Source organism: Gopherus evgoodei, chromosome 21, assembly GCF_007399415.2.
Source record: "Gopherus evgoodei ecotype Sinaloan lineage chromosome 21, rGopEvg1_v1.p, whole genome shotgun sequence".
NCBI lineage: Eukaryota > Metazoa > Chordata > Testudines > Testudinidae > Gopherus > Gopherus evgoodei.
The window spans coordinates 2635704-2778931 of NC_044342.1; the positions used below are offsets into that span (position 1 = coordinate 2635704).

General features: G+C 45.9%; 4 protein-coding genes, 1 long non-coding RNA gene, 2 other non-coding genes and 4 pseudogenes across 13 annotated transcripts; 7 read left to right on the plus strand and 4 right to left on the minus strand.

The window, feature by feature from the left end:
- Positions 1–7752: 7752 nt before the first annotated feature.
- On the minus strand, positions 7753–8718 carry LOC115638423 (olfactory receptor 2D2-like). The gene has a single exon (XM_030540002.1). The coding sequence runs from the start codon at positions 8716–8718 to the stop codon at positions 7753–7755; it is 966 nt and encodes a 321-aa protein (XP_030395862.1).
- Positions 8719–14857: 6139 nt separating this feature from the next.
- Positions 14858–15813, minus strand: LOC115638424 (annotated as a pseudogene).
- A 6535-nt stretch (positions 15814–22348) lies between these two features.
- Positions 22349–26250, plus strand: LOC115638425 (annotated as a pseudogene).
- A 10828-nt stretch (positions 26251–37078) lies between these two features.
- On the minus strand, positions 37079–52478 carry LOC115638426 (annotated as a pseudogene).
- Positions 52479–55313: 2835 nt separating this feature from the next.
- LOC115638303 lies at positions 55314–65584 on the plus strand. Of its 4 annotated transcripts, XR_003997414.1 has the most exons (6): positions 55314–55496; positions 56295–56376; positions 60944–62632; positions 63056–63131; positions 63956–64237; positions 65266–65584. It is a non-coding gene; the product is annotated as an uncharacterized LOC115638303 (long non-coding RNA). The 4 variants fall into 4 exon arrangements; XR_003997411.1 differs by having other exon boundaries at positions 60944–63131; XR_003997412.1 differs by having other exon boundaries at positions 60944–63131; positions 63956–64139.
- On the plus strand, positions 62703–62780 carry LOC115638436. The gene has a single exon (XR_003997439.1). It is a non-coding gene; the product is annotated as a small nucleolar RNA SNORD126 (small nucleolar RNA).
- LOC115638430 lies at positions 63537–63684 on the plus strand. The gene has a single exon (XR_003997433.1). It is a non-coding gene; the product is annotated as a small nucleolar RNA SNORA79 (small nucleolar RNA).
- A 13605-nt stretch (positions 65585–79189) lies between the features above and the next one.
- Positions 79190–86023, plus strand: LOC115638282 (tetratricopeptide repeat protein 5-like). 4 transcript variants are annotated; one of them, XM_030539870.1, is made up of 10 exons: positions 80468–80554; positions 80821–80953; positions 81361–81572; positions 81875–82025; positions 82425–82516; positions 82624–82680; positions 83090–83236; positions 83331–83545; positions 84023–84167; positions 84991–86023. In XM_030539870.1, exons 1-10 carry the CDS (start codon positions 80504–80506, stop codon positions 85108–85110), a joined length of 1323 nt encoding a protein of 440 aa, XP_030395730.1. In that variant the 5' UTR covers positions 80468–80503; the 3' UTR covers positions 85111–86023. The 4 variants fall into 4 exon arrangements, with proteins under 4 accessions (XP_030395732.1, XP_030395730.1, XP_030395728.1 ...); XM_030539872.1 differs by lacking the exon at positions 80468–80554 and adding an exon at positions 79190–79271 and having other exon boundaries at positions 84023–85082; XM_030539868.1 differs by having other exon boundaries at positions 84023–85082.
- A 14587-nt stretch (positions 86024–100610) lies between these two features.
- LOC115638427 lies at positions 100611–101640 on the plus strand (annotated as a pseudogene).
- A 4849-nt stretch (positions 101641–106489) lies between these two features.
- On the minus strand, positions 106490–107878 carry LOC115638428 (olfactory receptor 1509-like). Its single transcript, XM_030540004.1, has 3 exons — positions 107851–107878; positions 107136–107767; positions 106490–106561 (listed from the first exon to the last, which is right to left on the minus strand). Exons 1-3 carry the CDS (start codon positions 107876–107878, stop codon positions 106490–106492), a joined length of 732 nt encoding a protein of 243 aa, XP_030395864.1.
- Positions 107879–119798: 11920 nt separating this feature from the next.
- Positions 119799–120725, plus strand: LOC115637815 (olfactory receptor 1019-like). Its single transcript, XM_030539437.1, has one exon. The coding sequence runs from the start codon at positions 119799–119801 to the stop codon at positions 120723–120725; it is 927 nt and encodes a 308-aa protein (XP_030395297.1).
- The last annotated feature ends 22503 nt before the right edge of the window (positions 120726–143228 follow it).

Sequence of the window (143228 nt, forward strand, 5' to 3'; positions counted from 1 at the left end):
ATATAGTTAATTTATTATAGGATTGGCTACAAGTGTTGTCTTTGGTGTGAGATTTAAGGTGCAATTGACCTTGTGTAAGTGACTGATCCTTTGGGACTGGGAGTTACCTGAATATTATTGTGATTTTTGGTGTAAGACAAGCTGACCTGGGTGGCAAGAAAGACTGGAGTGTGCAAGGAGACTGTCCGTGACTCCATGGTAAGGCTGTAATAGTGCTTGAGGCACTCATGCTTGGTAATTGGTTGGAGAGATCTAAGTATAGAACACATAACCAGTTGTGGGGGTTATGTTCTCGTTGGTCACAGTCTGCCCTGAGTTTGGCCCTCATGTTAGTGAGCCAGTCCAGACAATATAACATCTATATCCCAAACAAATGCCCTAACCACTAGGCTAGAGAGATAATTTCTTTTTCAGGTTTTCATTTTGATCAGAAATTCCATGCTGGAACTGAGAAACCATCCTGATGAAATTTTCAGCTAAACCCAATATGTTTCCTTGATATGCCTGCCAGAGAATGTTGTGAAGGACAACACTATAAAGGGTTAAAAAAAGAACTAGATAAATTCATGGAGGATAGGTTCATCAATGGCTATTAGCCAACACGGGCAGGGATGGTGTCCCTAACTTCTGGTTACGAGAGGCTGGGAGTGGGCAGCAGAGGATAGATCACTTGGTGATTGCCTATTCTGTTAATCCCCTCTGGGGCACATGGCATTGGCCACTGTCAGAAGACAGGATACTGGGCTACAGATTGGAATTTTTCAATGGGAAAGAGTTTTGTAAAAAAAAAAAATTGACAAGCTCTAGGCCTAAGTGATGTAAGACCCACTGAAAGTCAGAAGAGTGTATGTGACTTAGGAGTAGAAATTCTAGAACAGTCAACGGGACTTTTGAAAAAAATGCCTACTCTGTCCTGAGCAGAGAGCAAAATTATTGTCAAGGTGAGGCATGAAGAGAATGGGCCAAATCCTGAAGCTTTCTCAGGGGTAAGTGGAGAAGGGTGGATGGGCTAAATCATCAAGACAGAAAGATACCATATTGTCAGCCACCCACTGCATCCTCGTGGGCCATAGAGGACTGTTGAGTGGAGCTCTCATCTCTATTGTGGAGGTGGAATGTTGCACAAGGAAGAACGATGTTCAGTAGCACCCATTTTCCCTTATCTTCTATTAGTTCTAGTCCCAGATTTCTGAGTCTTCACTTTAGCACATCCAAACATGTATTCAACACGTTTAAATGTCTTATGATCGTTCATGTCTTTACAGATGGACGTCATGGCTGGGACAGATATAAGAAACCAAACCAGCGTGCAGGAGTTCATTCTCCTGGGCTTTCCTGGCACTTGGTATTTTCAGATATTCCTTATTGTGGTGTTTTCAGTTATGTACTTCCTAACCATCATAGGGAATATGTCCATCATAGCCCTAGTGAGGACCCACCCACGCCTGCACACTCCCATGTATTTCTTCCTCTGCAATCTCTCCTTCCTGGAGATCTGGTACACCACAGCATGTGTCCCCAAAGCCATTGGCATCATGCTGGGCACAAGCCAAACCATTTCATTCACTGTCTGCCTCCTGCAATTGTTTTTTCTCCTCTCCATGGGATCCACAGAATGTTTCCTCCTGGCCGTCATGGCCTATGACCGCTATCTGGCCATATGCCACCCATTGCACTACAGCTCCCTCATGAACAGAACTTTCTCTGCTCATCTGGCCCTCCTCTCTTGGCTGTGTGGGTTCCTGGCTATCTCTGTGCTAGCAACTTTAATATCCAGATTGTCCTTCTGTGGCCCTAAAGTCATCAATCATTTCCTTTGTGACATTGATGCCTTGATAGCACTGTCCTGCACAGACACATGCTTTGTTGAGCTTGCAACGTTCATTGTCTCAATCATTGTTGTTGTGATCTCATGCGTGATAACCCTGGTCTCCTATATTCACATCATCTCCACCATCTTGAGAATCCCATCATCTGAAGGCCGGCAAAAGGCCTTTTCCACTTGCTCTGCCCACCTCACCGTTGTGACTATTTGGTACAGCTCCACCATTTTTCTGTATGTCAAGCCTTCTGCACAGAACTCATTGGATTTGAACAAAACAATCAACATCTTTAACACTGTTGTAACCCCGCTATTAAACCCTTTCATTTACACTTTAAGAAACAAAGAGGTGAAGGAAGCAATGCGAAAGGCATTAAGAAGGATGCTAAGTGGTTTTGAAAAACCATGGATTTAGTAGAATTGTAATCCAAAGGACCAAAAATTTAAATAAAATGTCTGATGGTCATTGATATAATTGAATATGAGGCAAAAGGATTAAGTTATAGATTTTCAAAGGACAGTCTACTCCTTTTCTCTTTCAATTGAAGGTGGACACCTGCATAATATCTCAAACCCAAATGTAACATTTCCTTATACTGTACGTCACTGTGGCTTGTTTTTACAGTTTTCCTGAATTACTATAACAACCGGCTATTCACTCACAGATGAGCTCAAGTGGGAGGAGACAATTTGTTTTATGCTGAAGATTCCAAGATTCTAGGTTTCAGTGTCACTTAGCAGGATCTCTGTGTATGCTCCCATTGTTAATTAAATTATGCCCAAAGGAATTATGTTCCCAACTCTCATTGGTTGTTAGAGCTAGATCAAACTGCCATTTTCAAAGTAGCCCATGTGAATTAATAGCCCAGAACTTACTGAATTTAAATAGAAGTTAGGTTTCTAACTTTCTTAGCTGCTTTAAATTCCATCATTCACACTCAAGCTCCCCTTCTTATGTTTACCATATAAGCCTTGTTTTCCAGTAGTGGGAACTTAAATGATAGCATGGAACTTCAAGGAAGAAGTCCATACCAGTTAAAAACTGACCTGGTTTACAGGGCAAATGAAGGGAGTTATAAAAAGTAAAAAGTAAAAATAATATATAACAAACAAAAGAAAGGGGAAGTTGATAGCAATGGGTATAAATCAGAAGTAAGGAATTGTATAAAATTAATATGGGAAGATAAGGGACAGAATGAGAAATCTTTGGTTAGTCGAACTTAGGACAATGTTTGTTTGTTTGTTTGTTTGTTTGTTTGTTTGTTTGTTTGTTTGTTTGTTTGTTTGTTTGTTTGTTATAAGGAACAAAAAGATATTGTCTCTTTCTAGCTAGAAAAGCTATAATTATAATAAATAATGCAGAAAGTGCAAAAGTGTTCAATTAATATTTCTGTTCTCTGTTTGGGAAAAACATATTATATAGTCTTTTCGTATGGCCATGAAAAAACTCTTTCTCTTCCACTGGTATTTCAGGAGGATGTTAAATAGCAGCTACTAAAGTTAAACATTTTAATCAGCAGATCCTGATAACTTGCACCCAGGAGTTATAAAAGAGCTGGCTGAGATACTTCTAGGACTCTTAAAATTTATTTTCAGTAAGTCTCAGAGCAGTGGGTGAGTGCTAGAAGATTAGAATAAAGCTAAAGTTGTGCCAAATTTTAAATGGGTAAACAGGATGTCCCGGGTAATTATAGGCCAATTAACATGACCAATCTCAGGCAAGATAATGAAGTGGTTGAAATGAGACTCAATTAATAAAGACTTAAAGGAGGGTAATGTAATCAAATGCTAATTTACATGGTTTTATGGCAAATAGATACAGTCAAGCCAACTTGATCTTTTGAATGTGTATAAAGTGTTTGGTTAACAAAAGTAATATTGTCGATGTAATATAATTAAACTTTTCTAAAGAGTTTGACTTGGTGCAGCAAGAAATTTTGATTGAAAAACTAGAATAATATAAAATTAACCTGACAGAGAAATGGATTGAAAATTGGCTGATAAGTAGGGTATCAAAGTGAACCTGTAAATGGGGAATTGTCATCTAGTGGCTGTGTTTCTCGTGGGGTCCCCAGAACATCACTTCTTAGCCCTACGCTATTTAAAATTTTTATCAATGATCTAGAAGTGTAGGGATATTTAAAGGTTTATATTAAACATGGTTTATGTGAAAAATGATTTATTGATTTATTGTTAATTAATACTTTAGAACTTAAGGTTTATGTTAGAAGTAAAATTGGAATGATTTATTCATTTATTGTTAAGTGATACTTTATAACTTAAGATTTATGTTAGAAGTAAATTTGTAATGATTTATTGTTAGAAATAGCTGTGTCTGTGTGAAGCCAAAGAGATACTTTGTATAAAACTTGTTAAATGTCAATAGACTCTAAGCGCCTGTTCTCTAAGTGAAACTTTGTAGTGCTCAATTGGTCAATTGACTCAGCGCGGGAGCTGTCAATTGACTCTGTAAGCTGCTAAATTGGGTAATTGACTCAGCGCGCAAGCCGTCAATTGACCCTATGCCTCAGACAAAACTGTATAATTACTACAAATAGAGACATCCACCTCTGTAAATTCATTTTTATCTAAAGATTAAAAGTGTATTTGAATGAGTGCCTAGTTTAACACCCCAAAAGATAAAGAGTGTATGTGAATGAGTGCCTAGTTTAAATGATGAATGAATGGTTAGGGAGTTACCAGCCTGAAAAATTCAGTGTCGGCCGAAGAAGGTGTCAAGTGGAATCAACCAGATGACCCCCGGAGGGCGAACTGGAATCCACCCCAAGCACCTACAGAATGGAGCCAGCCACCTGCTGATTGATCAAGCAACAGCAGAATGAAACAACTCCCATGAACTAACATAGGAAAAAATCCCTATAAAACTGGACTCTAAAGACTGAGGACTTTGAGTCTATGGTTCTGCTGCCAGCCTCCAGGAGCATCAGGTGCACCTGACCCGGACTCGGCTCCACTCTTGTGTACAGGGTACCTGGCCAGTATTCTGTCACAAGCAACTTTAGGCTGGTAACTATAATATCTATATAGAACCTGTATGAATGATTGTGTGAATGGATATATATATATATAAGTAATCATAGGAATAAGTAGCCAAACAACATTGTTTGCTGTTATCTTTTATTTTATTACGGTATTGACAATAAATGTGACAAATGTCTTATCCCCTTTAATAAGATCCTGCTGGTTTTTACTGGTCTAATATAATTGGTATAACAGAAGAAAACATAAAATCATCACAGATAAAGTTTCTAGATGTCAGGAAAGTCAGGGGGAGGGATAAAAGAAAAGAAGTATTGCCGAGAAAGCCTTTGACGGTCTGGAGTGGGAGTATCTCAGACATATTTTGGTAAGCTCTGGTTTTGGAAATCAGTTTTCTAAGGGCATATTAGTCCTGTAAATTCAACCTGGAGCATCTGATTTGGTTAATGGTCACCAGTCCCCACTTTTCAATTGGTTATGTGTACAAGACCAGATTGCCTCTTACCACTGTATTGTTTGGATTAGCAATAGTGCCATTTGCAACAGATGTGAGAAATAGCCCCTTGGTAACAGATATCAAAGCATCTTCTGGTATAGAACACAAAATAGCTCTGTATGCTGCCGATGTCTTACATTTGCAGGATGATCCAGAAGCCTTGTTAAAGATGACTTTGGAAATTGGTCAGAGATCAGGCTTCAAAATAAACTCTGAGAAATCTGAAAATTTAGGAATGAATATTCCTGAAAGGGTTAAAACCAACTATTGTCAGCTACATACATTTAAATGGGTAAAGGTGTTCTTAAGAATTTAGGAATATATAATTGAGAAGAAACATAAAAATCCGTTTAAGGCAAATTACCCTCCACTATGGAATAAAATAGTAAAAGATTTGGAGGAATTAAACAAATATGATTTTTTTTTTTTGGCTAGGCAGGGGTAGCTTCAGTAATGAAGAATGTCCCCGCCCCCCGCATAAGTTATTATTTTTGTTTCAGTACATCCCTGTTGGTATGCCTGAAATGACATTAAAAAGATGGCAGAGTGTGCTATTAAAATTCATATGGAAACATAAAAGACAAAGGGGGAGTTCTAAAGTTCTGCATAAACCTACAAAGAGGAGTGGATTATCTTTCTAATCTGGTTTATTATTATTACTCATCAAAATTAAAAGATGTGATAATCTGTCTTAACAATAGGCCATCCAAATACAGGGTCAAAATCAAACAAGGCTGGTGCAGAAATTAAGCTATTTATAGTAATTGTTGGGTTAAAAAGAAATGTAGGTCATCAAAAAATTTAAAAAATCACCCATTCATCTAGACTACATTAGCAGAAAAATTCCAACTTTGTTTTAAATTTCTGTTGCCGATGCTGAAACCCTCCCTTAATGGCTTTCATTAATAATCAGGAATTTATCCCTAGAATATATCAAAGTGAGTATTCATAGAATCAAAGAACTAGAGGTTATCTAATCCAGTCGTGTGTAAGAGTTGAGATTACTCAATTCAGACAGCTGTTCCTGAATCCTGATTTGAAATCAAACCAAAAGTTATATAAAAATGTAAATAACATAAAGATCCTGTATTTTCAACATTTACAAGTCAAACATTTTACTGTGTAATCCGTGTCTATTTAGCCTTTTAACCACATTTGAGGAGCTGAATCAAGAGCAAGCTGGAACAAAAAGTTTAATTTGTAAGATACATGCTATTTTGTTTGAAAAGGGTGTTAATAAGAAAACAACCCAGATAAAATGATGGGAGAGGGATTTGGACCTGGATTGAGTAGAAATTGACCTGGATGAGTGGGTCTGTACACAGGAAAGAAGATATACATCTTCAATTTGTGTAGCTCATGAAGAAAATGCTTATGAATTAATGTGCGTATGGCATTTGACTCCAGTCATGATCCACCACATTTTTGCTACTAAGAAGGCACACTGTTGGACAGGTTGCAAGGAAAGGGGAACATACTTGTACATGTTGTGATTGTATATAGGAATTAGCCAATTTTGGGAGGAAATTATTAAAGAGATTCACTTTATGACAAAATGCCAGTTTCCCAGAGATCCCTTGGACTACTTACTTAATTCTCCAGTAAAGGCTTTACATTTTAAACAGAACATGTTAATTTCTTTTATTTTATTGATAGCAGTAATACTCTATATTGCACAATATTGGAAAAAATATGATGTCTTCTCCTATGGAACTGGGATATTGTCAATGGATTTTCCTTGTAATTGAAAAGCTTTCACACCAAGTACATGCACAAGAGAAGTACCAAAGAGAGGCTAGTCAGGGTTAGACTAGATGACCCTTGTGGTTCCTTCTAACCCTATGGCTCTATGATTCTGTGAGAAGAAAGGCTCCCCAACCAGCAAGCCAGAATCTTGAGCCAGATTCTTTGAATATTAACTTGACCCTGAATAAGTAATGTATAATAAAATAAGTTAATGTTTTATTGCAACTTTGCAGTAATAAAAAGCTTCAAAAAGAAAAATATATTAGTAGTATTCACGGAAGGAAATGTTCAGAGATGCATAGGATAGTTTCTGATCTCTTGAAAAGACATGTAGACATGTTGCAGCTGTTCATTAGAGCCAAACCAATGGTAATTGTTAATGAGTTCTTGTTTTCCTCCACTGAATTATTTGTGAATTTATGTTGATTTATTTTAATGTTTTGCCAAATAAATTGGATGGTCAATCTCTTTTATGGGTTGTTCTTTCATGAGCTGGTCATTTTGACTCTTTTTTGAAATTCACACTTGATTGCTAACATCCATTGCTAATTTTGCTTTAGAGACATCAAATTTCTGAAAGCATTCCTTATACCTGCAGACTTTTTCAGGGCTTCTTGACTTCCTCTCCACTGAACCTCCAGAACACCTGAAATGCTAACTGCTCTCTGATTTCAGTCACTTGGTCACCTTACGGGATGTTGCTCTTCTTTAGAAAAGTGAACACTTTGCTTCCAACCTTTCGCAGGGCACATTTGACCTCCTTGTTCCTCAGGCTGTAGATGAGGGGGTTGAACATGGGAGAGATGACTGTATAGAGCAGGGAGAAGGCCTTGTTTAAAGCTGGTGACTGGTTACCTACAGGGGCTCCATAAACAATAATGATGGTGCCATAGAAAATCGAAACAACCAGGAGGTGTGAGGAGCAGGTGGAGAAGGCTTTTTGCTTCCCAATGGTGGAAGGGATCCTCTGGATGGTCAAAATGATCCTACAGTAGGAAGTCAAGGTTAGTAGAAATGGGACCAGGGTCACACAGGCAGACACTGTGAAAGACAGAAATTCAACCAAATGGGTGTCAGTACAGGAAAGTTTTAACAGAGGCATGAAATCACAAAAGAAATGGCCAACCTCCTTGGAAGCACAGAAAGGCAACGTAAAAGTCAAGACCATCATTGCTATAGGGGTCAGGAAGCCAGTTATCCAACAACCAGCTGCTAGCTGAAGGCAAACCTTAAAGTTCATAACAGATGCATAAGACAAGGGATGGCATATCGCTAAATATCGATCATAGGACATGATTGATAAAAGGAGGCACTCAGTGACTGCCAAAGATCCAAAAATGTACAACTGGGCTACACAACCCATGAATAAAATCACTTCTCTCACTGTAAGGAAACTTCTTAGCATCTTGGGGACAATGGTGGTGGTGTAGCAGATCTCCAGGAAAGATAAGTTACCTAGGAAGAAGTACATGGGGGTATGTAGATTGTGATCAGCTGCTATCACCAGAACAATTACAATGTTGCCGGACATGGTTATGGTGTAGATGAATAAAAATGTCACAAAGAGTAAGGGCTGCATTTCAGGGAAGTCTCCAAATCCCAGAAGAATGAATTCTGTGATGGCTGTTTGATTCCCTTTTTCAGTTACGCCCATATGCTCCATCTAAAGAAAAGGAAATGGACATAAAGGAAAATTAAGTGATTCATAGATTTCAAGGTCATAAGAGATCTTTGTGATTATCTAGTCTGACCTCTTGTTTAACACAGGCCAGAGAACATCACTGATATAATTCATTTTGAACTAGAGCATATCTCATAAATGTTATTATTCAATGGAACCTCGTCAACTACAATCCCCTTAAAGAAAGTACAAGTGACAAGAATATGCTTCATCTGAACCAACCCCCCAGTTCCAACCCTAGAAATAACAAAAATTAAAGAGAAATAATCTCAACATACTCCATACGCACATCCAATATCATCAGAAAATATGGGTTAAGTTTAGTAGGATTGTTTGTCAACTTCAATAGTGCTTAAGAAGAGACCCAAAAGATAGATCTAGCTAGCTAGCTAGCTATCATAGATACAGTAAGTACAATGAAGTAGAAACTGAATAACAAATACAGATAATAGTATTCAATATGATATAGACTATTATGGTAGTTATCCCCATGCAGAAATGCAGAAATTAATACAAAATAGGTGTAAAATGCTACCAAATCTGAGTTCTCCACCCATTTAAACCCCTGGCGGCACTTTACACTTCTGATGCATTTGCTTTGAACAGGTGTAAATGACAACACAGAATATGAAATTGGAAAGAATCAAGCCCAAAAGCTTTACTGTAATTTTGTATTATGGTTCAGTTGTCTGTTGTTCACAAATGCCTGAAAAGTCTGATTATATTTATCCTGATCAACAACTGAATCCGCTTTTACCTTTTGGCTGTGGGCATTATATGTAATTGTAACCCTTGCTTTCACCTCTCCAACAATCAGAATCTTATTTCTCTGGTTCCCTCCTCTCACAGCATGTTGTCTTCTAATGTAAATAAGAGTCACATGAAAATATACATCATCCCCATTTTTGACCTTCAAACAGTGAATTGTGTATTAGCAGTCCCAACTCAGAAATATATAAAGACATAGTGTCTCATTTGATAACCCAAAAGGGACTAATTAAACTGTTTATAGACTGTGATCAGCACTGTTATTTAAACCAGACCACTAGGCCTTGTGGGGATATTCTCCTGTCAGCCACCATATCTTAGGGCTTGGTCCAAAGCCCTTAGAACTAATTGGAATGGTTCCCAATGATTCCCAAAGGTTCCCAATGGTTCACTGGATCAGACACTAAGCTGTTGAGGTTAAAAGGTGAAAATTATGCCCCTTTTGGCTTAATCTAGCTACCTTTCTCACAGGAGGCCAGATTCACCTCTGCGCAGATGGCTAGCACCCTACCAATGGGCTATGAGAAGGGAATTAAGGCAATTACATTCCTCCAACCCACTGTATTACAACATGGATTGAGATGCTTAGATGTGAATAAAGATGCTCTCCATGTCTTTTGTTCCTTCAGGGATGTTGGAAAGTCCTTAAAAATAGTAAAGTGCATGCATCAATTTTGCATCTATCTATCTCTCTATCTATCTAAATTCCTCCCCATCATCCACACCCCAGAGCAGTGAGGAACATTGAGGAAGGAAGTAGGTGGCTTTGCAACAAACTGGACCTAATTGTCCCCTCATTCACACTGTTTCTCCATTGACACAACTCCACTAAAGTCAATGTAGGGACTGATTTCCTAAGAGATCTGAGGGGTTTATGCACCCAACTTCCACTGTCTTTCAATTAGATTTAGGTACAATTTAAAAACCTCTAAGTGACTTAGGACTAGATTTTTTATGGTATTTACCTGCTTCAAGATCCTGCTGGGTTCATAACAAATGAGAGGTAAGCACCTGCCCTACTGAGGTGCTATAAAAAATCTCACTGTCATAGATTAACAAGGTCTGGTCTATGTCCCAATCTTTAACCAGTCTCCTGGGAGTGCCCCTTTAGGGTACTGGACCCTAAGGACACACATTGGCTCACTGGGGAAATCCTCTGGCCTCCACCACTTCGAAACTCAGCCTGCAGTCATCAGAAATACCCATCTGTCAGTGTGGCTCCCTGAGTGAGTGCAGCCAAGCCAGATTTGCCCTGCCCCTTCAGACCACAATGCTCTCAGTATCTGCGGTGTCAGCAGGCAGCCCTTTCAGAATAAGGTGACCATTCATGTAGCCTACAGCATCTGAAAGCCCTTAGGTTAGCATTATGAAGCAAAGGCTAAGAGAGAGTTCACACTGGCCAGAGTCAGGGATCCTCTGAGCCATACTGTTGGAGGATGTATTTTGGCTCAATCTCTCTCCATCCCCTTTGTCTCTCAGTCCCCACTGAAAGGCTGAGTTTCAGTGAGCCCAGTTCTTAACACAGACATCGGACACCTTCTCCCTTTACTCCCCAGCTCAAGGTTTTTACTCTGCTTCACTGCGAGGGGGAGAGTACCCAACTTTCAGCAATTAAGACTTCCCAACGTCTTTCCAGATTCTCCATTGATATTTATTGATTCCAGTCCAAATAATTCTAGTGGCTCTATGTCTCTGACATGTAGCCTGCTCTCCCATGTCCCAAGGAGAACATCATTTCTTTCCCCGAAGGGGTACTGACACCAAGGGGGCTGGTACAGAAGCCATACGGGAATTCCCCACATTTTCCGCACCCACTAGGGGATAGATTACGAACCACACTGCTGAGCATTATGATGTCTAATCTTTAGGCACCTAGACAATAGAAAAACCTGAGTTAGGTGTCCAGGCTGCCTGTGTAATGCACAGAGAGAGATGGGCACCTAAAAATGGGATCCACAAAACCCAGCAACCTGGGTGGATCCCCCATTAAGCCAGATGCTGATGAGAGGAGGGTGTCCTAGGCTCCGTTCCTCTTCGGGAAGTTGGCACTTATTTCTGCTTGGCACCCACACCATAAGCACTCTCCTAGAGTCAGGTGTCTTATCGTACACAAAGAGCAAGCCAGGAACCTTCTGTTCAAATTGGCTTTCAGTTTCAATTAAAGGGGAAAAAAATGAAAGCAATGTCTTCACGTGAGAGAGAGAGACAGAGCCCGGTGTGTATGATTGCTCAGTAAAAAGCTACAGCAACTCTGGGAAAGATTTTTCAAAAGCACAAATGGTAGTTAAGCACCAGACTCCCAGGAAAAGTCAAATGCTTCTAGGTGACTAGTTGCCATTTGTGTCTTTGAAAATCTCCATCTCTGAAAACAAAATGACATCTAAATGAGCCAGTAGAATAGAGTAGAACAGAATGAAATAGATGATTTTTTTACACAATGTTTTTATAACAAAAAATCCCATTATATTCCGAAACTTACCTTTTAGCAGAAAAATTGACTGCATCTTCCAAATTTCCCTTTTTTCCCCATCCTAAGATAATCATCATTACTCTTACATATTTTGGGTACTTTAAAATATTAGATAATTAATCTCAATTTGATTCTGAAATAAAAATGTTAAAAATATTGATTTGAAATTAATGCTGGTCTGAAAATGCTGAGTTTGTTCTGCAGAAAATTTTAACTTTGCATCAAAAAAACAAAAAACTGAACGTCGGCCTATTTCTCTTAGTCATAAACACAATTTTTTGGCAGAAAACTTAATATACAAAAAAATTGTAGAAAAGGATAATAGTGTTGTTCAAAAGTTTCCATAAAAGCTGCCTTGCATTCTATTTTCCAACCAAAATTTAAATGTTTTTGATGAAAGCACACAGTTTGCACAACATTTTCATTTAGTCCCAAACCTAATTTTTTGTTGGAAAAACAATTCAGTTTGGAGTCAGAGTTACGAGGTTGCTTGCACCTATATCCTCTTTCTGGTCTCTCCATATGCACCTCCTCAGGTGTTGACTCTCCTCTATCATTTCTAGAGGTTATTAAAGTACATTATGTAGATCCCTGACAAGGATTTCATGTACCCAACGCAAAGCAAGAGAAGGAAGAAGGGTTAGTCTTGGATCCTCAAAGGCACTTTGGTGTTGCACCATTGACTATTGCAATGCCTAACTTTTAGGCACCTAGCTACCCGGTGAATTCACAAACTGTGGCTAAGGTGCCTGGGCTACCTATGCAATGCATGAGGAAAGAGAGACACCTAGCAATGCTATGCACAAAAATCAGCACACTGAGCAGCACGCTCCCTAAACTAGCCAATAACAAATGCTGATATGTCATAAACTGCACCCCTTTGGAGAGTTAGGCACCTAAGTCCAAGTTAGAGGGAGGCATCTGTTTATGCTTGGGATCCCCAGCTGGGAACCATGTCCTGGAGTCAGGTGACAAAGCTGTTTCTTATGAGAAAGGCTTCAGCCCATATTTAACCCCAAGCAAAGTGACTGGGGATCGGGGACAGATATGAATGAGGAGTCCTGCCCCTTTATAGCCCCTAATCTAGTGGTTAAGGAACAAAAATAGAGATGTGAGAGACACCAGTTCAGTTCCCTTCCTTGCCTGATGTGGTTAAGGAATTTGAAGTTAGAGCACTTCCACCTCTTAGATGAGTGCTGTAACCACTGGACTATGAGATAGTATGCAGTGGGTCCTTCCTGTTGAAATGGTTTCACTATGCATAAATAAATATGCTTTGGGCCAAAGGGAGAATGAGAATGGCTCTGTGTCCATCAAGCGGTTAAGCACTCTCCTTTGAGGTGGGTTGCCTATTCAAATCCCCACTCTTCATCAAACAGAGAAAGGGATTGAACTGGGGGTTGCCCATATCCCACGTGAGTTCCCTAAGGGAAATTGCCTATGCCTCTTCTCCTCCCCCACAGACATGTTATGTGGAGTTAGGGGTGAGGTGGAGAAAACCTACCAGATCAGGTGAGATGGGCAGTGCAACATCTAGTTTCACCTGGTTTGAGGAGCCCAGTGGGGCTTAGGTGTGAGAGAGGCAGCAGGATGCATGCCCAATGACAAAAATTTAAGCTCCCTCAGGGACTTTAATGGCCAAATGTAGGTGACAAGGGGTATTTTGGGCCTGCAGGGTCAGGCAGCATCTTAGCAGGGTTTTGGAGGACCTCAGTGGCACCTAAATGTTAGACTTAGGTACCTAAGGTGGGAAGCGAGGTGTCACTTTCAGAGTTAACTGCACCTTTGACTCCACTTCACACCTGGACTTCTTCACAGGCACCTCCTTAAAGTTTCAAGCTCCCAGTTGCCCTCTCTGCAGTGGAGTCCCATGTTTGTCTCCCTCCAGACCCGGGGTTTAGACCTGCAGTCCCTCTACACCTCACTGGGCTTTCCCCAGCAGGACTGATCAGGGTCAAACTCCTGTGATCAGCCTTTCCCCAGAGACTACAACAGTTTATCCCAGGCACCAGTCAGCCTTCATGAAGCAAAATGCATTTATTCTTGGGGTAAAGCATCACAGAGACAACATTAAAAAAACACAATAGAAGTTCATGTTTTATATGTTCAGCAGGCAGGATTGAACCTGGGGCCTCTGGAGCTAAATGCATGAGCCTCTACTGCATGAGCTAAAAGCCACATGGCCCTTAGCTAAAGCTGTAGCAGACTCATTAATCTCTCTCTAAGTGGTCTTGGTGCCACTACATGGGACAGAGCAACACACCCAGGTGGTGTGTGAGTTACATATGCTCAAAGCTTACCAGAGGTCACCCATCAAACTTACGGGTTCCTAGTAGGCCAAAGTTCATCCAACCCTTCTGAAAGGGTTGGGGGCCTCTTTGAAAGAGGGTCCTGTCTGATTTCTGAATCAAAAGACCATGCTGAGTCAGTTTAAACACAGCCTTTTTATACTAAATGGCCTTTCTTTGTGTGTTGGTCTCTAGAAAACCCAGTCTGAATCAGTATATGCAAGCATCTGTCTGGGGTTGTTTACAACCTGAGATGACACCTTAATCTCTCGCTCTCTGTTTTTGGTTCTTGGAAAAGCTGTGGCAACCTTTCCCCTGGAACTAGCTTCAATCTTCGAGTATCCATAAACTTAATTTAACACGGTCTCCAAAGAAATGGGGTTCAATATCTGTCACACTAGTGCCTTAGTCCTTTGGTGGATGTGAGTCTTAGTGAATTGAACTAGCTGAAAATGTTCAGTTGAAAGGCTTTCCGGAGTGAAAATTATATATCTGTCAAAATGGATGTGTTCCTAAAAACTATCCATTTTCATTGAAAAAAAATTCAGGTTTTTCTTTTAAAGAAGAATTGGTGAGGAATATTTGATCAGTCAGGGAAAGGGATGACCTTGCTTATGAGTTTCCTCAATGCTTCTTTAACCTCCTTGTTCCTTAGACTATACACAATGGGACTGAACAGTGGAATCACAATGACGTAGAGCAGGGAAAAGATTTTGCTGAGACGAATGGACTGAGATCTCGTGGACACAATGTATGTAATGGTCAGCGTCCCATAGAAAGTGGTGACTACTATGAGGTGAGAGCCACAGGTGGAAAACGTCCTCTGCTTCCCACTCTTTGATGGGATTTTGAGGACAGCCAGGAGGATATGAATGTAGGATGTGATGGTCAGAAGGAAGGGGATCAGTGATACAAGGCAACATGAGACAAAAATCGCTACCTCCACCCCATGTAGGTGTCAGAACAGGACAATTTCAGCAATGGTGTCAAGTCACAAAAGAAATGGTCAATTTCATTAGGGCCACAAAGAGTTAAAGATTTTGCCAGAAGCAATTGCAACACATCAGCCAACAGAAATCCCCAAACCCACGTGCCAGCAGCCAGCTTAATGCAAAGATTCCAGTTCATTGAGTCTGCATAGTGCAGAGGCTGACAAATGGCCAGGTACCGATCATAAGACATGAGCATCAGGAGAAAACATTCAAAAGTCCCTAATGCACAGAAGACATATAACTGTGTGATACAGCCGGTAAAGGAAATACATTTCTCCTGTCTCAGTAAGTCCACAAGCATCCTGGGGGCAATGTTAGAGGTGTACAGGATCTCCAGGAAGGAGAGGTTACCCAGGAAGAAGTACATAGGAGTGTGAAGACTCCGATCAGCTGATACTGTGATTATAATGAGGATATTCCCCACCGTGGTCACTAGATACACCATGAAGAAGAGGGGAAAGAGGAAAATCTGCAGATCATGGAGATCGTCAAAGCCCAGGAGTATCAATGTGCCCACAATGGTTTCATTTTCAATTCCAAGGTCCTCCATTATTTATTTCTAGATGCAAATAAATGTAACCCTTCTGCTCCTCTGAGTTGGCAGCAACAAGGGCCGGGTTCAGTATCCAGGGGTTCCGTTTTAATAACACAATGCATAACCGGCTGGAGTCCCCCCCCAGTGGCCTGGGACACTTACATACCACACCCTCCTGGGCGCCTTTAGGAGGCAATACTTCCCCTCTCACAAGCATGGAGTCTGAGTGTAGCAAAATCCTTTTAATAAAGGAAGGAAACAATGCGGCATCCAATTGGAGAAACACCACAAACAGGATTATAACACAAACCATAAACAAAACCCACCTCCAAGTACATTTGGCAATGTCCTTTCCCCTTTAGGGTCTTAAGTCCAATTACCCCAAAGTCCAACAACCCAAAAGTCTCTGGTCAGTGCCACTCCAGAATTCAAGAGTTTATCTGCTGAGTTTTACCCCCCCACCAGCCTAGGTGGAAAGGGGGGGGGGAGAGTCCACACAGGGTGTTAAGGGGCACCTTACATGGGCCAGGGCCAACTGCTCCACCTTTCCATGAAGTTCTGCTGCAGCCTTCACCACAACCAGCTCTACCACACTAGCTGTGCCGCTCCTCCAGCTGTTCATGCAAACCACTTCACTCTGCTTACTGCTCTATGGGCTGCTCCAACATGCTGCAAACAGCTCTGCTCTGCCAGCAACTTAACAATAGGTCTTCAGGCTCCCCCACAGGTTAACACAGCACTCAGTGATTTCAGCTCTTAGTAGGGGAGTCTTGGTGTTGGTGCATTATTGGCTCAACATGAAGTCAGCTCAGCAGTCTTTAGATGGACTCCTAATGGAATCAAAATTAGCTCTACTCTTTAACAGTGGAGAGAGAAGAATGTGCAATTGGTGTTCCAGGCCCTCACAAGGGACCCATACCATCAGGTACACACACACCAGTTCCCAACCTCTCTTTCCTCATGGAGTTTTGGAACCCATGTCCCATGTTTAGCAAGTACCACCCAACTGAGGTTGAGTCATCTCTATCACAAAGCAGTCCCACACCTCCCCATTCATACAATCAGGGTGACAAACTTTTTTTTTCCTCCTGCCCCAATAACAAAGAAATTGGGAATCCCAGAGCTGTTAAAATAACCATCCCAGTCTGCTGTGGGTTTATGCTAAGTGGGGGGTGGATGCCAATGCAAATCTTTCCCCATTCTTTGAAATTCTTGGAATTCTTTCCACATTCCCTACAATTCACCACCAGATGTCAGGGTAGCGCTCATCCTGACTCTGCTTACATCAAGAAATAATAGTAATAACAGAAGTTATAAAAGTAACCCAACTAAAGCTTTTTATTTATTGCCCTTTATTTGGATTTGTAAATAATAAAAGTGCAATCATACAAAATCTGTGTGTGCCCTCCTTTAATTTGCAAAGTTATAATTAAATAATATACAAATTATACAGGGGATGCTTTATATAGTGTGTTAGATATCTCTGACGGCAAACACGAGGGAGAGTTGGAGAGACAGAGAGTGTAACTGATAGATACATATGGTAGCACTGTGTAAGCTGAAAACTTCTCTCTCTCACCAACAGAAGTTGGTCCAATAACAGATATTACCTTACTCGTCTTGTCTCCCTCCAATACTACAGTATCAAAGGGTAGCCGTGTTAGTCTGTATCCACAAAAACAACTAGGAGTCCAGTGTCACTTTAAAGACTAACAAATTTATTTGGGCATAAGCTTTCCTGGGTAAAAAACCTTGCATCTGAAAAAGTGGGCTTTTACCCCTGAAAGCTTATGCCCAAATAAATCTGTTAGACTTTAAGATGCCACTGGACTCCTCATTGTTTTTGTTTCTAGATGTAACATGATAGATAGATAGATAGATAGATAGATAGATAGATAGATAGATAGATAGATAGATAGAGAACCTTTATAACTGGCTGATTGGGAATCTCTGTGCATTCATATTTTCCATCTCAGATGGCTGAAGAAGGTATTTCACTTCTTAATGTGTGTACATATTCAATGAAGCTGATTGTTGGCTACATCAGTGTATCTCACTATCCTATGTGGCCCCCATTACTGGAGTAGTCAAACACCTCACAATTGTTCATGGATTTTATCCTCACAACCCCCCTGAAAGCTTGCCCTATGCAATGCTATTCTGGTTTGGTTTGGCTTCCTAGATCTTTATAAGCTTGCCTCCTTAATTTGCTTCATTTGCTTTCTTCATTCATTCTGCAAGGAGCATTATTATCCATGTTTAAACAGAACTGGCTGTGCCCTCTGATTTATATATTCCTCCAGGTAATTTTTTTTTTCACATGGCACCTGGGATGCATTCCCCAGAGGCTGAAAAGAGAAATTCTGCAACATTATAGTGAAAAGAAGAATTCTTCAAGGTCTAATTTGAACTCCCTCACACCAATTCCACATCGGCCTCCTTCCCAATTCATCCCATGGTTATGTGGAGCAGCTCCTACAGTCATGGGTGGGTTAACGAGATAACAGCTCATTGGCTATTTTGGAAGGTAGGTTCCGGACTGCAGGAAGCTATAGGTTGCAGATACCAGTATACCTTGGACACTGTTGAGTTAGAGTTAGGCCTTGTCGCCAACTCTTGCAATTTTATCATGAGTCTCATGCTATTTACATAAAGCCCCGGCTCCTGGAGGCACATGATTAGGTGACAATCCCAGCTTTCACTGAAAACAAACAACAAAACATTTGTAGCCTTCATGGTTGTAGAAAAAGCTTGAAAAAGTAATTCCTAATGACTCCGACACTAGAAGGCAAATAATACACACCTAAAAATCATTATTTTTGAAAATCTCATGATTTTGGGGGCCTGTCTCATGACCCTAGAATTGTTAGGGTTGGTGATCCTGATTACATAATGCATAAATACTAATGAACTGAGTATTAAATACCCTATGAAGAACAGCAAACTGACTTTATTGAAGCCTTTTTATGATAGTCCCCATCCTGGTAGTATCTAAGCCGCTCACAATCTTCACAAGGGGATAGAGGTGTTGTGATGCTCACAACACCTAACTTCCAGGCATCTAGAAATTCACAGGAACAACTCTGTGATCTGCAAAGTCTGAGCTAGGCGCCTGGGCTGTCCATACAATGTATAGAGAGAGAGAGACACCTTACAGAGTGATCTACAAAAAGCACGTACACTAGGCAGGAAGATGCCTAAGCTAAGCGGTGGGAGCCTCCTTAGCTCTGCCCTTAGTCTCCTGGAGATAGCTGCCTGAGTCAGGCTGTGTGGAGGTGCCTCTCTCTGCTTGAGATTCACAGCCAAGAGCCCCTCTCCTGGTAACAGGCAGCTTGGATACCTCACTTGTTACTTGTGACACTGAGCTAGGTGCCTGCCTCGCTACCCACAAAATGTCTGGAGCAAGAGGATGGAGCCTACACTCACCTTATAACTTTTAGCCCAGTGGTTAGAACACTGATGTGGGATGTGAGGGTCTTCCTGATTATACCACTGCATGCTTGAGCAATATTTTTATTCTCCTCCATAGTCATCTGTCCAAGTTTCCACTTCTTATAAGCTTCCTTTTTGTGTTTAAGCTCACCTAAGACTTCTCTGTTAAGCCAAGCTGTTCACCTGCCATATTTGATATTCTTTCTGCACATCGGGATGATTTATTCCTGTGCCTTCAAAAAGGCTTCTTTAAAATACAGCCATCTTGGATGAGGGAGAATTGAACCTCCCACATCCCCAGTGAATGCTCTAACCACTGAGGAAAAGCTATTAGGGAAACAGAAGCAGACATGTTTTGATTGGGACCCAATCTGAAAAGTGGTCTTTGAGATGGATTGGGTCCCATATGCAAGTTGCGCAGATAAACCCCTATCTTCCCCCAGTTCATGGATCCCCTCTGGAGCTTATGTGGGAGGTGAGGCAGAAATGCACATGTCTAAAGTGAGAAACTTAGGTGCTAAGGGAACTGCTACTAAGAATACTTGGGCATTGGGTGAGTTTCGGTGCCTATAGGGCTCATTGGGAGTTTTGTGAATCATAGTGGAGATGAAAATTGGGATTTACGCACCTAAGTACCTCTCACAGTCCCACCTAAAATGATTTGCCTAAGGTCACACATGGAACCTGAAGCCTGGTCTTTCAAGTCCTAAACTAACACCCTAGCCACTTGGACCATCTTTTCTCTACTCAGCAGTCACAACCCCAGAGAAAAATAAAGATCACAGGCTGGGATTTTCAAAGCAGCCAAGGTATGTGTGAGTTAGGCACTTAATTCACAGCAAAATTAAATAGAAGTTGGGAGCATCTAACTCCCTTAGACTATGTATCCAGCCAGGATACCTCAAATCTGTAGTGACTGGAAGAAGGACTTCAGAATAATGGCACCATGGGGCTGAGTCTTTTTGTGTAGCTCAGATTCTAGATCAAATGGGCTCAGTTCACAAAGGCAGGCCCTTATCCAAAACTCAACATAGTCAATAGAAAGTCCTCCATTGACTTCAATGAGCTTTGGGTTAGATTTCCAGTTCCTCACCCCACCCCACCCCCAAAATGCTACCCTTGCAGGGTCATGGGGGATCTGAGAGTCAATATGAGTCCTTTGTAGTTCACATGTTACAGAACACAGTAACGTAAGGCTGGAAAGGACTCTGAGAAGATAATCAAGTCCAGCCCTTTGTGCTGAGGCAGGGACAAGTTGACATACACCTAACCATCCCTGACCATCCAACCTGTTTTTAGAAACCTCCAATGACAGAGATTCCTCAACCCTCTCTTGGAAGCCAATTCCAGAGCTCAACTACCCTCATCATTAGACAGTTTTTCCTAATATCTAACCTAAGTGTCCCTTGCTGCAGATTAAGCCCATTACTTATTGCCCTATCCTCAGTGGACAAGGAGAACAATTGATCACTGTCCTCTTTATAACAGTCCTTAATATATTTGGAGATGGTTATCTGGTCCCTCCTCAGTCTTCTTTTTTCAAGACTAAACATGCTCAGTTTTTTTAATCTTTCCTCAATAGGTCAGGTTTTCTAAACCTTTTATCACTTTTGCTGCTCTCCTCTCGACTCTCTCCTATTTGTCCACATTTTCCCTAAAGTGTGGCATTCAGAACTGGACACAATACATGAAATGAGTCCTGACCAATGGTGAGTACTGAGGGACAATTACCTCCTGTGTCTTACATATGACACTCCTGTTAAATCCCAGAATTATAGCAGCCTCTTTCACAACTGCATCACGTTCTTGACTCATATTCAATTTGTGATCCACTATAACCTCCAGATCCTTTTCAGCAGTGCTACCGCGTAGCCTGTTATTCCCTATTTTATCAGCAAAGAGTCCTGTGGCAACTTATAGACTAACAGACGTTTTGGAGCATGAGCCTTCGTGGGTGAATACCTACTTCGTCAGATGCATGTTGCATCTGACGAAGTGGGTATTCACCCACGAAGGCTCATGCTCCAAAACGTCTGTTAGTCTATAAGTTGCCACAGGACTCTTTGCTGCTTTTACAGATCCAGACTAACACGGCTACCCCTCTGATACTTGATTCCCTATTTTGTAATTTTGGATTGGATTTTTCATTCTTAAGTGCATTTTTCTTTATTGACTTTATTGAATTTTATTGCCTTTGCATTTGTCTTTATCAAATTTCATCCTGTTGGTTTCAGACAAATTCTATAATTTGCCCAGATTCTTTTGAATTCTAATCCTGTTCCCCAAAGTGCTTGCAACCCCTCCTAGCTTGGTCTCAATTTAAAATCTTATAAGCAGGCTCTCCACTCAATTATGCAAGTCATTAACAAAAATATTTAACAGACCCAGGAATGACTCCTGTGGGACCCCACTAGACACACCCTCCCACTAGGAAAGTGAATCATTGATAACTACTCTATGAGTACAGTCTGTCAACCAGTTGTGCAACAACTTTATAGTGATTTTATCTAGACCACATTTCCCTAGTTTGCTTATCAGAATGTCATGTGGGACTGGGTCGAACAAGATATAGCATTTCTACTGATTCCCCCTCCTCCAATCCCTAGGGCAGTAACCCTGTCAAAGAAGGAAATTAGGTCAGTTTGGCATGATTTGTTAATGACAAATCCATGCTAACTCTTGTTTATAAGCCTGTTATCCTCGAGGTGCTTACAAATTGAATGTTTAATCATTTATATCAGTATCTTTCCAGGTATTGAAGGCTTATTGGTCTATAATTGCCTGGGTCCTCTTCCCCTTTTTAGAAATAAGTAGCATGTTTGCCCTTCTCCAGTCCTGAGGGACCTCATCTGTCCTCCATGAGTTCTAGAAGATAATTGCTAATGGTTTCATGATTGCTTCAGCTAGTTCCTTAAGTACCCTAGTGTCACAGATCCACAGGGTCTGGTCTATGCCCCAGCCTGTGCCAGGCTCCAAGGTTCCACACAGAGGCCTGTGTCCCCCAAGTCAGGCTGGGCCTTTGAGACCAACAACCCCCTTCTCTGTCCATGACTCCCCTCAGTGAATCCAGCCTAGCCAGAGTCCTGCAGTGGCTTGTACTGCACCCCTTCAGGGCGCAATGCTCCCAGTGAGTATTTGCAGTGACAGCAGGCATTCCTTCCAAAACAAGGTAACCATGTATTAGTCCTCTGGCATACAGATTCTGAAAGTCCGTAAGTTATTATAGGGAAAGAAAGGTTAAGACATAATTCATGCTGGCATAGCCAGTGCCACCACCCAGCCAATCTACTATGGACTCATTCCAATTGCTGTCTCTCTCTCTCTCTATCAGTTCCTTTCCCACTCCCAAAACCAACTGCTCTCCCTTCTGTCACCTCTGTATTCTCAGGCTGGGCCTCTCCTTGACTTCCCTATTGAGAAGTGGGAGAAAACCTCCTTCTTGGTTGTTGGTTGCTAGGCATCATTGTTCTGGCTATTGGGGATTTCATTGTCTTCTTGGATTTTCCACTGGTAGGGGTTAGCCTGGGCCAGCACTTTAATGACCCATTCAGTCTGCTCCAAAAAGCAAGACAACACACACCCATCTTACTTCCTTTGCTGCTCCAAGAGCAGACGTAACCCTTTTGCACCCAATGTGTAGCAACACAAAATATGGGAGAAACAGAGGCAAACAGAGGCTTAATGAAAATACTACAGAAAACACAGTAACCGCTATCGGTTCTGAGAGTGCTTCAACTAGTTCCTTACATACTCTTAAAATATCCCCTTAGAGCAAATTTTTACAAAATTACCTATGAGATTTAGGAATCTAAATCCCATTCTTTTCCAATTATCCTTAAGCAGCTAAGGGCCAGACTTTCAAAGGTACTCAGGCATCTGAAGATGCAAACAAGTACCTAATATATTCTTTAAAAGCACACAAACAGGTTAGGGGCCAGATTTTGAAAGGTATTTTGGAACCTAGTGGGATTTTCAAAAGCATCTATCTGCCCAAAACTCATTGATATCAACGGGATTTAGGTGCTTAGATATTTCTGAAAATCCCACTAGGCATCTAACTACCATTCAAAATAGACAGTAGAGCTTTAAGCTCTCCATCACATATCCCCATCTTTTTTCAGATAGGTTAAATCAGCCATAGTTCCATTGGATCAATGGATCAGATCCCCAGCTGGTGTAAATGGATGTATGCCGATTTATTCCATCTATGTATCTGGCCTCCATTGTCTGAAGAGGGACCAGCATTGAAAGGTAACTTGCGCATGCTAGAAAAAGAAACATTTTAATGAAGCCTTTGGGGAAGCAAATTAGAATGTGAGGCTTGTACAGGAAAATGCATCAGAACCTATAAAAGACCCAAACCCTGGGAAAATATTATCTGCCTAAATTCTCGGTGGCAGAAAGCAGACAATACATGACCCTGGGAAGAGATTGAAGGCATCACAAAAAAAAGCAAGAAAAGGGACCTGAAGATACCAGTGGGTGATCAGCAAATACTGAAGAAAAGTGTAAGATGTTCTAAAGCAGCACGAGAAGTGAATATGACTGAATTTTTTTGCTTAGAAAGAAAATGTGTAGGGTCGAACCCAAGGGGTCTTTATTTGGGTCTTATTCAGGTTGGTTAAAGCTGTCCAAAAATGGCTTATTTTTTCTGCAAAAAAAATCGGGGGGCAGGAATTTCATCAACATTTTCAGAAGAAAATTTGTCCTTTTCATCCTCAAACTGAAAACAGGAAATTTTGGGCTGAAAATCAAAGAAATGAGATGATCCAATTTTCCTTTAAAAAAAATTCTATTGGAAAAGTTTTCACCAACCCTGCTCAGACTAAGCATGTTATGTGCATGCAGGGGTGATTGATACCGCAACAATACATAAATACTCAGGTAGCCTCAAAAACTTCAATCAATAGGAATGAACAACAGTGGCTGGAAAAGTTTAGACTTTAATATTAATATTGCTCCCAAAATTTTGTCAATATTTCATATGGAAAAGAAAAAGAAAAATTGAGCTGGTCAAAAAAAGTATATAAATTTCCTTCTCTGCTCCATTTTTTGTAGTGATTTTTTTCCCAAAAGTAAAAACAAAAGTGGATTTATCCTAATTTTAATCAAAATTTTGAAATATTCAAGCTGGAATTTTCAAAGGAGCTTGAGGGCAGTGTGACGCCTAATTTGCCTTGCTCATTGGAAAATCTGACCATTGGAATTCAATGGGAATTCTGCTTAATTTCAATGGGAGTTGAGCACCTAACTCTCTGAGGCTCCATTGAAAATCCCAGTGTCAGACTTTTCCAACCAGCTCTAGGGTCATCTTATTGCAGTATAAGATAACACTTTTGGGTTAACATCTTAATCTGTACGAGATGGAAACTGATACGGAGGAAGAAGAAGAAGCGGAAAATGAAGAAGCAGCAAAAGAGGGAGAAAGGGATAAGAGAATTAGAAGAACAATGCTGAATTAGAGAGAATGAGGATGCCAGTTGAGGAGCTACTAACTGGTGATGTGGCAAAATCAAAAATGATTTAAGGTCTAGAAAACATGACCTGTGAGGGAAGATTGAAAAAAAAACTGGTTTTCTTTATTCTGGAGAAGAGAAGACTGAGAGGGGACGTGTTAACAGTTTTTAAGTACATAAAATGTTATTACAAGGAGAGGGAGGAAAATTTTTCTTCTTAACCTCTAGGACAAGAAACAATGGACTTAAATTGCTCAAGGGAGGTTTAGATTGGACATTAGGAAAAACTTCCTAACTATCAGGGAGGTTAAGCACTGGAATAGATTGCCTAGGGAGGTTGTGGAATCTCCATCATTGAGGATTTTTAAGAGCAGGTTAGACAAACACCTGTCAGGAATGGTCTAGATAACACGTAGTCCTGCCATGAGTGCAGGGGATTGGACTAGATGACCTCTCAAGGTCTCTTCCAGTTCTATGATTCTGTGATTATAACATTATTTGATCATGAAAGGGTGATCACAAAAGTGTGTCTTGCAGTGTCTCTCAGGACTGAGGTTCAAAGGCTCAAGGACACCTCTCTTAAACCAAAAATGGCCCAACTACACAGGCTAAATCAAACAGACATTGATGGATTCATCCTCTTAGGATTCTCCAATTTATGCGAGTCTTAGGTGCTGCTCTTTCTGTCTTTTCTCATTATTTACATTGCAACAATCACAGGAAATGTTTTGATTGTGGTAACAGTTCTGTCCCAGCATTGCCTTCATACCCCCATGTACTGGTTCCTCAACAATTTGTCCTTCCTGGAAATCTGCTACACCACAAATATCGTCCCCACGATGCTACTTGGTTTCCTGTTGGAGAAGAGTATAATATTATTCCCTGTCTGCATGATACAGTTCTACTTCGTTGCTTCATTGGGAACCACGGAGTGCTTGCTCCTTGGTATGATGGCTTAAGATCAGTACCTGGCTATATGCTATCCACTGCACTATGCAGCTGTCATGACTGGCAGAGTCTGCATCCAGTTAGCAACTGGTTCCTGGGCATGTGGTTTTCTGATACCCATAATAACAGTATCTGTGGTGTCCCATCTGACATTCTGTGGTCCCAATGAAATTAACCATTTTTTCTGTGATTTCAAACCTCTCGTAAAACTCTCCTGCACGGACTGCTACTCAGTCGAAACCACTGTTAGCATCTTGTCCTCGGTTATAACCTTGGTCCCATTTCTCTTAATCCTGGTGTCCTACACTCACATCCTCAGGGCCATCCTGAGAATTCCTTCCACCACTGGGAGGCAAAGGCCTTCTCCACCTCCTCCTCCCACCTCATTGTGGTCACCACTTTCTACGGGACCCTGATTGTCATGTACGTAGCCCTCTCAGCAAATAACTTGCCAGCTCTTAACAAGGCCTTCTCACTGCTGTACACCACAGTGACCTCCATGTTTAATCCCATCATATATAGCCTCAGAAATCAGGAAGTTCGAGAGTGTGTGCACAAACTCGTAAGGGCAATGGTTTTGAAGGGTGGCAAATTCAAGATCACATTATGCAAATAAGAATAGAAGCATCTATCTAATCTACCTATCTGTCTATCTATCTATCTATCCAATACACCCTACACCATGATGTCTATGTGATCATCCTTCTTTTTTAACCCCTCTTGAAATCAGTCACAAACATTGCAATGACCTTGAAAAAGCTGACAGTTAGGGGATTTGTTGAGTAACCTGTGATGAAGAATTTCTGGAGCTACCTATAACCCTTGGAAATTATACAAATGCTGGGGAAGTTGATTGTAAATTAAGAATGGCCCTGTAGCTAAAACAGAGGACTGACAGTTAAGAGATTTTGGTGCTGGTCCTGACTCTGTTGGCAGTCTCATTTTGCAAGTCACTTCCTTTCTCGGTGCCTCAGTTTCCTTATGTGTAAAATGTATTGTTATTAATCTCTGTAATGTATAGCTTTAAAATCCTTGTGTATTAGATTTCATAGAGAGGATATTATGTATTAATATCATTGTTGTCACAGTTAAATGCAACATTGGCCCTCTTCCCCCACACCTCCAGCCTTCCTTAAGGGCATCCACTTAAGGTTTAAGGCTTTCAAGCTGTCACTTCTTTAAACTGGGGGGTTTAAAGCTTGCAGTCCCCTGAACCTCAATAGGTCTGACTGGTGTCCAGTACCAGTGGTTAACAATTTTTATTTTAATAATTGGAGATATACCAATCTCCTAGAACCAGAAGGGACCTTGAAACATCATTGAGTCCAGCCCCCTGATTTCACTAGCAGGACCAAGCACTGATTTTGCCCCAGCTCCCTAAGTAGCCCCCCTCAAGAAGTGAGCTTACAACCCTGGGTTTAGCAGACCAATGCTCAAACCACTGAGCTATCCCTTGCCCTTCTGCAATGGCGATAACGGTGTATAGCAGTTGCCAACGAGCCTTCAAAAAGCAAAATACATTTATTCTTAGAGCAAAAGCATACAGAGAAAACATGTAAAAAACAATAAAAGAATCTATATCAGCAGTTCTCAACCCACTGCCCACAGGCTGCATGCGGCCTAATTAGCACACACCTGCGGCCTAGCTGTGTGCTAAAGGCTGCAGGGCTGCATGGGGCCAAGTTACCAGCTGCCTTGCTGCCCACTGCCACGGGGTCTGGTATGCCCGGCTGAGCGGGGCTAGGGGTCAGGGTCACCGGCCGGCCCCACATGGCAGGGTCCAGGGCTGCTGCCCTGCCAGTGCTGAAAGGTGGATTCTGGAACAGCTGCCTGGCAGAGGGTCCAGGGTCAGCACTGAGGCTGTCTGCCAACCCATGGAGTCAGTATCCGGGCTGCTGCCTGGCTGCCCTAGCCCCATGTGGCCAAGCCCGGTGTCGGGGCTGCCACCATGCCCTGCACTGATGGAGCCATAGTGCTTGTGCTCCTGGCCCCACTTTGGGAGGCACTGGGCATAGGGAGCCTGGGGGGGGACAGAGCTGGGGAGGACATGCTGTGGTTCTCAACCTGCGACCCAGATGATACATTGTGGCCCACATGCATCCCATAATGATAAATAGGTTGAGAATCACTGATCTGTATCCATGCCAAAAGTTTACCAGAGGTCACCCCCCCACACTCCAGCCTAGGCTGTGGTGTCAGTTTTTCAACCCCCACAACTGGTTTTGTCCCCTTCATTACAAGTCAGTTTTTAAACCAGAAATCAGATCCTAACTGGACAGTTCATCTGTTTCTTTATGCAGCTATGGCCTTTGATCTCCAAGCCCATTAGAACAGGTAATCACCAGCCAATTACCTTCTATTCATCAAGGGCTTAGCTGAGATTGTTCAATTTTCATTAACCTACCCCCCAAAGATTCCCCAGGACAACCCACTTAGAGCTTATATTGTCCCGAAAGTCCATGCCAGTCTAGAACATTTCAATACAGTCATTTGAACTTCTTGCACTCCCCAGGTCCCCCATTTGTTACAATTAATAATACTCCAATGGAAGTGTTGCACCAAGTAACTGCAGATATACTTACAGACAACTGAGAGCCCATGGTGCCATGAACTGAGGCATCTGAGTCAAATAATTCACCCTCTGTACAGCCAATGAAATTGCTGCATGCAAATTAGCTGTAGGGATAAGGGGATTGGTTGAAATACCTCAGATATCACAACAGTCTAGGACTCCTGGGCTGAATGTAGCTGAAAGCACATGCTGTGACAGGGGTGTAATTCTGAAAGTCTAAATGGCTGAGTACTTAAAAATTGGGAGATAAGGGCAAGTCATGCCTGACTAACCTAATTGCCCTCTTTGAGGAGATAACTGGGTCTGCGGATGAGGGGAAAGCAGTGGATGTGTTGTTATTCCTTGACTTTAGCAAAGCTTTTGATATGGTCTCCCACAGTATTTTTGCCAGTAAGTTAAAGAAGTATGGGCTGGATGATTGGACTATAAGGTGGATAGAAAGCTGGCTAGATTGTCGGACTCAAAGGGTAGTGATCAAAGGCAGCTAACTGCAAGTGGAGTGCCCCAAGGGTCGGTCTTGGGGCAGGTTTTGTTCAATATCTTCATTAATGATCTGAAGGATGGTGTGGACTGCACTCTCAGCAAGTTTTCAGATGACACTAAACTTGGAGGAGTGGTAGATACACTGAAGGGTAGGGATAGGATACAGAGGGACCTAGACAAATTAGAGGACTGGGCCAAAAGAAACCTGATGAGGTTCAACAAAGACAAGTGCAGAGTCCTGCACTTAGGATAGAAGAATCCCATTCACTCTTACAGACTAGGGACTGAGTGGCTAGGAAGCAGTTCTGCAGAAAAGGACCTCGGGGTTACAGTACATGAGAGGCTGGATATGAGTCAACAGTGTGCCCTTGTTGCCAAGAAGGCTAACGGCATTTTGGCCTGTATAAATAGGGGCATTGCCAGCAGATCGAGGGATGTGACCATTCCCCTCTATTCGACATTAGTGAGGCCTCATCTGTAGTACTGTGTCCAGTTTTGGGCCCCACACTACAAGAAGGATGTGGAAAAATTGGAAAGAGTCCAGCGGAGGGCAACCAAAAAGATTAGGGGGCAGGAGCACATGACCTACGAGGAGTGGCTGAGGGAACTGGGATTGTTTAGTCTGCAGAAGAGAAGAATGAAGTGGGATTTGATAGCTGCTTTCAGCTGCCTGATAGGGGGATCCAAAGAAGATGGAGCTCAGCTGTTCTTAGTGGTACCTGATGACAGAACAAGGAGTAATGGTCTCAAGTTGCAGTGGGGAGGTTTAGGTTGGATATTAGGAAAAACAATTTCACTAGGAGAGTGGTGAAGCACTGGAATGGGTTACCTAGGGAGGTGATGTAATCTCCATCCTTAGAGGTTTTTAAGGCCTGGCTGGGATGATGTAGTTGGGGATTGGTCCTGCTTTGAGCAAAGGGTTGGACTAGATGATCTTCTGAGGTCCCTTCCAACCCTGATGTTCTATGATTCTATGAACAGACCAGAAAACCCACCCCTGGCTCCTTGTCCCAGTCCCATTCTACTTGCCTACTCAGTCCAGGTCTTCACTGCTTAAGGCTTGTCATCTCAGTCCCAGTCTCCTTGCCCAGGTAGTCCAATTCCCTCTTCCTAGGTGGATGCGAGGAGGACTGTCTGGCTGGAGTGGTGGGGTGAAGAGCCTGGCTAGAGGGGTAGGGGGCCTGTTGAAGGAACTGCCTGGATCGGTGGGGCAAAGGGTTGGCTTTAGGGGATGACTAGACTGGGGGAGAACATAATGGAAGAGGACTGGAAGCGAGGGGCCTGGCTGGGTGGGATTGGCCAAAGTGGGAGCCATGCTGGATTTGCTAGACAAAGCATAAATATACAGAGGCTTGTAAGGATTAGATTTTAATCAGTGAATGATTTCATCATACACATGCAAAACTGCAGGGAGGAAAATGCCATCAATAATCAAAATTTCCAGATAGGCAAAGAAAAATGCTGCTTGAGAGAACTAATTAAGGATATTTCCTTTGTAAACTTAGATGTGTGGTGTTGACAGTTTGGGTGTGTTAACAAATACAAAGCTTTAAAATTTTTGAATCTTAACATCCAGTCATAAAATGATGATTGTCTGACCACCCTCCCAGTCATCACAACCCTTCTCTTATTTCTTCCCACTGTGTACATTAAAAATCAATAAAGAGAAATAAATAATGCTTAAAACCCATAGTTTTGTGCAAATGTGAACATTTAAAGCCAATATAGATTTGAAAAACGCTTAAAAAATCAATTACTCTAAAATTATTTAAAAAAAATATTCTTCCAAACCTAAATGAAAATAAAATTACAAAACACTAATACACATATATATATAAAAAAGTGTAAAATAAAATAAAAATACTGTATATGTAATACATAAAAAAACTATATGTATATATATATAAAAACCCTTCTGCTCCTCTGAATTGCAGCAACAAGGGCTGGGTTCAGTCTCTAGGGGTTCTGTTTCAATAACACTATGCAAAACCAGCTTGAGGCCCCACTCAGTGACCTGGGACACTTACAAACTACCCCCTGGGCTCCTCTAGGAGGCAATACTTCCCCTCTCACAAGCACAGAGTCTGAGTGTAGCAAAAGCCTGTTAATAAAGGAGGGAAACAATGCAGTCATAAAGCAGTTTCATTGTCCTTGATTCACATATTCAAGGTAACAACACTTTATTCCTCCTGCCCCAATAACAGAGAAACTAGGGATTCCACAACTGCCAAAGTGACCATTTTGGGCTACCATGGGCTCATGCTAGGCAGGGTGGGTGTGCCTGTGCAAACGAGATCAGCTCCTGAAGTTCTTTTCCACACTCACCATAATTCACCACCAGATGTCAGGGTAGAGCTTATCCTGACTCTGCTTACATATATAGAAAAGGAAAAGATGAAAATAATAAGGTGTTTGTTGAAAGTCCATGCGACTTGTGCTCCTGTATCACAGGTGAGGAGCTTTGGTGGGGCCCCCGTGCCCCCCCCACTCTGTCCTGTCCCCCATGGGGATGGGGCTAGGCAGCAGTCTCACTCCGGCCATGCGGCCACCCCAGCCTAGGAGTGAGGGGCGGTGCCCTTCCAGGCTTCCGGACCCACAGACAAAGCCCGGGGGAACCACTCCCATTTATACTTGCTGGACACAAGGCTCTTGTTCGTGGTGTACAGGAGGCCGGGCGACCCCTCCGTTATACACTGAGCAATGAGGGCTCAGTCTCTCCATGTGGGGCAGAGGAGAGACCCTGCACTCCAGGGACAAGGTAGTTTTGAAAACCAGTTTCATGACTGGCCAGGCTATGGTGTGAAAGTTCTGTTTGTTTCTCATTGATGAAAACCTGTCCCCTTGATTGACTCCCTCTAAGCAACCCACCCTCCCCTTCAATCACAGCTTGCTTTCTAAGGAAATAAAGTCACTATCATTTAAAAATTATGTATTCTTTATTAACTGATTATAAAAGGAGGGATAGACGTGACAAGATAGTCTGGGTGGGGTTTGGGAGGAGGATAGAAAAGGAAAATAATGACAGGCTTTTGCTTGGGCTGTCCACTGAGGTGGAGTGGGCGGGTGCACAGAGCCCCCCCCCCCGCATTCTTACACATCTGGGTGAGGAAGCTATGGAACTTGGGGAGGTGGGAGGGTGGTTATACAGGGGCTGTAGTGGCACTCTGTGATCCTGCTACCGTTTCTGAAGCTCCACTAGACGCCGGAGCATGGCAGTTTGATCACGCAGCAGCCCCAGCGTTGCATCCTGCCACCGCTGATCTTCCTGCCGCCACCTCTCATCTCGACCATCCCTCCTGTCCTCACGTTTACTGGCATCTTTCCTGTACTTTGACACCGCGTCCATCCACTCATTTAGATGAGCTCTTTCATTGCAGATTGATTCCATGATTTCAGAGAACATTTCGTCTCACGTTCTTTTTTTCCACCACCTTATCTGAGATAGCCTTCGGGACGGAGGAGGGAGGTTTGAAAAATTTGCAGCTGTGGGAGGGAGGGAGGGAAAAAAAGGGAGAGAAATATTTTAAAAGATATATTTTACAGAACAATGCTTATACTCTTTCACGGTGAACAACACTATTACATAGCACATGTGATTTCAGTATAAGGTAGCATTTTGCATCTTAATATTGAGTGCCTGTGGCTTTGGTGTTATAGATCACCAATGCAGGTCCGGGCAACAGAATTCGGCTTGCATGAGGCCATGGTAAGTCATTGTCTTTCAGCTTCTGCAGCCTTCATAAAACCAGTGCCCTCCTTTCCCACATACCAAGCAAAGCCCGTTGAGTGCTGTGGCTTTCCTGTTAATGTGCAGCAGCAGAAACCAAACTAGCCCTCCCCCTCCAATTCTCTGCAATGATCGCTTTACCGCTCCCCCCACTGCGTGGCTGGTATCAGGGAAGATCCCTGCTAGCTAAACGTGAAAAAACTCAGCGCCAATTTCCACCTCCTCCCCCCTTGGCTAACTGCAGGGAAGGATTTCTTTTCAGTCACAGGCAAACAGCCCAGTAGGAATGGCCACCTCTGTCCTCTTAATTAAATTCCCATATTTCAACCAGGTTACCATGAACGATATCACTTTCCTGAAGATAACACAGCGAGAAAAAGAACAGATGTTGCTTCAATGCCAGCAAACACCGGGATCATACGCTGCCAGGCTTTATCATGCAATAATACCAGATTACTTGCTACTTGCATGGCGAGGTCAGGTGTCCTACCATGGAGGATGGAATAAGGCTGCACTGTCCAGAAACCTTCTGGAAAGGCTTTTGGAGTATCTCCAGGAGAGCTTCATGGAGATGTCCCTGGAGGATTTCCGCTGCATCCCCAGACACATTAACAGACTTTTCTAGTAGCTGTACTGGAAGGGAATGCATCCCAATTCCTCAGGGCAAATTAATCATTAAAAAAATGCTTGCTTTTAAACCATGTTTTATATTTACAAAGGTACACTCACCAAATGTCCCTTCCATGGCTTCACAGTCTGGGATAATGCCTTGGGAGAGTTGGGAGGCTACTTCAGTCAGGCTGAGAAAAAGATCCTGGCTGTTGGGGATAATGGAGTTCTGTGTGCTCTCTGCAAGCTCATTCTCCTTATCATCATCATCTTTCCCATCCGCAGAATCCTCAGGCATGGCTGAGAGTAACCCCTGCTTGGAATCCACGGTCAGGGATGGGGTAGTGGTGACGGCCCCCCCATATAGTTGCATGCAGCTCAGCATATAAGCGGCATGTCTGCGGCCCTGCCCCGGGCCTTCCGTTTGCTTCTTTGGTTGTCTGGTAGGCTTGTCTGAGCTCCTTAACTTTCACGCAGCACTGTAGTGAGTCCCTATTGTGACCAAACTAAACCTAATTTGAAATGGCGATACCGATTTCAGCGCTACTCCCCTCGTGGGGGAGAAGTACAGATATCGATATTACGAGCCTTTTATATCGAAATAAAGGGATTCATTGTGTGGACGGGTGCAGCGTCAATTCAGTTTAATGCTGCTAAATTTGAAATAAACTCGTAGTGTAGACCAGGCCTGTGTGTTGATCATAGAATCATAGAAGATTAGGGTTGGAAGAGACCTCAGTCCAATCCCCTGCTCAAAGCAGGACCAACTAAATCATCCTAGCCAGGGCTTTGTCAAGAGGGCCTTAAAAATCTCAAAGGATGGAAATTCCACACCTCCCTAGGTAACCCATTCCAGTGCTTCACCACCCTCCTAGTCAAATAGTTTTTCCTAATAGCCAACCTAGACCTCCAACCTGCTACTCTGCTGGTTCAGAATGTAATGACCAATGCTGAATTATTTATTTATAAATTAATTTAGTAGTAGTGGTCATACATTTGATTTTAACTTCATGTACTAAAGGATGGCTATTCAAAGTTTGTGAATCTTTGAAAACCTTAAAACACACACACACAAAAAATTCACATAAAAATGCCATTGCTCAACAGTTTGTTTTTAATACATATTTTTCTGTATTTCATAACAATTTGAAGAATTCATAAAACAGAGATTTTTATTTTAGTTTGGCATACTCCTGTTTTGAAATTCAGTGCTGTGGATGGGGAATTGTGAGTTAGTTGTCCCATATTTTTTTTTAAATTAACTGTAATATTTTAGGTTCACCCCTAAAAATCAGCACTTCAAACTAAATCTGAAAATGATTGCAAGGGCAGAGTTTTTATGCTCCACTAAATATGTGGGTTGTAAATTTCTGCAATAGCGACTTGGCCTGTGCCTTGGCTCTATTTTTCAGCTGTTTCCAAGAAGCAGGGTGGTGACAAATGGGTGGAAATTCGCCACCTTTGAGAATTACCTGGGACAGACATTTGTACAGCTCTAATACTTCAAAGGATTCAAGTAGGAAATTGAAATTTGAGATGGTCTAGAACTCAGAGTTGGCCATAAAAGTGTGTCTTGATTTGGCTGAGGTCTAAGTCATGGAAAATCACTATTTATACTAGTTCAATCAATATCATTCAACCTTTGTGACTTACTGTCCTTAACATTCCAACTGGGGTTTATCAGAGGAAGCTAAGAGAGTAAAATATGCTCAACCCTTTGAAAATATCAACTCCCAACTATGCTCCTTGGCCAGTGGTACCCAAACTGTGGGGCATGTGTGGAGGAATGTTTGGGGGTCTTGGTGAGGCCCAGGCCAGACCCCATGTGGGGCGGGAAGGGGGCAGCACCCAACTCTGCTCCAGCCCCACCTCCAGCCGTGGTTCTGGTTCCTGGCCTTGTGCCCAGCTCGGCCCACTGCCTTGGACCCCAACTTCAGCCCCACCCCTGGCCATGGCCCCGGTTGCCAGCCTTCAACATGGCCCAGCCACGGCTCCACTTCCAGCCCCATCCCTAGCTCTGGCCACAGACCTGTTCCTAACTGCAGTCCCAGTCTCAGCCCCATTACCCCATCCGCACTCCCTCCCCATCCCAGGAGCCACAGCCCTGGTTCCTGGAGGGGCAATCCGGACAGGAGTAAGGGTAGGGATGACCCTGAAAAGTTTGGGAACCACTGTCCTAGGCTCCATTGATCTTCCTGAATTGTTCTGAAGCAGACACACAGAACTGTACTCAGAAGATAAAACAGATGGCCATCAGCACCTTTTCCCTCACCAGGTTACTCTTTGGCCCAGGGGAAGGTGCACTGGATTGGGAGCCAGGATCCTATTCTTCTGAATGACTGCTATTAGGAAATCTGTGCACTCCAAACACCTTATTAGCAAGCAAGATCTCAGACCTCTGTCCCTGAAGAGTGACAAGTATCAGCCACTACATTTCACAAGTGACATTTTACAGAAGTGAATGGAACCGCACTGATTTACAGCATATGGCGATTTGGTCCAGAGGACCCCAGAATGGACAGTGACTGGAATGAAGATCTGTAGTGGATAGGGATGAGGAGACTTTGCTAGAGCAGGCTGAAAATTTCCTGACAGACCCGTGTTGCTGATTCAACAGATCTGACGTGCTCCCTGGGAACAGGTGGATTCTGTCCCAGCTTTTGATGTAACCAGGCCGGGAAGCAAATTGTATAACTTGCCCACCATTCAGCCAGCCTAGCAATTGGAAGGCCAGCTGCCAGGTGACCAGGGCTGCACAGGTCCCAGGCAGCCTGCTGGTCACTCAGCGTTACTGGCTCCGCTGTAGCGCACTTCCTGGGCAGACATTCCCCAACTCCCTGAGCAGCTGACTCCCTGGGCAGCCGTAACCTCACCCCTTGGAACAATCAATGCCTCAGCAGCTAGTTCACTGGATAGGCAGCTTCCCATCTCCCTGGGCATCCCAGAAAGTCAAGCAGCCCCATGAGCCTGCAAACAATTTTCAAGGTTTCACTTTTTGTTCCTGGGCTGTTGACTTGGGATTAAAATTTGTTCCAACACCCACAGGAAGGAAATTCTGTTTTCCAGGCAGCTCTACACCCTGCTCTTGTTCATTGCAGAAGCTAGAAAGTGTGTAGCCAATGGCGCACAGGTCTAAGAGAAGAGAAGGGATGGTCTAGTGGCCTCAGGCCAAGGAAAATTGGCTTCTACCTCTGCTTCTGCTACAGATTTCTGAAGCAATGTTTGGAGAGTCACTTCCCATCAGCACTTTTGTGGGCAGCCACCAACTTGATAGGCCTGCAGTGTGATTTTCAGAAGTGTTGAGTGCTCACAACAGCAGCAGAGGTCACTGGGAGAGCCCAGCCCACCTCAGAAATCATGCCCAAGGAGTCTCAAACCAAGCCTAAACCAATAGACTTCTGCCAGTTGGGACCCCAACAGTGTGCTTATTAGACAAGTCACATTCTCTGAGGACTAGAGGTCATTGGGGATTTTTCAAATAAAGTTATTTTTTTTCTCAATGGAAAATTTCAATTTGTTGAAATGGAAATTCTGGAGGGAAAGTTTTAGTTTTGATGAATGTTTCATTGGTCTAGAATGGGATCTGAACTAAAGAAGAGAGCCCACTCCAAGGGTAGACTGGGGTTAGGACACTGATCTGAGGAGTCTGGGGTTAGTCTATCAATTGTGCTGGTGGGAGCTGTTCGCTTTCTATAAATAATTCCATATTTAAAGCTCTACAGAGCTGGAGGCTATAGCTTGGTGCTTCAAGGGATGTGAGTGAGCTGAATTCAAATCCCTGCTCTCCCTGTTTTGAACCAGGAAACCCAGAGCTGAGCCCCTGCTGGCTTTGGGGGAGAGGGTGGAGCCTTGCAGCAGAGTTTGGGTGGGATCACAGCCTAGGTTACTGGGGGATTAGTCTCCCCTGGCCTATTTTACCTGCTGCCCATGGCTTTAATGATCCGGCTATTCTGGGGTGGATGGGTCTTGCTCTTGTTCTTTGTCAAAAATTTTAGAAGGCCTTAGATTCATCCTAAGGAAGAACAAGCTGGAAAATCTATTTCCCACTTAGTGCTAGCGAGGAACCATTTTGTTCCACATATTTCTCTTCAAGGTTATTTGGATATCCCTGTTCCTTAGGCTGTAGATAAAAGGGTTCAACATGGCAGGCAAAACAGTGTAGAACAGGGAGAGAAGTTTAGCGCAGTCTGGAAATTCACTGGATCTGGGTTGTAAATAAAGGAGGATGCCAGAACCATAGAATAAAGCCACAACAATGAGGTAGGAGGAGCAGGTGGAGAATGTTTTCTTCTTGCCCTCAGCTGATGGCATCATGAGAATGATGGCAATGATCCAGATGTAGGACAACAGGATCAGGGCAAAGGGCACCATTCCAAAGAAAGTGACCATGATGTAAGTCAAGGTTTCATTCATGGAGGCGTCAGCACAGGCCAGCAACAGCAGAGGGTCTGGGTCACAGAAGAAATGGTTGTTCTCTCTGGAGCTACAGAGGGTAAGGTGAACACCAAACCGGTCTGCACTACCTGGGCTGGGATGCCGATAGTCCAGGAAGTGGCTGCCAGAAGGACACATACCTTCTTGTTCATAATCATGGTATAAGACAGGGGGTTGCATATTGCCACGTAGCGATCATATGCTATGGTGGCCAGAAAGGAAGATTCCGTGCTCCCAAAGCAAAGGAAGAAGCCCATTTGCATGGCACAGCCAGCAAAGGAGATGTATTTATCCCCTGAGATGAGGCTCACCAGCATTTTGGGGACAGTGACTGAGGTGTAACCGATCTCTAAGGCAGACAAATTAGAGAGGAAAAAGTACATGGAGGTGTGAAGGACAGGATCCACCAAAGTTACAAGGATAATGAGGAGGTTTCCCACCACAGTGACCAGATAAATGGCTAACAGTGCCACAAAGAGTAAAACCTGCCACTCTGGAGAGGTAGAAAATCCCAGAAGAAGAAACTCAGTCACCACTGTTTGATTCAAGTTCATCATTTCTTCATAAGCGTTCAACTGGAAGACAAACAGAGACAGGTATTACATGGTGTATCCACCATCTCCAGGCCTTCTATCAACCAAGATTAGATGCCTTTCTCCAAAAGTCTGTGGCTCTAGAAAAGCCCAGCAGCCACATAGTCGTGAAAACGGGGTTCTATTTCTTTCCACAGAAAATGTCAAAAATGGTGGTTTCCATTTAGAATGAAACTCAGTTTCAAAATATTGAAATCTTTCATGAAACAGAATTACTTTTCTCCCTCAACTCAACTCATAACTAGAGCTGGCCAAAGTATTTATTCTGAATAGCAGTCATTACGAGTGGGCTTGAATGAAGAGGAAATAAAGGACTATGCATCAGACTTTACCTCTTTGGTCAGTAATACCTTAGTCACCAATGCATGCCCCTAATTTCAAAAGAGAAATTCTGTTACCTTTTCTCTCAGGCTGGGATTTTCAAAGGAACCTAAAAAATTTATGCTTCTTAATTTCAGTGAGATTTGGGCACCTCATTCCTTTGTGCACTTGAAAATTCCTGTCTCACTGCTGATTTCAATATGACCATTCAAGCAGTGAGATACTAACTCAACATATATAAGAATGTTGACCTGCGCAATCAAGATTACTTGAGACAAAAATCCCATTAAATTGGGATTATGATTTTCTTGAGTTTAATACTAGAAAGTCATAAATATTTCACACAGAATGTATTCACACTCCATTTCTCAGGCCCTGATTTTATATCAGATTCATGTGGATTAACCTGTAGCCCATGTGGAGATAACTGAAATCAATGTTTTCTCCCTTTCTCCTATGTTTTAGCTGACTTCTCTATTTAGGTTAAAAGTTCTTTGGAACAGAGACTTTCTTTTATTCTATGTTTATCCATACCTAGCCCTAAAAGGCCCATGCTTGGTTGGCCCCTAGAAGTAGCATAATGAACAGAGTTTCAGTGGGAGTTCTGTTGGAGGAGCAGGTTTTTGTAGTTTGTAGTGTGTAGTTTGTGGATTGTAGTGTGTAGTGTGTAGTTTGTGGATTGTATTGTGTTGTGTGTGTGTAGAGGCTGCTGGGGCAGTGTGCTGGGAGAGCAGCGGAGCCCTGATTAGGGGGCGGGGCTTACCTGATTAGGGGTCCTATATAAGGAGCCAGCCAGTCAGGCAGCAGCACAGACAGCTGCAGCAGCACAGGAGCCAGCCAACAGAGCTGTAAACAGGGGAGTTTCAGTGGGAGTTTCCAGGGGGAGGCTGCAGGGGAGACTAAGACAGAGGAACTGACAAGCAAGTCAAGGGATAGGGTGGTGGTCTGGTGCCTGCTGGGGGCTTGTGTTGTGTTGACTACCAGGCGTCAGGTGGGAAGGCCATGACTGATACAGAGGCAGCAGTGAAAGACACAATGAGGATGACTGGATGTGGAAGCTGCGGCATGTACATGATCTTGGAGGGGGCGCCTGAAAAGAGCTTTGTCTGCATGAAGTGCCGCCTGATAGAGCTGATGGAAGAGAAGATCCGAGGACTGGAGATGCAGGTGCAAACTCTGGTTGAGTTCAGAAGGGGGTTTGAGCAGACGATGGAGCACAGACACAAGGGGGCTGAAGGGATAAGCTCAGATGCGCAGATGCAAGCAGGACCAAAGAATTCAGAGGACAGACTGCTGGGGGAGGAAAGCGGACGGTGGAAGCATGTGACTAAGAGAACCAGGCAGAGGAAAAGATGGGCCAGTGAAGGAGAAATAGAACTCAGGAACAGGTTTGCAGAGTTGAAAAATGAAGAAGGGGCACAGCAGGTGGTCGCTGTAGGAGAGAGGGCAAAGAAAAAGAGAAGAGCTGATAGTCCTGCAAGAGGAGGGGAGGAGTCAATGGAGGCAACACCAAATATGAGCCCCAGGAGGATTGCAAGGGGGAATAGGAATCGAGAGGACTTGCAGCCGGTGGGTGCGGGAGATAGAACAGAGAAGCGCACTGTCACCAGGAAAAGGCAGGTCTACATGATTGGAGACTCCTTACTGAGAAGAATAGACAGGCCTGTGATTAGAGCTGATCGGGAAAACAGAAGGGTGTGCTGTATGCTGGGTGCTAAGACACAGGATGTGGACCTGAGGCTGAAAAGGATACTAGCGGGAGCGGCGAAGAATCCATTGATTGTCCTTCATGTGGGAACGAATGATACAGCTAGATACTCTCTGGAATGTATCAAGGGAGACTATGCCAGACTGGAGAAGACGCTTAAGGAAATGGAGGCTCAGGTGATCTTTAGTGGGATTCTGCCAGTTCCTAGAGAAGGGCGACAAAGGTGTGACAAGATTATGGAGATCAACAGATGGCTCAGGCTTTGGGATGTATGGCCAATGGGAAGCATTTACGGACAGAAGACTGTTCTCTCGGGATGGACTTCACCTGAGCAAGGAGGGAAATAGGCTTCTAGGATGGAGGCTCGCCGACCTGATTAAGAGAGCTTTAAACTAGAAATTTGGGGGAGATGGTTGGGAGATGTTCGGGAGATCTCCACGCCAGAATTTAACCTTGAGAGGGAAGTAAACAAAATAAGAGGGGATACAGCCATGGACAGAAGAATTGGCATAAGGAGGAAGGGTAGTGTAGATAACAGACTAACAGGTGATGTTGGTGGTAGAATGTCTGTGCCTAACAGGGTACAGAATGTGAGTGAAGCCAAATGGCAAAAATTAAGATGTCTGTACACTAATGCGAGGAGCCTAGGGAACAAAATGGAGGAACTAGAGCTACTGGTGCAGGAAGAGAAACCAGATATTATAGGGATAACAGAAACGTGGTGGAATAGTATTCATGACTGGAATACAGGTATTGAAGGCTATGTGCTGTTTAGGAAAGATAGAAATAAAGGCAAAGGTGGTGGAGTAGCATTGTACATCAATGAGGAAGTTAACTGTAAAGAAATAAGAAGTGATGGAATGGACAAGACAGAGTCTGTCTGGGCAAAAATCACACTGGGAAAGAAAGCTACTAGAGCCTCCCCTGAGATAGTGCTTGGGGTGTGCTACAGACCGCCGGGATCTGATTTGGATATGGATAGAGACCTCTTTGATGTTTTAAAGAAAGTAAACACTAATGGGAAAGGTGTGATCATGGGAGACTTTAACTTCCCAGATATAGACTGGAGTACAAGTGCTAGCAAGAATAGTAGGGATCAGATTTTTCTGGATGTGATAGCTGATGGATTCCTTCACCAAGTAGTTGAAGAACCGACAAGAGGGGATGCCATTTTAGATTTGGTTTTGGTGAGCAGTGAGGACCTCATAGAAGAAATGGTTGTAGGGGACAACCTTGGTTCGAGTGATCATGAGCTAATTCAGTTCAAACTAGATGGAAGGATAAACAAAAATAGATCTGGGACTAGGGTTTTTGATTTCAAAAGGGCTAACTTCAAAGAATTAAGGAAATTAGTTAGGGAAGTGGATTGGACTGAAGAACTTTGGATCTAAATGGGGAAGAGGCCTGGAATTACTTTAAGTCGCAGCTGCAGAAACTATCGGAAGCCTACATCCCAAGAAAGGGGAAAAAAAACATAGGCAGGAGTTGTAGACCAAGCTGGATGAGCAAGCATCTCAGAGAGGTGATTAAGAAAAAGCAGAAAGCCTACAAGGAGTGGAAGAAGGGTGGGATTAGCAAGGAAAGCTATCTTAGTGAGGTCAGAACATGTAGGGATAAAGTGAGAAAGGCTAAAAGCCAAGTAGAGTTGAACCTTGCAAAGGGAATTAAAACCAATAGTAAAAGGTTCTATAGCCATATAAATAAGAAGAAAACAAAGAAAGAAGAAGTGGGACCGCTACACACTGAGGATGGAAAGGAGGTTAGGGATAACCTAGGCATAGCCCAATATCTAAATAAGTACTTTGCCTCAGTCTTTAATAAGGCTAATGGGGAGCTTAGGGGTAATGGAAGGATGACAAATGGGAATGGGGATATGGAGGTGGATATTACCACATCTGAGGTAGAAGTCATACTTGAACAGCTTAATGGGACAAAATCGGAGGGCCCGGACAATCTTCATCCAAGAATATTAAAGGAACTGGCGCATGAAATTGCAAGCCCGTTAGCGAGAATTTCTAATGAATCCGTAAACTCTGGGGCTGTACCGTACGACTGGAGAATTGTTAACGTAGTTCCTATCTTTAAGAAAGGGAGAAAGAGTGATCTGAATAACTATAGGCCTGTTAGTTTGACATCTGTAGTATGTAAGGTCGTGGAAAAAATTTTGAAGGAGAAAGTAGTTAAGGACATTGAGGTCAATGGTAATTGGGACAAAGTACAACATGGTTTTACTAAAGGTAGATTGTGCCAAACCAACCTGATCTCCTTCTTTGAGAAGGTGACAGACTATTTAGACAAAGGAAATGTGGTAGACCTAATTTACCTCGATTTCAGTAAGGCATTTGACACAGTTCCACATGCGGAATTATTAGTCAAATTGGAAAAGATGGGGATCAATATGAGAATTGAAAGGTGGATAAGGAACTGGTTAAAGGGGAGACTACAACGGGTCGTACTGAAGGGTGAACTGTCAGGCTGGAAGGAAGTTACTAGTGGAGTTCCTCAAGGATCGGTTCTGGGACCAATCTTATTTAACCTTTTTATTACCGACCTTGGCACAAAAAGTGGGAATGTGCTAATAAAGTTCGCGGATGACACAAAGCTGGGGGGTATTGCTAACATGGAGAAGGACTGGGATATCGTACAGGAAGATCTGGATGACCTTGTAAACTGAAGTAATAGTAATAGGATGAAATTTAATAGTGAAAAGTGCAAGGTCATGCACTTCGGGATTACTAATAAGAACTTTAGGTATAGATTGGGGATGCATCAGCTGGAAGCAACAGAGGAGGAGAAGGACCTTGGGATATTGGTAGATCACAGGATGACTATGAGCCGCCAATGTGATATGGCCGTGAAAAAAGCTAATGCGGTTTTAGGATGCATCAGGCGAGGTATTTCCAGCAAAGATAAAGAGGTGTTAGTACCGTTATATACGACGCTGGTGAGACCCCACCTGGAATACTGTGTGCAGTTCTGGTCTCCCATGTTTAAGAAGGATGAATTCAAACTGGAACAGGTTCAGAGACGGGCTACTAGGATGATCCGAGGAATGGAAAACCTGCCTTATGAAAGGAGACTCAAAGAGCTTGGCTTGTTTAGTCTAGCCAAAAGAAGGCTGAGGGGGGATATGCTTGCTCTTTATAAATATATCAGAGGGATTAATATTAGGGAGGGAGAGGAATTATTTAAGCTTAGTACCAATGTAGATACAAGAACGAATGGGTATAAACTGGACACTAGGAAGTTTAGACTTGAAATTAGACGAAGGTTTCTAACCATTAGAGGAGTGAAGTTCTGGAACAGCCTTCCAAGGGGAGTGGTGGGGGCAAAAGACATATCTGGCTTTAAGATTAAGCTTGATAAGTTTATGGAAGGGATGGTATGATGGGAGAGCCTAATTTTGGCAATTGATCTCTGATTATCGCCAGATAAGTATGCCCAGTGGTTGGTGATGGGATGTTGAATGGGATGGGATCTGAGTTACTGCAGAGAATTCTTTTCTGAGTGCTGGCTGGTGAGTCTTGCCCACATGCTCAGGGTTTAGCTGATCACCATATTTGGGGTCGGGAAGGAATTTTCCTCCAGGGCAGATTGGCAGAGGCCCTGGAGGGTTTTTGCCTTCCTCTGCAGCGTGGGGCATGGGTCACTTGCTGGAGGATTCTCTGCAGCTTGAGGTCTTCAAACCACAATTTGAAGACTTCAATAACTCAGGAATAGGTTAGGGTTTTGTTATAGAAATGGATGGGTAGGGTTCTGTGGCCTTCTTTGTGCAGGGGGTTGGACTAGATGATCACATTGGTCCCTTCTGACCCTAGAATCTATGAAAACATGGTAACTAGCACTAAGAAGGATGTTATTCTGCATGGGCATAAGGGAACATCTGCATGAATCTTGTTTCAGAAGCAGGGTTACAGCTTCAGTTAGATGCTTTGATTGATGGAAATCATCATGAAACAAATGACCAGTTAATTATGGTTGTCACAGTTCAGGGCTAGCAGCACCTCTGACCTCTCTCAGCGTCTCCCTGAATGCAACCTGTTCTGGTGACAGGCTTCTTGCCTTCACCTCTCTGGGGTGAAATCCGACAGTTCTCCCACTATCAGACAAGGGTACAGCCCGTTGGGTACCAACTGTGTTTGCTCCACAGGCCCAGTTGGATTTGGCTGCCCTGCAAGGCTTCTCTTTGGGATCTGGGACTAGTGGTGAACCCAGTGACCACAAAACAGCCTTTTCAAAACAAGGTATCATTTAATCTCAACAGCAGGAATCAAAGCATAACAATTAAACAACAGAAGGCCTACATGTACCTGTCTCACTTACAGTTTAACCAAACACCCATGCTTCTAGGAATGGAGTTCAGTCTACTTTCCCTTTCTTCCTGTGTCTGTCTCTGCCAAGCTCCGAGGCTCTGGTTTTCATCAACTGCAAAATTGTTTGATTCAGTTTTCCCGCTTGAATTTCTCCCCCGACCCCCATATCAAGCTGGAGGTTCGGACTCAGTCACAGGTAAACATCAAAGGAATTGACACCTAAATTGTCCTGATAAGTATTGGTGAAGGGTGCAATCTGAAAATTATACCTTTCTTCCTGCCTATCTGTGGTCCACTTTTGTGAGAGTTAACCTCTTTGTAACAATATATCAACCAACACCAATACAAGCCAACAAATAGACAAACGAAGAATATTCATAAAATAATATAGACATCTCTCTTACATAGGGTGACCAGATATCTCGATTATATAGGGACAGTCCCATTTTTGGGGTCTTTTTCTTGTATAGGTTCCTATTATCCCCCATCCCCATCCCAATTTTTCACATTTGCTGTCTGGTCACCCTACGCTCACAATGATCATAACTCTATTTACCACTAAAAACGTTGACAAATATCAACAATGGAAAATCTCACCTTTATAGATAAAAGAAATTTAAAAATAAAATACTAAGATTTTATTGAATTGATAGTAAGAGATTAACAATTACAGCAATCAAACACATAGAGTTTGCCCATTTGTTTAATTTAATGATTAATGATTAGCTAGACAGCTAGATAGACATTATGTCTTAGGAAATTTTCTTTTTCATGCTTTTTCTCCTCATTTTTGTATTGATAATAAAAAAACAACAAATATAATTTTCATCCTTTTAAATAATTTTACAGTAATTATCCAAAACACGGCAGCCTATAATAGGCATACTGCAATACTTTTGGCTACTGCTATTAACAAAGTATTTAACCCTAATTCCTAGTACTGTATCTTTAGCTTCCCATGCCTCCTTTTCACCTTTGCCATGTTATTGATGTTTATATGTATCATGACCACAGCAGTCTCTGGAATGTCTCTAGTCTTTTGACTAGAGCTGGGTGAAAGTTTTCCAGAATAACAGTTTTCCATCAAAAAAGGATGATTCAAGTAAATAAAAAAAGAGAATGTACCAATTTTGTATATAGAGGCCTCAATTACCAATCACTTCCCTGTTGTGCTGGGTGTTTCACACACATGTATTAAAGAGACAGCACCTGCCCCAGAGAACTTACGGGCAGGATGAAACCGGTGGGCAAGAAAAGTTCAGTAACAATGGGTAAAGATAGGAAGAGGTCTGCATCTCCCCCACCCTTTTCCTTTGCAACCCCCTCCCAGATAAACCAGGTCTTTCACCAGCTAACACACACTAGCTTTATGGGAAAACATAAAATATTCCCAGCCTGTCAATCTCTCCTATTCCTTTCTTCCAGCTCCTGGATGGACCCAGGTCTACACGGCCACACCATACACTCCTCGTCAGATCCCTACCCCATTAATTCCACCTCTTTCCAGACCCCCTTTATTCCCTTCTCTCACTAGCATCTTTGCACCTTCTCCGTGGCTGCCAGGCTGAGATTTTCAAAGCTGCCTGACAGTTTGGGCACCTCATTCCCATTACACTTCAGTGGAAATGGTACTCAAAGCCATGAACTGCCTTCCCTGAACCAGTTCTGCACAAAACATCTCTCTCCACCTTCATTTCAGTCTTCGGACCATCACCTTATTCTAGAATGTCTCCAATAATATTTCCAGTCCTCAAGAAAGAAAGAAAGAAAGAAAGAAAGAAAGAAAAAGATGCCTGTGCTACTAACCAAGCAATGCTCATTGCCCAGTTGTGTGTGTTCTGTCCCACTCCATCCATCCATTGCCTGTTGTTATCTCCCCAGCATTTTGTCTTGCCATGATCAGCTGAGTCAATAGGCTCTTAGGACAAAGACCATGTCTTTACTTCCATTGTAAAGCACAGTGCATCCCACCTAGCTCTCAATACACAGCTTAAAGAACAACGTGAGACAATATCATTATTAGTTCTCTAATAAAATCAAGAAAGTTTCTCACCTGCCTTGAGAACAAAGGGCCATTTCTTCTGTGGCTCAGCAGGCAGATATAAGTGTGAGCCAAAGAACATGTCTAGGAATACAAGTCCCTACGGGTGATCTCACTGATCTCCACAAACAACTGCAGCCTCCCCAGAGCACTGTCTGCCTTGAACACCAGTGTGAATAGCAAGGATTCATGAAGTTTAACATAATCAACCAATGTTTCAGCACTCAAGTGAGTAACTCTTCCTCTAGCAGTTAGTCCCAGAGTTCTCCTGCCCTCCTCAGCAACGATCACACATTGCCCAAAAGAATAAGGATTGCAGGATTGGGTCCTTAAGGGAATGTCTATATCGTAGATGAGAGCTAGCTTGGTTCTAGCTAGGGCACTAAAACTAGCAGTGTGGATATTGCAGAGATGCAAAGTGTGAGCTGCGTTTGAGAGCCAGATCTACTGCCTGAGACGTAATGTCTACACTGCTAGTTCTCACTCACTTGTGGCTAGTACAAGCCTGTCTTCTCACATCCACCTACAGTGTAGATTTAGCCCTAAGGGTCTTCTTCAATCCACTGAGTCGTCCACTGAGTTTTGCTTGCCGAAGTGGCCTCCTCCTGAAGCCCTTACTCACACAGCTAGTAGTTACTCATGCATGTGCTCATAACAAAGCCAGCATGGTCACAAGAGTGAGTTATGGTTATTCACATAAGGTTGTGGCAGGATCAGACTCAAAAAGTGAAGAATTGGGCCTAGGTCAATTACACAGAATGAATTTGGAGCTGAACCCACGTTGTGAAGCCAGCAAGAGCTGTGTGTCTCAGCACCTCTTAGGAATGGGCGAACAAAGCTTGTGTTGAGACTATGCATAAACTACTCCCTGAAATAATGTAATCTGGAGCTCTGCACTGGGCCAATTTGTCACCAACAAAGGGCCACATTAAATAGTTTGAAAACTGTGTGATTCATGCATGACTTTTATATCCAAGTCGTCAAGTTCCCATGGGCTGCGAATGCCAGCACTTGGGAAACAGTGAGTTCTCAGTCTTTTAAAAACTTCCAGTCCAGACTGGTTGCCTTTCAAACATAAGTTATTGGGATCAATATGGGGGTAACCAGGTGAAATTATCCATCCTTTGCAATTCAAGAGGTCAGGCTAGCTGATCTGATGGGTCCTTTTGGCCATCAGATCCATTAATCTATTAAAAAAACAAGAACAATTAAAATCTTTGGTGATTATTTCCAAAAGTGGTTTACAGCTTTGGGCCTAAATTCCAGCATTGCTGACCACCTCCAGATCATACTAAAGCCAACGGGAGCTGAAGCTTCTCAGAACTTCCAAAAATAATTCAAGCCCGATGGCCAAAATCGTGCAGCCTGTCCACCAATCAGGGTGTCTCCACTTTTTGGTGCCCAGTTTGTGAGAATGGAGACCTGGGTTTTCTGATTTGCTGAGCACGCTAAGTTTGCATGGATTTCTGTTGGGGTTGTGAGTGTGCAGCAATTTTGGAGAGAAAGCCCAGATTGGTTGATGTTAAACCGAGGAACCCAAAGTTAGTAGCTATTTTGCAAAATTTGGCTTGCAAAGACCCATCACCTGCAGGGTCCAACTTTTGGTAGATCTTTAGCACAATGTTCTTGTGTTGTTACTTAGGACCCTAGTACTTTCTTCATCCTTACTTTTGACATATGAGTTGTACCATTGGAGCCAATCATAGAACCATAGGGTTAGAAGGCACCACAACCCCTTCCAAGATGCAGGATTTGTTGTGTCTAAACCATCCAAGAAAGATGGCTATCCAGCCTCCTTTTGAAAACTTCCAGTGAAGGAGCTTCCACAACTTCCCAAGGCAGTCTGTTCTATTGTCCTATGAATAGTGATCTGCAAAATCCATAGATTAATAGATTTCAAAGGCAAGAGGGACCACTGTGGTCATCTGGTCTGAACTCTCACATAACATCCACCAAGTGTTTCCTGCATCTAGCAAATTATGGTTGAATTTGAATGCATCATTCAGAAAGGAATCTGTTCTTTGGATAGGCTGGGATTTTCAAAAGATCCTGAGGGACTGGGTTGCCTAACTAATTTAGATTCCAAGACTCCAAGATATAAAGAATGCAGCACTTCTCTTGCTGAGTCCTTGCTCAGGAAAAGGTCCCACAATAGTTCTAATGGTTCTGTAACCAGGACTGAATTGAGGCAGGATCCAGGGAGCAGCCCTTAGGCTGGAAGGTTGCCCTTGGACCCACAGAGATACGGAGGTTGCCTACTTCCAGAGAGTATTGGAATCTGCTGTGGGGCAACGTTGACAGGCCACTGAGCCAGTGGTATCATAATACTTTGCTGAGTTGGTGGCCCTATGGCTGGATTGAATCCAGGCCTTACTCCAACTCACACCATCAATGAATTTGCTTTCTGAGGCTTGTTCTTTATGGCCCCAATTCAGCAAGGTATCTAAACGTGTGCCTAGTTTTTAAGGATGTTTGTTGTCCCATGGAACTCTGAGAATTCTCTTGTGCTTAAAGTTAAGCATGTCCTCAAGTACTTTGTGGAATTGGGGTATTAACTGCTCAGACGCTGAGGGAACTTTTACCCTGAACACTTTGGCACCTACAGGATGAGGCAGCAGTCAAGCAGGGGTTTTGTGGATCACGGTGGAGCCTAAAACTGGGCCTTAAGTGCTGAAAGCTGGGGTTTAGATGCCTAAATACCTTTGGCACCTTATAGACTAACAGACGTTTTGGAGCATGAGTTTTCGTGGGTGAATACCCACTTCGTCAGATGCATGCATCTGATGAAGTGGGTATTCACCCACGAAAGCTCATGCTCCAAAACATCTGTTAGTCTATAAGGTGCCACAGGATTCTTTGCTGCTTTTACAGATCCAGACTAACACGGCTACCCCTCTGATACTAAATACCTTTGTGACTCTGTGCCCCAGGCCTCACTTACTACTGCATTGTCACTCAGTGAGCACCGTTGTGGGTTCCTTAGATTGTCAGCCATGGGCGGTGGGTATAATAGGCCAGAGGAGGCTCTGCCACCCTCAGTGCTGCCACAGCCACACCCACCAGACCCTAGTTCCTGGGTTTGGTGGCAAAATTTTTGTTTTATTATGCTCCATGCAGGTTCTGGGGTGGCTGAGGTGGCACATACCATGTCCTCATCCGCCCCGAAACCTGCATAGGGAATATCAAAAGCATCTTCTAACAGATCCTTTGGCTTTTCCCCTGGGAGGGTTGGGTCCTGGGAGGGGAGGCATGGCACGGCTTCTGCCAGTCCAGGGCTCCTGGGGTGCAGGGGGTGCTCAGGGCTTCACCCAGCCTGAAGCTCCTCCAGTCAAGTTGGGGGGTACTTAGGGCTTTGGCCAGCTTAGTGCCCCTGCGGCCAGGGGAGGGGAGGTACTTGTGGCTCCAGCCACAGGAGGCTAGGGGTCTCGGGGCTTCGGCCATTGGCAGAAGGGGCGGAGCCAGGGGCTAGCCTCCCCAAAGGGGGGCTCCCCCCCAGCACACATGTTGTCAGCACTTTGGGGTGTAATTGTCCTTTTGTTCTGCCTTTTGAAGTGCCTAGTCCATGACAGGGCCTCTGTGAACTATGGCAACAATAATACTGTTGCCTCTTTCCAACCCAAGCAGCTAGTAATAGTTCAGGACTCTGGGGAGTTCCCAGCTGGAAGCAGAAGCCAGTAGAGGATGGTGTTCGCTCAGATGCAGTCTTGTTTATTTACAAGAGATGTACCAAGTCCTGCTTCTCCAAACACATGAGGCGCTAGAAACAAAAGGAGCAGTTCCTCAGCTTATGGCCCCAAGCCTCTCTATCCAACAGATCCACAAGATCTCTTCAGATTTTGTCAGAGTTAAAAAAAATGCTTATAATGCACAACATTGTAATGATTCCCTTTGGAAGAGATTTTCACAAGATCGCTCAAGTGAGGTTCCTGTCTCTTATAAAGAGGATAGGAAAAGGGTAACATCATTTCTGGTGCTGCTTTTCCAGAATGACACAGGTTCTGGCCAGCGGGCTGGTCTCCTTCCAACCAAACTCTGGACCACTTGAAAAAAGACTTGATGAACTGAAGAAAGAGATGAATTGACACAATCCCATCAGCTGCTATCTGATTCATGACCCAAACAAGGATGATAATCCTACATTCCTTGTACAGGAGAAAGGTAATATTTATGGTATATGAAACTATGATCATTTCCTTTGCCCTTCAGGCTTCTACCGTGCACTGCAAATGCCTAGTGAGACAGAGGGCAAAATGTTCAAAAGTGCCTAAGCCCCTTCAACAGGGGGGTCCTAAGTGAATAAGGTGCTTTTGAAAATGGGACTTAGAAGCTTTAAAACATTTTAACCAGAAATTCTATAGGTGACGGGATGGATCATGTGATGATTGCCTTTCTGTTCACTCCCTCCAAAGAACTTGGCATTGGCCACTGTCGGCAGACAGGATACTGGGCTAGATGAACCTTTGGTCTGACCCAGTATGGCCATTCTTATGCTCTTATCTGTATATGTAAAAAAAAAATTTGGATAAAGCCAAGATTTTCAGACTTGACTCATGATTTTGTAAGTCTCCTTTTTCAGTGCCCAACAGGAGACATTTTAAATGGCCTTGAAAGTGCTGCGCGCCCACCCTCTGAAAATCACTAGCCACTTGCTACGTGGTGTAAATTATTCAGTGAAGAACAGCAACATTTGCTGAAGAATTTTTGTGATCAAAGAGCATCCAACCAGCTCTGTGTGTAGCGGGGTGGTCACCCACTCCTGCCCTGAAGTCCAACCTCCTGCTCAAAGCAGGACCAATTTCCAACTAAATCATACCAGCCAGGGTTTTGTCAAGCCTGACCTTAAAAACCTCTAAGGAAGGAGATTCCACTACCTCCCGAAGTAACCCATTCCAGTGCTTCACCACCCTCCTAGTGAAAAAGTTTTTCTTAATAGCCAACTTAAACCTAAACCTTCCCCACTGAGAACAGTCTAGATCCATCTTCTTTGGAACCCCCTTTCAGGTAGTTGAAAGCAGCTATCAAATCCCCCTTCATTCTTCTCTTCTGCAGATTAAACAATCCCAGTTCCCTCAGCCTCTCCTCATAAGTCATGTGCTCCAGCCCCCTAATCATTTTTGTTGCCCTCTGCCGAACTCTTTCCAATTTTTCCACATCCTTTTTATAGTGTGGGGCCCAAAACTGGACACAGTACTCCAGATGAGGCCTCACCAATGTCGAATAGAGGAGAATGATCATGTTCCTCATTCTGCTGGCAGTGTCCCTACTTATACAGCCCAAAATGCTGTTAGCCTTCTTGGCAACAAGGGCACACTGTTGACTCATATCCAGCTTCTCATCCACTGTAACCCCTAGGTCCTTTTCTGCAGAACTGCTGCCTAGCCATTAGGTCCTAGTTTGTAATAATGAATGGGATTCTTCTGTCCTAAGTGCAAGACGCTGCACTTGTCTTTGTATACACAGAGTCCTTGTTCTCTGAGTCTATGAGTATATATATATATCTTCTTACTGTATTTTCCACTGCATGCATCCGATGAAGCGGGTTTTAGCCCATGAAAGTTTATGCCTAAATAAATTTGTTAGTCTCTAAGGTGCCACAAGTACTCCTCATTCTTTTTGCTGATACAAACTAACATGGCTACCACTTTAAAATATGTTGCCCCAGTGCACGCTCCATTAGAGTCTGATCAGGATAGTGACTGAAAGTGACGTCACCCAATAATCTCGCTAAAGGATTCCGACCGGGAACAGTGGATGGAGGTTGCCCTGCTTCCATAACAGGGGTTTGGGAGCTAGTGGAGAAGGGTGAGGGCTGGCTGGGATTGGAGCATTGAGACTGGAGACACTTGGCAGGTATTGGGGAGTTGGGGTGGGTAAGGAGGGGTAGGGCTGTGGGGGTCCCTGCTGCAGTGCAGCAAGCTGGAGTCTGCATCCCCCGCAGTGCATTGGGGCTGGTGCAGAGCAGCCCATGGGGCGTGGTGGGAAGACAGCATCTGCCATGGGGGGGCAGGGCCTTTCCCTGCAAGGTCGGCACCTCCTGGAGCATCGCGGACCACTCTCCAGCATCACAGCAGCTTCCGCTTTCAGTCTCATACTGCTGGCCCCTCACCCTAGAAAGGAGATGGCCAGGCTGGACTGGCAGTAGCTGATGGGAAATGGAGGCAGGGAATACACTACATCTCCCATGGTGCCTCTGGGCTAGGATTGCCAACTTTCTATTCTCGCCACACCCCCTGCCTGCACCTTCCATTAGCCTGGTCAGTTCGTAACTCTGGGGTTCATAACTCTGAGGTTCTACTGTATACCCATATTGACTGGCTACATGTCAGGACAGGATGCTGAGATAAAGTTTCTAGACACCATGAATATCTGCTTCTTGGAGTAGCTAGTCCTGGAGCCAACAAGTGGAGAGGCCACCCTTGATTTAGCTCAAAGTGAAGCAAAGGATGTGGTCCAGATGGTGAATATAGTTGAAACACACAGTATTAGTGACCATGATATAATTAAATGTAAAATCCTTGGCGGGGGGAGAAAGGGGGAACGACACCAAAGAAACCCACCACAGTAGCATTTAATTTCCGAAAGGGAAACTACACAAAAATGAGAAAGCTTGTTAAATGGAAATTAAAAGGTACAGTTACAAAAATGAAATGCCTACAAGCTGCATGGAAACTTTTTAAAAACATCATAACAGAGTTTCAAATTAAATGTCTACTCCAAATTAAAAAACATAGTAAGAGGATTACTAAAGTACCACCATGGCACTACACAAAAGAATAAATGGACACAAATCTGACATCAAGAATTACAATATTCAAAAACCAGTCGGCGAACACTTCAACCTCCCTGGTCACTCAATTACAGACCTAAACAAAAAAACTTCAAAAACAGATTCCAACGAGAAACTACAGAACTGGAATTAATTTGCAAACCGGACATCATCAAATAAGGCCTGAATAAAGACTGGGAGTGGATGGGTCATTACACAAAGTAAAAGTTATTTCCCTGTGCTATTTTTGCTCCTACTGTTACTCGCACCTTTTTGTCAGCTGTTTGAAATAGGCCATCCTGATTACTTTAAAAGTGATTTTTTCCTCCTGCTGATAATAGCCCACTTTAATTGATTTGTCTCATTAGAGTTGGTAAGGCAACTCCAATCTTTTCATGTTCTCTGTGTGTGTATATATATCTTCCTACTGTATTTTCCACTCAATGCATCTGATGAATTGAGTTTTAGCCCATGTAAGCTTATGCCCAAATAAATTTGTTAGTCTCTAAGGTGCCACAAGTAATTCTCTTTCTTTCTTAAAAATAAATTAAAAAGAGGTGGTTAGAGGCATTAAGGCATCTTTTAAAAATTGGAAGTTAAATCCTACTGAGGAAAACAGAAAGAAACAAACTCTGGCAGGTCAAGTATAATAATTAGGCAGGTCGAAAAAGAATTTGAAGAGCAACTAGCCAAAGTCTCAAAAATCAACAGCAAAGAAATGTTTAGCTACATCTGAAGCAGGAAGCCTGCCAAACAATCAGTGGAGTCACTGGACAATCGAGGTGGTAAAGGAGCACTCCAGGAAGACCAGGCCCTTGCAGAAAAGCTAAATGAATTCTTTGCATCTGCCTTTACTGCTGAGGATGAGAGGGAGGTTGAAAATCCAGACTCCTAGGTTTTATTCCCAATTTTGGGAGGCGAATGAATCAGGACACCTGGGTTCTATTTTCAGCTGGGCCAGTGACTCACACAAGTAACTTGGGCCCAGATCTCACAGATATTTAGGTGCTTAATTCCCAGTGAGAGTTATAGACCTCAATACCTTTGAGGAGCTGCACCTTCACCTATTTCAGAGCCTGTTTCTCCACTTGTAAAATGGTGACAATGATGCCTACCTTTGGGCTACGCACGGAAAGGACAATTCTGCTGTGAAATACACCAGTTTAAACCTGGAGCAACTCCACTGAAGTTAACAGGGTTATGTCAGTGTTAAGTGAGAGAACAGTATGGTAAGAAGCATGGTACACAAGAGATTTTATTATTTTCCTTTGCAGATTTTGCCAAGATTTTCCACATTTATGTTACCCACAAATGTTATTGAAGTCCTGCATTGCAGAGCCTCCCCCTAGCCTTTGTTGACTCTGAATCTGGATATATATTAGGATTGCCAAAGGCTTGTGAGGGTATTAGGTGCCTATGGAAGTTAGGGTGCTTAGGTACTTTTGAAATCCCACTAAATACTTTTCAGCATCTTTAGGTGCCTAAACGACCTGGCTCTCTACTGCCATTATCTTTTCGTATTTTCCAGTCCTGGGACTTCAGAATGAGGAAAATCCAAAGTGATATATAAATGTGAAATATGTTTATTGATATTACACTATTTGTAAGGGGGTTGGAAATCAAAATGACCCCACCATTACAGGGCTAAATTTCTTAAAACTAGGAGCCTAAATTCAGATTCCTAAACTCTGATTTAGCCTCCTAAATAAGTGACTTTCAGAAATGCTGAGCAGGGTTGCTCAGTACTTTTGAATGTCAGCCCAATTTACAGCCCACATATGGATTTCTGGACAGTGCCTCTGAAAACTTCAGCCTAGCTTTTCAAATGTTGGCTCAAGATTGTATTCCCTAATACAGACTGAAAAATCTTTGAGATTTCACAGAAAACCACGGGTTTCTGTCACACACATTTTCCTACAATCAGCTCTGTAAAGGTCTTTCAACACATGGTTTGCAGCCACGGATTAATGTTTCTGCCTCTCGTTCACTTCAATCAGAGAAATAACACTGACTAGTTCGTGTTCTCAGCCAATTGCAAAGCAGCTCTCTTCCCTGTCCCACTTACCGCTTCCTCTTATCTGTCTCTCTTTCACCCTCACTGCACTTCCTGTATCCTGTTTCTATACTCCGAGATCTAGGCTAGCCTGATGGGGAAGTCGCAAGTTCTCTAATGCGGTTTGAATCGTTTGCTGGCCACCCACGTGTTAGGATCGAACCCGTGTTCAGACTGTAGGTGGTGGAGAGCGGTGTTCCGGCGGAGGGAATCGGGCCCTGGGGCTGTTGAATTCAAAACAGGTGGGTCACCCAGTTAGGTGGGGTAGAAGGTTAGTGGGAAAATGGTCTGTTAAAACTGTGAGGTTGTGCTGAAATTCCCATTGAATTCGCAGTATCTGGGCGAAACGGCTGGCCTGATTTGTCCCTGGGTTTTAATAAATGACCATGTGGCTGGCCGCAGCGTTTCTCTTCAGGCCTGCATGAAGCGACACGTGCTGTGGAAAGAGTTTATTACTCATCTCTTCTCCCCCGCCTGCCCCCGATGTGCTGTGGTGACTTGTTTCAGGGCAGGCAGGGAGCGTGCTGCAGAGCTCGGGAGCGAACCCAGGAGCTAAATTCTGCCCTTTAATCCAGTGAATCCTCCTCGAGGGGGAGCAAAGTCCTGGGGCCAGTTCCTGCTGCTATAACCAAACCATAATAAACAGCAGGAGTTTTGTGTACGGGTGTATGTCCCTTTAAGAGGAAAAAGCACATGGGAGGAGGCGGGGGAAGGCGGTGAAGGCTGAACAAAGGACGCCCTTGCTGCAGGGGGAGCAGGGTTAGGAAGGTGGCTTCCCACTTCCACCACGTGTTCTAGGACTAGCAGCCTCCTTCGGGGTGTGGAATGAGCTGGGAGGGGGGTTGACTTGGGGTTCAGAAGCGCTGCTGGCAGTGGTGAGATTGCTCATGCGGGGGATGTGTTTGGGGGAAGGATGGGAGCTGAAGGTCCCTCCAGACCTCCTGTCTCTAATGTAATAGCTGTGGTGGTGTTGGATGTGTTCTGGTTGCCAAGTTTTGGTCTGTGTATCCTAAACCACGGTTTGTATCCCTTCATTTTAGGCTGAAAATGGAATTGATTTTCTGGGAGGAAACAATTGCTTTGGACCAGTGCCATGTTCCAGATATGGGGAGCAATGAGCTGGTATGAGATTCCCCTTCCTCTGTAAGAAGTCAATCTCTTGCCCAGGGATCTAAACTCTATATAACAGCAAAACTGTTGAAATCTAGGAGCAACTATAGTGGGTTAGAAGAGGGGGGCTGGGAATCAGGACCCCTGAGTTTTATTCCCAACTTTGGGGGAGTGTGAACCAGTGGCTAGAGCAAGGGAGTCCAGCCTAGCTGTAGAGAAGGGAGACTCCTGGATTTTAATTGTCTACGTCTCTTTAAGGGCTTCACCAAGACGGGTAATTTCCAGGGCCGCCCAGAGGATTCATGGGGCCTGGGGTCTTTAGTGGTGGGGGGGCCCCCCCTTCCGTGTTAATTCAGTGGTGGGGGGTCCTTCCGCTCTGAGACCCGCTGCCAAAGTGCCCTGAAGACCCGTGGCAGGGGCCCCTGCTGCTGAATTACCGCCAAAGACCTGGCACTTAGTCAGCGGGTCCCGCTTTGGCAGTAATTCGGCGGCGGGGAGTCCTTCTGCTCTGGGGCAGAAGGACCCCCTACCACCGAAGATCCAGAGCAGAAGAAGCTCCGGGGGCCCAGGCCCCACGGGAGTTTCCGGAGCCCCCAGAGCGAGTGAAGGACCCCGCTCCAGGGGCTCTGAAAAACTCTCATGGGGGCCCAGGGCCTGGGGCAAAGTGCCCCACTTGCCCTCCCATCCCCCCGAACGGCCTTGGTAATTTCCAACCTGGAGCGAGGACTCTATAGTATTCTTGTTAGATGGTCTGGCAGGCAGGACCATGATCTATCTCCCTTCCCCCAGTTAGTGCAGGCTGAGATGTGTCAAACCTTCAGCTCTGGCCTTTGGCTTATAGCAGATGTTTTTCAGCTCTGACTTTATCAAAGTGTCTGTTTCCAGTTGTGTTGACCGATCCAGCATTCAGCTACGATCATGGAGTGTAGTAGGAGTGACTTGTGGCTTTTGGGCCTTGCTAACCTACTAGCTTGTGAGTGTCTTGAGGCCTTCAGGTTGGTGTTGCCTTAGTGATGTGAACATCAGATTTTAAATCCTCATCGTCCAGGATTGGTTCTTCTCTTCCTCTGCAGAGAAATTAATGCTATTGGTCTGAAGCTGTTCAGGTCTCTTGCATGGGGTGTGAACAAAATTTGAGATCCTGTCTGCTCACTGTGGACGTTAAAAGGGCCATACCCATGTGGTTCTCGGGCAATATTCAGAGCCAGGGGCCCAGCTCTTCCAACATTTGGGGCTGGGTGCCCCCCCAGGTCCCACCTGTGGCCCCGCCAGAGAGTCCCGTGGTCCCTATTTGCTGCGCCCACTTGCCTTTCCGGGGCCTCAGAGCACAGCATCTCTGTCTTTGTCTCCTGCATGCTGCTTCCCTGCAGCAACTGCTGCCACAGGGTCCTAGTGCCCCCACTTCCCACTGCCAGGGCACACTGACTCTGAGCCTGCCCTTCCCTCTCAGACCCTTCCCTTTTCCGGCAGGACCCTCCACCAGTACAGCCCCTCCACCCTCAGTCACTGCTCCTGCCTCATGCTGGACAAGGAGACAGTCCCATCCCTCACCCCTAGTGAGGCTACAGTCAGGGGCAACTACAGGGGAGGAGACGCACGCAGCACCCCCCAGCACCCACCACGGGGGAGCAGAGGGAGATTCCTGGACCTGGGAGGGGCCCTAGGAGCACATGCAGTGATGGTGGTAGGGGTGAGTGTGCTGCTGAGGGGCTCCTCCCCCAGGGCTCTCTGCTGCTGGCAGGGAAAGGGCTGGCGGGAGTCCTTCTCTCTGGCCCCTGTCGTGGAGCAGCCTGCCTGCACCCCAAACTCATCCCCAACCCTGCCCCACCCCAGAGCCCATACTCCCAGTCAGAGCCCTCACCCCCCCACTGCACCCTCTACCTGAGCCCCTCCAGCACCCCAAACATCTTATCCCCAGTCCTAGCCAGAGCCCTCACGTCCCCACTCCTACTCTTGCCCTCAGCCCTTCCCACACCCCAAGCCCCCCATTGCCAGCCCCAAACAGACCCCTCACTACCTATATCTCTACTCTCACCCTAAGCCCCCCCCCACACTCCAGACCTCTCAGCTCTGCACCCCATCCCTCTGCACCCCTCCCATCCCCAAACTCCTTCCTAGAGCCTGCACCCCAATCCCCTGCCCCAGCCTAGGGCCTGCACCCCAGACCTCCTCCCTCACCCAAACTCCCTCCCAGAGCCTTGGGCAGGTTGGAAGGTGGAGTCTGGACAGGGATGGGTTCTTGGCACTGCCAAAATTTCTACAAACATGCCACCCCTCTTTGTAAGCATAGTAGGGAGCTTAGCCAATTGTTTGTCTGCTAAAACAACGGTTCTCAACCTTTTTCTCTGAAGTCTCCAGAAAATGCTATTAAAAACTCCAGGGTCCAGCAGGGGAGGGTGAGTGGGTGGGGGGGTGTCTGGGCTTCAGGGGAGCAGGAGGGGCATTTGCCCGGCAGAGCTTGGGGCTTTAGCTCTGCGGGGCTCGAGGCTCTGCGTTTTCTGTCCTAGGCCCCTTTCAAGGCTGATTCCCCACTCTGGCACTCTGAGTGCAGAAGGTGGGGAGCCCACAAGGATTCTAAAAACAAATACTTGCCACTCCAGGCTTGTACTAAAGTCCTTTGGTTTCAGTTTCTCTCTGACCTTGGACTGGTAGATGCTGCCACCACCCAAATGCAGAACCCTTTTGAGGCCCAGGAAGGCGCACTTGGGGATTCCTTCCTGTGAGGTACCCTCAAGCCCTTTAACCCTCCTCCCCGCTTCCGGGGAAGAGCTGAGAAAGAAGGGGAAAAAAATGGGGAAATCAGTTCTTGCCACCAGGTAGTTAAACAACATGTGCACAAACCTCTTCAGACACACAAAACCAATTCTACTCTTAAAGGTATTCTTTTTCTTTTTTTAATTAATATTTACGTCTGGGAATTTAGGCTTTTGCTAGATTTAAAAAAACAATTACAAGGATTAAGCATCAAGAATAGTTACAAGCAAAACAAAAGCACCTGGGGTTAGCACAGAGGAGTCCACAAGCCATAAAGAAATAAAAAAAGAGAAACCGAAATGCATCATCCTAAACATTTCCTAATCTATTTACGTACTCGGGGTTCCAAATTAATAGTTTCTAGGTATGATACTGAGGATTTTTCATACCTGACCCCAGGCTTCTTACACTATAGCTCTGCCCTGTCCCCTCTCTCCGGGAGAACAACCTCAGACAAAAAGGGAATCTTTGTTTCAATATTAAAAAGTTCTAGCCTTCTCACTGGCTCTTTTGGCCAGGTGCCCACTCACTTCTTTTTCCCTATGCATAGCAGTGAAACTTTTTTTAACTCTGTACAGCAGAGGTGGGCAAACTACAGCCTGAGCTCCTGCCCCAGGAGGCTCGCCTCCAGCCTGTTCCCCTACTGTTCCCCCTCCCCTGCAGCCTCAGCTTGCCCGAGTGCAATGCTCTGGCTATAGGGATTTGAGCTCCTGGGGAAGCGCAGCTGCAGGGCCTGACCTGACCAGGGGCTCTGTTCTGCACGGTGTCGTGGCTGGCTCCAGCCGGATGGTGCAGCTTCCTGTCCTGCTGCTCTGGGCGGTGTGGCTATAGCACCGCCAGCCACTGGTGCTCCAGGCAGCATGGTAATGGCAGGGGGCGGGGGGTTGGATAGAGGGCAGGGGAGTTTGGGGTGGGCGTTGGGGCGAGGGTGTGGATAGGGCTTGGGGTGGTCAGAGTGCAGGGAACAGGGGGCGTTGTATAGGGGCAGGGATCCCCTGGGGCAGGGGTCGGGAGGGGACAGGGAGAAGGGGTGTTTGAATGGGGCAGAGGTTCCAGGGGGGCTGTCAGGAAGGGTGGGGGTTGGTGTGGCGGGGGATCCAGGGGCTGCCAGGGAACAAAGGGAGTTGGATGAGGCAGGAGTCCCAGGGGGACGTCAGGGGACAGGGGGGTGGTAGATGGGGCAGAAGTTCCTGGGAGGGGGGGCTTAGAGGGCAAGAAGTGGGGCGGGGGGGTGTTGGATGGGGGGGCAGGCCATGCTTGGCTGTTTGGAAGGCACAGACCCCCTCCACTCCCCCACCTTACCAGCCCTCTATACAATTTTGGAAACCGGATGCAGCCCTCAGGCCAAAAAGTTTGCCCACCCTTGCTTTACAGGTAGCGCAATTAGAGAACAGCGACTAAGAGGGATTTTATAGCTGCTGGCTGGCTGGATGCCCATAAAAGGGGGAGTTCCCGCCCAACTTCTTTTATCACAGCGCCAGCCAGCCCAATGCCAGCCCTGCTTCATGGACCAGCCGCGGGCCCCCAGTTGAGAACCATTGTGCTAAAATATCCCCCTCTCCCCCTTCTCCTATTGCGCTTTGCTCTGGCTGTCTCTCTCCACCTAGAAGTGACTTCATTTTAGTCCTGCTGTCTTCCCCTCCTTGTATAGTGTTAGCTCTTCCTGCCTAGCTATGCCCAGGTAGAACTAGCCTGTGGTGTGCTGGGGAATTTGGGTTTAGATGGGTCCAGAAGCAACTCTGATCTCTAGTATAGCTGCAGCAGCAGGGCAGAGGAAGAGGGTTTGTGGATCATGGTCTCATGAATGTTTCTTTTCCTGTTTCAGATGGTGAAGAGGCTGGAGACTGAATCCCCAACCCCACAAAACGATTGGGGCTGAAGAGGACAAATGAAGTAACTGAATCTTGAAAATGGGCTGAAATGAAACATCCTGGACCTGAGCACACAGGACAGTAAGGGGTAAGAGTCTCCTACTGAGTAGGGCCTTAAAGAAAAGGGACTGAGTGGTTTTACAGCCTACATGAGCTGAGTTAAGGATAATCAGCTCCTGTGCTTTCAGGGCTTGCTCTGATCTCTGTGAGGGGTAGTGGGGAGTAGTCAGAGGTGTGTTGCTGGAGGTATTGGGTGACCAGATGTCCCGATTTTATAGGGACAGTCATGATTTTTGGGTCTTTTTCTTGTAGAGGCTCCTGTTACCTCCCCGCCCCCTGTCCTGATTTTTCACACTTGCTGTCTGGTCACCCTATGGAGGCAGGATGCTTGACTTGATGGGCCCATCCACTGTTTTATTAGTAGTTATATTACACTGTTGCCTAGAGGCCTTACTGTGCTGGAGGTTGTAGAGTCACTTAAAGAGACCATCCCTGTCCCAAAGATATTTTGTTGGCTTTGTCTGCTTAGGTTATAAAGGATGGAAGACAGGAAGTATCAGCATTACAGATGAGGAGAGCTGAAGGCTGAGATTTTTCAAAGGAGCCCAGTGGAGTTAGGCACCCAAACCAGAGATTTTAAAGGACTTATTTGAGGTCACCCAGGGAGCCTGTGGCAGAGCTGAAAACTGAGCCCAGATGTCCCAGTCCAGAGCCTTAACCACACAACTATCTTGAGGATGGGTGTTGATTGGAGACCCGGCCCACAAGACATTTCTTCTCAGACCCATGAGACCCTTCTGTGCTTTGTCACTGGTAGTGTCACAGCTGGGTCTGAGGGCGTGGGTGGAGTCTGCCATGAGTATATTCAATCCGTCTTTCACCTGATAACACATGCCCTGAGCAGACCCCACTGCATTGCGGATGGAGAAACGCATTAACTCCCTCTCCCATTTTGAGCCTGCAATGAAATCTAGTAGATGTGGTTAAGGTTTAACGCCTAGAGGAACCATTATAACTAGATAGACTGACTCCCTGCATCGTAGGGAACATAGAAAGTCACAGAGCAATCCCCACTATGACTCCCTGACTCCTTCCTATTTCTAAAACTCAACCATTATCCCCCCTATCCCTGCATGCTGCTTTTAAATAGTTCCCTGCACTAGCCCTTCTCACCTCACTGCGTCTCCAGGCAACTTCACTGTGCCATTTCCCTGGCTGGAACTGCTGTGCCCTTAGAAGCTGCTCGTATGGCCTTATTGAAAAGCCAGATCTTTATAGGCCAGACGAAACTGTTAGATTGCCTAGTCTGAGCTCCAGTTTAATACCAGCTGGAGAACTTCACCTAGCGATCCCGCTGATTGTATTTGAGTAACACATCCCTCCTAGAAAGGCATCCGTCTAATTTTTCAGCGTCCTTATTAAAATTTGGACACCAGAACTGGATGCGATAATCCAGTATCAGACTCACCAGTGCCATATACATGGGTGAAATCGCCTCCCTGCTTCTACTGGCTAGTACCTGTTTATGCATGTGGGGATTTTATCTGTCGTCTTTTTGCAGGTGGAGTTGGGAAGCTCGGGAGCCCATGTTGGAACATGAGGCAGTTGGATGAGGAAGCAGCTAAAATTCTCAACCACTTGAGGTTTCAGAGTCCTGGGTGGTGGTTTGTGTGTGGGAGGGGCAGCCACATTGCCACTTGTAGGACTTGGAGGGGTCTGCTGTGATGAACTGCATGTTCAGTCCATGTTTCACCTGATCTACCCTGATTACACACATGCCCTGAGCAGACTAATGAAACAAACATCTGTAGCTGAGGTCTGACTTGGGGGAAAGCTGATCTTCTAATGGTCTCCAATGCAACCATAAGTCCCAGACAGTGAGGAGAATAAGTAGCAGATCCATGCAAACTCTTCAGAAACTTGGTTCTGGTTTTTGTGCAAATGAAAAGAGTATAGATGCAAGGAAAAGTTTTCCATGTAGTTGATAGCTTTTTTTTTTTTCTTCCCTTCTTTCTCTCTCTCTCTCTCTCCATTGACTTGGAAATATTTCCTCCTTGTATCTCTAGGGGCAGGAACTCTAAAAACAAAATTGGATGGTTTCTCCTCCCTCCTCACCCTGGATCCCTTATAGGAATCACAGATGTAAGTACTGCTGGAAGTTCGTATCCATCCAGTTGCTTAGCATGGCCTCATATTGGTACCTGAGGCCAATGTCACCATGGGGGCAGGTACGGGACGAGAAAGAGGTACTATGGCAGACCTAGCAGTAACAAATGTCTGGCATAGCGTATACCATGCATTCCTCATTCAGTGACAAACAGTCTCTGAATTGATCTTCCAAACATTGCCAGGCCATCTTTCATTACCTGAAGCTGCAGATGCCTTCAGAAAGCCCTATCTTTCTGCACACATGGATAGGAACTCCTTTCTGCAGGATTTTAATAAGGAAACTACTTAGTAAAGGTTTGCTCGTTAGGGAAATTCATGGTATATCTCTCTAGGGAATCCTGTTGCTTTCAGAGCTGCTCATTTAAGGAAGAGTGGCCATGATGACTGTTCCTCTTACTGCCATGAGCCATGGGCAGTGGGATTTTGTGTCATCGCAGATTAAACTTGGCCTTTTCTTCACTCAGAATGCTCCTGGATGGGTTTGGCCATCCATTGGCACGTCTGAATTTTGCGGGGTCAGACACTCAAAGAGGCAGAGAGGGACTGGACTTTTGGGAAAGAAATGGGGTTGAAAAACCAGCTGTTCTGTACATATTTCTCTGTAAACTTTGGGCAGTGGGCTATGGTAACCAGATAGTAATTTTACAATGTGAGCTGAAAGATTGCCTGAGCTGAAGCGGTAGGAGCTATGCTGGCCTCAGCTGGAGGGGTTAGTGCAGTTAAGCTATCTAGTTTTCCAAGAGGCAACTGTGTGCTGCATTCTGCATCTTTAATACTGAGATTCCTTATCTTTACAGGGATGATTTTGAGATGAGCCTTCAAGGAAAATGTATCTTTCTCTCCATCAATGTCAACTGTAAGAGAGAATTTGGGCCCTGAAAATAAAAGTTTTGGCCTCTCTCTGACCTGTATTACAAGGACTCTTCAAAGTTATGTCTAGGAAAGTCTGTACTAAAAACAGGATTAAACTAGAATGGATGTGTAAAAGTTGGGTATTTTTTGTAAAAACGTTCAGTGGTAGAACTGAGGAAGAAATGGAGCTTTTTCAACTGTAATCCACTGGTCTGAATTCAGCCCAGGTCAGTAGTGGTTGTGGTTGGGATTTTCACAGGAGACTTAAGGGCTTTAGATGGCATGCCGCTTTAGGCGCTTTTTGAAAATCCCAGATATTTTTAAAGCTCTTAGTCACTGTAATATCTGTGGACTTGTACAAAATTGAGGCTACGGATAGTTAATCAACATTGGTCTATTTATATTGCTGGGTCCAAAATTACTTTCCACTCTTCTGTGAATTTACTTTCCTGTGTCCACTGTCTGTCTTGTATTACCAACACCATTTAGATTAGGCTGAGATTTTCAAATGTGCACAGGATTTGGACTCTCAGTTCCCATTAAAAAAATTAATGGGAATTTAACAGGCATATGCCATAGACTTGAAAATCCTTAACCTAAATGTATTTAAACTACGTCTCCCTCAGTCGCCTGACACCAGCGCAGACCCTTATTTCATGCTCCTAATGTTGTCATCCTCTCTAATCCTTTTTTCTCTCCACCCCAAATATGTAGATCCTTTCCCACTAAGTGGGCAGCCATCACTGCACATCACCTACATATTACAGCTCTTGTGTTGAACAGCAGGGAGGCAGTGAGAGAGATGGAGCTGAGCACTAGGGCTGTGTGAACTGACTTCAGCAATGTGTGGTTTTGAGTTTAGACATCCTGGGTTACATGGAAGTCAGGACAAAATCTCAATGTCATGAGCAGAGATGCCAAGCTGGACCCTCAAAACCAGGGCCATCCCAGAAAACATGGGCCATTTGGTCATCAAGAGTTTTAACGGGTTTGTAGGGATTCAGCTGAACATAAAAAAAACAAGCATTTCCCCAAAACCATGTTTTTAAAGCAGGATGAATCTAAAAATGTTGTAATTATCCTATTTGTCAATCATTTGGAACTCCTCCTTATGCAGAACTTGCAGTTTTATTCTTTTCATGTGATTTGCCTTTTTACTGTGTGTGACAGTCTCACTCAATTTGATAGCATTTCTGTGTATTTGTCTGTACATGTGTAATGTGATCACTTTTCAACACTATGCTCTCCTTTCCAGTTTTTTCAGGGAATATTTGAGGTGCTGAGGGCCAAGAATCTATTGATTTTGGAGAAAATTGGAAAACTGAAGGGGAAAGTGGAGAGGGAGAGAGAGCTGGATGGATACACAGAGCCCCTGCTAGCTGTGTAGCACAACTGCAGATTCAAGCAACTCAGCAATTAACTATAGACTCAAGAACTGGTTAATGGCAGCCATTAACCCCTTTTCCCCCATAACAATGCCCCTATCTAATGTGTGTGTCCTGCTGTCATAAACAGATAGCTAAAGGTTAATGTCTCTTTCACCTGTAAAGGGTTAACAAACAGTGACCTGCAACACCTGACCAGAGGACCAATCAGGAAACAAAATACTTTCAAATCTGGGTGGAGGGAAGCCTTTTTGTTTTTTTGGGTTTGTGCGTTGTTCTCTCTGGGTCCTGGACGGGACTAGAGGTGCAACCAGGTTTTTGCCAATCTCCCTGCTACAGTTTCTTATCTATTCAGAATTGTGAGTAAGAAAAAAGGCGGTTATAGTCTTTTAATTTGTTTTTCTTTTTTGCATATGTGTACTTGCTGGAAGTAGCTTAAATTGTGTTTCTGCTGGAGAAAGTTTCTTTCTATTGTTTATAAGTTGAAAGACCCTGTAACTTTTTACCATCTCAATTGCAGAGATAAACCTTTTATTTTTTCTTTCTTTTTTTTTATTAAAGGTTTTGCTTTAAGACCTGCCTGATTTTTTTTTTCTCCTAGTTAAGGCTCAAAGGAACTGAGTCTGTGTCCACCAGGGAATTGGTGGGGAGAAGGGAAAGAGAGCAGGGAGGGAAAGGTAAATTCCCTCTTTGTGTTAGATTCACAGAACTTGAAACTGTATTGCCTCTGGGCAGGACCGGCGCTAGGGGTTTGAGCGCCCTAGGCGCATGGCAATTTTGCTGTCCCGCCGCTCCGCTGGAGCTGCCGCAGTGGTGCCTGCGGAGGGTCCGGTGAAGCTGCCGCAGTGGTGCCTGCGGGCGGTCCACCGGAGCCACGCGAGGAGCCGACGGTCCGCAGCCACGACTGCGGCAGCTCCACCGGAGCCGCGGACCAACGGACCCTCCGCAGGCATCACTGCGGCAGCTCCACTGGAGCCGCCTGCCGCCCCCTCCGGCAAAACGGCGCCCACCAATTATTCTGATGCCCTAGGCGATTGCCTAGGCTGCCTAAATGGTAGCGCTGGCCCTGCCTCTGGGAGAAGAGGGAAGACAAACCTGCTTTCGGCATTTATCTGTGTATCTCTCCGGGGAAGAAGGGAGGGGGAAGTGGTGATTCAAGGATTTGAATCACGGTGGTCTCCTAGTGTACCCAGGGAGGAAGAAAGGAGGGGGGTAGTGAAATGGCTTATTCCCCTTTGTTGTGAGACTCAAGGAATCTGGGTCTTGGGGTCCACAGGGAAGGTTTTGGGGGGACCAGAGGGTATCAGGCCCTGATTGGTGGCAGCGCTACAGAATCTAAGCTGGTAATTAAGCTTAGAGGACTTTATGCTAGTACCCATATCCTGGATGCTAAGGTCCAGATTTGGGAATTATACTATGACACCTACCAACAGAATTTAACATTTGGCACCCTGAATAGCTTCTAGACAAATAATGGGGTGGGGAAAATGGGGCATGCACACAGCCCCAGCATGGCAGGGGTGGAGGGGGGAGAAGAGCGGGGACTGCACAGAATCTAGTGAGGAAAATTGGTTTGGGGGAAGGAGGCATGCAGCTCCTGCCATAGAGGAAACTCGGGTGCAGAAAGACCCCTCGAATTGGGGATGGTGGGGAAAATGGGGTATGCACACAGCCCCAGCATGGCAGGGGTGGAGGGGGGAGAAGAGCGGGGACTGCACAGAATCTAGTGAGGAAAATTGGTTTGGGGGAAGGAGGCATGCAGCTCCTGCCATAGAGGAAACTCAGGTGCAGAAAGACCCCTCGAATTGGGGATGATGGGGAAGAATGGGGAATTGGGGCACACACAGTTCCTATCATTGAAGGAGGAGACTGGGGGACCCAGATATAGATGAATGGGGATATACAGAGCCCCTGCCACAAGGTAATTTAGGGGACCTTGGCATGGCGTAGGTTGGAATGGAGGGTGCACACACAGCTGCTGGCATGGGGGAGTTGCAGCAAGCCCCTGAATTGGAGGCTGGCATATAGGGTGCTCATTGAGAAATGCAAAGAGTCCCTGATGTGTACCATAAGCTCAGCCTACAGAAGCAATGAAATATGCAAACCACCAAGCTAAATTCAAATGAACAACATAATCCAACACAATTGAACCCTCCAAACTAGATGGTAAGGTTTGCACTTATCAGGTTGGGTGGCTGAATCCACATGGAGTTATTTTATGACATGGTTATTTTGGGGGGATGGAAGAGGGGAGGTGAAATTAGGACAAATGGAGATGTCTGTTAGCATCCTGGCCCCTTCCAGCAGCAGCTCCATCAGTGTTGGAGGCAGGCTAGAGAGAATAAAGAAATGGTTGCTCACTTATCACCCATGTCATGCAGAAAAGCACCATTTTGACATGGCTGTTAGCGGGATCCAATAGGTGCTATTTTGATGTGGGTTGAGAGGGCGGTGTGCGAGTGCCATTTTGATTTTTGAAGTTTTTATGGGGGACCATGGATGCAATTTTGAGGTTGGGTTTGGCAGGGGTGCACTGTGTGAGTGCTATTTTGATATTCATTTGGGCTCAGTGCCATTTTGATGTGTGTTAGGGCAGGGATTGGCAACCTTTGGCACACAGCCCGCCAGCTTACTGCAGCCCCCATTGGCCCGGAGTGGTGAACTGCGGCCAGTGGGAGCCATGATCAGTCAAACCTGCAGGCGTGGCAGGTAGACACACCAGCCCGGCCCGCCAGGGTGCTTACCCTGGCAGACTGCATGCCAAATATTGCCGATCCCTGGGTTAGGGAGGGGACATGTGTGTGATGTTTTCACTGGGATCCCGTTTTGATGTGGGCCAGGAGTGAGCATGTGGTGCCCTGTTGATGGGGAGTGGGTGCCCTCTACACTGGGAACCCATTTGTGCCATTTTCATGTGAATCACGAGTGGGTGGGTGCCCTGTGGAGGGGGAGCAGGCATGGGGCCTGGGTGCCAGCCCAGCAGCACTCTACACAGGGGGCTGCCCGTCTGCTTGTCAGCAGGGAAGGCTGTGTGCTGCTGACGCTCAGTTCTCCATATCATGCCCTTTCCCTCCCATCTGTCACCCTCTCCCCACAGTGGCCCTGCAGAAGCCAGGGAGGAACTTTCGGACCAAACCACTTCTGTAGAAGGGAATTATTTTTGTTTAAACAGCAAACTGAGACACTTTTTGGGATATCAGCCTCTCCTTAAAATATTTGCGCACCCACTCCTCTCCCTCCCCCTTCCAAACAATGGTACGTCCCACTCCTCCACACACACACACACACACACACACACACACACACACACACACACACACACACACACACCACGAAGGGTGCGCAGCATGAGATGTTTTGGGTGGCTGAAGAAAGGAACTGCCATGAGTGTGAGGGAGTTGGGGTGGGTCTGGGATGCTCCTGGGTGACGGGGAAGCATGCTGAAGCAGCGGCACACACGCGGAGACTTTACCCACGAGAGGCAGCTGCTCGTTTTCCTGCCCTTTCCTGCCTCTAAACGCTTTTAACCACTGCGTGGTTTAAAAAAGCTGGTTCATTGAGAGACTAACCCCATAGTATTTGGGGTGATACTAACTACTCCCCATACCCTGTGTCAGTCTTGCCCCTCAAATTCACCTCATGCGGTGCCAGGGTACAGCCGCTGTTTTGTGAGGGGCCATTTGTGACTCAGTGGCACTGTCAAACCCAATGGGACAACTCCCTTGTCTGTCCTATACACACTCCTATTTTCACCAGGGGTTTTAGCCACAAACATCCATTGCGTCAAATCAAAGCTGTCTGAGGCACTGGTTGTGGTGCATGGTGTGCTTATGCTATGCCAAATTTGATGATGTTGGCTCATGCCAAGCCAGTGTGGGTGGATGCCCTAAAGAGGCCACTTTATGAACCAAAAGAGAGACTGGTGTCAGCCAGACTCACATTAACAGACACAAAGTCTCAAAATTGCCATGGGATGAAACCCTGTTGGATTTACAAAAATCCATCATATGAACTCATGCCCATACTCTATTAACAAACACCAAACGCTCATCAGCAGGAAAACATTGCATAGCTGCATTGTCAAAAGGGGCGTCACCCAAAGCAAAGAATCCTGGGTTGATGTGTGAACAGACACCTCTGGTAGTCACTAAATCCGGATTGGTGGGACAATAGAAATCTGTGTTGGCCCATGTCATAGCCTATAATGGCATATGCAAATAAGCCATCTACTGGCACCTGTGAAACTGCCATTGGTGCACCCCACACCTGCACTGAAGGCCTTGCAGAAAAGTACAAATACACTTTGGAAGTAGTTGTCTTAATACAGAGGTGGGCAAACTACGGCCCACGGGCACCATCCAGTACTCACAGGACCATCCTGCCCGGCTCTTGAGCTCCTGGCCAGGGAGGTTTGACCCCAGCCCCTCCCCTGCTGTCTCCACTCTCCTAAAGCCACCCAGTTGCACATGCAGCATGGCTTGTGCCTGCCCACCTTCCAGGCTTTCCAATAAGCCTGTCCTGCCACTCTTAGCAGCATAGTAAAGGGGTGGGGGGAGTGGAGAGAGGGTTGGGTAAGAGGCAGGTTGTTCCGGGGGATAGTCAGGGGACAGGGAGTGGTTGGATGGGGCGGAGGTTCGGGGAGGGGATGGTCAGGAGATGCGGGGGCGTTGGATAGGGGGTGGGATCCAGGAGGGGGCGGTTAGGGGACAAGGAGCAAGGGGGTTGGATAGGGAGTGGGGTCTTGGGGGGGCAGTTAGGGGCAGGGGAGTCCCAGGAGGCGGTGGTCAGGGAACAAGGAGCAGGGGGGTTAGATGGATGGAGGGTTGTGAGGGGGACAGTCGGGGCAGGAAGTGGGAGGGGGCAGATGGAGGAGGGGCCAGGCTGCTTGGGGAGGCACAGCCTTCCCTGCCTGGCCCTCCATACCATTTTGCACCCCCAATGTGGCCCTCAGGCCAAAAGGTTTGCCCACTGCTGCCTTAATAGCCATATACTTCCCCATCAAAATGTGCACACACAATCAACTAGCCCAAGATCACAAAATGAATCTACAGAGAGACAGGGTGGGCGAAGAGGTATCTTTTACTGGACCAAGCAGAGATGGCTGTGAGGTGGACCTTAAGGGATCCAAAGGCTAGATGCTGGTCCTTTAGGAACATCAGGTAGTCCAAGATGCACTGGATTGGAGCCTGAAGCAGGGGCACCTGCCGCTGAGCACACCAGCTGGACAACCTTGTCCACTTGGCTTTGTAGGTGAGCCTAGTTGACGGCTTGCGACTTTTGAGAAGCACCTGCCTTAGCGAGTCTGAACAGGCGCGTTCAGCATCCAGACCGTGGTTCTGAGAGATGAGGTCGGTGTTGAAAGGGAGATGTCATGCAGCGGAGCCTGGACTGACAGGTCCAGCAGGGTCGGGTACCAACACTGATGAGGCCAGGCAGGGGCTACTAGAATGACATCTGCCTTGTCCTGGCAGACCTTCATTAGCACCTTGTGCATCAATGGGAAAGAAGGGAAGGCATAAAGCAGCTGACCCAACCACGTAATCTGGAAGGTGTCTGCTATTGAGCCCGGACTGTGGCCCCGGAAGGAATAGAAGGCTGGGCACTTCCTGTTGGTCTACAAAGTAAACAAGTTGACTCGGAAAAACCCCCAGGTGTGGAAAATGGAAAGAATGATATCCAGACGTATCGACCTTTTGTGAGTGAGAAAACGCCTGCTCACGCTGTCTGCCAGAAAGTTCTGGACACCCGGCAGGAATGAGGCCTCAAGGCTGATGGAGTGGGCTAAGCATAAATCCCACAGAAGGAGGGCTTCTTGGCAGAGCAGCGATGAGCAGGCTCCGCCTTGCTTGTTCAGGTAGAACATGGCCGTGGTGTTGTCCATTAGGACTGCTACGCAGTGTCCCTGCAAGTGAAGGAGAAAGGCTTGCATGCAAAGTGTAAAGCTCTGAGCTCTTTGATGTTGATGTGCAATGACTGCTCACTCTCATGACTGGTGCCACTTGGATGACCGGTGCTGCCATGATGGAGAGCTGTGCTGCGATGGAGAGAGGTGCCACGATGGAGAGCGGTGTCACTCAGAAGACCAATGCTGCAATAGGGAGCAGTGCCGTAATAGAGAGTGGTAGCAGGCCATGGACCAGTGCCATGGCGACAGCCAACTCAGTGATCGGTGTTCCATGTGGCGGCCATCTGTACAGTGCCGTGAGGTCACTGAACGAGACCCGGACCTCGAGCGGGACCATGTTCCAGCAGTCAACCGCAACCTCGAGCGGGAGCGGCTCCAAGAGCCGGGGCTGCGAGACCAGTGCCACAAGTCTAACCGGTGCCGTGAGTTAGACCAGTATCTGGGGTGGTGCTGGGACTCGGAATGATGCTGGGACTCCAAGCGGCATGGAGATGCTGGTCCAGGAGCCAAGAGCCTGAACATCGCCGGCTTGCCCTTGGAAGGTACCGGAACTCGGGCCAGTGCTGGGGCCGTAGGTACAGGGGCTGTCATTTCATTGAGCCCTCTAGCGGTCTCGAAGGTATCCGGAGTGGAGGGCAGAAGAGCCGGCAGCCTTTTTTGCGCTGTAGGCAGTGGAAGATCCTGCCCCCGAAATACCGCCAACAACCACGGCAGCCGGATGTTTGGCCACCGCGGTCACCGCCCCCCAAATGTCAGCGCCCTAGGTGAGGCGGTCGCCAAATGGGTTGCGCTGGCCGTGGTGGAGGGCAATGTAATCTCCTCCACTTGAACGGCACCCTGTGCTAGGCTGGCATGTTGCTCGGCCGGTGCTGGAACAACTGCTTCGACCCTAACTGGGGGTCCTCACCTTAGTGATGCTGCTAACTCCTCCTCGCAATGTTATAGCTTCCCTACATTGGTGGACAAGGCTAGAAAACCTCTGCACGAGGGATTTGTTAAAGCAACGATCCCCAATGCTCATGCTCACCAAGGATGCTTCCCTAATTGGTTGGGGAGTGCAACTCGGGGGACACAGTGCACAATGGCGGTGGTCCGCATCAGAGATGCACCTACATATAAATCTCTTAGGCCTCAGACCAGTGAAGCGAGCATGCCTTCACTTTCTTCCCCTCATAAACAACAAATCTATTTGGGTCATAACAGACAACATAGCATGTATGTACTACATCAACAGACAAGGACAGCTCTTCTCCCTCTGGGGCTCCCTGTCAATAGACCCCTTTGCCACAACTCAGAATAGAAAATGTTGCTTGTTTTGCTCCAGAGCGGGACTCAGGACTGCATCCCTAGGAGACGCTTTTCTCATCCTGTGGAACAATCCTCTCCTGTATGCCTTTCCACCAATCCCTCTGTTACACAGGGTTCTTTGGAAGATCATAGATGACAAGGCCCGGGTCATCCTTATTGCCCCGGCTTGGCCAAGACAGACGTGGTATCATTACCTACTCAGCATGTCCTCCTGTCACCTATGGGCTCTGCCCAACAGGCCAGATCTCCTTCCCCAGGCCAACAGATGGGTTCTTCACCCCCAGCTCCAAAGCTCCACCTGACAGCCTGGTTCCTTCATGGTTCCAAATCCATGAACTAGCCTGTTCCAAGCAAGTCCGATACATCCTCCTGCACAGTAGAAAGGACTCCACTCGTAAAACCTACCTGCAGAAGTGGGAAGCGTTTCGCCCTCTGGTGCTCACATAATCATTTAACGCTCATTATGGTGACCGTCCCGAGCATTCTAGACTACCTCCTGAAACTAAAACAGGGAGGACTTTCGTTCAGCTCCATCAAAGTACACCTGGCGGTGCTTACCATCTTCCATGACCTGTTAGAAGGTTATTCACTCTTTACCCAACCCACATAAAACAATTTCTCATGGGCCTGCAAACCTCTACCCTGAAATTTACCCAGTGGTGGCTAAATGGAATCTTAACCTCGTTCTTCACGCTCTCATGAAACCTCCATTTGAGCCTTTGACTACCTCCTCTCTTCTCCATATGACTATGAAGGTGGCTTTCTTAGTTGCAATAACATCAGCAAGGAGAGTAGGTGAAATAAGTGCCCTGATGGCCCATCCTCCCTACACAATCTTCTCCAAAGACAAAGTCACTCCAAGACCACATCTTAAATTTGTCCCTAAGGTGGCATCCACCTTCCACCTTAACCAACCTGTATACTTACCTACTTTCTATCCTAAACCTCACAATATCCACACGAGGCAGCCCTACATACTCTCGATGTTAGGCGAGCAATCACTTTTTACTTAGATAGGACTAAGCCATTTCGTAAATCTCCACAACTCTTTGTCTCTATCACCGAAAGATCAAAAGGTACGGCTATCTTTAAACAATATCTGTCCAAATGGATCTCTGACTACATCAGATCCTCTTACCATATTCAAAATATCCACTCGAGCTATGTTGACATCCATTGCCTCCCTACATAATGTACCCATTTCTGACATCTGTAAAGCGGCTACCTGGTCCTCTGAACACACGTTTGCCAAACACTATGCTATCATGCAAGATACCACGGCAGACACCATAGTAGGCCATATAGTACTCTACACAGTACTCACTGCCGCATCTCCAAAGTTCCACTGACCATAGTGGGAACTGCTACACATTCACCTAGAGTGGAGCACCTACAGGGACAGCACTCGAAGAAGGGGAAGTTACTCACCTTTCAGTAACTGAAGTTCTTCGAGATGTGTGTCCCTGTGGGTGCTCCACTCCCCACTCCTCTCCCCTCTACTGTGGAGTACTCGTATACTCGCTCCATGGCAGAGAAGGAAATGTGGGGGGTGCAGCACACAGGTACGCAGGAATATTCCAACAAGACGGGAGATACCAACTGAGCACTTGCATCCCAACCAGGCACTGCTACCGAATATCTCCAATCAGTGGCGCTGGGACACATCGATATATAGAGTGGAGCACCCACAGGGACACAAATCTTGAAGAACTTCAGTTACTGCAGGGTGAGTAACTTCCCCTTACCACCTGCAGGGGCACCAGAACAGTTGGGGCCAAGTAGGCGGGCTGGCAGGCAGGGATGCACTGCAAGGGGACCGCAGCACAGAGCTGGCAGTGGGGAGCAGAAAGCAGCCGTGCCCCCACATTGCTTCCCCAGTGCCTGCCCGTGACGGGGCCTCCTTTGCCACCAGGCTGCCTCCTCCAGTGGCAGCAGCATCAGCAGTGGTGGCAGCAACAGCAGTGGTGATGGGCAGCAAAAGCACACTCAGAGCAGTGTGAGCTGCACCACTCCTCCCTCTCCCGCTGCTGCTCCTGCCCTACCGCTCCCTGAGCAGTAATCCCCAGCTCCTGCCTTGCACAGGTGAGTGGCCAGAGTAGGGCACGTCCCCCCATCTTCGCACACCAGCAAGCCCCTGTGCAGCACCCAGCAGAAGGAGGTTCCTGCTCAGCGCCATTGGGAGGATCCCTGCTCCCAAAGGCAGAGGGGCTCCACTGGTCCCCTAGTGGGAGGAGAGGGCTGCAAGTAGCGTTTCACTTCGCTGCCAATCCCCTCCCAACTCCCGCACACATAGCCCGGAGCCGCCATGTCCCCAGCCAGCCCCTTCAGCTGCTGCTCTGAGCCTCATTTCCCTTCTGGGGCATGCACCCTGCCCCCTCCCCACAGGACCTAAATGCAGCTCCCTTCCCAGGAGAAACACAGAGACCACAATCCACCCCTGCCCCCAGATCCCAACACCCTGGAATTACTATGTGCTGCATCCTCTCCTTTGGTGTGTATATATGTGTGTATTGGGGGTGTGCGTGTGTGTGTCATGTGTCAGTATTAGAGCTTATTCAAAGGTCTGTAACTTTTTTAGGAACCTCTTTTTTGGTGGGGGTGGGAGCACGCTGGAGGTGCTCTACCTCAGTAGAGTCAGTATCTCCCCTCCCTAAATTTTTCCCTCAGTGATGTGTATTAAAGAGGGTCCTAAATATCCACTGCCTTTTTCGGGTTATTACAGGACTTGCCTAGCTGAGCCGTGGAATTCTTTCTCTGTACAGCACAGAGATCTCTGCCGAGAGGAATGTTTCACCTGATCTAAATGTGATTTTGGTAAAGGTAAGGCGAGGGTGCTGTCTCTTTGACAGAGGAGAGGGCAAGAATTAACTTTTCAGCCACAATGAAAATGCAGCAGGCAAAAGTCCATGTTTTGCTTTCATTGTACAGAGGAAAGAGGGAGAATCATAGCAGGTTTCTGTTGCTGAAATGCATTTTCTGTTTTTATATTTCATGCTGATGCACAGTACCTTGTGTAGTAACTATCAGTATCCCAACTGTTCTCTGTTGAAGGGTTATTATGGCAGCAGTCTGTTCCCTCTTCTTTTCTATAGCATCTCTGGTTCGGTGCAGTATTAGGGATATAGGTAATGGTACCTATTGCAGTAGTAATGAGCAACTCCTTGACACTTCCCAGAGCACTCTGACAAATATGAATATAAGTATTGCAACAAATTTTCAAACACCCCCTTTTCTTCAGAACATGTGATAAAGGTTAAGATTGAAAGAGGGGTAAGAAACATGCAATTTTCTGCAATAATTCCTGCTTTGGGGTTTAGGTGTTTTTGTTACGATTGGAGGGGAGAGGAGTGAGGATGGGGAGATCCTTGGGGAGGGGGCAGAACCTCAGGGGGAGAGGGCAGAGCAGGGGTGTCCTGTTTTCAGAAATTGGAAAGTTGGCAACCCTAGGTGGGCAGCGCAGGCTGGGTAGGGTCACACCTGCCAGTATTTCAAGTGGCTAAAGTTGAAGGGATAAAGTGAGGAAGGCTAAAAGCCGCATTGAACTGGACCTTGCAAAGGGAATCAAAACCAATAGTAAAAGGTTCTACAGCCACATAAACAAGAAGAAAACAAAGAAAGAAGAAGTGGAGCCACTATACACTGAGGATGGAATGGAGGTAAAGGACAACCTAGGCATGGCCCAATATCTAAATAAGTACTTTGCTTCAGTTTTTAATAAGACTAGTGAGGAGTTTAGCGATGATGGAGGGATGATAAGTGGGAATGTGGATATGGAGGTGGATATTACTGCAACTGAGGTAGAGGCCAAACTTGAACAGCTTGATGGGACAAAATCAGAGGGCCCGGACAATCTCCATCCGAGGATATTAAAGGAACTGGCGCGTGAAATTGCGAACCCGTTAGCGATAATTTTTAAGCAGTCGATAAACTCGGGGGTTGTGCCGTACGACTGGAGGATTGCTAACGTAGTCCCTATTTTTAAGAACGGGAATAAAAGTGATCCGGGTAATTATAGGCCTGTTAGCTTGACGTCTGTAGTATGTAAGGTCTTGGAAAAAATTTTAAGGGAGAAATTAGTCAAGGACATAGAGGTCAATGGTAATTGGGACAAATTGCAACATGGATTTACTAAAGGTAGATCATGCCAAACCAATCTGATCTCCTTCTTTGAGAAGGTGACGGATTACTTAGATAAAGGAAATGCGGTAGACCTAATTTACCTCGATTTCAGTAAGGCGTTTGACACGGTTCCGCATGGGGAACTGTTAATTAAATTGGAAAAGATGGGGATGAATATGAAAGTTGTAAGGTGGATAAGGAACTGGTTAAAGGGGAGACTCCAGCGGGTCGTATTGAAGGGTGAACTGTCAGGCTGGAAGGAGGTTACTAGTGAAGTCCCTCAAGGATCGGTTTTGGGACCGATCTTATTTAACCTTTTTATTACTGACCTTGGCACAAAGAGCGGGAATGTGCTAATAAAGTTTGCGGATGACACAAAGTTGGGGGGTATTGCTAACACGGAGAAGGACAGGGATACTATTCAGGAAGATCTGGACCACCTTGTAAACTGGAGTAAGAGTAATAGGATGAAATACAATAGTGAAAAGTGCAAAGTCATGCACTTAGGGATTAATAATAAGAATTTTAGATATACGTTGGGGACGCATCAGTTGGAAGCGACGGAGGAGGAGAAGGACCTTGGGGTATTGGTCAATAGCAGGATGACTATGAGCCGCCAATGTGATACGGCTGTTAAAAAAGCAAATGTGATTTTAGGATGCATTAGGCGAGGTATTTCCAGCAGGGATAAGGAGGCGTTAGTACCGTTATATAAGGCGCTGGTGAGACCCCAGCTGGAATATTGTGTGCAGTTCTGGTGTCCCATGTTCAAGAAGGATGAATTCAAACTGGAACAGGTTCAGAGACGGGCTACTAGGATGATCCGAGGAATGGAAAACCTGCCTTATGAAAGGAGACTCAAAGAGCTTGGCTTGTTTAGCCTGGCCAAAAGAAGGCTGCGGGGGGATATGCTTGTTCTATATAAATATATCAGAGGCATTAACGTTAAGGAGGGAGAGGAATTATTTAAGTTTAGTTCTAATGTAGGCACGAGGACGAATGGGTACAAACTGGATATTAGGAAGTTTAGACTTGAAATTAGACGAAGGTTTCTAACCATTAGGGGAGTGAAGTTTTGGAACAGCCTTCCGAGGGAAGTAGTGGGGGCAAAAGACTTATCTGGCTTCAAGACTAAGCTTGATAAATATATGGAGGGGGAGTTATGATAGGATAGTTTAATTTGGGCAATTGATCTTGGATTATCACCAGATAAGTCTGCTCAATTGTCTGCGGGGAGATGTTGGATGGGATGGGAACTGAGTTACTGCAGAGAATTCCTTCTTGGGTGCTGGCTGGTGAGTCTTGCCCACATGCTCAGGGTTTAGCTCATCGCCATATTTGGGGTCGGGAAGGAATTTTCCTCCAGGGCGGATTGGCAGGGGCCCTGGAGGTTTTTTGCCTTCCTCTGCAGCGTGGGGCATGGGTCGCTTGCTGGTGGATTCTCTGCAGTTTGAGGTCTTCAAACCAGTTTTGAGGATTTCAATAACTCAGTCCTGGATTAGGGGTTGTATAAAAGTGGATGGGTAGGGTTCTGTGGCCTGCCTTGTGCAGGAGGTCAGACTAGATGATCATATTGGTCCCTTCTGACCTATGAGTCTATGAATGGGTGCTGCCTCCAGGGGAAAGGAGGCCTGGGGATGTGGGGGAGCTAGGTGCTGCCTAGGGGTGGAAGGCCCCTGAGGGGTCAGGTGCTGCCCCCAGGGTGGGGGGAGTGGCGAGGGAAGTTGCAGAGCAAGCCTGTTCCATACTCACCCTACAGTGGCAACTTCTGTCCTGTGGAGCTGACTGGGCTAGGTTCCCCGCTCCAGGTGTTGTGCTATGGCTCCTGGTGTATGGAGTCACAGCGATGTTTGTGTTTGGCCTGGCTGTGTCCCCACTCAGACCACAATGGGGCCAGGTGAAATATGAGCATCGCTTCTGTGACACTAGACCCCATATTCATGGGGGGACGATTATGATGATTATGACATAATTATGATGCAATTTGTACAAGATGAATCATGTGACGTCATTGGAAAAGTTATGATTTGCTGAATATGATTATCCTGTTTGTATGCATGTATCATTTTTGTGTGTAAAGTTATGAATATTGACTATGTATCTGTATTTCAAATGTAGTTACACCTGGGGAGTGAAGAACACTCAGGAAGATGCTTCCAGTCTAGGTAGCTGGTTGGGAAGGGCCCATTCAGGGTAATGGGTCATTAGGAAAAACAACAGGCCTTAGGAGAAGCTTATTTCTCACCTGGTGAGCCTCCTGAGAATGCTCCAGACAGCCCATAAGTAATGGCTGCTATGACTCTGCAAGGGTATGTGACCAGAGCACATGACTCTGACCTCCATTTTGGGTACCTGTATTTTTCCACAAACTGGTCTGAGACCCAAGTTTGAAACAAATGGTTTCCACTATATGGAAAAGCTATATAAGGCAGGGAGTGATCTCATCTATTGTTCTTCACTCCCCCACAACTCAGCACCTGACAGAAGCTCTGGAAGAAAAGGACTTGGAATGGGGGTAGGGAGCCCAAGCTGCAAAGTTTTAAGGTACTGTATACATGTCTCAGCAGCGGAGAGGGAGGAGGAAGGGGGAAAACAAAAAACTGAATGAGAAAAGATACTGCAGCTGGATGGGAAAGGAGGGGGGGAGTGAGAAATCAGCTAGTCAGCAAGAAAGTTTTGTAGTAAACAACTGGGATATAAAAGGAAGAAACTGCTTGTTTTAGGTGTGCTTGATTTGAGTTATTCTCCCTGCACTGCTTTGAGATCTCAAATAAATTTGGTTGTTTGCTTCTCCACCCTGGTGTGTTTATTGGCGCTTAAGCACTCTGGGCAACAAACCGCTGTTGCTTGCCTCTGGCACTGCTGTGTCTGCAACACTAGGCTGTAGCCTCTCTATTGCTGTTGGTTCATGCAGTGTTTGGTCAGGCTCCATGTAACTGCAGCTGAATGTGTCCCTGCCTGTGCAAATGCTGGTGAGAGTGTAAGTCTGGGAGTGGTCTACAGCTTATCACAGCAGCACAGTGTGAGAGGGAGCCTGGCCTGGTATGTCAGAGGGCTCCGTGGAACCCCAGTTCCAGGTGGCACTCCAGGGGGAACCCGTCACAGCTTCAACCCATGTAGCGGGAGTCAGGGCACAACGCCTGGATCAGGGAACCAAACCCAGCCAGCCCCACAGGACAGGAGCTGCTTCAACTGGGACATAGCACTGGGGGTCAAAGAATCAAAGCAGACTACTGGGAGGTCTGGAGGGCTGCCACCTCTGAGATGCAAAAACACGGGACAGCTGCGATAGTCCTGAGCCCATCACACTGGACAGCTGATAGCTCCCAAACCGACTTCCCAGGACAGCTATGAAGGGACAATCCTGGAGAAACATAGACATTGGCACCTCTAGCAGAGCATGGAATTAAAAAGGGATCCCAGGAGTGGGCAATGTGGGGACCCCAGGCTAGGTTGCAGAGGGCTGGTAAATGGAGGGAGGTGTGGGGACCAATGCCAGCAGTGTGTGTAGGAATATAGGGATTGTGTGTGTATGGGAGGAAGAAATGCAGGGGCTGTGTAGGATGTTGCAATACAGGAGCTGTGGGAGGAGGCAGCAGTCAGGGCTGTGTGTGTGTGCAGAGGTATGCAAGGGCTGTGAAGGGGGGAGGGCGAGCGCCGAGTGCCGCATTCCCCCCGCCCGCCCCGCAGAGGTCCCTACTCTCCCCGCCGCCCAGCCAGGCTCGCCCTGCAGCGCGCTCACGCCGAGGCGGAGGAAGGGGCGGAGCTCGGCGAACATGGCTGCGGAGGGAGAAGGAGGAAGCCGCCAGGCCGTGCAAACCCTGCAGGTACCGGCGGGGCTGCTGCGGCCGCGGCCGGGGGGGCGAACTCTGCGTCTGCCGGCTCCTGCAGGCTGTGAGCGACTTACCCAAGGTTACTGGTCTAGTCTAGTCTAGTCTCTGGTAAAGCTGGGCTTTGAACCCTGGTTTCGGGAGTGTTAGGCCAGTGCCTTAACCGCCACGCTACGTGCCCCCTTAGGCAGCTGTGGCTGCAGTTTACCGATGTGATCGTTCCCACCCCTGCCCCCTCACCCACCTGTCCCCCATCCTCACAGGAATTGGTCGATGGCCTGTACTATCTCCGGGATCACTACTTCGAAAGCCACAGCGTGGAGGATGCTGGGAGAAAGCAGCAGGACGTGCTGGAGGAAATGGAGAAAACGCTACAGCAGATGGGCGAGATAGATGGTAACTGGGTATAAGAGGGAAATGCACTCCCTGCCCTAAAGGGGAAAACCTCACGTCCCATTCCCCACCCCCATGAGCTAGCCAGACCTAGGGCCCCCTGGGGCTGGATTGGATCCAGAGCCCCTTAGAGGGGAAAATCCCCATGCCCCACTCCTGAGCCAACTAGTCCCCCGCCCTGGGGCTGGATTGGAGCAGGTGACCCTAGAGGGGTAAGGACCAGTGTCCCATTTCTCATCTCCTGAGCCATCCAGCCCCCTGCCACGGGACTGGAGGCGAGCTGATGTCCCCAAGAGGAGAAGGGCCCCTGCCCCATTCCTCACCCCCTGACCCAGCCAGCCCACTGCCCTGGGGCTGGAGGGGATTTGTGCCACAGGCTATGCCCTCCCTTTGTGTCTCTGTCTCTCCAGGCTGTTCCCAAGGCCGGGCTTGGGCACTGATGCTGAAGGGGAAGGCTCTGAACGTTACACCCGACTACAAGCCCCAGGCTGAGGAGCTGCTGGCCAAGGCTGTGAAGCTGGACCCGGAGCTGGTGGAAGCCTGGAACCAGCTGGGCGAGGCCTACTGGAAAAAGGGTGACATCACAGCAGCCCACACCTGCTTCTCTGGGGCTCTGGGGCATGTGAGTCCCACCCCGAGGCATCCCGGTGGGCTGGTTTAGCTGATCCCAGGGGGTAGAGAAGGGAGAGACCCAGTTGTCCGATGGGAGGCTGGGTAGCTGGAGCCAAGGGGCCGACCTGGTGGAGGGATGAGGGGCTGATTCCGGGAAGGGGAGCCAGGGCTGGCTGGGCTGAGGGGCCGATTCAGGAGAGGGGAGGGGAGGGAAGGGGAGCCAGGCTGGTCAATCTGAAGGCAGAGAGGGCATGGGTGGAGAGGCGGGAGGCCGGGCTGAGGTGCTGACCCTGGCGCCGTGTCTCTCCCCAGCGGAAGAACAAGGTCTCGCTGCAGAATCTGTCCATGGTGCTGCGGCAGCTGCGAGCCGAGAGCACAGAGCAGCATGCCCAGAATATCATGGACAGTGTCCGTCAGGCCAAGCTGGCTGTCCAGATGGACGTGCGGGATGGCCGGTCATGGTGTGAGTGACAGCCCCTTTCTCTCCTCCAAGCATTGCTCCTGCTCACTCCCTGCTTCAAAGGACACTGGGACCCCACATGGCACCAGCTGGGAGGGGCTCAGGCTTCTCAGTATGCTCTCCAACTTCCTGCCCCTCACCTGACTCGGGGTAGAATAGTATACCCCAGCGATATCCATGCAGTCAACCCTCCATTCTCAGCTGTAGCCATCCATTCCCCTCAGCTATATCCCTCTACCCATCCATCCTCAGCTATAGCCATCCCTCCACCCATCCTCAGCTGGAGTGATCCATCAGTCCTCTATTCTTAGCTATATGCCTCCAACAAGCCAGCTGTTCATCTTCTTTGACGTCCTGTGTCCATTTGTTCTCTGTGCTAACCTCTGTGTCTCTCTGCCGCAGATATCCTGGGAAATGCCTACCTCTCGCTGTTCTTCAACACAGGTCAGAACCCCAGTATCTCCCAGCAGGCCCTAAGTGCGTATGCCCAGGCGGTGGGTACTGCCCTGTCTTCTACTTGTTGCAAGGGAGCCTTGTGCTGCAGGGAGCAGGGCAGAACGCTCAATGGGGACGCTCTGATAATGATTCCTCTCCATCCTAGGAAAAGGTGGATCCTACAGCATCCTGTAACCCAGACCTGCACCTCAACAGAGCTACGGTGAGAAGGTGGGAGGGAGGGGAGTGGAAGGTGTGACCAAAAGGTGTCAAGATCTCAGAGGGGCATTTTCCCCTGGGAGGCAGTGCCAGCATCAGTTCCCCAATGTGGTTTTAGGGGCTCTGTGTCCCTGTGTCTGCTGCCCCCTGCTGGAAGGCATGAGCTCTGTACGTTCTGGTCTAACCATTAGACCCCACTCCCCTCCCAGAGCCAGGAATTAAACCCAGGAATCCCAATTCCCTGCACATGCTGCTCTAACCTAGTGGGCTTCCCCCTATCCCCCTCACACCTTGAGCCAGGAATGGAAACCAGGAGTCCTGGTTCCCAGCCTCCTCACTCTAACCCACTAGAGTCCTTGTGCCAAGCCCCACTGCTGTAACCCTCGCACTGTGCTATGTTTCTCTTGGGTCAGCTGCATAAATATGAGGAGAATTATACGGAGGCCCTGGAGGGGTTTTCCCGTGCGACAACCCTTGACCCAGCCTGGCCCGAACCCCAGAAGCGCCTGCAGCAGCTTCTGGATTTCCTGGAGCGACTCACCAGCCTCCTGGAGAACAAGGTAGAGCATCTCTCATCGTCCCTGCTCTCCCCTGCCTGGCTTACAGGGAGACATGTCTCAGTCAGTGACCCTGCCCCCCTTCCTCCCCCTGCAGGGCAAAGTGAAGGTTAAGAAGCTGCAGAGCATGTTGGGAAGCCTGCGCCCATCCCACCTGGGCCCCTGTGGGGATGGGCGGTACCAGGGCTCCTCAGGCCATAAGGTAGCACTGGAGCATCGGCTCCTGAGCGCCTTACAGCCGGGTGTGAACACTGGGGCTGTAGTGCTGGGCAGGGTGGTCTTCAGCCTCACCACGGACGAGAAGGTGCCCTTGTGAGTACCACCTGTCCATACATCCATCTGTAGTTCTTTTTGTTGATGTTGCCTATCCTCCTGCTGTCCATCTGTCAGTCCTGAGCTATGTTGATCCGTCCATCTTGCTACCCATCTGTCAGTCCTGAGCCCTGTTCGTCCTGCTACCCATCTGTCAGTCCTGAGCCCTGTTCGTCTTGCTGTCCATCTGTCAGTCCTGAGCTATGTTGATCCGTCCATCTTGCTACCCATCTGTCAGTTCTGAGCCCTGTTCGTCCTGCTGTCCATCTGTCAGTCCTGAGCTCTGTCCATCCTTCTGTCAGTCCTGAGCTCCATTCACCCACCCATGTTCCTCAGTGCTGTACACCCATCCAACCATTCTCATAGCCATCCATGTGGCCTTCCATCCATCCATCTATGCATCCTCAGCACCATCCATCTGTCCCCTCACCTTCTGTCCCATCACCTTACTCACACTCTCGCCTGGTTTTCTGGCAGCACGTTCGGCCTGGTTGACTCCAAGGGCCCCTGTTTTGCTGTCACTGTCTATAACATGGTCCAGAGCTGGGGTGTACTCATCGGCGACTCAGTGGCCATCCCTGAGCCGCACCTCCGGCATCACCACGTCCAGCACGAGGGCAAGGTGAGTGTGGCCCGGTCCTCCTGCCCCAGGCTTAGTACTGGAGGGATTCCTAGGCCTGGCCCTGCGGGAGGAGGGATATGGGAATTCACCAGAAATAGGTTGATACAGAACTGTAGCCCTTCTTCAGTTTAAGGGTTAATCCCCACTCTTTCCTCATGCCCCTCCCTCCACCTGTTTCTTCCCACCCCCACTGCAATGGCTGGAGGCATGAATGAACTCTACACTTCCTGTCTGCTAAGTGCATCACTTCCTATGTGAACTGTTAGACCTCAGTTACAGGGCCACGGATGCCAGAATGATGGGGCCTTTCTCACAGCACGGTGCGGGCGATGTGTCTTTCTCAGCCCCCTTTAAATGGGGTAGAGGAAATGCCTTTAAATTGGGGGAGAGGGGTTGCAATTCCCTACCCCAATATTCACCCCCACGTCCAGGGAAGCAGAAGCCCACTAGTTGCCCAGCAGGGAAAAAGTTAATTTTGACTCTGTTGCTGGGAGATTGGGCACCTACTCCCTCACTAGAGCACATCTCAGTCTTCTGCAGGAAGGTGGGAGGACGACACACTGGCTCTTCAGGTTTTTTACAGCTGCCTATGGGATTTGGGCTCCTGACACCTGTTAAATTTGCGCACTCAGCTCCTGTAGGCGGGTTTGGAACCCTCAGCACATGAAATGAAAGTCACCATCAGTAGGAGTTAACAGTGGAATTTGCCCAGCCTCATAGATGGGTGGGGAAATTTCAATCCATGATGTGCAAACATCCATCAGTAGGATTCCAGAGCTAACCGCCCTTCTGACTGACTTCTCTGTCTCCACGGTACCCCCAGAGCTTCTCCTTCGCTGGGATCCGTGTGGAGACCCCACTCCTGCTGGTGGTGAATGGCAAGACGCAGGGACCTGGCACCCAGGCGGCAGCTAGAGTGGCATACCGAGTGCAGAGCGAATGATGCTCTGGGGAGAGAATGTGCAAAGATAGCTTCTTGCCCTCCCTGCTACTGGAAGGGTCAGACTTGTCCTGCTGTTTGCTGCCCACTGGTGGATCCCATGAATATAATGGCTTAGAGAGGCTTGTAGGGCTGGCAGGGGATTTACAACTGGGTATTGGGGCAAAGGATGGGGACTGAGAATGGGGTGATTTCCCCTCCCCCCACACACACAAAGAGGAACAGAGGCCCCTCTTTTCCCATTCTCTGTCCACTCAACATGGCCATCACTCCCATGGCAATGAGCTCTACTCAAGCTCTGCCCCTGGTACCCCAATAAACCACTCCAATGGGCTGATCCCAGGTGTGAAGAAATTGCACTGGGACTAGGAGACCCCTACCAAGCCCACCAATGCCTCCTTCATCAGCACCTGTGCTGTGCCCTTTCTCCTCCTCCTCCTTTTCCACACTCCCCCTTCCTGTCTCCTTCCCATGGGCTGGAATCACTGGCCCCGATCCCCCACAGTTTGTCTGGCTTATGACGTAGGGACAGTCAAAGATGATTAAGGGGTTTTGTAGGTGCCTAGTCTCTGTGGGTTTGGGGGTCGGACTTTTTTAGGGCCCTTTCATAGCAGGTCTGGCCCGAGGCCCTGCTCTGTGTGTGTACAGAACAGGTCTGGCCTGGTGACCCTGCTCTGTATGTGTGTACAGAGCGGGTCTGGCCCGGGGGCCCGGCTCTGTGTGTGTACAGAGCGGGTCTGGCCCGGGGGCCCGGCTCTGTGTGTGTACAGAGCGGGTCTGGCCCGGGGGCCCGGCTCTGTGTGTGTACAGAGCGGTGGTATATTTATTTTGAAAGGTTTGTTTTGTTTTATAATTTTATACATTTAAAGGTTTGTTTTTTTTCTTTTGTAATGAATAAAATCTGTTATCGAAGAGGTTCATGGTCGGTGAGTCATGTCAGTGCATCCATCCCCCTACACAACCACCTGTCTGTCTGTTTCTTTAACTACTGTTCGATATCCCCAATGTTTTGATTATTTCTCTCGGGAAGGCAAATGGAGAGGCAGCCCTGATTAGCTCTGACTCTGAGCAGCTGGTCAGGCCCCCGGGACTAAGGCAGCCCCATAGTGCAGAAGGAAAACTACTCAGCTAGAGGAGGTGACTCGGGCAGATGCACAGAGAGTTTACACAGCGAGTAGACACGAGCGGCTGGCCCATGTCAGTCGACTCAGGCTCCTGAGGCTCAGGCTGCGGGGCTGTTTCACTGCTGTGTAGATGTCAGGGCCTTAGGACCCTGTGAGATTGGAGGGTCCCAGCTATCTAGTTGCTGTGTAGACGTACCCTTATATCCTCCAAATCCCTCTCAGCCGCTCCCTAACCTGGTGGGTCCCTAAACTGCAGTCAGTGGGCCTGCTCCAGTCCCCTCAGTCCTGACCCCTTGCTCAGTCTTAGCTCTGGAGGAGGAGATGCTCCTGCGTACTCTAGAGCAGCATTTCTCAACCTTTTTTCATTGGCGGGCTCCTAAAATGTTTCGAATGGCGATGTAGACCCCTTTGGAAATTTCGAGTGGCGGCATAGAGTCCATTGGCAATCTATCGTCTGTATGTATAGCTGGATTCTGGTCAGTCTGTTTTCAGTCTAAGTCTTTCGTGGACCCCGGAGATATAGTCCGTAGCGCCGCCCCCCCACCCCCTCCAGCACTGGTTGGAGCACTTACCTGGGATGGGAGAGACCCAAAGTTGAGATCCTCACTCTAGGGCCCTGCCTGCTGGGTGATTGTGGGTTGGAGGGAACATTCTGATCCTGGTCTTTTCTCAGCCTCCTGTGGGTGTCGAATAACCAAACAGAGGTGAGCTGGTGGGACTGACTCTATAGGTCAGTGGTCAGGGCATCCAGCCAGGAGGGGGAAAGTCAGGCTCAAGTCCTCGAGCCAAGGACTGCATCATACAATGCGGAACAGCAGAGACAAAGAGCCAGCCCTGCTGCGCAGCCCAGCACCCTGCATGGTAGCAGAACCACAGACAAATATCCTGGAAGTTCCCCTTAGTGGGACAGCCCCAAGGATCCACCCAGCTCCACAGGGCCAGGCTTCCCCTTCTCGGCTTGGGAGCGCCAGCGATTCCTGTCTCCGGTTCCCTGGCTGGGCCAAACTCCTGGAGGAGGCTTGTTCCATCCCTGCAGGGTGCAGTGTCCTCCGGCCGGATCTGCAGCAATACCAGGCAGCCTTTCCAACCCAAGGGGGCCCTTTATCAGTCCTCTGGCTACATGCTGCCAGGCTTTGGGTTAGTAGGAGGGAGGCAGGCTTAGGTTACAGTTCCTGTTAGTAAGAGCCGGGGCCTGTCCATGCCCTGCTCCCCGCACACCAATCTGCTCTCTTTGGCCCTCACCCCACCCGCCTTGTGTTGGACCCTGATGAAATAGGCTCCCTTTCAGTAGTGATGCCCACCTGCTCTGTGCAGCGGGGCCTATGTGTAATGAGTGGGCTCATTCCCAGGAGAGCAGGGGTCCAAAGCTGAATGCACCCTGGAGACACAGCTCCCGTCTCCACCTGGGAATCCCAGTCCTGACCCACCCTATCCTGACCTACAGCCCCAACCCCTCCCACGCTGCAGAAGAAGGAGCAAAACCCTCAATGTCACTGCCAGTCTGATCTGGGGGGAAATTTCTTCCCCACTCCACACAGAGCAATCAGTTAGACCCAGAGCGTGTGAGCAAGAACCAGCCAGCCAAGCACCTGAGACAGAATGCTGGGTGCCACCTCAAAGCCCTGGTCCACTCGATCCGATGTCCCATCTCTAGCACTGGCCATCCCTGATGCTTTGAGAAAGAGACACCACCACAAACAACTTCTCCCATACAAAAATCCAAACTCAAACCAAGCCAAATTTTTTTTGGGGGGGTGGGGTTCCCTTCCTGACTCCCACAGGTGACTAGCTGAAACCTGGAAGCATAAGCTTCTAGGAACATCAGACATAAACCAGAAAAGAGCTTCAGGGCTGCCAAACCCTGCCCTCCTCTGCTGTGAAGGGAGCTGGGCAAGAGGGGGTTGATATCTGCTCTCTGAGCTCCTGGGTCCCTCTTGGCACTTGGTCTTTGGAGTGTGTAAGAGCAGCCAGACCTGGATTTGATCCCTGGATGAACTGTGGGCACCCAGGGGAATGCCGGGGAGAGTCGCCCCCGTGCTTTTCACACAGCCCCAACACAAACACCCCACACCAGATATCCCCTCACACATACTCACTGCCCCCACATTATCCTTTGTCACACAGTCTTCCACAGAGCCTCCCCCACCCAGCCCTCCCACATTACACACTCATACAGACCTCACCGCATACACAGTCCCCACCACCCCCATATACAAGACTTGGTAGGTGTCAATATGAGGCCACACTGAAAGCCTCCAGTGCCAGCCCCTTGGGCATATGGCGAATTGTGATCAGGGGTTGGCAGTACTAAGGCAATGCTCTGTCTTCTAGGAGGTGCTGGGTTCTCTCACTCCACACACAGTGCAGGGTTCATTCCCTCCAGCAGGCAGCATCAGGGCCACACCCCACCCCTCAGTGCCAAGCGAGCCATCCCCTTGCGATGTTCCTTACTGGCTGCTCCCGTGCCAGCCTTCCCCAGAGCTGGCTGCATCTCAGCATAAGATAAAGCATCTCTGTGCAGTGTCACTGTGTGGCTGTTACTGAGCTCCCCTGCACCAGAGCTGGTTGCATCTCACCTGTGCTGTGTACATGGTCAAAGGGGGAAGGTGCTTTATGAGCCCAGACCAAGTGTAGCCCTCACACTGCAGTGGGATGATGTGTTTCTTCTTTGCCAAGCCAAGGGAAGAGCAAAACTCTTTATGGGATCTCCATTGTGTGGGTCCTATATTCAGCCGGCCCCACGTTAATCATTATTAATTAGCTAGGAGGTTGCATGCTTCCCTGTTTCTCTAGGCCAAGCTGTTCACCCAGCTGGGCCCTGTCCCCACTATGGTCAACCTCCAGCCCCCACTCTGGTCGGGACCCAATGGACGAGGGTGAAAATTGGAAAACTGGAAAAATTCACCATTTAAAATCAGGTTTTTCCAGTTTCTGCCAAAATAAACAGGGTAATCTCCTGGGGGCTGGCTGGAGTGGTGGGTGGAGCCTGGTGGAGGCAGGGCCTGAATGGAATGGGGGTAACAGGCCAGGCTCAGGGGCTGGATGAAGTTGGGGTGATGGGCTGGTGGGAGTGGAGGTGCTGGGGACTGGACTGAACTAGGTGGGGTGAGGGATCTGGGTGGAGAGGTTGGGCAGATTGGGGGTGAGGGTTGTGGCTGAGGAGTGATGGATGGAGTGGGGGAGAAGGGTGTGGCTTGTGTAGCCGTGCTGGAGGATATAGACTGGGGAGCTCAGAATATGTCGACCCCCACACAGTGAGGGACTTGGGCACCTGGGGGGGGGCATGTATGAGGAACTCAGAACAGAGCTGTCCCCCTACAGAGAGGAACTAGTGTGGCTGGGATGTGAGGCATAGACAGGAACCTTAGAATGGGACGATCTCCCTTGTCCCATGCTCTGTCTGCTTAGGGTGGTCTCAGCTCCCTTTTCACTGAGCTAGACCCAGATTCTTCCCCCTTGCACCTCAATAAACTATCCCAATAGGCTTACCCATGTGGGAATAAATCTCACTGGGATTAGGAGACCCCTACCAAACCCATCAAGGTCCCCTTCACCTGCACCTCTTCCCTGTCGTGTCACCCCAGGGCGGTAGTGACACCTCCTGCTCTGTGCAGTAGGTCCCATGTGTAATGAGTAGATTGATTCCCAGCTGAGCAGGGGTCCATATGAACCTGAGATTATAGCTCTGCTCATCACCAGAGACCAAGAGCTAAATGGATCCTGGAGACTCAGCTCCCTTCTCTGCGCATGGCCTCCCATCCTGACCCACAGCCCCCACTCCTGGCATCTGCCCTCAGCTCTCAGGAGATGAGATAACTTTTCTTTTTAATTGCCTGGCTCCAACTTTTCAAGCAGGAGCCAGCAGTAACTTCAGCTCAGCTCTTTAATTGGCATCACCAAGCAGCCAGGTCATCAATACCCAGAACGAGAGGCATTCAGACATCAAAACAAGCTAATTCCACCAAGGGATTTGCAGTCTGGGCTCTGTGATTTATTAAGTGCTTCTAACCCCCAAGAAAGATACTGGGCAGGGACCGCTCAGAGATGGACAGCCTCTGTTAATGCCAAGAGTTGACACAGCACAGGCAGTGGGCAAGGCTGGCTCCAGGCACCAGAGGAGGAAGCACGTGCCTGGGGCAGCACATGCTAAGGGGCCTCATTCCCTCCATTCTTGGGGTGGCACAGTCCGAGGGTTGTTGTGGTTTATTTGCTTCAGCAGTTCGGGCTTTTTTGTTTGTTTGTTTTTGCTTGGGGTGGCAAAAATAGTAGAGCCGGCCCTGGCAGTGGGTGTGAGCTCTAGTGGTCAGAGAGCTGGTCTGGGAGCCAGGACTCCTGGGTTCTTTTCCCAGCTCTCAGAGGGCACTTGGGTCTAGTGCAGTGGCTCTCAAACTTTCATACTGGTGACCCCTTTCACATAGCAAGCCTCTGAATGTGACCTCCCTTATAAATTAAAACACTTTTAAATATGTTTGACACCATTATAAATGCAGGAGGCAAAGTGGGGTTTGGAGTGGAGGCTGATAGCTCACAACTCCCCCATGTGATAAACTTGTGATCCCCCTGAGGGGTCCCCACCCCTGTTTGAGAACCACTGGTCTGGTGGGTCAGAGCAATGTGGTAAGTGAGTAGTCAGAGCTCCTGGGTTGTATCCATAGCTCTGGTAGGGGACTGGGATCTAGTGGGTTAGACTGGTGTGATTGGGTGTCTGGACACCTGGGTTAGAGTTTAAAGCCAGAAGGGACCAACAGATCACCTAGTCTCAACATCTGTAGATCTCAGGCCACCAACACTGCCTAGCAACTGAAACTAGACCAAGATATTACAAACCTCAGGAGGCAAACTGTGAAATGTCACTGATGGAGAATGGCGGGGACTGATGTTCTCCAGTCCCTAAGGCCCCCACAATGGCAAGGAAATGATTAAAGGAGATACGCTCAGCTCATCTTGGCAACTGACCTGTACCCACATGCAGCAAATGAATAGGGTGACCGGATGTCCTGATTTTATAGGGACAATCCTGATTTTTGGGGCTTTTTCTTATATAGGCACCTATTACCCCTCACCCTGATCCTGATTTTTCATACTTGCTGTATGGTCACCCTACAAAGGAAGGTGGAAAACCCCAATGTTACCACCAATCTGAGCTGGGGAAAAATACCTGCCCCACCTCACATACATTGACCAATTTGTAGCCCATGGGACTGGCTTGCCTTCATTGTATTCAGCTGTAATGGCAAGGAGCCTACAGGCTTCTATCCTGTAAGACATTAGGTTCCCCAAATTAGCAGAAGTATAGTCCAGAATAGTTGGTCTGTGACATTTGGCATAATTTGGATAAATGGCCTGACAGTTACCCTTAGATTTTGGGGAACTAGGGACAGCTTGTTCAATGGCAGGTAAACAGCAACCGCAGGAACATGGAGGTGATAACTGCCAATCTGTCTGAGGAAGAGGTGACGTATAGGATCAGGAGTTAAATGGCATTAATATGTTAATCTCTAGGATCAGTTCACCCTGATGTTAAGAGGGCGAGGAAGTTCGATTTGGGCATAGAAGGCTGAGCATTAGCATGAATATTCATAATGGCACTCAGGTCCTATAATAGCGCAACCCACCATGTGAATAGGGAGCTTTTCCATCATTGGACCCTTCAGCTCTATTGTTACCTATCATCAATCTTGGGCATTGAGGAACCTGGACCATCGGCATGTGTCAAGGTTCCTTCCCCACTCGGAACTTCACGCTACAGATGTGGGGACCTGCATGGACACTTCTAAGCTTAATTACCAGCTTAGATCTGGTATCGCTGCCACCACCCACAAGCACTACTTTTCCCCCTGGGTAGTCTTGAGAGACTTCACCAATTACCTGGTGAACCTAGATCCAAACCCCTTGGATCTTAAAACAAGGAGAAATTAACCATCCCCCCTCCTTTCTCCCACCAACTCCTGGTGGATCCAGATCCAACCCCCTTGGATCTAAAAACAAGGAAAAAATCAATCAGGTGTTAAGAGAAAGGCTTTTAATTCGAGAAAAAAAAGGTAAAAGAAAAACCCTCTGGGAGAGATTAGCATACCAGCTACTCTCACAGACAACAGATTCAAAACACAGAGGATGTTCCCCTGGGCAACAACTTTAATACACACAAGAATACTCAAATTTGATAATTCCCTTAATGGTACCAAGATAAGTTACAAAGAAAATAAACATAAACCTATTTATCCCATTCTAAAAGTTACTACATTGATAAGAGGCTGGTTCCTTGATCTTCTTTTCACTCTGGCTGAAACTGAAACTCTAAACAAAGAAAAACTTCCCTCTTTCTTTTGAAATATCTTGCTCCCCCATTAGTTCCTCTGGTCAGGTGCCAGCTAGGCTAGGTGAACTTCTTAACTCTTTACAGGTAAAAGAGGCATTAACCCTTAACTATCTCTTTATGACAGCATGCCTGGGACAGGGATGGTTCTTTGTCTCTTACCGCCAGGTCCAGAAAGAAAGGTGGAGGTATGGAAATCTATGAGCATACGCAAAGAATGATACACAGATACCCCTGATACTGTATTATTCCTATCTGTTTATGTGGCTCAGAGCTTTTCTGACTTTATTATTGATTTTAATAAAAACCTCTAAGTCTTTGCTTTGACCTACACCTTGATGATATTTAATTAGCTGATTTTAGTTCTGTGTTGCCTGATTCTGGAACAAGAACCTGCTGATCCTCAGTTTATTAATCAGGTCAACTGGCAACCAGAACAAGTGTTATTGACCATTGAAAGAATCAGGCAACAAATTAAACCTTGAGCATGTGAGACAGAACTGCCAACCAAGTGCTTGAGAGAGAGTTTGGCATCCACCCTATCCAGTGTCCCATCTCCAGCTGTGGCCATGCCATTGCTTCGGAGCAAGAAGACAACAATACAAACAATCCCACTCCCAAATAGATTTTTTGGGTGGGTCGGAGTCTCTTCCTCACCCCTGCAGGTGAGCAGCTGAAACCCCGAAGTTTTTTAGAAACATTAGATGTGAACCACCAGGGACCTTCAGGGCAGCCAAACCTTTCCTCTCATCTAACTAAAGAGTGGTACAGAATTGAATCAAGAGGACTTTGAGTTTGGAGAGATCCAAAGACAACATAAATTGTGGATTAACCCTAAAGTCTCTGCAGAAGGAAAATCTAGATTGAATATAAAAACATTTGTATTAAAATAACAATATGATTAAATTCTACAAACAATTCTTACATGTAAAAAGAATGTTTAGAGTCAATTGATAATCATACTATTTATTGATTATTGAATTGTTTATTTATTATTGAGGTAACCCATAGGAGCCCCAGTCACAGACCAGGGCCTCATTGTGCTAGGAGCTGCACAAACACAGAAGCAAAAAAGAATCCCAAACAATTTACACATTATATTTTCCAGATTAGATTAAAATGGCGGATTAAGAGTTACAATTTATATTAATGTTGAGACTAGGAATGCAAAATTAATAATTGTGTGCTATGTTAATTCCTAGATTTGATTAAAATATAAAATTAATAACTATATTATAATTTTGATTAAAATAAAAAATACTGAAGATATCCATTCCTATATTTAATTAAAATAAATTAATAACTATATATGCTATCCATTTCTACCTTCAACTTAAATAATAAATGAATAATTATATACTAGAATAGTAGAAGATTAGGGTTGGAAGAGACCTCAGGAGGTCATCTAGTCCTCTTTTGATTAAAATAATAAATTAAAAATTAGACATTTTATTCATTCCTACATGCAGTGAAATTAGTTACTTATTAACATTGATAAGTTAGTAATTAATATTAAATGAAGGCTGTATTGATTTCTATATTTACTTTATATATTAAATTAATATTTAGATATCATGTTAATTTCTAGATTTGATTAAAACCTTGGATTAATAAGTGAACATTGTGATGATTTCCAGATTTGTTAAACATGTTACATTAATAAGTATATAGGATATGAATTCCTATTATGCTCAATATAATGATACAGTCTCATTTTTCATTACCACAGTAATTTTGGAATTATATATTACTTTTTTATATATTTGTTTAAAATATTAAATTATTAAATACATTTTGTACTATTTTTCTGATTTGATTAAAATACTAACTTAATAATGATACATTATATTTTCCAAATGTGGTTAAAATATTAAGCTAACATTTCTATATTTTATTAAAATATTCAGTTAACGATTGCGTATATTTTTAGAGTTGGTTTAAATATGACATTTGTAGTTGTATTTTTTTAACCTCCGGAGCCAATTAAAATATTGAGCTAATAATTCTATATCAGACAAGTTTCCAGAATCAATTGAATATTAGATTAAGAACAATATGTTACACATTTTTCGGGTTAAAATCAAATATTAAAGTAGTAAATATATATTAAATTAATTAATTGATTAGATTGGTAAGATTAAAATAGAAAGAATAGAGATGTTAAATCAATAAAGATATATTTCTGTGTATTTCTAGATTTGATTAAAATAGTCCAACATAAATTCCAGGTCTAGACAAATGTAGAGAAGTATCTGCTCTGATTATCTAAGTGTAGAGAATCTACAACAGATCAGAATCTCTTTTTACAGGTCATCTACAAATGAATTGTAATTTTTCTTTTCTTTTCTTTCTTCTTTATGAAAGGGGGGAGAAGGTCCATCCAAAATGTTTTAAAACATTTTTCTTTCTTTTAAATTTAGATTTTGTCTGTGTATCTAACTGTCTATCCTCACAGTTACTTTTTAAAATATGTATGTCTGTCTGCCTGTCAGTCTGAAATGTAAATTTGCTTTTTGTTGAAGAACAATCATGCAGTATAAGAATGTGACCAATTAACAATTTAGGCATCAGCAACTAATATACCGGCAATTTGAATTGGCTTTTAAACTGGTATAATTAAACCGGTGTGTGGACACACTTATTTTGGTCTCAAAGAAGCTGATTTCAGATTAGCTTAAACCTATTCCTAATTGATTTCAACTAAACCAGAATAATCGGCTTTAAACTGAATTAAGAACATTCACACCACCTTTTACATCCATTTAACTATACTACAACTACACTGGTTGAGGCTGAAATGGGTGAGGCTGTAAAGTATGGTCTCCCCTGTTTTTATTGGGTCATTACTGGGCCGACTGGGAGATGTTTAAGAGCGCTAACCTGCACCAAAGAGGTGATGGGGTTCTCATTTTAAAACAGAGTATCTTTCTCTACCATGTTAATTAGGCATTTTAATTACATGGGTATTGGAATTATTATTATTTATGCACGGTTTTATCAAAACACCACCTTAGCCATAAAATTGCTCTAAACATGCCTATAAAGCTTAAATTATAAGCAAATTACTACATCCAAACAATAACAAAATATTTATAAGTGTTTGATCAAGATCCTTACAAAGAGGCTAATACCTGCTGACCACACGGGAGGTGACCAATATGGTCTAAGCTCTCCTTCTGTACCTTGCTATGGGCAAACTATGGGCACAAGTTCCATCAATGGCTCGGGCACCACTGTTCCCTCAAAATGGGCAATTACTTCCAGGACACTGTTTATGCCCACCACACGCTCCTGATCACCTCACAGCCCCCACAGTCAACTTGCCCGCACCAAACTGGTTGACAGCAGACATGTAGCAGTCAGGAGTCGACAGGTTCCAGAAGGTTATAGCAACCCACTTCTGGACCAGCATGGCAACCCTTACGTTTTCAAAGATTCACAGATTCCAAGGCCAGAAGGGACCATTGTGATAATCTACTCACGCCTCCTGTGTAACATAGGCCACAGAACTCCCCCAAAATAATTCCTGGAGAAGATCTATTAGAAATACCTCCAATCTTGATTTAAAAATTTTCAGTGATGGAGAAACCACCATGACCTTGGTAAATTGTTCCATTGGTTAATTACTATCACCGTTATAAATGTATGATTTATTCCCATTCTGGATTGGTCTGCCATCAACTTCCAGCAATTGTCTTGAGTAAAAGTAAATCTTTGCTAGATTGAAAAGCCCATTATTAAATATTTGTTTGCCATATGGGTACTACTAGACTGTAATCAAGTCACCCCTTAATATTCTCTCTGTTAAATTGAGCTTCTTGAGTTTATCACTATAAGGCATGTTTTCTAATCTTTTAGTCATTCTTGTGACTCTTCTCTGAGCCCTCTCGGATTTAGCAACCTCCTTCTTGAATGGTGGGCACTAGAACTGAACACAGGATTCCAGAAATGGTTGCGCCAGTGTCAAATACAGAGGTCGAGTAACTCCTGGAGAGTCCCCTGCTTATGCATCCCAGGATCACATTAGTCTTTTTGGCCACAGCAACACACTAGGAACTCATGTTCTGCTGACCATCCACAATGACCCCGACATTTTTTTCAGAGTCCCTGCTTCCCAGGGTAGAGCTCCTATCCTGTAAGTATGACCAAAATTCTTTGTTCCTAGATATATACTAGATGTGTGTATCCTGGCATGGGAGGGGCAGGGAAAGCTGCTCAGTAAACTTCAGAAAGGTCACTATCTCTGTGCAAAAGCTCTGGACCCACTGCTGATCATCCCAGGTCCTCATGATGATGTGATCCCATCAGCCTGCGCTTTTGGCCCCTCTCCAGAAAGGCCGATCTACTTAGAAGGCATCAGTGGCTATCCCGAGAATTGTGAGTAGCTTCAGTCAGTTGGAGTCTGCCATGTCTGTGTCATCCTCCGCCCCCAGCAGGTGCCTTCAGTAGATTAGAAAACACTGCTCAAATGTCTCATAGAGGCTCGGCCTGTTTCCTAAAACAGCAGTGAAGGCTTAAGCAGGACAAGCTTTTCAAATGGTGCCTCCTCTGTGTTGCTGGCTGTGGCTGTCGGGAGTGTGCAGACCCAAAAGACGGCTCAAAAGGATGTGTTGAGGAACTGAGACAATTTCCAGTAATGTAGTGCTGGATGGACAGTCAAGTTTTCCCACAGGGTGCCCCAAACAAAGGGGTGGAGTGGTTACAGCTGTGGAGGGCACTAGGAAGCCTTGGGTAAGCTGGTTTGACTCAGGTCTGTTTAATGCAGACACGTGAGCATGGTTGTGAGATCTGGGTCTAATAATTGTAAACTCAGGGTGACTACTCAGTTTGGACGCTCAAGCTCAGGCTTAGAAACACTCAGCCTGTGGACTCGAGTCCCAGACCCAGGCTTGCCGTCTAGACACACCTATTGGGGTTTGTACGTGTACAGACTGTCTGCTGCCTATTGCTGTTGGACTGAAACCTGGCCATTACACAAGTGTCATTCTTCTGAATTGGGGGACTGGCTGGCTCAGGGCTGTTGGGAATAGGGCATGAGGTGTCTCCCTCCTAGGGGACACAGCTCCAATCCAGCCCCAGGGCAGAGAACTAACTGGCTCAGGGGTATGGGGAATGGGATATGAGGCCTCTCTTGTAGAAGGAGCTGGCTCCCATATGGCCCAGGGTAGGGAGCACTGGCTGGCTCAGAGGGACAAAGAATGGGATATGGGGACTTTCCCCTCTAGGGGATTCCAGGCAGGTGACTGGCTGGCACAGAGTGGTAGGGGAAAGAAATAAGGGGCCATTTTTCTAACTATGACTCTGTCATAAGCCTATAATTATCATTGCACCTTGTTTGGTCCCTGCACGAGCGAAACAGCTGACCCTGTGGATGAAAACTCAATCCCAGCTGCACTAAGCAGTTCCCTGGCCAGCAGCCTCAGCAGAGAGGCCAAACACTGAACGGACCATGAGACACAACTCTAAACACTAGCCTTCCCTGAACTTGGGCTGGAACCCAGGTGTCCTGTCTCCCAGCCCCTACCCTGCTCTGACATCAGAGTCTCTGATTAGCTCTTCTGTGCAGACTGCTATTGACTAAAGAGATGTGTCTCCATGGGGGTCTGTGGCTTGTCAGATATTTCTGCTGTGTTTTGGTGCTTTGGAGACAAACTGTTCTGTACACTTGGGCTGGGCTGTAGCTGCCATAGGGTAAAGGATGAGGGTTGTCTCTTTATGTTGGCCTCAGGACTCCCTGCTGCTGGTCACTGTGGGGACCATCCATGCCCTCAGAAGGTCTCCAGCCCTGGAGGATGCCGAGCTGCCCCTGGAGGGAGTGAGAGCAGCTGAGATCAGATGTACTGATCCTTGGGCTGAGGTGCGAAGGAGCAGAGCTCTCTGCAGGGCCATTGGGTGTAATGCTCTCCCCCTCCCTGGCTGGGAGCTGAGGCTGGGTTGTATGCCTCATTGCAGGGCACTTGTCCATTGCACACGGGGAAGGGTATGGGGTGGTGATCCAGGCAGACAGCTTGGCATGGGGCTGGTGGGAGAGGGGCTAGTCAGCGTGGCAGTGACTGTATTGTGTGTGTGACTGTGGTTGTGTGTGGATGGGGTCTAGATTCCCCAAGGGATTTTGGCCCCTGACTATCACTTTAGGCACCTAAACACAAGAATCTGGCCTCACTGGGATTTCTGCCCCCCTCCCCAAATGCTTTAGGTGCCTTAACTCAGTGCCTCAGTTTCCCAATAACAGTTCCCTCCATGCTTGTGTTTCTGCCTCTGAGCATGTGTGCTGCAGCCATGCTCTAGGGGCCAGCCACCTAAGCCCCTGTATGATGCACAAACTGCAGGGGATACAAACGTTCCGCTGCCAAACTCACCTGCAGGACCCAATCTGCTAGGTGTGCTCTGGGCTTGCCTACCAGATCCAGCCCTGCAGGGGAGCCCACACACAGCTGCTGGGAACAGGAGGAGGGAGAAAGAAGGAGCTCCTTCATTTCAGTCCAGACATTAAAATATGCACCTGGGGTGTGGGAAACCATGGATTCAAGTTCCCCTTCCAAGTGAGGGGCAGATGGGGTTTAAACAGGACTCTTTAGCGCGGGCTGTAGCCACTGCGCTATTGGGGGAGGGAGGTCTGCTCAGTCTCTCCTGTTGAAGTTGTTCCACTCTGGCTACACAATTACAGAGTTACTTGGCCAAAGAGCAAGCTTGGGACTGACTCTATATTCTAGTGGTTAGAGCACTCAGGCTGCCTTGGAGAAACCCAGGAGGCAGCCCCCCTGCCCCAATGACCTTTTAATAGTGGCCAGGCTCCAGACTGGAAGACAGGTAACTTTATTACAATATTTAAAAAGAGTAAATGGGACAGCCGGGGGAAACCTAGGCCTATCAATCTGAACGTCAATCCCAGGCAAAATAGTGGACCAGCCGAAATGGGCCTTGATTAATAAAGAATTAAAGGAGGGTAATATAATTTAAGCCAATCAACACTGACTTATAGAAAGTAGATCCTGTCAAGTTAACTGAATATCTTTTTGATGAGATTACAAGTTTGGTTGATACAGGTAATAGTGTTGATGTAATAGACATGGACTTCTGGAAGGCATTTGGTTTGCTACTGTACGATGTTTTGATTAAGAAACTAGATGAATACAAATGAACCTAACACACATGAAACGCATTCAAAACTGGCTCAAAAATGTAATTGTAAGGAGGGAATCATCATAGTGAGAGTGTATTTCCAGAGGGGGTCCCTCAAAGATCAGTCTTGGCCCTACACTTTTAACATTTTCATCAATGACCTGGAAGAGAAAATAAAATCATCATTGATAAAGATTGGGGGAGTGATAAATACTGAAGGGGACAGGTCACAAATTCAGAGCGATCTGGATCGTTTAGTAAATTGGGCACAAACAAACACAATGTGTTTTAATTCAGCTAAATGTAAATGTATACATCTAGGAACAAAGAAGGTAGGCCATATTTACAGGGTGAGGGACTCCATCCTGGGAAGCAGTGACTCTCAAAAATATTTGGGAGCCATAGTAGATAATCAGCCGAATATGAGCTTCCAGTGCGATACTGTGGCCAAAAGGACTAACCAGGGGACTCTCAAGTAGGAACAGAGTGGTTATTTTACTTCTGTATTTGGTAGGGATGGAATATTGTGTGCAGCTCTGGTGCCCACAATTCAATGAGGATGTTGTCAAGTTAGAGAAGGGTCAGAGAAGATCCACAAGAATGATTAAAGGATTGGAAAACCTGTCTTAGAGTGAGAGAATCAAGGAGCTCACTCTATTTAACTTAACAAAGAGAAAATTATGAGGTTACTTGATCATAGTCTATAAGAACTGACCTGGGGAACAAATATTTGAGCTTTTCAATCAATCAGAGAAAAGTGTAACGTGACTCAATGGCTGGAAGTTGACGCTAGGCACATTTAAAGTGGAAATAAAGTGCAAAATTTTAAAAGTGAGCACAATTAACCATTGAACCAACAACTGTGATGGCATCGGACCATTCTTTAAATAAAGATTGGGGGGGTCAGGATTCCTGGGTTCTATCAGAGTTTGGGGGGGGGAGTTTGATGTGTAAGAGCGGGGGCAAGAATGAAAGCCAGTGCTCTTGGATTCCCTCCAACGTGCTGCCTCCCAATCTCATTATTTCCTCTCTTTTCCAGGCGTTGAGCTGATGAATGGTTCAGTAGTCTCACAGTTCACCCTCCTGGACCTGTCCCACTCCCGCCGTCTCCAGCTTTTCCTCTTTGGCCTAGTCTCAGCCTGCTACACGGCCAGCCTGCTGGGCAACCTCCTCATTGTGGTGACCGTGCAGGTGGACCCCGACCTCCTCCAGTCCCCCATGTACTTCTTCCTGGCAAACCTCTCACTCATCGACATGGCCCTCGGCTCAGTGGCTACTCCCAAGATGCTCAGCGACTTGCTGAGCCAGGGCAGCACCATCTCTTATGGAGGCTGCATGGCCCAGCTTTTCTTCCTTCACTTCCTGGGCGGCTCTGAGATGTTCCTCCTCACACTCATGGCCTACGACTGCTACCTGGCCATCTGCCACCCACTGAGCTACACTGAGACCATGCACCGTTACCGCTGCCTGGGCCTCTTGGCAACCTGCTGGGCTGGAGGCTTGCTCCATTCTTCCACCCAGCTGGTGTTGGTGGTGTGGCTGCCATTTTGTGGGCCCAGCAAGCTGGACAATTTCAACTGCGATGTAACTCAGGTGGCCAAGCTAGCCTGCAGTGACACCTACATGATGGTGTCCAACAGTGGCCTGATCTCACTGGTCTGCTTCCTGGTCTTGCTGGGGTGATACGTTGTCATCTTAGTGACCCTCCAAGGATGCTTTGGTGATGAGAGTGGCAGGAAGGCTTTGTCCACCTGTAGTGCCCACCTGATGGTGGTGAGCCTCATCTTTGTGCCCTGCATTTTCGTCTACCTCCGGCCTTTCTCCAGCTCACAGATGGACAAGATGGCCTCCATCTTCTACACCATCATCCCGCCAGTGCTGAACCCCATCATCTACACCCTGAGGAACCAGGAGGTCAAGGAAGCCATGAAGCGACTGAGGACTAGGCTTTGGTTCCCTTGTTGGACATAGAAGTCCAGTGGGAGCAGAGAGAAAGAGTGATTTATTTATCCATTTATTTATTTATTTTACAAGGTTCAGTGTAAATTTTAAACTTGGCATAGGGACTCGTTAAAAAAAACATGCGGTTTTATGAATGTGTTTGGTTTCTTCTTAGGCAGGTGTCAGGGGGAACGGTGACATATTTTTAATGAGGATTTCTGACATATTTGTCATGTGACACTGGGATACTTGCACATTTTGGTTTTAGCATTGGCCTGCTAAGCCCAGGGTTGTGAGTTCAACTCTTGAGGGGGCCGCGTAGGGATCTGGGGCAAAAATCAGTACTTGGTCCTGCTAGTGAAGGCAGGGAGCTGGACTCGATGACCCTCCAGGGTCCCTTCCAGTTCTATGAGATAGATATAGCTCCATATATATATATATTTCACCCTTTGTGTTTCAGTGTCTTCTCAGTGAGTCTCAAAGATGAGTGGGTGGGATATTGTATCTTTTTCAGCAGGATTTGTGAAAAAATTTTCATGTGACATCTGGAGCAATGGAAAAAAATGTATGTGGCTTTTGGACTCGGTGTTTTTGGTGTCGTGCTAAGGTTGGTGGCGGAAGGAAATGATGGGAATGATTTTCACAAGGGATGGTGCAAAATGTCACATATAATAATGGGATCAGTGAGGAATTTTTCATGTGGGCTCAGTGCCTTAATTGGTTTTGGTTTGTTTTTAGGAAGGAGTTGAAGGGTCACAGAGTAATGGTGAGAAAGATTTGCACAAGGTTAGAATCATGGAGTCATACGTGATCCCTTAATGCCTTGAGTTTATTTCATATAGTAGGTTTGGGCAGTTGCGTTTAAGTTGGTGGTGGTGGACAGGGGAATTTGTGAAAAAGATTTTCACGATGATCCATGCATATCCATTCATGCAGCATTCAGCTCCGTGTGTTGGTTTCCACAACGTTGCAGGTTCCCTTCAGCTGGGACCCAGTTGCAGTGCATTGTTGGAAAAGGGTGGGAAAGATTTCCCTGGAGTTGTGTGTGAAATTTCTCACATGGATTCAAGACTCCAGGACTCTCAAAGGAAAAGAAAGCTTTTGGGAAGAACTGGGGAACATGTTCTTCAGGAAGATAAATACAACATTTTTCATATGGCTTCAGAAGTTATTATTTTGGTTTCTCTTTATGAAGGATGTGGGTGTTAGGGGTAAAGGGTGATCTTTTTCCCCACAAGTATCCATGCAAATGTTTCATATGAGCTGGGTGAATAATGGTACTTCCAAATATGAGAGCCAGGACATTTTTTAAAAACCAAACAAAACTTAGTTTAAGTAGAACCGGATTTGAAAATTCAAAAACAAATTTTGGCAAACTGAAAATTTTTTAGTTTGGGTTAAACAAAATATTTAATTCAATCTGAAACATGTTGTCTCCAAGTGTTGTTAAAGGGCCTGATATGTAAAGTAGCTGTTGGGGACAGCGGTTACTGCCTGTATATGGGTTAGAGGGGTGGTTAGGCTACTGATGTGAGAGACCTGAGTTCAATTTCTCTCTCTGCCTGATGAGGAGAAAGGATTTAAATTTGAGTCTCCCATCATACCCTGATCTATGGAATTTTTGGATATGGTGCTTTCTCTAGGTATGTGATTTGATAGCAGCCTTCAACTACCTGAAGGGGGGTTCCAAAGAGGATGGAGCTCGGCTGTTCTCAGTGGTGACAGATGACCGAACAAGGAGTAATGGTCTCAAGTTGTAGTGGAGGAGGTCTAGGTTGGATATTAGGAAACACTATTTCATTAGGAGGGTGGTGAAGCACTGGAATGGGTTACTTAGGGAGGTGGTGGAATCTCCATCCTTAGAGGTTTTTAAGATCAGGCTTGTGTCAAAGTTAGAATCAGGACTCACAATTTGTCAGACCATTCTGTTTTATTAGCGCAGCGCTCCGCCAATAACACTCAGATAATGTGAGCACCATGCAAGACACAAACTATCTTATTTATACAGATAAAAGGGCGAGCACTTAACAAGATAACAAAGGAAGCAGAATCTGATAAGTTTACCTGGGCTAGGCATGCATATCTTATTTCCTTACTAACTATTACCGATCCTCTGTTAATGTTTCGCCATTAGCACCCTTGTTTATGCCTAATGTTTCTTTTCCTGGCACCTGTATTTCAACATTTCTTATTTCTGCTTAAAGGTACATACAACATTTCTTTAATCCATTCTTATTTTTACAATTTAATTCATTCTGCTTTCACACTTGACAAAGCCCTGGCTGGGATGATGTAGTTGGTGTTGGTCCTGCTTTGAGCAAGGGGTTGGACTAGATGACCTCCTGAGGTCTCTTCCAACCCTAATCTTCTAGGATTTTACATACACTGCAATAAAACACCATAGCTGGCTCACATGAGCTGACTCGGGCAAGGCTATAAAATTACTGTGTAGCAGGGGTGGGCAAACTATGGCCTGTGGGCTGGATCTGGCCCCTCAGGGCTTTGGATCCGGCTGGCGGGATTGCCCTTCTCAGAAGTGGCCCCCGGGCGGGGGCCAGAGGGCTCCCCGTGCGTCACCCTTGCCTTCAGCTACTGCCCCCCACAGTTCCCATAGGCCTGAAGCGGTGTGGGGCCGGGGACAGGGAAGGCATCCAGGGACCCTGCCCTGGCCCCGGGGCGCACTGCTACCCCCAGGGAGCCACCTTAGATAAATGGTACCGGGCCAGAGCCGGAACCGCTCGTGCACCTTGCACCCCTCCTGCACCCCAACTCCCTTCCCTGAGCCCCGTCATACACCCTGCATCCCTCCTGCACACAAATCCCCTGCCCCGAGCCCCCTTATATATCCCGAATCCCTGTGCACCCCAACCCCTGCCCTGAGCGCCCTCCCACAGTCCACACACCTGCCCTGATCCCTTTCCTGCACTCCGCATGCCTCCTGCACCCCAACCCCCTTCCCTGAGCCCCCTCATACATCCCACACCCCTCCTGTGCCCCAATCCCTTGCCCTGTGCCCCTTTCTGCATACCACACCCTCTCCAACACCCCACACTCCCTGCCCTGACCCTGCATACAATTTCCCCACCCAGATGTGGCGCTTGGCCCAAAAAGTTTGCCCACCCCTGGTGTCGATGTTTTAACTCGGGCTCTGGGATCTTCCCTTGTCTTCATATCCTTTCTCCTCCTGAAAAATGCACGATATGTGAATTTGACACAAATCGGTGAATAGTTTTGGACAATTTCTGCCCCTCCCCACCAACCCTCCAGAACTTAGACAACATTCACAAAATAGCCAGAAAAGGAGCTGAGTATCCTACTACTTAGAAAGGAGATGGCTCCTTCTCTGACTGTATAGTATGGTGCCCTGAAAAGTGCCTTTTTCAGTGAATTTACCAGTTGCCAAAATTCTTTTGCCCAGCTCTGTTCAGAACCCATCAGTGTTTTGGTTTTTTTATGATGGAAGAGTTGGGAGCTGGTTTGAGGGTGCTGGGTAGGATGGAGCAAGTTAAAAACAATTTAATGGGAATGGTGCAAAAATATTCATGACTTATGTGTATCCATCCTTGCCTCCATCCACCTTCCAGTCCCCTGTCTTGTTTATCTCTGTACAGTTTTTTGGAGGGTGGGTTTTAACGGCTTTATTTGAAACATGTCAGTGTATAAAGTAAGACGTACTGTAAATAGTTTATTTCAATACTTTTTAAGATTAATAAATGAATACACACACACATATCTGAGTGTGGAAATTTGCACATTCATATTACTGAGCATGGCTAGAGTATCTTCACTTGCAAATCAGGTTACAGAGGGTGTTATCTCCTTAGCCAGCTGTGTAGCTTGTCCCTTTCCAAAGGCTGGTGCACATGGAGGATAAAAGCCTACAATTACTATTTCCTGAGGGAATTGCTCCTTTAGCTGAAGTGGGAGTGGGTCATGCAAAGGTACTGCAGGCCCAAGCTCAAGCTCAGATGATGTCCCTGTTATGGATGCAAGCGTAATACTGTCATTCTCCATTCATAGCTAAAATCTTCAAAGCTACTTACAGATATACGAATCCAATTTCCATTAATTTGAAGGGGCATCCAAAGCTTTGACAATCTACAACAACACTGCACCTTCTACCTAGGGCAAGATGGGTATTTCCAAAGCTGTTTTAAAGGTGAGGAAACTGAGGCACAAGCAGGGAAATGGCATTGTCACTCAATAAGTCAATGGAAGACCCAGGAATAGAACCTTGGAGGAGTTCTGACTCCCAGCCCTGCCCACTCTGACCTGTCAGCCCCCACTACCCTCATAGACCTGGGGATAGAACCAGGAGTCCTGGCTCCCCTTCCTCCCACCCCTGCTGTAACCACTAGTTCTTACTCCCTTTCCAGAGCCAGGGATAGAACCCAGGACTCCTGACTCCTGCCACTCTAACGCACTTCTCTCCCAGAGCTAGGGACAGAACCCAGCAGTCCTAAACTCAGGGAAACCTTCTGTTTAATGAGGTCACCTAGGATCACCAAGGTTTTGTCCCAGTTCCAGGCCATTTAGCCAGTTGGTCAGCTCCTCCTTGTCATGTACATAGTACCTGGGCCCCAGCTGCCCCTGTGCTGGGATCCAGAGTGGTGTCTCTGTTGGGTTGGGCAGTTATTGCTCTATATCCCAGCCTGCCACCCCACTCCCTGCAGCACAGTGCCCCTTTCCCCCCCTGCCCCGAGCACCACGCTGGGGTATTGAGGCAGCATGAGCAGAGTGCCCTCTACTGACCCCCCATCCTCCTTCCTGCAGCAGAGCGCCCCCTAGCAGTGTAATGGGGCATTGCAGCTCTGCCAGGATCTAGGGGATGCTGTGCTGCAGGGAGCAGGGCAGAGGGCTCAGTAAGGGCGGTCTCTCCTCAGAATGAGCACTGACTCCAGAGCCACCTCGGGGTGCTAAAGGGAGCTGTGCTGGAGTCATCAGAGACCATCTGATGATTGCTTTGGAGGGGCATTAAGTTAGATCCAGTGTCCTCGTTAAAGTCTGTTTTCTTTGTGGTTAGCAGCAGGAGGAGAAAATGCAGAAAACACAATTCTTGTTATCATTTATTAATTCACAAAGCTCCACAGAGTGCCAATTGGTAACTGAGGCCATACCCTCAAAGGTACTTAAGTGCCTAACTGAAACCAATGGGAATTAGGCACCTCCATGCCTCTGAGGAGACGGGCCTAAGTCTATCTGCATTTCCAATCTTAAATTGCTGTGTAGCCACTTTCCACATGGTCACTGTTGTCCAGTTGCCCCACTCCAAGTGAGCCATCCCCAAGTGGTGTTGCTGTGTGGCTGTTAACCAGCTTCCCAGCCCCACAGCTGTCTGCATCCCAGCACTGAGAGAGCCAACCCTGTGCAGCATTGTTGCACAGCTCTTACCCGGTTGCCCCACCCCAGAGCTGGCTTTACCCCAGCAGGTGCATGAAGCTTTAAGGCCAAGGCACTAACCTGCAGAACAACAGCAAAATGGCAAGCCACTCATAGAGGCCCTTGAGTCACTTCTCTGCTCTCACTTGCTTGCCCCACAGCTGCCTCATGGCTCTCTTCATCTCTGTGTTCCTCAGGGTATAAATCAGTGGGTTGAGCAGGGGTGTCACCACTGTGGCCAGCAGCGACACCACCTTGTCAGCCGGGATGGTGGAGAAGGGCCGAGTGTAGATGAAGATGCAAGGTCCAAAAAAGATGGCCACCACCATCAGATGGGCCATGCAGGTAGACAGGGCCTTGCGCCTGCCCTCAGCAGAGCGGCGCCACAGGGAGGCCAAGATGTCCCCATAGAAGACCAGCAACACCAGGAAGCAGCCCAGGGAGAGGGCCTCGGTGTTGGACACCACCAGGATCTCCATTAGAGACGTGTCAGTGCAGGCAATGCCTAGCAGTGGGGCTACATCACAGAAATAGCGGTCGATGCGGTTGGGGCCATAGTAGGGCAATGTGGCAGCCAGTAGGATCTGTACCAAAGAGTGGGCCAGGGCCCCCATCCAGGAGCCAGCCACCAGCCCGGCACAAATGCGGCAGACCATGATGGTCGTGTAGTGCAGAGGCTGGCAGATGGCCACGTAGCGGTCGTAGGTCGTGGTGGTGAGGAGGAATATCTCGGTGCAGCCCAAGAAGTGCAGGAAGAAGAGTTGGCCCAGACACTCACCTAGTGCTTAGAGAGATAGAGGCTAGATAAAGGAATTGATTAATGGGTAGAGAGATCCTTCATGCATCTATCCATCTGCATACTTCCATCATTCCATCCATCCACCCACATCTACCCAGTTATCTATCCTTTCATCCATCTACATATATCCATTCGTTCATTCGTCTATATCTATCCATCCATCCATCTGCAACCATCCAGTCATTCATACACTATTTTCCTTACTTCCTGCATTTAAACTTCACCCTCACCCTTTTAATACAAATATATACACACACAGAGCTAAGTTTGGTATCTTACAGAGTGAAATTTGCTGAATCCATGGTGCTGAGATGGCAATTTCTTTCCACTGCAGAAATCTGCAATACAGATAAAGATTTTGCTTTTCGAGAATGAATGCTTAAGTAATTAAAGCATTTACTATCCTACATTAATTAATATCAGGGCTTAGTCAACCCTGAAGTTGCAGAAGAGCAAATAGCCACCAACACTGACAGATAGATCGATCGATAGATGAACAGCTCCTAAACGCTATCATTGCAGTTATCAATAATGAACAACTAGCAATTATGTGCAGCGAAAAAAAAACTCTGCGTAATCACTAAAGATTTCAATTGGAGTAACATAAGCTATGATCTAAATAATAAGATGGATGAACTAGAGTGCCTTGTGATAAAGGAGGATTTTGATATAATAGGCATCACAGAAACCTGTAGATTGAGAGCAATCAATGGGACACAATCATTCTGGGGTACAAAATATATCGGAAGGATAGAACAGGTCGGGTGGGGGCGTGGGGGGAGTGGCACTATATGTGAAAGAAAATGTAGATTCAAATGAAGTAAAAATCTTAAGTGAATCCACATGTTCCATAGAATTTCTATGGATAGAAATTTCATGCTCTAATAAAAATATAACATTAGGGTTCTATTATTGACCACCTGACCAGGACAGTAATAGTGACGATGAAATGCTAAGGGAAATTAGAGAGGCTATCGAAATTAAGAACCCAATAATAGTGGGGGATTTCAATTATCCCCATATTGACTGGGAACATTTCACTTCAGGATGAAATGCAGAAATAAAATTTCTGGATACTTTAAATGACTGCTTCATGGAGCAGCTGGTACTGGAACCCACAAGGGGAGAGACAACTCTAGCTTTAATCCTGAGTGGAGCGCAGGAGCTGGTCCAAGAGGTAACTATAGCAGGACCGCTTGCAAATAGTGACCATAACACAATAGCATTCAACATTCCTGTGGTGGGAAGAACATCTCAACGGTCCAACACTGTGGCATTTAATTTCAAAAGGGGGAACTATGCAAAAATGAGGGGGTTAGTTAAACAGAAGTTAAAAGGTACAGTGACTAAAGTGAAATCACTGCAAGCTGCATCGGCGCTTTTTAAAGACACCATAATAGAGGCCCAACTTTAATGTATACCCCAGATTAAGAAACACAGTAAAATAACTAAAAAAGAGCCACCATGGCTTAACCACCATGTAAAAGAAGCAGTGAGAGATAAAAAGACTTCCTTTAAAAAGTGGATGTCAAATCCTAGTGAGGCAAATAGAAAGGAGCATAAACACTGCCAACTTAAGTGCAAGAGTGTAATAAGAAAAGCCAAAGAGGAGTTTGAAGAACAGCTAGCCAAAAACTCCAAAGGTAATAACAAAATGTTTTTTAAGTCCATCAGAAGCAGGAAGCCTGCTAAACAACCAGTGGGGCCCCTTGATGATTGAGATACAAAAGGAGCGCTTTAAGACGATAAAGTCATTGCGGAGAAACTAAACGGATTCTTTGCTTCAGTCTTCATGGCTGAGGATGTTAGGAAGATTCCCAAACCTGACCTGGCTTTTGTAGGTGAAAAATCTGAGGAACTGTCACAGATTGAAGTGTCACTAGAGGAATTTGGAATTTGGAATTTTGGAATTGATAAATTCAACATTAACAAGTCACCGGGACCAGATGGCATTCACCCAAGAGTTGTGAAAGAACTCAAATGTGAAGTTGCAGAACTATTAACTATGATTTGTAACCTGTTCTTTAAATCAGCTTCGGTACCCAATATCTATCTATCGTGCTTTAAAAGAGCCAATTTAAAATGTGCAAACAGAATAAAATCCAGACCAGTGATCGATCGATTGATCTAATCTATCTATCTATCATGCTTTAAAAAGGCCAATTGCACAATGCTGAAAATAATCATAAGTCAAATCAGCTGGGAGAAAGAATGAATATTAAAAAATGTGACCGATCACAGGGTATGGTTTAAGAATATTTTACTAAATGCCCAAAAGACCACAAGCTCATAACTGAAACAGAAGTCCACAGTCATGATAAAATAAAAGCCTGGCTTACAGGGGAAGCACAAGCAACTTAAAAAAAAATAATAACTCCCTCACTGAAAAGCAACTATATATGATAAAAATTTTACCTGTGTATTTGACACAGGTGCTGCTGCTGGAATACGGTGTCCAGTTCTGGTGCCAACAAGTTGAGAAAATTGGAGGGGGTTCAGAGAAGAGCCATGAGAAGGATCAATGTTTGGAAAACATGCCTGAGATACAAGGAGAGAGAGTGAGCAAGCGTGAGAGAGGGGTATGGTGAGACATAGATGGGTTTATATGAGGTTCTACCCAGCAATTTAGTTGCTTTTAGCTTCTCCAGAGGTAAGCAGGCTGGGTGAAGATAGAAGGAGATTTAACCCGTTGTATGCCAGTGGATCTGGTAATATCCTGATGGAAGAAGCAGCCATGGGCTCTTTCCACTGATGTGCAGGTAGAAGATTTTCAGAACAGCACAAGTCAAATTCTCTCTCTCCCAAGGGTGATGTGCTGGCTGAGCTATTTCACGTGGGTGAGATTAGCATGCAAGGCTGGACTCCCCCGAAGGTTTGCACACCAGCACTGAGTTTAGAAATGCTGATCACAAACAATAACACACCCCACAGTTCACTAGGGTTTTTAAGCTGGATTGTATTATGCTTAATAGAGGAGCAAGACATCTTTGCATTGATTAGATGTGAGGGCATTGAGCCAAGGAGGAGAGCTGAGTCATCTTGAATCCCAGGCCCCTGCTTTAACCCACTAGACTACACTCTTCTCCAATAGCTGCACATAGAACCCAGGAGTCCTGACTTCCAGCCCCCTTCCTCTAACCCACTAGATCCTGCTCTTCTCCCAACCCACAGCTGTGGGGGTGGGGATAGAACCCAGGAGTCCTGACTCTCATTCCGTAAGGAGAATTTGAATAGAATAGAAAAGAATTATTAAAGTGTCAAGAGGAATTAGACCCAAAGAGATATGTTTCCTGAAACATAAGTACTGCTGGTACTATAACAGTCCTTAGTGCTGGGGAGAGGGACTAGAAATCTGGACTCATGGGAGGGAAGTGTGGCCTAGTGGTTGGGGAGGTAGAGTTGATCTAATTTCTCTGAGTCTCATTGTTCCATCTCTGAAATGGGATTAATAATAAAACTGGCCGGGAATTTTCGGTTAGTTGGGGTTTCTTACAGTTACTGTAATACAAATATTCATAACAACATTTGAGGTGCAAAATCAGAGGACTTTCACTTTAGCACATGTCTGTATGCAATCTTAAGTAATATTTTACTCCTACTTTAAGAATCCTTCATGCTGATGAAGGTCAAAATCCAAAGAGTTGGGTGGCTGAATCTTTAAATCAGAGATCTTTTCTTCAAAGTGTATGTCAGACTTTGGAGTTATATAGCAATGTGTTGGCATCGATCCATCACTCAACAGAAGGGGCATGAAGCAGTGAATCTTTAATAGAGGCAGATTTCCTCCCCTCTGTGTGTCAGATGTCTGAGTAAAATATGTGATGAGAAAAACAACTGAACAACAACAAAAAAACAAGTGAACAAACAGGGTGGGTTCTTGCAGGGGGGTGGATGGGAAGATGTGGATCAAGGGCAGGGCCTCAAGGTAAGGGGTGGAGTGGGGGGAGGGTCTTGGGGCAGAGTGGGTATGGAGCACCCACCAGGAAAAATAAAAGTCAGCACGTTGTGGTCCTGCCAATCTATACAATGGCATCAGGCATTATTTAACACTTGCTTTTGTGACTGCTGGGTTTTCCAAGGGGCCCAAGGGAACTGAGAGTGGCCAGTGCTAATTTTGGCTGGGAATTTCAAGGAATCATAAGGGATTATATTGAATTTGGACATCTAATTTCCTTTGGCTCCTTGAAAATCCCAAGCATGTGTGAGTTATTCCAGTCATCCCCTCTAATGGGTCTGGCCTTGCAATGGCCATCACTGAATGCCATCAGCCATTGTGTTGCTGTCATAAACAGATAGTTAAGGGTTAATAGAACAGGAGTACTTCATGTCTCTTTTGCCTGTAAAGGGTTAACAAGATCAGTGAGCCTGGCTGTTACCTGACCAGAGGACCAATCAGGGGGCAGGATACTTTCAAATCTTGAGGGAGGGAAGTCTGTGTGTGTGCGTTAGTGTTGGTTGTTGTTCACTCTGGGGGCTCAGAGGGACCAGATGTGCAACCAGGTTTCTCTCCAAGTCTTAGCTGTGAGCAGTGTCCTTGAATGGGGCCAGTGTCTTATCTTTAGACTGAGCTTGCTAGCTATTTTTTTCAGTTAATTCGTTCTGTTCTTTTCCTTCTCCCCTTCTTCGCTTCTTTTAGCCTACAAAGGAAACTTCCACTCTTCATTCATACACCATTTCCCAACAATGAACACTTAAACATTGCCATTATACAGTACATTAGTCTTATTATTCAATGTATGCCACATATACCCTTCCATTGAAATAACTTTATTACAGAGCTTTGGAGCAACAAGCCAGGACAAGCACACCCACTTTGAGAAGTCCACTCAATACAACCTCTGGTGTCCAATAGCTTCCCACCACCCCCAGCCCTCTGGCTAGAAATCTGAGGTAGCCAGAAGGATCCCATGTGGAATATGGGGAGTGGGTTAACTTTTCATGTCCTTGCTTCCAACGACTGTTTGTACACAAATTTTAACAACAATTTTTCAGTTAAATTGATTTGGCCAATGAAGTTTCTTTTTCTTACTTAAACAAATGTATTAGACTTTAGTATATCACATTTTCCTGATTTATCCAAACACTTTGTATTCCAAGATGAATAAAACAAGTATCTGCATTTTAATGTAACCCTTCTGTTTGATTTTAAATTAGACTATCCTATGAAAATATTAAACACAACAATTCTGGCCACGAGACAAACACCACAAGACAGGACATAGAACACAAAAATTCCTATTGTGCCAGTAAATGCATGGTACATTGAATGCTGTTCAGCTGGCATCCGTTTTCTCTGATTATCTGAAAGATAAAAAAACAGAGGTCTACCCTTCTGGGCAGTCAATCATCGCTTAAAATATACAAATACTCTTATTGATTTCAGGCAAAACACGGGAACTATCCCATATTTTCTAATATTTGTTTCATAGGCAGCCCAAGTTTCAGTGGCTTCTATGTTATCAGTTAGATAATTTGCATTAATAGAGATGCTTTCTGGTTTGCTTCTGGATCCAAAGCTATCCACAGCTTAAAGACTCTTACTTAAGAGGGACACAATAGTTTTTACCAGAATTTTGATTGCCTTTTACTTTTAACTCCTGCTTTCAAACACTGAAAGAAAACACCGCTACTTATAGTGGCCCCTTAGAGCCTAATAGAGTTTCAATCACATAGCACTGTATACATTATTTAGTTAATTCGACTAAATTGTTCATAGCCAAATGATTGCAATCAAATAATTTCTTGCCTGGATTTATTTATAAAACATTTCAAAGACACCAAGAACTTTCCTCTTTAGCATTTTTACAAAGTTCAGGTGCTGTTCCCTCCAGCAACTACAGAGTTAACTTCTCACTCTTTTCTTAAATCACTTGCTTGTCTCCCAACAGCCACTTTTATCAACTCAAATCACCGTTTCAAGTATTGTCCTGGGTATTTGAAATCCCCATGCTTATACTTACTTACTCCTTCCTTCCACTATGCCCTCAAAATTTTCCAACCTGTTTTCCAATCTCTCTATCTGTTGCCTACCCGCTTGAGACTGATCCTGCTTTCCTTGCTGATCCGCCCCTTCTATGGGCACTGGCTTGTTCCACTACCAGTTTAGCTAGGATGGTGGGATTCTCAACTAGACCCCACTCTCCCTGGTCTCTTCCCTTAAACATTCTTACTCACAAGGCTACCCAAGTCCTCCCTCATGAGGCTTGCCACCTCGGCAAAAACGCATGGCCCATTGGCATGTAACTATTCAATTTCCTCTTATAGCAAACACACTGCTGTTACGGCATATGCTGAGCACAAATGGTTAAATTTTGACAAGTCCCTGAAGGACCTGTACTTGTTTAGCCAGGGCTTCCTTTTCTGCCTGGAAGTCCTGTCTCAAGGCCTGCAACTTGCCCTGGGCGTAGGTTTGCATTGATTCCTGGTTCATGATCTGTGCTTTTAATTGCTCAATTCTAGTTAACAAGTACACATCTCTTCCCTTTTCTCCAACTTCTCTATTGCCAGTCCTGCTACGACTGGGGATAGATCCACCTGCCACTCTTCCCGGTCAACCAGGGTGAAGAGAGGAATGCTAAACCCCTCTCCAGTTCTCAAACTTACTGTGGCTAAGAGTGGGCACACCTTTACTCATGCAATCCTTAACATATAACACCAACAGTACTAAGCAAAGCAAACATAAAATAACAAGGGTAAAACAAATAGATGGTGTAAATTCTGCAGGGCTCCCCCCTTCTCAATTGCTCACCAAACTGTGACAAATTTCTGTTATCAAGCTATTCCTTGTGTCAGGTGATCAGGCTGACACTACAGGATCGTTGGGGGAAGATAAAGAAAACACACCATATAACTGAATTTTAAAGCTTCATTCATAAAATAATAAAACAACAACAGAGAGTGTTGGGAATGCTCCGTCATCACTCAGGAACATTAATGCCCCAAGTCCTAAGCCACTTTCATACTCACACCCGTACGCCCAGACTGGCCACGTCTGTGTATAATGTTCAGAGAAGGTGGAGATGTGGATGGGAAATTATCCTGTATACAGCTTGTCCAGAATATCCAACATGCTTTCGTCTTGGGAGGGCTGTTCTTTTACATCCTGGATCTCCTGCAGCGTCTCTTTCAGAGATTCCAGTCCAGGTTGGCTGCCTGTGGCTTCTTCAGTGTCACCAAGCCACACCAGCTTCAGGGTCGCAAAGGCACACTGTTGGATCTCACTGGACAGTTAAGCTTTGCAAATGTTATCTCAGTTCTGTAACTCGTATAGCCATTGGTTTGCCTCTATCTATATTTTTTTTTACAGCCAGCTGGGGCCAAAAGCAGTTTTTCTTTGTACTTAGCAAGGTCTGCGTTGATTCTTGACTTTGAACGCAAAGTAACTTTCTTTTTATCTCTGGGCCAAGCTGAATTTCAAATTAACCCATTCCTTTCCTCAATAGACAAATTGCTCTCACTGTGTCAGAGGCTTTTTTTTTTGGTGATTAAAAGCTCAAAAGCTCTTCTTAGATGTTTGATCTTATCTAGATTGAAGGTACCTTCTAGTGGGCATTGTTTAGATGGATTTTCACATGTATAAAGATTCCAATTGTCTAAATACCTGCAGGTTGTAGAACCATAATGTACATACATGTAATATGCTGGGGTACCCTTAGGGGGTGAGACGGAATGCTTAGACTGTCTCCCACCCATTTTCCAATCACACACACAGAGACGATGCCCTGTCCTTGCTAGTGGCACATAAAATAAGGATATCTCCCTACATGGTATTTACACAGGAGAGGCTAACGAGGATGGCCACGATCCTCCTACATCTCCCTTCAGCAAAAGGTGTGGGCTAGTCTCAGGGAGACGGCACTGCTTACTCTTGTTGCATCCAGTGAGATGATCAGACTGTCAGTAGCCCACATGGAAAGGAAAGGGGAGGGACGATGGGTTCACACGCTCCTAGACCCAGGTAGCTTCCTCGCTGGACAATGCCAGGCAGAGTCAGCCACTGTGGGTCAGATCCTCTACAGATCCTCTAGTTACCGGGCTTGCATTAGAGTGGTTCTGGTCACGAGCCAAACAACTTCACAGAATACTCTGGGCATCTTCCGGTAACAGACATTTACACTGGTATACACCCCTGCCCCCAAGGCCTCTATTTCTAAATACCATGATGCATCTATACCTTATGTCCGGACCCAATACACATGAGGCAGTATAACAACCCCGCTTGAGGTGGTAAAAACCCCTCAGCACAGGTGCATACCTAATGCATTTCCCCATGCATTAATCTTATTGGCCAACCAATCAGTTCCCCAGTACTGCTTCAAACTAATGTCATTGGCGTGGCAAAACCGTTCCCCGATACCACTTTGCATCTGATCTTGCTGCACAGTCAATAAGTTCAGATGACGTGAGCCCAACAGGGACAGATAGCCCCATGGACAGTCCTCCTCCAATACCCCAATAGAGATTTCAAAAGGTTTCTTACTTCTATTGTGGCACTGTGGGGTTCAAAGGGGAATGATCCATAGCAGGTGTCTGTGGGTCTGTGGGCGTTGCCATCCCAGACGAGCCCCCAGATTGTCAGAGAAAAACTCAGTTCTCGCTTTTTGTTTGGGTTCAGCAAAATGAAATACTTTATTCTGTTTAGCAGCTACAGCAGGAAGATAGTGCACTAGGACATAGGGTCTCCCCTTCCTAGACAAGTCTCTCCACAGGTAAACAATTACAGCAGCATTTATACTTTTGTTACAGACAATAATAAATAACAGCTGCATTTTGTTTATGCATAGGTCATCCTGATATCTTGTTTTTCTCACTTAAGAGACTCCAGTCTACATTTCGTATTATCTACACAAGGTCGAAAAACTTCTCACACCGTTCTTTTCCACTCACCCCACACAATCCTCTCTTCTACAAATCTCACGTTATTAGGGTTACAATTAGCCTGACTCTTGCTAACAGAGACTGTCTTGCATTAAGATCCCCTACAAATCCCTGTCAGTTCTTTCTCTACTTCCACACTCAATAAGGCTTCTTTAAAATACAGCCAGCTTTCCTGGACTCCTTTTCCCCTTATATGAGCCTCCCAGGGGATCCTGCCCATCAGTTCCCTAAGGGAGTCAAACACTGCTTTTCTGAAGTCCAGGGTCTGTATTTTGCTATTCTCCTTTCTTCCTTTTGTGAGGATCCTGAACTCAATCATCTCAAGGTCACTGCTGCCCAGGGAATCAGGAATTCATCCATCCATACTGAGGAAAATGCTTACACATTTGTTTAATTTTAAGCATGCACTTTCTTTCCTGAATCAAGATGGATTCCAGCACATGCTTGTATGGTTTTTGGGACACAAAAATTTCCAACAGCCCTGATAACCCTGCTCTACAGCCAAAATGCTTCTGAAATAAATGTAGTCCAACTGTACTAATTCTGGGTCACTGAGAACGAAAATGATGCTTATAATTGTTGATTGGCTCTAGTTTTCAAATTATGCTATTGGGTCAGTATATACAACCCTTGACTTGGGAATGGCGGAGGATAAGTGAGTTATAAAGGGAAGGGATCTCAGTTTAAACCAGAAATGACTAACATACATCTTTGACTGGATCTATGAATAAATCTGTGACTGGGTTTGGACAGTACTTGCTTTTGAGGCAAAACAATGAATGATGCAATCTGAAGTTGGTATTGCGTCATACATGATATGAATTGCATCATGTTATTCCTAGAAGTCATGGATGATGCAATCCTAACGAAGCTTACATCATTTTGCTGAACAAATTGTCCTATATCAGCTCTAGAAATCATACAGTGTCATGCTTTCTTATTTGTGAGTGTTTGATTTTGCAAAGGGACACATTTCTGTTTAGCCAAAGTGAGCAGAGATGCCTCATACTTGTGTGAACAGTGCAAATAACTTCTGCTACGTTTGTGGTGAAGTGACTTTTGCATCACAAAAGAGCAATATAACCACTCTGGTTAAGAAAGCCTATCATCTTTATTTTGGCTGCAAAATTGGAGATCAGGACAAAAGGTGGACCCCACACATATGCTGCAACACTTGTGCAACAAATCTTCGCCAGTGATTGAAGAGGAAAAGGAAATCTATGCCTTTTGCAGTGCCAATGATTTGGAGAGAGCCAACAGATCATACCAGCAATTGTTACTTCTGCATGGTGCCTCCAGTTGGGAAAGGTGTGTCAAAGAAGAAAAAGTGGACTGTGCATTATCCAAATATTCCATCAGTGATACACCCAGTACCCCACAGAGAAGGACTGCCGGTTCCTGATGCACCAGAATCCTTCTCACTTGAGTCAGACGAGGAAGAGAAAGAGGATGAAACTTCTGGTCCTGAACCATCAATGTCACAGGACCCACATTTTCTCCCATCCTCCTCCTCTGAACCACACCTCATAACACAAGGTGAACTATGTCAGGGAAAAGACCACCACCTTAATGATTTGATCAGACAGCCTGAGGCGCCTTTATTTCATACAAGCATATATGCAGGGAGAGACAGTATAGACCCCATGCAAAAGGCTGGCTGCTCTACATGTTACAAATTTTACCATGCTCATAGAGGTTAAAACCACAAAATGTAGCACGCTGGTTACACATGTTATTTGCCTTATTTGGAATATAATGTTAATAACAAGCAAGCTGACCTATTAATTCTCCATCTATGGCAAAACCCCAATTTTCCATCTATGGCTTTTCCTGTTATTGTCTTTACCAATCAAGTCTGCGGTTTGACTGTTCTAGCACCTTTTCTGTAGTCCTGACAGCAAGCTCAGCTGTTATAACTTAACAGATCTTCTGGTTCCCCTTTATCCAATTCTAGTTCCTCTTTCTGGGGCCCTGACCACATATTTCTGCCTCAGCATGCCCTTTATACAAAAAAACAAGTTTAGCAGAAGTTAAAACTTTTACTCCTAACTAAAGGCTTTTAGGCCTACTTTTACTCTATTATCAGCAAAAAGCCTGGGGCCTTGGGTCAGGTAGGGTCAGGGGTGGGGGGGGGGTCCCTATCAAATGAATGACCTTGTCAGGGATTTGGAACTACCCAAGAGTAAGGCAGAGCTGTTGGGCTCCAGACTACAGCAGTGGAATCTCCTGGCAGGCTATCAGGGCAAATGGAGCCCATCAATGCTTGCAGACTATTGCTGGACAGTGACAAAAGATGCTCCATTTAATGAATACAAGAGACAAGCCAAGAAGCGCCGAGTAGACACTGAATAGGACTAAACTATGTACATAATAGTTTTTTGCCCTTTGTTTCATAATAAATTTTATTTATATAACCCTTTTGCTGATTTTTAAAGTGTTACATAAACAGGACAGGTGAAATATTATCATGTAAAGCAACCATGAACACATGAAAAGACCTCGGTTTACAATTTATGATTAAATCTCTACTATCTACACAATATACATAGACATAAAATGTAAAAACTTAAATATCTTAGAAACAGTAGCCAATCAGTTGTTTTAATTGTCATATTTGAATTCAGCACATCAAAATACATAATAAATATCACATTTTATCTCTGAAGCAGACGACTTCTCAAAAATTGTAGACCCATGTAAGAAGTTACCATTTAAACAGGAACTTTAATCCTTTATTTAAAAAGAATCTGTCATTAAAATCGAAACATAGAATATAAACTTTGGATAACTGCTGCATTTCCATGGTGGATTGATGTAAATTAGGACTATGCAGCCAGACTAAATATTGAAAATCAAGTGTTATTATTTAGGTTGTTACATGGGAATATATCTAGAAGTAATAAGAATAACTGATAATAAACTTAAGTGCTTAAGGCTTAATTATGTTTGAAAGAGCTTGACAGACAGAAATGCTCCCTGAACTACAGAATGTGGTCTGAAAACGAAGACATGATGGAGCAAGTGTTTAGCATACATATACTTTCTCTCCTTTCCACCATCTTGTATTATCCACGTTGTTTTCGATTGAGTATATTCACCTTATTTGTTCCCACATGCAGCTAAAGTGACAGACATGGACAATCAAAGCACAGTGACAGAATTCAGACTCCTGGGTCTCTCGAGCTTCCCAGAAATGCAGCCGTTACTCTTCATGAGCTTCCTGATTATCTACTTGCTGACCTTGGCTGGGAACCTCTCCATTTGCTTGGCTATCTGGGCGGATACCACAATCCACACTCCTATGTACTTTTTTCTGGTCAACTTGTCTGTCTTAGACATCTCATACTCTTCTGTCACTGTCCCCAATATGCTATTGATGTTGTTTACCAAGATTAAATCTCTTTCCTTCTCCAATTGCATGGCCCAACTGTACTTTCTCATCTCCTTTGGTGGATCTGAATCTTTTCTTCTTGCCCTGATGGCTTATAACCACTACATGGCAATATGCCAGCCTTTGCACTATGCAACCATCATGAACCACAGGACTTGTATGTGCTCTGCAATTGCTATATGGACAGGTGGTTTTGTCTACTCAGCGTTAGATACGTTCTTCATAGCCAGGCTACCTTTCTGTGGTCCAAATGAAATCAATCACTTCCTCTGTGAGATCCCTCCTTTGATTAAATTGGCCTGCATGGACACCTATTTTAATGAGATGCTGTTTTTTCTACTCATTGGAGCAGTAGGTGGAAGTTGCTTCCTGCTGATTTCCACATCATACGCTTACATACTATCCACCATCATGAAAATCCGATCAGCCCAGGGCAGACGCAAAGCCTTCTCAACTTGTGCTTCCCACCTCCTCATCATTCTGCTGTTCTATGGCCCGGGTTTCTTCACCCACCTCCGCCCCTACTCCAGCTACTCCATAGACATTGATAAAGTGGTCTTTGTGTTTTATACCATGGTTACACCCATGCTGAACCCAATGATCTACAGCTTCAGGAACAAGGATATGCAAGCCGCCTTCAAGAAAGCCATGGGAAGGGCTAAGAAATAGCATGAAGAAGGAGCTAGTTCTTTCTTTGAATGCAACAATGTGTTGCCAAAAAAGAGCTCTCTAAATTGTTTGGCAGCTGATTGAGCCCCAGAATTCACAGTAGGGATGGAAGGAATTTGACTTTTTTTTCAGTTACCTCAGCCCCAAGTCTGGGACATTCCCATTTAGCATAGATGCCAACCAAAGACATTCCCATCCATTATGGCAGTGTACCTGACATTTCCCACTCTCCAAAGACATTGATTTTTTACAATAATCCAACTCACTCCATCTAAGGGCTTAAAATATTCCCAGCCACTACATCCACAAGAAAGGCACCATTCCATCCACTTGCTGTGAAAGTTTAGTAGCATATATCTCATGTACTTTGTACTGAAAACACCCTGGGAACTTTATGATTGTTAAATTATTTCAGTAATTAATTAATTAATTTTATTTGGTTTGAGCATGTGCACTGCTAATTCATTCCGTGTGGCCAGACATCTAAGCCCCAGTTTGATTTATGAACTGGGGGAAGATAAGAGTGTTAGAAGGCTTTCCCTTCATCCCTCCTCTGGTTCTTGTCACGCAGACAAAAAGCAGAAGACCAGAAGTCCGAAGTGCAGGCAATGTGCTGTTTATTGCGGTTAGTTCCAAGCAAGCATATCCATAGCTCTTCGCTCCGGCAGAGTCTGTTTCCCAGTGTTCCCTTCCCAGCTCTCAAACCACAGAGCCTTGCCTGTGTCCCCATTCCCACCTCCTACTTCTTAGCAGGCCCAAATATACCTGAAATGCACACCTACAGTCCCACTCATTTTGTACCCCATGAGAGGGGGTGAGGAGAGAGATTGTGCTATGGTCAGAGACAGGAATTTGGTGGAAATAAGGAATAGGAAATGGGGGCATAGATGTTAGAGTGCTTTCCCTTCACCCTTCCCCTGTTTCTTGTCACACAGACAGAAATCTGTGTTTATATTAAGATATATGCATGTAGAGGTGGAGGAAGAAAGAACAAAATGCCTCTAAATAAATAACTCAACCCCACCAGTTTCTTCAGCAGAAAGCTTCCAAAATATAAAGTGAAGCATTGGAGTCAAACTTAATGGATACTTGTCACCTATTAAGTCATCTGCTGAGTCATTGCTGACCTCATTTCCCCAACATGCTAGGAAGGGATGAGTAAAACCCAGGGCCACCCGGGGGAGGGCAAGTGGGGCAATTTGCCCCAGGCTCCGCAGGAGCCCCCAAGAGAACTGGTGAGGCCCTGCCTCCGCCCCTCTCCCTGAGCCTCAGAGCTTTGTATCCAGGAGCATCCATGAACAGCGGTGCAGCTTGACTCCGGGGGGGCCTGAGCTCTGCCCCGCTCAGAGCTGTGTGGTAAGGAGGTGGGGCTCTGAGCTCCAGTGGGTTAGGGTTAGGATTAGGATAAACGCTGCACCACTGTTCGGAGACGCTTCTGGATACGACACACTGAGGCTCCAGGTTAGGGGGAGCCTGAGGTAAGAGTCCGGGACCGGGGGGGTTGAATAAGGGGCAAGGAGTCCCAGGGACAGTCAGGGGACAGCAAGGGGGCAGAGGTTAGGGGGGTGGTCAGGAGACAGGAAACAGGGGGGTTGGGTAGTGGGCTTTCTGGGGATCTGTCAGGACTCAGAGAGGGGGTGGATAGTGGTCGGAGCAGTCAGGGGATAGGGAGCATGGATGGGGTCCCAGGTGGTGGTTGTGGGGGGGTGTCTGGGGGACGGTGAGGGGGCAAGGAGCAGGATGGGTTGAGGATTATGAGGGGGCGGGAAGTTGGGGGGCAGGAAGTGGGTGGGGGTCACACAGGGGGCAGGGCCAGGATGTTTGGGAGGAACAGCCTTCCCTACCCTAAAGCTTATTTAGCATTTGGATGCTTGCAGAAGAGCCAAGCTGTTAGTTTTTCCATTAGGGCTACCATCCTTTTCACTTTTCAAATACCAAATTATAGTCTATATTTAATTTCAGTGCCATAGCAAGATTCATGTCAGGGGAGGGTAGCTTCATTTAAAATTAGCCACTGGAGGAGGGATCACATGAGAAGAGCAATATCCTATACCACCTACCTCCTTCCCAATCCTAGCAACGGAAAGTCCCCGTACCCCCCCCCCCCCCCCGCATTCCCTGACATTTCAGATGGGTTAATTCAGTGGTTCTCAAACTTTTGTCCTGGTAACCCCTTTCACATAGCAAACCTTTGAGTGTGACATCTCCCCCCTTATAAATTGAAAACACTTTTTTATATATGGAACACTATTATAAATGCTGGAGGCAAAGCTGGGTCTGAAGTGGAAGCTGACAGCTCATCATCCCCAGTAATAAACTTCTGACTCCCTGAGGGGTCCTGACCTCCAGTTCGAGAACTCCTGAGTTAATTTAATTTTAGCACCCTGTGTCCATTCGCATGCATGTTCTATTTTGAGCATGTCAGTTTTCACAACATAGGCTCATCCCAGATTCTGGAACAAGCTCAAATGCTCAGTTCTTGGAGTATGTACATTGTCTATACTAAAGACAAATCTACAGTAACCGTCTCCAGTTTGTGAGGGACCCCATGAAGCCAGTCTCTAGGAAACAGATAAATGCATGGAGATTAAGTCCATTAATGGCTATTAGCCAGGATGGGTAAGGAATGGTGTCCTTAGCCTCTGTCAGAGGATGGAGATGGATGGCAGGGGACAGATCACTTGATCCTTACCTGTTAGGTTCACTCCCTCTGGAGCACTTGGCATTGGCTACTGTCGGTAGACACGATACTGGGCTGGATGGACCTTTGGTTTGACCCAGTATGGCTGTTATGTTCTAAGCCAAATGAACCCAAAGTTATGGAGACAGATATGAGTCAAGGAAGTCAGCAGAGTATCAGAAACCTGGGAAAATCTCTGACTGGATGGACTCAGGCATTTGGTCACAAGCTGAGGTGGTTCAAAAGTTTGGGATTTTTTTTAAGCAGAATTTTTTATTGTTTGTTTAAACAATCAAACACAGCAAACAGCAAATATTTGGTCACATACTTCTGAAACCCCAAACCATCTTCAGGTTTTGGCAGACTAATTTAATTTAAAAAACCACTAATTTCAATTTTAAAAAAGCACAACAAATTTTGAAGGAAAGCAGATATTGTCCGTGATTTTTTTCTGCTTTTTAAAAACCACTAGTTTTCAATCAAAAAAAAGTTTTGACAGAAAATATTTGTCCAACCCTTTTAATGATCTGTAGTGCCTTTTAGCACTAGCTGATGCTGAGAATCAGTGATATCTTGTAAAGAAGTTTTCTCAAAACTAGGTTTGTGCCGAGATGGAGAAGATTTATTTTTCCCAGGGCAGCCTGTGGGGGGAAGTAAGTGGAGCAATTTGCCCGGGCCCCGCAGGGGCCCCCAAGAGAATATAGTATTGTAATTTTTTTTATGGAAAGGGCCTCCGAAATTGCTTTGCCCCAGGCCCCTTGAATCCTCTGGGTAGCCCTGGACTGCAATACATTGACACCATTTTACACCAGCCTGGGGTATGGCTCTATTTATTTTCCCCCAGTTTTATTTACTAAATGCCACAAACTTCATTAACACACAGTTAAGTTTTCTCAGTGTTGCCTCTTGCCCTTCCAGAATATGGAAAGTGGCTAAACTTAAAACTCTGAAAACCAGGAAATACAGAGTTAGTGTATCAAAGATTTGATCACCAGGTGTAGGAACAAATATTGGAAGAATCAAGAAAAATATTCCATCTCATGACTTTTCAGGGACTTTTATCTCATAAGAAACAGAAGAACAGTCATACTGGGTCAGACCAAAGGTCCATCTAACCCAGTATTCTGTCTTCCAACAGTGGTCAATGATATTTCAGAAGTAATGAACAGAACAGACAATCACCAAGTGATCTATCCTCTCTTGTCCATTCCCAGCTTCTGGTGAACAGAGGATAGCGACACCATCCCTGCACATCCTGGCTAATAGCCATTGATGGATCTATCCTCCATGAATATATCTAGCTCTTTTCTGAATTCCGTTATAGTCTTGGCCTTCACAACATCCTCTGGCAAAGAGTTCCACAGGTTGGCTGTTCATTGTGTGAAGAATACTTCCTTTTGTTTGTTTTATACCTGATGCCTATTCATTTCATGTGATGACCCCTAGTTCTTGTGTTATGAGAAGGAGTAAATAACACTTCCTTATTTACTTTCTCCACACCTGTCATGATTTTATAGACCTCTATCATATCCCTCCTTGGTTGTCTCTTTTCCAAGCTGAAAAGTCCCAGTCTTATTAATCTCATGTCATCTCAGGAACTCCTTGCTCTAACAACCCCACATTTTGACCACTAACCCTACATTGGGACTCTTTGAGGTTCAGCAATTTTAAGACAATCCCAGTAAGCATGTAGATATTAAAACACTTAGACAAATCATGTGTTAAAGCAGTTAACTGTCAACCTTAACTATAGCAGAGCTGTCATTCCTCTATAAGATACTATGTCCTACATTCTCTAATTAGTTTCAGATGCCTTCGATTTTCAGGTGCCCAACTTATCATCAATTCTCTGAATACCAGGCTCTTTTAAGATATCTTAAGAAGAGCACCCCAAAATTGAGGTACTGAAAATCACTGGATATGTTTGAAAATGTCTTATGTCTCTCTGTTACATTAGTGGAAGGCGTCATGGAGGGGAAGGTGTATAGGATGATAGGAATAAGTGGTGGAATAGAGAGAAACAAGACATTGAAAGAAGCAATGAGGAAGCAACATTAAGTATTCCAAAACTTAACTCTTGTTCTTCAAGAATGTTTTTTCTCAGGGCCTTTTTCACATACATATTCCTCAGTGTGTACATGATCGGATTCAGCAGTGACGTTATTACCGAGTAGAAGACTGATACCACTTTATTGATGTTAGACCAGGGGTCGACAATCTTTCAGAAGTGGTGTGCCGAGTCTTCATTTATTCACTCTAATTTAAGGTTTCACATGCCAGTAATACATTTTAATATTTTAGAAGGTCTCTTTCTATGTCTATAATATATAACTAAACTATTGTTGTATGTAAAGTAAATAAGGTTTCTAAAATGTTTAAGAAATTTCATTTAAAATTAAAATGCAGATCCCCCTCGACCAGTGGCCAGAGCTCAAACAGTGTGAGTGCCACTGAAAATCAGCTGGTGTGCCGCCTTCAGCACCCATGCCATAGGTTGCCTACCCCTGTGTTAGATTCATACTACACTGCAGGGTGAATACATGTGAAAATGAGGATCCCAAAAATAGATGGTAACCACTGAGAGGTTTGAGGCACAGGTGGAAAAAGTCTTCTTGTGGGCAGCAGCTGACGACATCGTCAGTATGGTAGCTATGATTTGGAAGTAAGATGCCATGGCGAAGAGGACAGCGACAAGAGTGCTGTCCTGCGAGGAGGACACAGACGACAGTGCTGAAGGCATAGCTTAGAAATTGCAACATTTCCCCAGTTTTCACATTGGTCACATCTCCTAGAAAAGTTACATACAGTCCTATGATAACGCATAAACAATTGCACTTGTAATGCAATGGACTCCAAATATGTCAAATGTAATTCAAAATAATCTAACTTAATTCAATAAGGTTATGACCCCAAAACTCTTTTCCAATTGACAAGAAGATTACAGGAATGTTCTTATTCTGGTATGCACATTCCGAATTGCCACAGATCATAATGTGAGGCCTTAGATAAAAACTGGGGTCGCATTGGTCATTAATATTATTGTGAAATATACGTACAGATAGACTGTAATGAGTTATGTAAATATGATGAAAACACATTCCTTGAGTCTGTACCACTGTCTGAGTCACCAACAGAAGTGCAGAAAACAGGCAAAAGATGTGTATTGACCTCTCTCTCTGTCAGATGTAAATTAAACATTGTAAGCTAACACAATGGATGCCTGTTTACATATGAAGTTATCAAAGAGATGTGAAGTCAGCAGGGAAAAAAGTAGTGTTGGGGGGGACAAGCTATGGGCAGTTAAACTGTCTCTGAGTACAATGAACTTTGGAGTTCCCCAACCCGGATGCCTGCTCTGTCCACTAGACCTGACTCCTCCCCTAATTACTAAGCCAGAGCCTAAATCTCAGTGCATTAGAATGTCTTTTTGCATTGGGTTAGTGAGACGAGTGTTTTCATTTGTATGTGTCCAAAAGCTACAAGAAAGGATGAAAACTTTGCATTAGCATATGGCACCCAGGTGTGTTTGAGTCTTTTTAATCTGTCGTCATCTTTTCATTTTTGCAATGATATTTTACTAAAGAATTATTGGAGTCCAGGTCCGGGAGATCCCCTCCGGCTCTGCCACTCGCCTGATGAATCATTTTACCCTCTCTCTACCTCACATTCCCTGTATCTGAAGATGAGGATACTGATATTTACTTAGTTTGTTCAGGCATTTTGAAGTCTATTGATGAAAAGTGCTGTTTCAAAATGAGGTTGATGAAGAGTATTCCCAATTTGCACAGGACAGAATAAAGTCATTTTAAACCCCCTCCTTCTTTAAGTTAAGTTTAGTCTCTAAAAAATGTGTTATGTTTTTGTTTTATATGTAAACATTTGTCTCCAGTCTTCTTACTCACTATCACTTGAATCTTGAACATTTGATAATAAACTTATTCTGCTGTCCCTTGTTGAAGGCAATGTCTTGTGCTGAATGTGAGTGTTTCTGTATCAGTTTGTGTGTCCTGGCTACCTCTGCTGGAGGACATGAGCCCTGACGGTGTATGTGCATGTGAGAGAGAAAAAGAGAGAGCAAGAGGGTAAGCTTTGGCTGTCTGCTAGACTGAATGAGATCTGCTCCGTCTCCATGTTAGTGTGTGTAACGTTATCGATATAAACTATGACTGTATAGATCATTGTTGCAACCAAGATCCTGTACTGGCACCAAATATTGTACAAAGATTGTTGAGTGAGGTGTCTATGACAAGGTTATGATTTGTTGGTTATGATTATGCTGTATGTATGTGTGTATTGTTTTCGTAGTTGAAGTTATGAATATGGGCTATATACTTGTATCTCAAATGTATTTAATTCCAAGTAGCCTCAGTGAAGCTTTTGGTAAGCTTCTAAGAAAGGACTAGTCACAGAAAGTGCCCAATCAAGAAACACTTAACTGACAATGGACTTTGGGAGACACCAATCCACATCTAAACTTTCCTGGGAATGTTCAAACTAACATGTAAACAATGGCAGTGGCCTGCAAAATGAGTCATGCATAGACATGTGACTTGCCCATGTGACTCCAAACTCCATCTTGCTCCTGTGATTTTTCCACAATAAGAACAGAGGGGTGTCCTTCCATGGGCAGAGAATATAAAAGGCCCTGGGAACCCCTCCATTTTGTTTTACGTACTGCTTCTGACTTCTGGAGGATCCTTGCTACAAACTGAAGCTCTGAACAAAGGACTGAATGACCCCTCCCAGCTGTGGATGCGCTCCAAAGACTTGATTTAAACTTGCAATTTATTCCATTACTGCTACAAGCCTAAACCAAGAATTTTGCCATTACTGTATGTAATTGATTTCATTTAACCAATTTTAGCTCTCATCTATATCTTTTTCCTTTTATAAATAAACATTTACATTTTGGATTTTAAAGGATTGGCAACAGTGTGATTTGTGGCCATTGTGTACATTGTTAAATATGAGAGTAATTAATCACTGGAAAAAATTACCATGGGTCATGGTGGATTCTCCATCACTGGCAATTTTTTTCAATCAAGATTGCATGTTTTTGTTTGTTGACCTGGGTCTGGGGCTTGTTCCTTTGGGATTCTTTTACTGGGGTATTGGTTTTCATAATCATTCATCTCCATAACAAGTGGCACTGGTAGTGATACTGGGAAACCGAAGTGTCTAAGGAAATTGCTTGTATGATTTGTGGTTAGCCAGTGGGGTAAAACCAAAGTCTTCTCTGTCTGTCTGGTTTGGTTTGCCTTAGAAGTGGAGAAAAGCCAGCCTTGGGTTGTAACTGCCCTGCTCTAAGCAGTTTGTCCTGAATTGGTACTCTCAGAAGTGTCCCACCAAGGGCAGCATTGTTACAGTGTTTGTGTCACTTTTGTCCACTGCTGGAGGGAAGGGGACTTGACCATTGTGTATGTTTTCATTGATTTCAAGGCTTGAAGGAATCATTGTGATCATCTAATCTGACCTTGTGTATAGTTGCACAGGTGAGACAACATCCTGTTCCCCCCGCAAATAATTCTTAGAAAAGAGGTTTTAGAAAAAAACATGTAATCTTGATTGAAAAAAATTGCCAGTGATGGAGAATCCGCCATGACCCATGGTAATTTTTTCCAGTTATTAATTACTCTCATAGTTAACAATGTACACCTTATTTTCAGTCTGAATTTGCCTAGCTTTATCTTACTGTCATTGGATCATGTTAGATCTTTCTCTGCTAGATTAAAAAGCCCATTATTAAATATTTGTTCCCCATGTAGATACCTATAGACTGTGATCAAGTCATTGCTAAACCTTCTCTTTCTTAAGCTAAATAGATTGAACTCCTGTAACCTATCACATGTTTTCTAATCCTTTAATTCATTTTCATGGCTTTTCTTTGAACCTTCTCCAAAGAACGTTCTTCCTGAGTTGTGTCCATCAGAACTGGACACAAAATTCCAGTAGCAGATGCACCAGTGCCTACTTGAGATTCCCTTCTATGCATCCAAGGATCACATTAGACCTTTCTGGATACAGCATCATCCTGAGAGCTCATGTTCAGCTGATTCTCCACCAATCTTATCCAGAGACACTAATTCCTAGGATACTGTCCCCCATTGTGTAAGCAGGTCTACTTTTGTGTTCCTAGCAGTATATATTTACTTTTAGCCATATTAATTGTGTGTGTGTGTCTGTGTGTGTAAAACACGTTTGTGTGTGATTGCTGCTGCTGAGAGAATAAAAAAGGAACCTTGTTCAGTATGTATGTGTGTTTGTGTATATATGTGTATCTCTCCTTCAGGAGAGAATAAGGCTGTGTGTGTCTGTGTCTGTGTCTGTGTGTTTGTCATTGCTACCCCATTATGAAGAGAATGAGACCTGCTTCTTTTGTGTGTATGTGTGTGTGCTTATATCTCTGCTACCTGCTTCTGGAAGGAGTGAAAATGTATGTGTGTGTGTGTGTGTGTGTGTGTGTGTATGTGTGTGTGTGTGTGTTACTGCTGCCACCTTGTAAAGAGAATGAGATGTGATTATTCCATGGGTGTATATGTGTGTGCACATGTGCATGCATGCTCTTCCCTTATGGAAGGAAGGAATCCTTGGGGGGAGGGTTGAGGTGTGTGTGTGTGCTGTCCCCTTATGGAAGGAATGAAACCTCATTACTGTGTATGTGTGTGTGTGTAGGGGCTGAAGGGGTGCAAGCTGTTGTTGATGCATTGAGACAGCTCAGTTTTGGCCCAGTATTGGGCTGGCAGGCTGTGTGACATAACAGAATTAAACAGAAATTCCCGAGCTCTGAGGATGCAAGGCCTGGGCCAGCAAGAGCTTGCTGAGTATATCTACACCGGAATTAAAAATCTACAGCCAACCTGTGACAGCTGACTCAGGCTCACGAGACTAAGGCTGTGGAGGTGTTTAACTGGAGTGTAGATGTCCGAGCCAGGGCTGACGCCTGGGGTCTAGGATCCTACAAGGCGAGAGGGTCCCGGAGCTTGGGCTGCAGCCCAAACCAGAACATCTACACTGCAACTGAACAGCTCCACACAGCCCGAGTTGGCTTCATGGGGCAGTCGCGGGTGTCTAATTGCACTGTAGACATACCCTACTAAGGCTGTGTGCCATCCCAGGACTGGAACACCAGGGGGAGCAGCAGGTCACACTAGTGATGCATTGAGAGACCTGTGTGTGTGATGGGGTAAATATGACTAGCATAGGGTCAGGATCCAGGGGAACTGTCAGCATTGTGTGTTTGGGGCAGGACTGCCAGGACAGAGGGGGTGGTAACTCATGACTGTGGTGTATTGGTGGAGTGGGGAAGTAGTTTAGGGCAGGGAATAGTAGTGGTATAGTGAGTCAGGACTGAGGTACCTCAGCTGAGCTGGAGTCGCAGGGCCTGCTGGCTGGAATTAATGGCCATTGGCAGAGCTGTGTGTGTGAGACAGAGATGACCTACCCAGGGGCTGCAGCTCAGGATCAATAGGCATTGGCAGAGTGGGGAGATGGTGAGGACTAGAACAGGGGTTTTGTAATGATGCTGCATGAGATGGCTTCCCAGAGACTGGTATCATATTGAATCTTTGCCCTGTATTATATGATTATTTGTTTATAGCAAGGATATCAGAGACTTCCCCAAAATGGGAGAACTCACGGGCTCCCCAGCTCTGCTCCCACCCCTCCTCTTTCCCCAAAGACCCTGCTGCTGGCCAAGCCTGAAGCCGGAGAAGAGCCGAGTAGTCTGCCCCCCCGACTGCGTCCCTGGCCTCTGGTCCTCCCTCCCCCAAGACTAAAGCCAGAGCAGATCCAGGGAGTCTGCCCTCCCAACTGTGTCCCCGGCCTCTGCCTCCCCCCAAGGACAGGTGGAGGGTCTGTACCATCTCCCCACAGCTGCCCTCGCAGATCTTACCATGGCAGGGTTACAGCTCCGAGGCTTTCACTCAGCTGGAGAGAGCCGAGTCGGGGACAGAGCCACGTGGGCAGCTGTGGGGAGCTGGCGCAGAGTCACAGACCCTCCACGTGCCCTGGGCTGGACGGGGAGCCCGCGGGGTGGTGACCTGGGCAGGGGGACGTTTTTCGGCCTCAGCCCATCCTGGACTGGATGGGAGGTCCACACAGCTCCCACAACTTTCTGGGCTCCCTGATCAGGCTCCACTAGCTGCTGGCCTGGCCAGTGGGTTGGGCCTTGGGGGGAAAAGGAGAGGAAGGGGATGGGGTCTCTGGCCCTCCTACCCTGTTGCAGCACCACTGGTTTATAGCAATCAACCTCACTTGTTGCTGAGTTGGTCTTTTGAATCTATTTCATACTGAACCAAAGTGTGATCAAGCAACTGGCCGCATAATTTAATCCCAGGTACTGGCAGAGGTGGAGGGAGGGGGACACGGGGCAGGCCTGGGACAGCAGGGTGTCTGTGAGTCGGTACTGAGGTGCAGCAGCAGCAGAGCTGTGTGTGTTGTGTGTGTTAGCCCAGAAATGCGATAGAAGGTGAGGACTGAAATCAGCATTAATGGGCATCGACAGCGCTTTAGGGGACATGGAGAAGTTCAGGGCTGGGACTGAGGGGCACTGGCAGAGCCGTGGGGTGGGGGCAGCACAGGGCTGTGACAGCCGGGGATTATAGTATTGGGATTGAGATGTGTGTGCGTGTGGGCCCAGAGATGGAATTGCATTGTGGGTAGGGGCTGTGGGCTAGGACTGAGGGGCACTGGCAGCACTGAGTGTCGTGGGCAGGCCAGCAAAGTCTGTCACAATCCAGGTACTTTGGCTGATCTCTGTCATTGAGGCCTAGACACCTGGAATTGCCTTTCACTCATTGCACCTGGGCCCTGCTGCCTCAGCTAACCCAGTGGGAAAGTCTGGTTTGTTTACTTGTCAGTTTTACTGCAATCCACACACCCCCCTCAACTACGTCCCCTAGTGGGGTGACCAGATATCCCTATTTTATAGAGATAATACCGATATTTGGGGCTTTTTTTTTATGGGCTCCTATTATCCCCCACCTCCTGTCCCCAATGTTCACACTTGCTTTCTGGTCACCCTATCCCCTAGCTAGGTGAGACTCTGGTGGAATTCATGAATGAAGCGATCACCCTTCACAGGAGCTGGTCAAACTGGCTTGACCCCTTTCACTTTACACATCAGGGGGCTCCTTGCCATAGGAACAAACCATCTCCTTCCTTTGTCTAACATTAATCAGTGGCTCTGACTTTCTTTTCTAATCAGCCCCAGTGGGACTGTCGCTACAACCTGCATTTCCCAATAGTGTTTCCATTCTAATGGCCTCACTGGGACCCATTAAAATGACAAGTAACTTTGTTTCTGCCACTGGCCCTTAATTCCTTGAGAGGGTTGTCAGATCCCCAGGCAGTGCCCAGGTCTCAGCTGAGCATAAAATTTCTCAGTGCTGATTAAGACATGAGGAGTTATAATGACCTCCGTGTCCTCCTGCAAATCCCTGTAGGGCCACAGATGCTGCATGGCTAGTTGGAGAGATTTCTCTTTAGTAGCTGTGTTGCTAAAGGCGATGATTTTAATGAGCACATAACAAAGCAAGGATTTTTTATTTAATTATTATTTTTATCCTAAACAAGAATCAATGAATTAACAAATTTCAATTTCAAATGACACTGCTCAGGGTTCCTTCATGCTGGGGATCTGTCAGTGCAGATCTGCTATCAGACCTATAGAATCAGCTCCATCCTTAAGGTCAAGCACTTTACACTCTGTGGACAGACTGTTCATTGCCACTTGTCTGGTCAGCCACCAGGGACTGAGATAGCTCTTGTTACAGCTTATTCCCTTGCCACTGCTGCCCTTAGCAGAGTGTCACAGTCCCACTGCAAGCTCCTTTCCAGCTCCAATTCCCACCTGCTTTGCCTGTGACATTAACTGCCCTCAGAGTCAGAAGAAATTTCTTTTAGCTACTAAAAATCATTACATGTTTTTAAATTAAATTTAATGTCCATGACTGTGAAATGTACCCACACCATCCCTATTCCCAGTGGCCTGTTACAGCACACATGGTACAAGTTTCAGATGTCAAAGGGCTATACAAAGGTTCTGGGCTATCAGACCTGTGCATTTCCTTTGCAAAATCAGGGCCATGAGATGAAGGTGCAGAATAGTGCCATCACTTACTAGGCAAAGTTGGAATTGGCTTTCACTCTGTACAATATTGGTTGGTTTATAGAGTTACTGAGGTAGCTGCATCCGGCAGCATGATAACAGGATGGCTTGGGATCAGATCCCCATATGTAGATTTATCTATGTAGCTAAGCCCATCTTCATGGCAGCTGAGTTTCTGTATTTCTGGAGTTCACCATCCAAGATAACATTCCTAATGAAGATCAAAGAATGGAGTATACATCTCAAGGCTGAGATTTCCCAAGGGGCTTAAGGGATTGAAAGTCAATGGAGCAGGGAGTCTAAGGGCCAGATTTTCAAAGCTATTTATTCATCTATAGATGCGGACATGTGCCAAATGGGATTACAAAACTGTCTAAACTGGTTAGGATCCCAGAACCAGATTTTTAAAGGCATTTATGATCCTCACTCCCACTGATTACAATGGGAGTTAGTCATGGAGTTCTTTTAAAAATCTGACTCCTAACTCCTATTGATTTGTAATGGAAGAGAAACACTTAACCTCCTGAAGTGCTTTGGAAAATTCCACTAGGGACTGCTGTGTATTTTCAGGTGCCCAATAACCTTTGAAAATCCCAGCTCCCAGGTTTCGTCCATTGATCTGCAAGGGAGGGTATCTTTCCATGGACGCTGATGGGATTGGGTCTCACCAGAGGGGTGCTGGACAGGAGCATTTGACGGTTCCTATTCCAACTTTAGGTTGGAGGAACAGCTGGTAGTTAGCTGAAGTGGGATTTATGCTCAGCTCTTCCATTGAACCAGCTGGTGCCTCAGTAGAGCCACATGTAGAGGAAGAAAATTAACATCAAAGGAACCTGATTCTGCTCTCGCTTCCAAAGATCTAAATCAGGACTGACTTTCCTTGGCATTAGGGGCATGAGTCATGCTGACAGCACCATAAAGCAAGGGTAATAATAATCATTTGTAGCTTGCACTTTTCCCTAGGAGATCTCAAAGCACCTTATAAAGGAAAGCACTAGCATTATCCCCCTTTTACACACTGTGGGGGTCAAGGTCACCCAACAAGCTAGTAGCGGAGACAGGACTAAAACCCAGGACTTCTAAGGCTCAGGCTACTGCTTGCTCCACTACATACCACAGTGCCTCTGAAGTGTATATAGCATCTAAAAGTGTGTGAGTGACTGGCCATTCAGGGCTACTCATCAGAGGACATACATTAATTTGATTTCTCACCAAATCTGTCAGATTTTAGTTTAACTCAAGGAAAACACCATCCCAGGGAATTTTGGGCTTCAGGATCCAATCAAAAGCCTGAAAGGTTGATGCAAGATTCCAATTTCCCCTTGAGAGATGGTTGTTCTTGTGGCACAGTCATGAGAATGTTCTGATCCCACTGTAGTAATTTAGTAGTAGGTTTGTTACTGTATTGTCTAGGAGCCCTAGTCATAGACCAGGATGCCATTGTGCTAGGCACTGTACAAACACAGACCAAATTATGGTCCCTGCCCCATGAGAATAATGTTTGCTTCTGCTGATTAGAATGTGTTGAAACACAAGTAGAGAGCAGGCCATTAGGCTGAAAGTTAAGGCTTCATATTAGCTAAAATTCAATTGTTAGCATGAGTGAGCAAATGTTATTCATAGAAGTGAGTCAAGGGAGAACCTCGGGTCATGTAGTCAACAAGCTTTTGTTTGGTTTTAGCAGGTGTTGTACAGAGATTTGGAAATGTTTTAAACTATTGGTAACTGCAGCATTTGTATTGATGCAAATATAATTAGAATAAAATTTGATATTCACAGCCAATGAAGAAGTACAAGATATTTGGTTTTGAGGGTATGGAAGTTTGGATATGGTAGCAGAAGAATAGATATGGTTAAAAGGTGGATTTAAGGTTAGTTAGGTTATTATAGTTGATTATAAAAGGCCAGGTGTGCTACATTTAGATTAGTGAGCATATCCATCATTAAGGTATCATTAGAGGAAGGAGTCTATACCCATTTTTCTCACTCATATGCACCCATATCCCCCCATATGCACCATTTCATCCTGGAATGGGAGTATGAATGCAGTATGTGGCTGTATTGTAATGCCTGTTTGATTTCACTAATTATTTTATTTAAAATAAGATCTTCAATTCTATCACTTACTGTATCATTCACAGTCCTCTGTTGAATCCAATGATCTGTTCAGTTGGGTTCTATTCCTTATTTTTAAACTATTAATTGGGAACACATACATTAGGATTACAGGGTACAGTCTTGTGTGACACCAGCTCCCTCTCTGTTTGGTAGGACACTGACTGTCCCACATGCCTAGAGGCAGGCATTGCAGGAGCTCCAAGCATGGCAATCTTCAGACTTTAGCTATCTCCAACAGCAACAAGCACCAGATGCTTCAGAGGAGTACAGGAGGCTCCAGACTGAGTCTTATGTATATTGTTTGCATAGTCTGGTCTAGTCCCCAGTAGGTGGAATTCACCTCTATACAGAATTACCTTGAATAAGTCACTTCCCCTCTCCCTGTGGCTCTGTTTCACCTTCCTTCCCTATGTCTGTCTTATCTAATCAAATTGCAAGCATTTTGTGGCAGGGATTGTTGGTCATGATTTGGGGTTTCTAGTCCCAGCTCTGCCACTGAGGTGGATAATCTCATTTGAGTTCCCCTTGGATTCCCCATCTGTGAAATAAGGATGATGATATGGTCCTTTTTTTGCAAAGAGCTGTGAGATCTTTGGATACAGGAAAACTAAGGCAGACAGTCTCTGAGCCCGGAACTCAGCTGTAAATGAGAGAAGCACCAATGATGTCAAACATATTCCAGCACTTTACACCACCCTAGATTACAATCTGGAAATTTAAATCAAATGCTTTCATAACCTGCCTTTACCATTCTCTTTTCTTCAATAACTTACGTCCCTTCTTTCAAATTTCCTTTTTTCTCTAAACCTTACTCAAACTCTCTTTTTCCATCTTTACACTCGCTCACTCTCTTCTTTTAACCTTCTTTCTTTCCATGTACTGAAGCACAAACATACACAACACTTCCCCTAGTCAAACACATATACACACACATTTTTTCAAAATGTCTGACGGCGCCACACTTTAGTGCCAATGGAAATGAGGTGGGAAGGTGGGACATAAGCCCTAAAAGGGGCATGGAAACCTGTCAAAAATGCATGGTGGTGAATACTATCGAGAGGTATACTACTGACATACATCACAGAAAACAGTACAGCAAGGGACATACGGAAATACCAAGTGCTGGAAATGCCCAGGAGGATGAACTCCTGCGTGCTGGCTTGGTTTCTTACTTCTGTCCCAGCCATGATGTCCATTATCAAGACATGAGAGATCATAGGTCATTTAAACATGTTATACATACATTTGGATGTGCAAAGTTCAGACCCCAGAAATCTGTTGCTAAACCAGATGAAAAAAAGGGAAAAAGGGTGCTACTGAATAGTGCCCTGCCTTGTGCATATTTCCAACTCCACAAGAGAGAGGAGAGCTCTACTCATCATTCTTTCAAGACCCACAAGTATGCAGTGGGTGGCTGAACCTTTGGTTTCTTTTCTGTCTTCATGATCTAGCCCATCAACCCCACTCCATCCACCCCTGAGGCAGCATCAGGTTCTGGTCCATTCTATTCATGGCTCACCTTCAAGCTAACTTTGCTCTCTGTTCAGGACACTGTGAGAGTTTTGGCACAAGTCCCACTGAAAGTTGATAGGATTCCTACTCCTAAGTCCCTTACACTCTTCTGACTTTCAATGGGGCTTTTCTTATTTCAGTGTAGAAGTGTTCATTTTTTCCTCCTAAAATAGGCTATTTTCTCCCATTGAAAACACTGTTTTGATAAACCAGAAATATCTCAAGGAAACATATTGGGTTTGGCTGAAAATATGGTGCCTCAGGCCAGCAAGAGAAGCTCCCTCGGGGGCTTCCACAAGAAGGGACCCCGGAGGAGGGGCGGTGTCACCTTCCGGTGCTGCCACGGCGTCCCCAGCCGGCACCACAAAACGGAAGTCATCAGGGGGCAAGGCGGAAGACTCTTCATCGGTGCCTCCCTTCCTGCTCTTCCGGGGGGCCTCCGAAGCCGAAGGATGTAAAGAGACTCGAGCCTTCCGCTTGCCCCGCTTCCCCTGCACTAAGGACCAGCCCTCCATGGCATCATCCGGGGGCTGGCTAACAGGGGTCGGCTCGGAGGGCAAGGGCAATGGCTCAGGGACTCGGGGAGGCAGTGGTGGGATAGCAGAAACCGGGGAGGACTCCCCCTGGGACGAGCCCTCTCCCACATCCGGCGGTAGCCCCGCCACACCCTCCTCCACAGAGGTGGACCGAGAAGGAGGAGGAGGGGCAGCTTCGGGTGCCGGGCAGCCAGGGGGACCGGCGATGACAGGGTCAGCGCCTTGCCGGGGCTCGGGGGTCCCGGATGCTCCTCCGTGCTGAGCCAAGGGACAGTCCCTCCGGACGTGCCCCATCGCCCGGCAGAGGTAGCACCGGGCCTCCCCCGTTGAGTAATGCACCCGGTAGTGGGCTCCCTGGTAGGGGACCAGAAAGGACCCCTCGAGCACCTCTCCGCCACGCACCACCGGCGGCAGTTGAAGCTGCACTTGCCGGCGGAATGAGAGAACATGACGGAGGGCAGGGTCCTTGCAGCCCAAGGGGAGAGGGCTGATGACGGAGATAGGGCGTCCCAGGGCAGAAAGGGCGGGCAGCAGGGTGGCATTGGGCAGGAAGGGAGGGACGGAGGTCAAGATTAAGCGGACCCCCAGGTCTTCCAATGGCTCCAGGGGGACGAACACGCCCCCCACTGCCAGGCCCGTCTCTACTGCCTCCTGGGTGGCGGCCTCTGATGCCAGGAAGAAGACCACCTTTCCGTACATTTTGGAGGCTGCCACGATGGCCGTGGGCCCCACCACCCTTGCCAACGCCCGCACGTAGGTCTCCACGTGAGGCGAGGCGGGCACCAGGAGGCAACGGATGCCATGCTTCCTGGTCAAAGTGGGAAAGGAGCCCCGGCCGCTGTAGATGGTGGCGGAAGCAGCGGTCGGAGGAGCAGCAGCAGGTGGGGGGGCCGCCGCCACCTGGGCGTACGCCCTGGGGGCCGGGGGAGGGACACCTGCAGAGCTGGTGGAGGGAACAGCGGGGAGGGATGCCGCAGCCGGTAGCGGGGCTGTGGCAGCAGGGGCAGTCTCCGCCATGGAGGGCCTGGCCTTTCTAGCGGGGCCCTTACCCTTCTTCCCACCCCGACCCTTCCCACCGGCTGGGGGGGCTCCCCCCGAATCATAAGGGGCGAGAGAAGTGGCAGCAACGGAGGTCTCCCCAGTACTCGCCGCCGCCGGTGCCCCAGCAGGGGCGGTGGTAGGTGGATCGGCAGCGGCGGTCGAGGTAGAGGCTTGGGCAGTGGACACGGGGGCAGGTGGAGGAGGGGCAGTGGGAGCATCGCGAGGGGTCTCCCCCGCCGCATCCCCCACCATAACGAGAGCGGGGAGGGGGACAAACAGTGAGGGGAGGGGAAGGAGAGGAGGCGGTCACCCCTCCCCGCTAGGCTGCAGGCAGGGGAGGAGGGCGCCAGAAGGGGAAGGCTAAAGGGGCGTAGGGAGCAACCAAGGACTAAGGGTGGGATTGTTTCAGGGCACCAACGCAGAGGGGGTTCCAGCTCCTCCAGTTGCACTAGGGGAGCGGGGGGCAACGGTAGAGGGGGGAGTGCAGTGAACAAGGGGAAACCAAATGGGGAAGGGCACAAGTGCCTGGGAGGGGGCGTGGGCGCACGGGGGGGGGGACCGATCAGGGCTGGGGGAGCATAGGGTGGGGGGAGAGGGCGAGCTGGGATTGGGGTAGAGGGACCGGGGGACAGCTGCAGGACTGGGGCAGAACTATCAGGCGGCAGAGGGAAATAGGTGCGGTGGACAAATGTGGCAAAGGGGAGGAGGTCAGTCCAGGAGGAGGGGGGAGGTGGTGCACCCACAGGCACTTGTGCCAAAAAGTCAATAGTTGGCTGCTGCTGCTGCAGGCCCAAATGGTGGAAGTGGGCGTGGTGAGCCAGGCGAGCAGCTCAGACCCAGAGGCAGGAGTCCAAAGCAGAAGGAAAACAGCCAGCGGGGGTTGTGGAGGGGGCAATGATGGTGGTGGGGGCGAAGGGGGACACTCATGGATCGGGGGCAGGGTCCACGCCACACCCCCGGTGCCCCAGCAAACACAGTCCAAACCCCCACCACAAGAGCACAGTTCGAAAAAGACTCAGTCCAGAAAAGCCCCCTCCACAGTGGTCTTCACACAGTCTCCAGCAGCAGGTGGTCCTCTTCTCCTTCCTCTCCTGCTCTGGGCACCAACAGCTCCCCAGCAGCAGCCACAGTAGCCCCAGCAGCTCCAGGTGGTGGTGGTCTGGCATCCAGGCAGGAGGGATCCCACTCAGAGGGTGGTGTCCTCAGCAACAAGAGCCAGGGTCCCTCATTCCCCTCCTCTCTGGGAAGCAGGCCAGCTGCCCCCCCCAAGGGGCTGTAGGTGGAATAACAGCAGTAACTGAGGTGGGGGGGAACCACCAGCCAGCCAGCAAACAGACAGCAGAGAGAGGGGCTGGTGGTGGTGTCTAGCCCAGCCAGGGGAACAGCAGGAGCAGAAACAGCAGCAGCAGCAGCAGCAGCAGCGAGGGCCCAGTGCCCAGCAGGAACAGCAGCAGCAGCAGCCCTCTCCCTCCTTCCTCTACAGCAGAGCAGTTGAAGGGAGAACAGCTACTGGCCCCAGAAGAAGCAGGCTTCTGTTCCCTGAGGGACCAGAGCAGGGGCTGCACTAGAGTAATCAGGAACCTGCTAGTACCAATTAAGGCAGACAGGCTGATTAGAACACCTGCAGCCAAGCAAGGCAGGCTAATCAGGGCACCTGGGTTTAAAAAGGAGCTCACTCCAGTCAGGGAGGGGGGAGCCAGAGGAGAGGAAGTGCATGTGAGGAGTTGGGAGCAAGAGGCACAAGGAGCTGAGAGTGAAAGGCTGTGCTGCTGGAGGTCTAAAGAGTACAAGCGTTATCAGACACCAGGAGGAAGGTCCTGTGGTGAGGATAAAGAAGGTGTTTGGAGGAGGCCATAGGGAAGTAGCCCAGGGAGTTGTAGCTGTCATGCAGCTGTTACAAGAGGCACTATAGACACCTGCAATCCACAGGGCCCTAGGCTGGAACCTGGAGTATAGGGTGGGCCCGGGTTCCCCCCAAACCTCCCAACTCCTGATCAGACACAGGAGGAGTTGACCCAGACTGTGGGGAAGATCACTGAGGTGAGCAAATCTGCCAATAAGTGCAGGACCCACCAAGATAGAGGAGGAATTTTGTCACATCCTTTACAGGTAAAAGAATTTTGGTGCCTCTGGCCAGGAGGGATATTGTACACAGGAAGGTTTTTACCTTTCCCTTTATAGTTATGACAGGCTTGTTCACCTGCACATCTACCAATGTGATATATGCCATCATGTGCCAGCAGTGTCCCTCTGCCATGTACATTGGCCAAACTGGACAGTCTCTACACAAAAGAATAAATGGACACAAATCAGATATCAAGAATTATAACATTCAAAAACTAGTTGGAGAACACTTCAACCTCCCTGGACACTCAATTACAGACCTAAAAGTGGCAATTCTTCAACAAAAACACTTCAGAAACAGGCTCCATTGAGAAACTCCTGAACTGGAATTAATTTGAAAACTGGACACCATCAAATTAGGCCTGAATAAAGGCTGAGAATAGATAAGTCACTACAAAAACTAATTTTCCCCTACTGTTACTCATACCTTCATGTCAATTGTTTAAATGGGCCACTCTGATTGCGTTGGCCTCATTACCACCACAAAAGTGATTTTTAACTCTCTTGGTACTTTACTGTTAAGAATAGGCCACTTCCATCTTCATTGAATTGTCTTGTTAGCACTGACACCCACTTGGTAAGGCAACCCCCATCTTTTCATGTACAGTGTATTTATATCTGCCTACTGTATTTTCCACTCCATGCATCAGATGAAGTGGGTTTTAGTCCACAAAAGCTTATGCCCAAATAAATGTGATAGATCATACACTCCATTTCATGTGACCCTCTATAAATTAACTCATGAAAGCCACGGAGTTCCTGGCAGCTTTTCTCAGGGCCTCCATGACCTCTTTGTTTCTCAGGCTGTAGATGAGGGGGTTGGCCAGGGGAATCAGGACGGTGTAGAATACAGAGAACACTTTGTTAAGATCTCGCAGCATCTTGGTTTTTCGTAAAATATACACAATGATTAGGGTGCCATAGAAAGTAGTAACCACAATAAGGTGAGAGGAGCAGGTGGAAAATGCCTTTTGCCTCCTAGTGCTAGAAGGAATTCTCAGGATGGCAGTTATGATACAAACTTAGGATGTCAGGGTTAATATAAATGGTGGTAAAGTGAATAGGAACGAGCCCAAGAACCTCACAAGTTCCACCTGGTGGGTGATACTACTGGACAGTTTTATCACTGGAGTGAGATCACAAAAGAAATGGTCCATTTCTTTGGGGCCACAGAAAGTTAATTGTGACATTAAGCATATTATTATGGTAACAACCAAAAATGCACTTAGCCAAGACACAGCTGCTAGCTGGAGGCAGAACCTGTCATTCATATGGGTTGAATAATGCAATGGTTTACATATTGTTAAATATCGATCATAAGACATTGCAGCTAGCAGGTAACGTTCCGCACCTACTAGAGAACCAAATAAATATAATTGCACAATACAGCCCTCAACAGAAATGGTTCTGTTCCCAGTCAGGAGACTGGCCAGCATCCTGAGCAGGATGGTGGAGGTGTAGCAGATCTCCAAGCAGGACAAGTTCCCCAGGAAGAAGTACATGGGGATGTGAAGGTGCTGATCGGCCACAACCAGCACAATGATGAGGACGTTCCCGGCCAAGGTCACAACATAGATCACTAGCAACAACAGGAAGAGAAGGATCTGCAGTGCTGAGAGATCCCTAAAATCCAGGAGGATGAATTCAGGGATGATTGTTTGATTTCTCCACTTTATGTTTGCCATTGTCATGTCTAGGGAACACAAACAAATCCAAAAATACAATTTGAAGAGAATAAACCTAAACCACATCTTCTTTTAAATTCCAGAAATGTTCAAAACTCCTCATTCTCTGCTATTTACCTTTCCAACAATTGGATCAAACCCCCAGGCCGTGGAATTTATTTGCCTGTTATCTCTCATTTTGGAACAAATCATGCATATTCTGCCATCCAAACTCCACCAGTAAAAGATCAAATAATGTCTCAGGCTACCCAACTTAGAGGTGATTGGGAAATTGCTTCTTTTGTTTGTTTATTTCTTTTTTTCCTGAAGAAAAAAAAACATAAAAAGAAGAAAAAATAGAACGTTTATTTTTTGCTCATTGTTTTCAGTGTTTGGGGTTTTGATTCTTCAAAAGAAAATAAAAACAGAAAATTTCGCAGAATATGGACATTTTCAAAAAATATTCCATTTAATTGAAAAAGCCATTTTGCTTCAAAAAGACGCACCTCAGTGAAAAAGTTTTCACTAGCAGTACTCAGAGACTGAAGTGTTGTCATAACAGTTTTGATTATTTGCTCACCTTCTGTCATGCACTAAATATAGAAGCAGAAAAATGCTTCCCTTCAATGAAGAGTCCACTGCTGACAATGTTCATTATTTGACACTTTGGGGGATTTCCTTATTGTTCTGTAGCATTTTTCACTCGTGTAGGTGCTGTGA

What these genes read in the sequence shown, in the direction of transcription:
- LOC115638423 (XM_030540002.1), bottom strand. Translation starts at nt 8,718, where the DNA reads ATGGGCGTAACTGAAAAAGGGAATCAAACAGCCATCACAGAATTCATT.
- LOC115638282 (XM_030539868.1), top strand. Translation starts at nt 80,504, where the DNA reads ATGGCTGCGGAGGGAGAAGGAGGAAGCCGCCAGGCCGTGCAAACCCTG. An exon ending in GCAGATGGGCGAGATAGATG is followed by an intron (nt 80,954 to 81,360) that starts GTAACTGGGTAT and finishes CTGTCTCTCCAG; the next exon opens with GCTGTTCCCAAGGCCGGGCT. An exon ending in TAAGTGCGTATGCCCAGGCG is followed by an intron (nt 82,517 to 82,623) that starts GTGGGTACTGCC and finishes TCTCCATCCTAG; the next exon opens with GAAAAGGTGGATCCTACAGC.
- LOC115638428 (XM_030540004.1), bottom strand. Translation starts at nt 107,878, where the DNA reads ATGTGGGTGGATGGATGGAATGATGGAA. An exon ending in GGATGGATGGAATGATGGAA is followed by an intron (nt 107,768 to 107,850) that starts GTATGCAGATGG and finishes TCTAAGCACTAG; the next exon opens with GTGAGTGTCTGGGCCAACTC. An exon ending in GGCAGCTGTGGGGCAAGCAA is followed by an intron (nt 106,562 to 107,135) that starts GTGAGAGCAGAG and finishes AGCAATCATCAG; the next exon opens with ATGGTCTCTGATGACTCCAG.
- LOC115637815 (XM_030539437.1), top strand. Translation starts at nt 119,799, where the DNA reads ATGGACAATCAAAGCACAGTGACAGAATTCAGACTCCTGGGTCTCTCG.